Genomic DNA, 109,068 nt, shown 5'->3' with positions numbered 1-109,068 from the left:
AATCATGATGTACCAGCAGTGAAAGTAACTTAAAACTTTCTTACATGCTGGTGCATGGTAAGACAAGCATCATAGTAGCATCTGAGTCTGTGGTGCTCACATTTGTTAAAGCAGAGTATGAAGTACCTAACAGCTATTAGAGTATTTTTCTTTATAAAATACAGATTCACTTTTCAACAAATAAAAATATTTTTCACATTTATTTTAACCTGCTACAATAGTAAAATATGTACATATGAATACATACAAATTATGTTACAGTACGTGAAATATTGTTAGGAGAAAAATCCCATTATCTGCTGAGGGAGATATACCTAAGAAAGAACTGAAAGACTGAGTCCACAATATATACTGAAATTAAATATGTTAACTCTTTGCTTCATGAACTTAAAGATACCTGCAGCAGGAGAATCCTACAAAACTTAGAATTGGCAAAAGCCTTCACATGCTTCTGTGTAATCTTCATCAGCAATGTTATAGAAATACAGTAATTACTCGTTTAACACGTGCCCGCTTAACACGTTTTCGCAATAGCACAGTTTTGTTTTAGGAAAAGTTTTTTGAATAACACGACTGTCCCTGAAATAACAGAAAAATAATTAAGTAGTGGACTACTTCATGCAATGGTATAAGTTGGTGAAAACAGTAGTAATACACATGAGCAGATGAATACATGTGGTCACAGTGCTCCTTCTCTCACTCACGTGTTTATCTTTGTGTTTTAACAAACCGCGGCGACTTGTGTTGCTAGATATCTAATGTTAACGTTGATGACCGAGCACCAACAAAAAACTGACTTTGCCACCACCACCTGAAACGCGACCCCCACCTTTTCCATTATTTTTAATGGAAAAATTGACCCCGCATAGCACATTTTCACTTAGCACAAACATTTTCGGAAACACATCTGTAGTGTTAAATGAGGAATTACTGTAACAGTCACGGCATCATAGAAATGTAGGCTAGAAGGGATCTTGAGAAGTCATCTAATCCAGCCTCCCAAGCTAAGGCAGGACCAAGTAAAACTAGACTATTACTGACACAAGTTTCAGGATTCCATGACCACCCTTAGAAGCCTATTCCAGTACTTAACTATTTTTATAGTTTGAAAGTTGTTCCTGTTATTTAATCTGTAAGTCTATTGCTATTCATTACTTCTTGTCTTATTTTCAGTATATAAAGAGAACCATTGACCACCATCCTCTTTTGAACAACCCTTCAGATATTTAAAATCACTTATCAGGTTCCCCCTCAGGTTTTCTGTTCTCAAGACTAAGCATACTCAATTTTTTAGCCTTACCTCAGAGGTCATGTTTTCTAAATCTATTATCATTTTTGTAGCTCCCTCTGGACTCTCTCCATTTTATCCAGCTCTTCCTTAATGTGTGGCGCCCAAAACTGCAAACAATACTTCAGCTGAGGCCTCATGAAAGTTGAGCAAAGTAGGATAATTGCCTTCCATAGTTTACATACAACATCCTGTTACACCCCTGAATGGCTTTTCCATATTTGCACTACATTGCTGACTCATATTCTATGTGGCTACATCTAGATTGCATCCCTTTTTCGGAAAGGGGATGCAAATTAGATGTATCGCAATTGCTAATGAAGCGAGGATTTAAATCTCCCCCGCTTCATTAGCATAAAAATGGCTGCTGCTTTTTTCCGGCACGGAGCTTTGCTGGAAGAAAGCACCAGTCTAGATGCAGATCTTTTGGAAAATAAAGCCTTTTCCGAAAGATCCCTTATCCCTCTTAAAATAAGGGATCTTTCGGAAAAGGCTTTATTTTCCAAAAGATCCACGTCTAGACTGGTGCTTTCTTCCGGCAAAGATCCGTGCTGGAAAAAAGCGGCAGCCATTTTTATGCTAATGAAGCGGGGGAGATTTAAATCCCCGCTTCATTAGCAATTGCGATACGTCTAATTTGCATCCCTTTTCCGAAAAAGGGATGCAATCTAGACGTAGCCTGTAAGATCTACTATAACCCCTGAATCCTTTTCAGCAATACTACTGAATAGGAAATTAAGACCCATTTTGGTTTTGTGCATTTTTTTCCTTAATAAGAATAGTACTCTTGCATTTGTCATTACTGAATTTCATCTTGTTGATTCCTGACTCATTCTCCAATTTCTCAAGGCCATTTGGAATTTGAATTCTCGTCTCCAATGTGCTTGCAATTCCTTCTATCTTGGTGTCAGCCACAAATTTTATAAACATACTCTCCACTTCATCCACATCATTAACAAAAGTGATAAACATTACCAAAATAGAACAATCCTCTGCAGGACTACCTATGTCCACAACATTTGTCCTCCCTGTTTGACAGTGAACCACTAATTATAATTTAAGATAAAAAATAACAAATGGTCCTGCAGCACCTTAGAGATTATCAAAAAATGTAGATGATGTCATGAGCTTTTGTGGGCACAACCAACTTCTTCAGATGAATGGAGCAAGGGGTTTAGAAGTCCAAATCAACAGCAGAAAAAGAAGGGATGGGGTAGAAAAGAGAAGAGGAAAAAATACTTGACGGTTAGAATGTCTGTGCTAAATGAGGCCAATACAGTAGGTTGTAAGTGCCTGATACTTAGCGTTTGGTATCATTAGAGTGTTGAATATAGCAGTGCATCCAATTAATGTTTTTGCTCAGACCTTGTTTAAAGTTGTCACATTTGCAAATGAAGGTGAGTTCCATAGCTTCTCTCTCCAGCTGGTTTTTGAAATTGCTTTGTAAGAGTTTAGTCACTTTGAGATCCATTAATAAGTACCCAGGCATGTTAAAATATTTCTATGTGTTACCATTTTGAATATCTGATTTGTGACCATTAATCCTTCCTTGTTGAGACTGTCCAGTTTGGCCAATATACACAGCAGCGGGGCATTTCTGGAACTTGATGGCATAGTGGGTATGCAGTTGTATGAGCTTTTGATGTGGTGGCTTATGTGGTTAGGTGATGATGTCGCTTGTATAGATGTGTGGACAGAGTTGGCGACAGAGTTTATTGCAGGGGTGGGTTCCTTACAACCCACTCTATTAGCCTGATTTAGCACGGACACTCTAATTGACAAGAGTTTTTTTGTCCCTTCTCTTTTCCACCCCATCCCCTCTTTTTCTGCTATTTATTTGTACCTCTGTACCCTTTGCTCCATTCATCTCAAGAAGTGGGTTGTGCCCACAAAAGCTCATGACATTGTCTATATTTTTTGTTAGTCTCTAAGGTGCTGCAGGATCATTTGTTGTTTTTTCAGTTTTGTCAGTTACAGACTAACATGGCTACCCTCTGACAACATTTTAAGTGTGGTTTTCAGCCAGTTATATAGCCACTTTATAGTAATTTAATCTAGATCAGACTGTGTTAAAAGCCTTACTAAAATCAAGATATATCACATTAATTGCCTTCTCCCCATTGGTTAGGCAAATCAACTTGTCAAAGAATGTAACTAGGTTTGTTTGGCATGACAAATTTGTTCTTGACAAAACCATGTTAACTATTACTTATTACTAGGGGTCTCCCAAATTACATAAGAACGGCCATACTGGGTCAGACCAAAGGTCCATCTAGTCTGGTATCCTGTCTGCTGCCAGTGGCCAATACCAGATGTCCCAGAGGGAGACACAGCAGGTAATCCTCACACTACCCTGTTACTCATTTCCAGACAAACAGAGGCTAGGGACACCATTCCTATGCATCCTGGCTAATAGCCATTGATGGATCTAAATTCTTAACCACATAAACATTCTAAACACTTACAAATAAGGAAATTACTAGGCAAAGATATTGTAAAGCTGACACTGCCCACAAAATAAACATAAATTCTTTAACCTGATGTCAACAAAGTGCTTAATAATAAACTGAATTATTCTCAGTCATAAGTATCAGGCTTTTCTCTACCGAAACTTTTCTTGTGTTACCTGTTATACCTGGATATCTTTGTTATCTAAATATCTTTTTAAGTTTTAGGCCTCAGTACCATATTATGTCAATACATTCCACAGGCTCAGCATTCATTGACTAGAAAATGTGTTTCCTTTAATTGGTTTTCAATTTGTCACCTTTCTGTTTTATAAACTACCCCCTTGTACTTGTATTAAGAGAAAGTGTGGATCAAAATCCCACATAGAAAGTAGTAAGACAACAAAGTTATTAACTCAAGACTCGCTCCATCCCCACGGAGTCAGACCTACAGAAGGAACTGAATACTCCAAAAAAAAAAAACTCCTTTGTGAGGTAGGAAGATGCTATATCTTCATTTTATTGATGGGGAACCAAGGTTAAGAGACTTGCCAAAGATCAGACCGGATGTCTGTGTCAAAGCAGGAATTTGAACTTAATGTGTCCTGAACTCCAGGCTCAGAAGATACTCAAGACAATCTGTTGTGTTCCCCTGCTCCTTGCCCTCCCCCTTATTTTTTTTTTGCTATTCTTCCCTCAAGCAAATGCCTTCTATTATAATGGGGGTAGAGATGCTTTGAATTATGCCTCACCCTAGCACCCTGTGATCCACACACCTCTGGGTGCTAACAGGCTGAAGACACAGAAAGGGTGCAGAGGCAGTACAGGGATCTCTTGAGACATGTACATGCATCATAATTCACCAAAGGGTGGCATAATTCACCAAAGGAGATCACTACTGAAAACCAATAGTGCTATATATTTATTATGCTATATATTTCTTATGATGGATCAATATTCTTTAATGAGTTACACATACATCCTGAAAATCAAGTGATTAAAATCTGTGAGTCAAGGCTGATCACTAGAAGGTGATAATCAGGTTCCTTTCAGCAGGAGGTAAGAACAATTATCTCTGAGTGCTTCTGCATTTCCTATTGTATGTTTCCCAATGTAAGCCTTATTTGCATACTGAGCCTCCAAGCTAATCAAGTTTACAAAATCACAAGAGAAGGGAAGTTGTAGGGAAAAAACAAAATAGCAGACTAGTGTGATATGCAAATGTTCTAGCTGGTTGGCTACCCCTGACCTAATGTATAGTGCTCTCATTACCCTGTGTAAATTCTGTTGGCATGATCTAAATGGTACTTAGTCCATGTTAATGTAGTCCAGATTACATCAACACAAACTCTAGTTTGCACCAGGGAAGTTTACACCACATATTACAGCACTCTGCAATTCACATCCCCATAAAGGAGTAGACTAACAGCTTCTCCCACAAATCTGCTTCCCTAGACAGCTGCTTAGTTTGCCTCCAGCTAGAGTTGCCCCATCCCAGGATAAAAACAACAAATGGCCTGTTAGCACTTCATAGACTAACAAAACATATAGGCTGTGTCTACACTGCACCCCTTTTCCGGAAAAGGGATGCAGATGAGACAAGTCGGAATTGCAAATGAAGCGGGGATTTAAATATCCCCCGCTTCATTTGTATAAACATGGCTGCCGCTTTTTTCTGGCTCGGGGCTTTGCCGGAAAAAAGCGCCAGTCTAGACGGGGATCTTTCAGAAAATAAAGCCTTTTCCGAAAGGTCCCTTATTCCTCTTATAATCAGGAATAAGGGACCTTTCAGAAAAGGCTTTATTTTCCGAAAGATCCCTGTCTAGACTGGCGCTTTTTTCCGGCAAAGCCCTGAGCCGGAAAAAAGTGGCAGCCATGTTTATACAAATGAAGCGGGGAATATTTAAATCCCCGCTTCATTTGCAATTCCGACTTGTCTCATCTGCATCCCTTTTCCGGAAAAGGGGTGCAGAGTAGACACAGCCATAGATGAAACAAAAGACAGAACTATGTAGCACTTTAAAGACTAACAAGATGGTTTATAGGTGATGAGCTTTCAAGGGCCAGATCCACTTCCTCAGATCAATATGTGGAAGAAAATCGGCACAACCATATATACCAAAGTGATACAATCAAAAAAAAATGAACGCATGTGAAATTGACAAATCAAAGTTTAGAACAGAGGGAGAGTGAGGAGGAAAGGTAAGTTTCTGTGAGGTAATGACATAGGGGTGATAATAGGGCAAGTTTCTGTGAGGTAATGACATTAGGGGGTGATAATTGTGGAAGCTATCTTTGTAATGGGTGAGATAATTCATGCTTAAATTTGACACTTTATGTATGGGTTTAAACAAAGACTCTAATTATCTCACCCATTACAAAGATAGCTTCCACAATTATCACCCCTAATGTCATTACCTCACAGAAACTTGCCCTATTATCACTCCTATGTCATCACCTCACAGAAACTTACCTTTCCCCCTCACCTCCACTCTGTTCTACAATTTGATTTGTCAGTTTCACATGCGTTCATTTTTTTTTATTGTATCACTTTGGTATATATGGTTGTGCCGATTTTCTTCCACATATTGATCAGAGGAAGTGGGTCTGGCCCATGAAAGCTCATCACCTAATAAACCATCTTGTTAGTCTTTAAAGTGCTACATAGTCCTGTCTTTTGTTTCAGCTACACCAGACTAACACGGCTGCATCTCTATCACTATAAAACATGTAGATGGTATCATGATAACCCATCCCAGGTTATCACTCTAATTACTGAACTCAATTACTTTGAACTAGGACTTTAAAAAGCACAATAATCTTCTCCTCTGTTTGGGGATTCAGGTTGTCTCTTCTGTTCTTCAACACAGGCATCTCCATTTATGCATTTTATTAACTGGTTGCATTAATTTTGTGGTAGCTGATTTTAGTCACCTTTTATTTGCATTCATTGTCTGTCAGGTGACCAGGATGAAAGCAGCCTAGCCTAGTAGCCAGAGCAGGTGCCATGCCCAGGGTTCAGAGCACACATCTGAAACCAAGTGTCAGAACCAGAAGCCAGCACCACACGTCAAGACAGATGTCAGGAATTGGAGGGAGCAGGGGAGAGGACCAGAAGTGGTTCATGGCAGGAGCAGGACCGAAGCAAGGGTGGGAGCAAGGAAAAAGTATTAGGAACAAGGTAACAGAAAAAAGGCATAGGAGTGGATGTAAGCACTAATCATCCAGCAAGCTACAGCTGATTTAAGAGATGTCATGTTGGTCCCTGCAGGCAGTCAGGTGGCATGGCCAATCAGGAAGCCTGTATTAGTTGTACTGATGAGGTTGCTTGGAGATTAGCACTGTGATTCCTGACATTTTCACATACAGACATTTATAAAAGGCTGGGTGTAAAAGGAATATTCGGGGTAGCCAATGGGTCATTGGTGCACTCACCATTATCTAGAGATAGTTGAAAAACCTTTCTTTAAAAAAAAACTTATATATAACATTTTTTCAAATGTTAATTGAAAAACTGAAAGCCCCCTAAATATAAGCTGCTTATTTTCCAGGGCTTTTTTTTTTTTCAACAAAACCAAAACGTATCCAGTGAAATTCACATTTACTGTGAAAATTTAATTTCTACAAATATCCATTTTTCAATGAAAATATTTTTCAAGGAATTTTTGACCATCTCTATAACTAATCTTTTGCAATGCTGACCTACCTCAGGTCATTGGAGCCAGGAAATAAAGTCTCTTATCGCCTCTCTTTTTAACACAACGTAAGTTATACCTTGTGGTCCCTTCCTTTCCCTAAAATAAACCTTAATTGTTTGTTATCCTTTCTTGCAGTGAATGGTTCTACCACCAGTTGAACGAAGGTAAAAGTTAGCCTCAAGAATGTTGAAGATAAAAGATTCTCCCCTTGTCTGGGTGATTGTTTAGCTCAGCCAGTCTGTTTTTATATTTGCTGTCCCTTTCTATAGCAACTGTTTTTGCACATTCTTCCGCCCATCTGAGCAGGTCTGATTCTTCCTGACACAGAGGTTTTTCTTTTGTTCTTCCTTGTTTGGTTAGGTGCGAGGAGGGCTGTCCTTAGGATTTATGGGGCCCTGCGCAGTAAACTGGTGCCCCTATGCTCCACGGCAGCCCGATAGCAGGGTGGAGGGAGGGGCAATATTTTAGAGGTGGTTTTGATAATCTTCAACAACGCACTCATGAAATATTTTAAAGCAAATTTTAGACTAAGGTCCTGGAGACTAACATATTCTGAGGAAATGTTACAATAATGCACAACTGCTTTTGTCAGTAAATTCAGAAACTGACTTGCTGTGATTTTTTTCCACGCTCTTTTTCCTTTAATAAGATCCCTGAATCACAGTGATAGAAATTTAGCCGTGTTAGTCTGGTGTAGCTGAAACAAAATACAGGACTATGTAGCACTTTAAAGACTAACAAGATGGTTTATTAGATGATGAGCTTTTGTGGGCCAGACCCACTTCCTCAGATCAAATAGATTTCTTTCAAATCTGCACTGGAAAGGGAATCCTCTGAACTGTCATTCATGCTAAAATTCGACACTCATTGCGGGGGAGCTCAACAAAGACACCAACTACCTTACCCATTACAAAGATAGCTTCCCCAATTATCACCTCTAATACCATTAGCTCACAGACATCTTCCTTTCCCCACCTCTAATATCATTAACTCACAGACATTTACCTTCCTTCCCCCCTCCCCTGCATTCCCCTTCTGTTCTGAAATGTGATTTGTCCTTTTCATATGTGTTCATTTTTTTAAATTGTATCCTTTGGTATATATGGTTGTGACTATTTTCTTCCACTATTTGATCTGAGGAAGTGGGTCTGGCCCACGAAAGCTCATCATCTAATAAACCATCTTGTTAGTCTTTAAAGTGCTACATAGTCCTGTATTTTGTTTCTGAATCACAGTGACAGGCCAGGCGTCCACTGCACCCTGTTGCAGAAATGTCTCCCTCCTAGGGTTGCCAGATGGTTTCCCAAAAAATATCGGACACGTGGTATTTAAAAAAAAAAGGAACATGGGGAGGCGGGGCCACAATTGGCACTGGGAGCCTGTGATTGCGCAGAAGCCTTGCAGGGGAGGGGGAGTGGCTGGAACTCCTAGCCATTCCCCCCGGCTAGGCTTCTGAAGTGCCCAGAGCGGCGATTCAGAAGCCTAGACACATGTCCGGTATTCTCTGATTTTTTTTACCAGATAAATAGCGCAAATACCGGACTGTCCGGTAGAATACTGGACACCTGGCAACCCTACTCCCTCCCTTCCCACCTTGAGATCACTCTAGTGTCATAACACTGCTGTTGGAACACGAAAGTCCAGCACTAACACGCTATATTGTCTTCTGATTGCTGCCCTCCAATACAGATGCTCCTTCTGTACATCCCAAGCAAAGGAGGAAAGAAAATTAAATACAAATCAGACCCCTCTACACACCCGCATACTTCAAAGCAATCACCTCTCTCCTCCCTGCCTAGCCTCTGAAGGAGCTCCAACACACAAATGCCACAAACATTTGACTCCCAAACTCGAATAAAGAAAACAGTGAGATCAGTGCACCTGGAATGGAAAAGGTAAGGGGGGAAAGAAGAGGGATTAATCAGAGTTTTCAAACTCCAGATTGAATCCAGCAGAGAGCAAATCACTCAGCTGGGGTGACCATGTTGTTTGCCAAAGCTAAGTTTAGGACAGGGATGAGGAAGCTAAGGCCTGGAGCTGGATGCAGCCCCTGGCTTGCCTGGATATGGCCCCTGAGGCTCAGGGTTCCCCCCACAGCAATGGGAAATATGTGCTGGTATTCCAGCCTCCTCTCCCACCATTCCCCTTAGGCTCTGGTGTACAAGGGGGCTGAAGCACACAAAATCTACTATCCTGGACCCCACTTAGCTCTGGTATATGAGGGGAACATGGGAGGTGTCTTTCTCCTTCTGAGTTGGGGGCCACATCAGTGAGGGTTTGTTTGTTTGTATTTTGCTTCTCACTTGTGTTTGGCCCTAGACTTATTTTTCTGTGGGACAGCAGCCCACAAACGGTTCCCCACCCCTGCTTTAGGCGTCTCTTAAAACTGATAAACTGAAGTATGGTTAGATTTAGGTCAGGCTTAGAATTACCATTAGTGCCAGTTTGTGAGTTCAAGGCAGGATTAACATGTGGACCATGCTGAGCACCAAATTAGATTTAGTGTGTGGCAGAATTAAAGACCAGGATTCTGGTTAGGGCTGGGTCAGGTTTGTTTTACTTCTCCCTCTGGCTAGAGAACTGAGAACGCATGCTGCAAGCCTTACTAAACATACAATGTTGCCATTGGGGTGAATAGCTGAGACTGGGCATGCACTAGGGATGTTAAATTTAGACTAATTGAATAGTTGATGGAATTTTCATCGACTATTCAAATAGTCGATAAGGGCGTCTCTGCCTTTGAAATGTAGCAAGAGCCTCACTGGGGCCAACAGGGGGACTCAAGTATTCCCCCGACTCAAGCTGGAGTCAGATGAAGGTAGGGAGGATAAGGTAGGGTGGTGGGGAAGGTCCTCCAGTGAGATAATGACAAAGGCGTCACCCTCTGGAGCCTGGGGATGTATTTTTGAATCCCCCTGGAGCTTTTGTACATTTCAAAAGCAGGGAGCACTGGGCCACAGGGGGACTTCTTGAGTCCCGCGCTGGCCCCATACTCTCCACAGCGCTTCTGCTTTTGAAATGTAGCAAGAGACTCCCAGTGGAGTTAGTGTTGGGGTAAACCGGCTTTTAAGCTGGCTCCCTCCAGCATCGGCTCCTGCTCCCCCGACTTGCTGCCTCTCTCTGATAAGCATATCCTTATTGGATGGTCAATACTTGCTTACATCCCTACCATGCACAATGCATTTCACAGGCTCTGTGAAACTCACTGAGATGGAAGAATTCACCCTCTCGTTACTTCTACTGTTACTCCCACTAGCGTAGCTATACTAATGTAAACTTTTGAAATATGTGGGGTTCGCTTGTATTAATTTATGACTTCTATATGCTCTATATGTTTGTCTGATTGTTGTAAGGAGGTTTATTGCAAGATAACAAGATTATTTAAGAAAACCCTGTTTGCTTCAGACATCTACTACTAATCCTTAAGGTCCAATGCATGAGCCATCCACTTCGATTACCAGACTAATTTATTAGGTTTTTTTTGTATTTCCAGGAGGCTCTCCAGACTTGTAAATATACAAGAACAAATATCCTAACTAGAAGAAGAACACTGCTGTAGCACCTTAGCGAAGATGCTATTACACAGACCTAAGCAACAGTAACTATGTGAAAGAAGTTGTGTGTACATAACACTCTCCATGGGGTTTGAGTGTATAAAAGCATCACTCCAGATGGTGGATTTTTTACACACCACAGGGCTTAGCATAAAATGGACCGGGGAGGGGGGGTGAGGGGAAATGTACCCACGACAGCTGTTGAGTTGTTTTGCAGTACGGTTTTCTCTTGCACCTTATTCCTACAAACAAGGCTCAGCAAGATTTTGGTTTAGGAAGGCAGCCTGGCCACCGTAGGCACCACTGCTCCCAAGCTCTGGAGAGGGTGCCCAGCAGTCAGTGTTTTTATATCCTGGGAAAATTCCAAAATTCTGGGAATTTTTGAGTATAATGTGTCAAAATGGGAAATTGGGAATTTTCTTGAAAATCTGTTAAATCCTGGGAAATTTTCAATAAAATTAAAATTTCTGTTCATTTTGTCGTTCCTTTGGTATAAAAATTTGCAGACCATTCAGATTTATCAAAAACTGCTCTCAGTTGGTCAATAGGGTTGCCTGTCAATTTTTAGAACTCATTGAACTTGATGCTAAAAATTGAACAGTGGAAAGCATTTATACTAAATTCAGGGAGTCAATGTTCAAAAAAATATCCCATTGAATAATATTTTGGGTGTTGCTTGTGATGGTGCAAATTTGATGATAGGAGCAAATAATTCCTTTTTCTCTAAACTTAGAGAGGATGTTCCAGATGTTGTTTTGTTGAGATGTATTTGCCATATGTCAGCCCTGATATCAAGTTCAGCTTCTACAGTTTTGCCTAATTTCGTAGAGCAGTTTATAACAAATATCACTAACTATCCAGCACATAGTGTTAAAAAGAAAGAAGAAATTGAGGAGATGGTTGAATATTTTCTCCATTTAAATTTATCTATGTTAAACTCAAGTCAAACAAGGTGGTTAGCTGTACACCCTTGTGTAAATAGAATATTAGTGCTGTGGGATGCCCTGTTTAACTATATACAACTTGAGTGTGTCGATCAAAAAAGACCAAAAGCAAAAGAAATAGACGATGCAATGTGTAATCCAGAACTTAAAGCCTACCTACTATTTTTGAAATATGTTTTGGATTACACGAACAAATTCAATGCTCTCTTTCAAAGCCAATCTCCACTCATTCATTGCATTAAACCAGTCAGTGAACCTTTTCAAAGTAATTGCAACAAATTACTTACAACCATATTTCCTAAAAGGTGACAATGAAAGTTAATGTGTCGCATCCCTCTATTTTTATCAAAATTAATGAAATGTATACTGGTCCAGAGTGTGAGGAGTCCTTAAAATGTATTGATCCTAGTGTAGCTATCAATGTAAGAAAAGTGATTCAGCATTATTACATCACTTGTTGTCAAGAAATGCAGCACAGGCTGCCACTTGACTCAGTTGTTTTCTCAGAGGTTGGATTTATAGATCCTAAAATTTGTCTTAGGATGTTGATGTAGATAAAGAAAAAAAAGATATCTCCAAACTTTGTGCAGTATTTAAGATACATGTGAACTCTGCTCAGAGTGAACTCAAAGCCTTGCCATTTTCTTTAGAATCAAATCAAACTGAATGTGTAAAGAATAAGCCTATTAATGAAATGTGGCATGAAATTTCTAAAACGAAACATTTTTCTGAAAAATGTATGTTTTCAAACATTTGTAAATTATCTCAAAAGGTTTTAGCATTGCCACATTCAAATGCAGCATGTGAGAATTTTTTCAATGGTTACAGACATTAAAACTAAAAGGAGTAACATGAAAACTAAAACACTTAATTCTAGTGTAATTATCAGCTCAGCTTTTAAAGCAAAAAAAATGTTCTAGTTTTGTAATTACAAAGAAGCATTTAAGTTTACATAATAAAAATAAGTATGAATATGGATATGCCAGAAAAACTGGTGGTCAGACTGATAAAAATATTAATGCTGGTGATGACATTTCTAGTGAGGAGTCAAGTCATGACTCAACTGAAAACTCATCGTGATAGTTAAATATTATGTATTAAATATTCTATTCATTTTATATGAAACGAAAATATTTTATATTTGACGACTTCCTTTATTTATCATATATAACTGAAATGTATACTGAAGTGTATACTGAAGTGTATACTGTACGGATTTTATCCTCCAGGAGTAAAATAATTAAACTGTTTTATTATTCTTTCATTGTATGAAATACAATCCATGAAATTAAGGATATTTGGATATATGAAAAATAATTATTTTTGGATGAAAAGTTCAGCTTTCATAAAATTATATTTTTAATTATAGAGAGCATCATAAAACCATCAAAATTATTGTCGTATATTTCGAGTTATTAATTATATATATATATATATATATATGTATATAAAATAAAACCAACGAATTAACGATACATAAAATAGCCTTTATAATATGTAAAAAATAATCTGGGAATTTTTCAGCAGATTTGGGACAGCGCTGGCCTGGGAAAAGTTGGCAACACGATATAGAAACGCTGCCAGCCGTGGGGCTTGCTGCCTAAGCCCTGCTGAGCCGGAGGGAGTAGAGGATGCGCCCCCGCCTGAGCACCAGAGAAGCCTGAGGCCTCGCCAGCCTGGGCCCGGCGGTGCCCGCCCCTGCAAAGGCAGAGCAGCGCTCGGCTTGTGCGCTGGGCGCGTCCAGCAGCAGCGGGGCGGGCCTCAGGCCGGGGAGCGAGGCGCGCGGAACTGCCCGGCCCGGGGAGCTGGTTCCCGGCGGGGCCGGATTCCGGGACGCACCTTCCGCCGGGGCCGCGGCCGCCTGAGCCAGAAGCCGCCGCCGCTGTTCGGCTCCTCAGCGCGGCCACCCCCAGGCGGGGCTGCGGGACCCGGGCCCGGTTCGGTGCCGCCGCCCGCAGAGAGTCGGGGGCCGCGGGGCGGGGCCATGGCCATCCCGATGGTGCCGATGGAGACCCAGCTGCAGAGCATCTTCGAGGAGGTGGTGGTGAGCCCCGGCCGGGCGGTCGTGGGGCCTCTGCGGGGAGGGGCTGGCTCGAGACTTCAGTGCTAAGTGGGGTGCGGGCCTGGCGCGCTTTGGCCGGGGGAGGGGAACACGGGCCCCGCTGTGCCGGCGTTAAGCTATTGAAGAGCCTCACGTGTCCCGCTAAGAACGGGCGGGCAGAGCGAGAGAAGAGTAAAGCGAAAGAGCCTGGGTCTCGGCTCCCTTCTTGCCTAACTGCTGTGGGGGGAGTGATAGGTGGGGCAGAAGCTGGTTTTAAGGAGGGATTTAAAAGAGGACAGCTGATGGCTTTGACAGCCAAAGTGGGTTGGGTTTGGGGGGTTGTTTTCATAAAGGGTAGCGTGGTGACGTGGGAGAAATCATGAGAATGCTTGAGCCAGAAGAGGGTGATCAAGGAGGCATCACTGGTCAAATGAAGACAGGGTTGGTGGGTCGGTCATTTAGTTATGAAGATGAGTACCACAAGTCTAAATGATAATCCTGAAAAGCAAAACCCAGGAGTTTTGTGTTTGATGTAGTGGAAGAGAGGGGAGCCAGTAGGCTACCAAGAGTAGAGAGATGTGGTTGGCCCTAGAGAGGTTAAATTTTGATTAATTAACTAATTGAATAGTCCGTGGGATTTCTATCTATTATTCCATTAAGTCAATAAGGACTAGCAGGCGTTCTGCCTTTGAAATGTACAAGAGTCCCAGCAGGCTGAGGCTGGGCTCCATGTGATGCTTGCGCTTTGAAATGTACAAGAACCCTTGCTTGAGCTCTTGTACAGTTTAAAGTGGAAGCGCCTGCGAGGAGCCCAGGGTCAGTGTGGAACCCCCCGCTGACTCCAGGCTCCATGCCGGCACTTACGCTTTCAAATGTACAAGAGCCCCAGCAGGGACTCGTGTACGTTTAAAAATTGGACCGCTCTCCATGCAGGCGCTTCCTCTTTTTTTTTTAAATGTACAGGAGCCCCAGTGGGGATTCTTGTACATTTCAAAGTTGGAACTCTGCTGCTGCACACCTGTCCCCTCCCATGGAGCTGGAGCGAACTGGCTTTTAAACCAGCTCTGCCCCCCCCTCCCCCCCCCACCTCTCTGTGAGTGGGGGAGCGGCTAGTTGACTAGTATGTTGACTATCCGATAAGCTTTTGCTTATAGGTTAGTCAACTAATGGATTAATCACATCCCTAGTTGGAGCTAGGAAAATAAGCGGATCCCTTTATTTTTAGTAGATTTAAGGAATGTGATGTGGCAGATGTCACAGTCAGAGATTGGGGTTATAACACTCAAAGTCTTGGATGACAATGGCCTCTACAAGAGATTTGGCAGTCTGATGCAAAAGGCTGAATCTTAAGTAGTAGTAGTAAGGCAGCAGTTCTCACAAGTTACTCTTCCTGGCAGCCACTTTGACTTGTTTTCCTAACATATTTAATTAAATTTTGGCAGAACAAATAAATATGAACATATACATGTCCAAATCCTTCTAACTTATTTGTGTAGAGTTCAAGGGATTTTTTTTTCTTTTTTTTTTTTTGGTTTACAAATTCAGTAATACAAATAATGTAGTTGTCTCTATTCTTCACTGGACCTAAACAGAATAGAAATACAAATAAAGTGCTTTGTACCATCCTATCTTTTTTGCCTGCTCCTTTTGCTCATTTCGGGGTGGTGGTGGTGGCGTTTGTTTAGATTTGCTAGCTAGCAAGTCATCTTCTGTGAAAAGTAGGGATGTGACCAAGTAAGCATCACCCTTAATAATTAAGGGTGATGCTTACCAGGTAATCGTTAACCATTAACAAGGAGCAGTCCCCATGGGTGGAAATTCAGGAGACTATCTGTTCCAAACCCTTGCTCAAAGCAGGGCCTCAACTAAATCATTCCAGCCAGGGATTTGTCAAGCCAGGCCTTAAAAACCTCTAAGGTTGGACATTCTATCACCTCCATATGCTTACCACTCTCCTAGAAAAGTAGTTTTTCCTAATAACCACCCTAGACTTCCCCCACTGCAGTTTGATCTGCTGCTTAGCCAGTTGGTAGCCGGTTGCTGCTTAGCCAGTCAGTAGCAGTGAATGGGATTTTTTTATCTTAAGTGCAGGACCCTGCATTTGTCCTAGCTGAACCTCATCAGATTTTTTTTTGGCCCAATCCTCCAATTTGTCTAGGTCACTCTGGACCCTATCCCTGCTTCCTGCGCATCTACCTCTCCCCCCCAGCTCAGTGTCATCCACAAATTTGCTGATGGTGCAATCCATCTCTTTATCCAGATTAATGAAGATGTTGAACAAAACTGGCCCCAAGATAGACATCTGGGGCACTCCACTTGATACTGGTTTCCAGATAGACATCAAGCTGTAAGATTTTAAAAAGCATAGACATACTTTAAAATTTTAATTTTAAATGTTTATTTGGGATGTTAAAATGGTTAAACGGTAGCACTTGGCTGGTTAACCATTTTAACCTAGTTCCTGTCCAGCCCTATCGCAGCTGCAGCTGGGGGTCCCACCACCCAGCCCAGTGGCTCGCGGTGACCAGGGCTTCTCCAGCCCAGCATGTCTGACCACCTCTGGAGTTATTGGCAGTGTTTATTTTTTAAAAATGTGTGTGTTAATTTTTTTTTAAATAATCTTTTTATATCTACCTTGCAATAACTAAATTAACAAACTTGAAATACTTTTTCTGAGAAGCTTGTGTTTGTCCGAAAAATTGTTTTGGGCTTATGGTCGTGAAGATCCCTGATAATGTGAACTGATTAAATACTGTGTCTATTTGAGGACAGATGCTTCCAATGGTTCCATTATTCTCATGGCTTTGCCAGCCCCTAACAGAGAAATTAACAAATGGTTGTTTTCACTGCTGCTATTTGTAACTTTCATAACTCTCTGGTTGGCTATGAAACTGACTTTAGTTTGTCAAGAATAGAGTCAACTTTCTACTGGAACTTGAAAAAGCTATAAACTGCGGTAAGCAGACAATGCAAGGGCATATAGGTTAAGTGGACCATCATAGGCACAGTCTATTCCTTCACATTATATTATTTGTAGAGAATAATAATTACAATCTTAATGTCATTAGAGTACATACATTGATGTGGTGCTATTGTCTTGAATATTTTGTTCAGCTCTAGACACATCTAAATATAACAGAAAATGTGAAAGGCCCATAAAAGGGCAACAATAATTATTAGAAGCATGGAAATAATCTCGGAAGATAATGTATTAAAAAGGACTGTTTAGAAAACTTCTTACTTTTCTCCTATCTAAAATAATGGAGTTGGGAAGGTAAATTGAGTGTTTCTATATATTCTTATAATCCAAGACCATGGGATCATCTAGTAAAATTAAAAGTCAACAGAATTAAGTGAAATAAGAGGAAATACTTTTATACACAAAGCATAATTAACCTGTGGAACATATTTCTACTTAATGTAATTGAAGCTCTTAATACATTTAAAAGGCAGAGGTGTAGTGAGGGGAACCAGGTGCGAACTAGGACAGCTGTTTCCCAGCTCTCCCTTGGTCCCCTTCATTGCGCTTCTGCTTTTTAAATGTATTAAGAGTCAGGTGGCTTTTAATCAGGGTTCCCTTTAAGGTGCACACCCATGCTGGTGCTCACCAAAAATTCAGTCCCACCTACTTCCTCAGCAATATTGTGGCCCCAGCTGGTCTCGGGGGTGGGGCCATGTGGCAGGTAGCTGCCTCACCCCAGGAACAGCTGGGTAGTCACTACATGACAGATGGGAGCTGGAGTCTGGGCCGCAGTACTAAAAATAGGGCCATCACCCCAGCTGCATTCCCAGCCCTAGCAGCCTCCATGCAGCCGCAGCGCCAGCTGCTCCCGGGGACGTAGTACTAAAAATAGTACCATGGTCCCAGCCCCAACCACTTGGATCATGACCACACCCTCAGGAGCAGCTGGGGCCATGACTGTGTGATGGCTGCTAGGGTCCGGACTGCAGAACTAAAAACAGTATTGCAGTCCTGGCCCCAGCTGCTCCCGCAGGCAGGGCCATGTAGCAGGCAGCTGCCCTGCGTTCCGGGACTGCTGTTGGAGCTACGGTGCAGCTGCTTAAAATAGCACCATGCTCCTCCCTACATGCAGCCATTGCATGGCCCAGGCAGAGCATGGGAGTCCTGGGCTATAGCAGGTATGCTGGGGAGAGTTCCTGGTAACAGTGGTGATCAGCGTGGAGAAGGCGATGCTCTGATGGCCCGGGCCATGCTGCGAGGGGGGCTGCTCCGTGTGTCGCAGCTGAAGCCAAGCTGCAGTGTGGCTGTGCACATGACATCAATATTGGTGCAAAAGACAAAACTCACTGCACTCATGGATGGAAAATCTTAGCAGGAACACTACTCTTAATACATGTAAAAAGCAGATGCACAGTATCTGGGACCGGGTGTGAGCCAGGAATCAGCTGGTCCCCCCCTATGCTTTACAGTGCTGGGGGGGAAATGACTTTTAAGCCAGCTCTGCCCCCACCTCGCTTGCTGCCTCTTTGATAGAGGCAGCAAGCAGAGGGAGGAGGGAGGGAGAAAGCAATTAGTTGAGTCATTACTCGACTATCTAATAAGCATATGCTTATCAAGTAGTTGACTAGTCGCTTACACCGCTAACATAAATCAACAATTGGGGATTAAAGAGAAACTTCTTCCACCAATTCCTCAAGAAATGTTGATGTATATTTATCAAAGGGCATGGAAGGGAAAAGAGGAATATTGGACTTGCTGAAGCATCTAGTGCAGGTCACTTTCAGGAGATAGGATATCAGGCTAGATGTGTGATCCTTTTTACTTAAAATTCCAATTTCTTTCTCTTAAAGAAAACAGAAGTTATAGAGGAAGCTTTCCCTGGGTGAGTGTAACGATGATTTACTTTTGCATTGTAACTATCTTATATCTGCTATTTTAATGCTGGTATCTTTAAAGAAAAAATTGTAGATAACTGGTGTTCCTATTTGCATTAGCATGTTTATGGACACTCCTGAAGATGAGAACACCAAATTAATCAGCTGCCTGGGAGCATTTAGACAGTTCTGGAGCAGTCTCTCCCAGGTAAACATTTCATTTGTTGCTAATGTAGCTATATTTTACATCATACAATAGTGTAGTAAACACCTAACTAAAGCATGGTCCATGTTCCAAATAGCTCTCAATCTGATTTCAGTTGTGGCACAAAAAAGTAGTAGGAAAGTATAAAAACTTTATGATGACTTTAGATGGGAAGAATAGTGATGACATCAATGAAATTGCATGGTTACTTGTCAAAGGCTGGTACACAACATAGTGTAATAGTAAAGAGTAACTCTTGTTATAAATATCAAAACTAAATGGTTATTGGAGTTGTTTCTTATAGCAGTTGTGTTACAAGAGATTCTGAAGGAAATGGAGACATAGTTAATGAAAAGCATATGCATGAATGAAATATTACTATTCCAAGGTAGAAATGCATTATATATCATGATTTCTAAAGCAATCATTACACTTCATTTAATTTTTGCAAAAATTCACTCAAATCTTTGTGGATGCATCCTGTGTTTAGCTGCCTATTCCACTCTATTTCAAAGCAATCTTATTATTTGTTTCTGTTCACAAGTATCATTCCTTACTTTGGTATTTCCTCTTATTATAAAATGTTAATATTGGCAAATTAATACTTTAATTTAATTGCATGCTACATGTATTAAGTCTTCATTTCAGCTCTGTAATCAGTTAAGCACTATGCTTTCTTTGTTTCTTTTTCTTTGTTTCTCTTCTGTATAACTTTGTATAGCACTGCGGGGGGAAATTTCTTAAAATAAGTTAAAAAACTATATATAGAAAAGTGGATGTTAATTGAGAAATCTTTCACAAATTAAATACACAGATGCTGTCCTCTCCCATTTGTTTATTTTACTCATTGCATAACACTTTGTGGTTTTAAGAAGTTACATTGCTATATTAAAAAGTTTATTTTTCCCCTCCATGTTTTTCCAGGAATCTCATGAACAATGTGTCCAGTGGATAGTAAGATTCATCCATAGCCAGCACAGTCCTAAAAGAATTTCTTTCTTGTATGACTGTTTAGCAATGGCAGTCGAGACTGGTCTGTTGCCACCCAGGTAAGTCTGGTGTGGGTGAAGCAAGAAATACAATATGCATAAGTTGTATTATATACAGGTTGTACCTTCCTCGTCTGGCACCCTCGGGACCTTACTGGATGATGGATTTTGCCGGACCAAGGGAAGTCATTTCTGGCCTCCCTGCCACCAGCCTCCTTCAGCCCTGGCCCCACCGCTGGTCTTTTGGCCAGCTCCCCGCTCTTGCTGGACAGCCCTACTGCTTCTGCACACACCGGACTCGCACTCTAGTACCCAGCAGCCCTGCCACCTCTGTGTGCATACTGGGCTCCCACTGCAGCTCCCATCAGCCCTGCTGCCCCTATACCCCTATTCTGCAGCTGTGCCATGCAGCCCCGCTGCACTACTGGGCACCCCAATACTGCGCATAGGGCTCCCACTGCTGTGCATGGGGTTCCCACTGCCCTGCCAGCGTGCAGGGCTCCCAGGCACTAGCTTTCCACCGGGACTCTCTGGGTCTGGATCATCTATGGTCCGACCAGAGAGTCCCAGTTAAGAGAGTTTCAACATGTATTAGTTTAAAAAAATTCCTTGGAGTGCATTGGAAAACATCTGTTTTTTTTCTCTAGAAACTACATTACTCACTGTTTTCTTTTTTCCTAGAATGGTTTGTGAATCTCTAATAAACTCAGACACCCTTGAATGGGAAAGGACACAGCTGTGGGCATTAACATTTAAACTGGTCCGGAAAATAATTGGAGGAGTAGACTACAAGGTATTTTTCCTAAGAAAGTTTGGAAACTGTTGTGTGGTTTGTTTGTTTTTTTGTAAGTTAACATTGCTGCTTTTTGGTGTTCCAGGAACTGTGTTGGCCTGTCTCTGTCAGTTTTTAGTATATTGCCATCACTAAAACCATATATTCCCAACTTAATTCCTGGGAGTCTGCACAACAATGAAACAGCCCTATGGCTTGAGCCCCATAATCTGAGTCAGCTAGAACGTGCCAGCTGCGAGTGTCTAGTTCAGTGGTTCTTAACCTTACTGCAGCCTGCACCTCTTTGGTTCTCAAAATATGTTCTCACACCCCTTATTAAAAATCATTGAAATAGGTCAGTTCTTTAAACCTAAGAGATATCATCAAAATCTGGTATGTCTCGCATCCCCAGAAAGAGCATCTTGCACCCCCTACGGGTGCGTGCACCCCAGGTTAAGAACCACTGGTCTAGTTGATATGTAGACATTCCATGGGGGACCTTCTCATGAGCACTGGAATAGCGTGAAAGAGGCATGTTGGGTTCAGGACCATGGCACTCAGTGTTGTAGAACTTACAAGCTGTACTGCAGTTCACAGAGCAGCCCATGGAGGCTGCAGTAACTTAAACATGTATCTACAGCTAAGTTACACCAAGCCTCTTCAGCCCTTAGAGCAGCACAAGATACAGAAGATGTCCTGGTGGTTTTCAGCCACCTGCATCCCCATCTTCCCCTGGGGAGTGGGTTCTGTGCTGTCACTCTTAGAAGCACAGCACCTAACTGTGTACCTTTAGTATTTTCTGAACTGCCTCCTGATGCACCTTGTCTGCTAGAAATTGAGAATCTTTGTAAATGTTAATTTCTATATGATTTCTTCCAGGGTGTGCGAGATCTATTGAAGGTGATCCTGGAGAAAATCCTAACTATTCCTAATACAGTGAGCTCAGCTGTTGTACAGCAGCTCTTAGCTGCAAGAGAGGTAACTCTCTACAATGTTACATCATATCCCAATGAAAAAGTTTGGTCATAATCTTTTGGCATTGATCTTTTTTGCAATATTCTAAAATGGCTCTTTGGAGCCTTTTAGATCTTCTATAAATGAATTGCCAATGCTGATGATGTGTCTTCTCATGGCTATTGTGCTAGAGTATTTCAGGGTCATCTAATGGTGAGCCTTCTTGTATTATGTACAATAGTGGTTTTCTACCTGTGGTCCGCAACACCAAGGGATCCATGCACTATGTATGATATTTCCAAAGGGGTCCTTCTGCACTTCCACTCAAGATTTCTGGGGGGGTTGCAAATAAAAAATGATTGAAGACCCCTGATCTACAAAATTTCCATGATCAGGATGTGCTTGAAATGCCTGGGCATAGTAGAATGTAGTGATGCTGTAGCTGTATGGATTCAAGGATATTAGAGACATAGGGTGGTTTTCCTCATCCACGTGGGCATAGTATAGCAAATTTAGAATCTCACCTTAAAGAGATGCTAAACAAACATTATGAAATCTAGTATTAATATTTTCATTCCACGCACATCCCATTATCCTGGAACAGCCTAACCCCGGACCTTGCTTTCAGTTATGATAATAGGAAGCTACATGCCAAATTAAGTGGTCATGGTGCTTTACTATTTAGGAGGAGTTCTTGAACAAACAGACTCATGGATAGACAGACAAACAGACACACACACAACATTTCTAACATATATAGTATGAAGATAATGTATGTTTATGCTAATTGTCAAAATTGCCTTACGTTTTTAAAATTTGTTTATTTCTAGGTTGTAGCATATATTTTGGAAAGAAATGCTTGTTTATTACCTGCCTACTTTGCAGTTACAGAGATAAGAAAACTGTACCCTGAGGGAAAGCTTCCTCATTGGGTAAGGGTTTATTTATCATATTTTATAAAATGATATGCTCCTTATTCTATCCATACACAACACTGGGTGCAATCTTTTTAAATGGATGCTTAATGTCTTGTCTACACCTAAAACTTAGGTTGACTTAATTACATTAACCTATATTGCACACCATATGAAATTGTGTGTGTAATTACCCAAACCCCCAGTGTAGATGCAGCAAGATCAACAGAAGAATTCTTCCATCTACCTAGCTGTTGCATCTCGAGGGGTGAATTTACTAGAGGAATAGAAAAATCCCTGCTATTACTGTAGTAGTTGTCCATGCTACAGTGGCATAACTGCAGCTGGGTCTCTTCAATGCTTGTAAATAAGCACTTAGTTTCAATTTAGGCACTAAAAAAATGGGCCCCCATCCTGCTAGTTGATTGTGCATTGGTAGACCCCTGTGGGGAGTCAATGGCATGATCTAGGCATTGATGGCCAAAATATGGACTAAATTAGGCACCTGTTTAAAAACAATAAACAATTTCACACATGCTTTAGGCAGATCACTTTACGATGCTCCTTTGAACGTTCTGTTCTTGAATTTTAGCATTTAAGACTGGTTTGAATTCTTCAAAAGCCTAACAGCTCTATTCACATTTTCCATGTGATTTGGGAAATAAGCAAACATCTATTAATTTTCCATTATGGCCAGTTTAGTGGCCTGATATTCACCATTACAGAATTATTGGCATTTTCATATAATAAAAACAGCCTCCACTTCCTAAAGATTGTGCTTACTCATCCAATACATGTTCTCCTTGTCATTGTGGTTCTTTTGAAGAACCAAATCTCTTGTTTTCTTTGCACAGAAAGAGGCATGTTTAGTATGTAGATTAGAGAAAGAAAGAGGCATGTTTCTTTGATTAGAGGCAACAAGCATAAAACGTCAATGGTCTCACTGGGGCTGGGATTTCATCCAAGAGGTAAGCCTTGTCTTTGAGGAATTACTCAGCTGAAGAAAATAATGTTCTATTGCTAAGTAGAATTTTAAATCTGACATGAAAGGCAGTAAACAATGCACATTGCAACAATGTTGTACACATGAATGGTAGCTGTTTTAATTTGCTTTGATTTCTGTAAATAAGACTTTGTCTCCTTCAAGTAAATTACTTGAATTAATGTCTTGTTTTAAATTAAATATTGTGTTTAAAGTAAATGATTTAATAATCTTCTTTCAGTTGCTAGGTAACTTAGTATCAGACTTTGTGGACACCTTCAGACCCACTGCAAGAATAAATTCCATTTGCGGTAAGAAAGCACGAGTGAAGTGAATGACCTAAAGAGAAGTTAGATTGAATTTAATGGTTGGCCAGTAGACCTACCTAATTTGGATTTAGCTTTATATGTTAATTTATACCAAATGCTTGAGTGTCTAGTATTTATTTAATTCCTACCAATGGCTTTTTTCCCCCTCTTACTTCAATTTTGATTAACTACATTAAAAGTTCAGCTTTTAGCGCAGGTTGATAGTGGGAAGGTGCTTCTTTCACTTGCCCCCTCTGTACAAAGTGATACTGTCCCTTCTGTTTCTTAACCTAGCCTATGAATTTAAGGGCATGTCTACATTTAATTACTTTTACACTGGTGTAGCTATGCTGCATGTCACGCTTAATAGACTTTTCTGAATCAACATTGAGACTAGGGATTTACATTCTGTTGCAGGTACTTTTTGTAATTGCACCAGTGCTGAATTCTGTAATTTATATGAGCTGCTGGTCCCCATAAAAACAGAAACAGAAAACTCTTCCTTTCAGTTTGATAATTTTTTTCCTTCATAAGTTTGATTTGGGCACATCGGTCCTATTTAACATTATTTTTGTTCTTTTAGAAGAAAGATGCTTATTCTTGTACATTTTAAGAAAAATAACTCCTGTATAGACTACTGTTATTTCATACCTCTGTGCAGGGCCTACAATTCTGTGAGTTTCCGTTAATCTCCACGTGATTCCTTTAATACTCAGAAGCAATGCAGTGGGATTAAGAATGTAATATCAGCTTTAAACCACTGAGTTGTCTTGATTATTTTTTATTTCTTTGTTTTTCCAAGAGTATGCAAACACTCTTAAGTATATTGTACCAAACTCTTGGCCAGGATTTATTCATGTGATTCGGTCCTGGAAGAAATTTATTAATTTGCTGAAGTATTTGTATAAATGACCGGGTGCATTGTTGACTTTATACTTTCTCTGACCCCTCACAAACAAATTATACATAGTTTAAGGTAGAGATACTCTTAAAAGTGCTTGCTGTGTGTAGTACTACACTATAATAGTATAACTACCACTGACGGCAGAAAATCAGAGTGAGTGAACTAACCATCTACTTTAATAGGATGGAAAGGGGAAAATAGTTGGCCTTTAATTTCATTTTGTTTGGGGGAAGTTGAAGGCTTAGTGCAGCCAAACTTTGAATATTATTACATTACATCTAAAAGCACATGAGAGGTAATGACAATAAAAGAATTCTAATCATACAGAGAAGAGGCTAGACCCATTTACAGTAAAAGGTCCATAATAGTTGAAATACAGTTTCTGCTTTAGTTATAAATATTTACTGGACAAAAAAGCTTGCATTGTCTAGGCATATAATGTGAATAGTAAGGCTTCTCCTGAGATTAAATAGTATATGTTAGTGTAATATTTACAAGTATTTAGTATATCTGGGTTGTCCAAACTGCATAGTATATAGCAAAACATGGTAGTTGAGTTTCACCTTTAGCTAATAAGTTGAGATTTCTAATGGAAAATGGCATGATTGCTTATGTTGGGAGCTTCATGCTAACCAATTCCTGAGGTAGGCGATAGCAGATTTAAATAAATGAAGCCAGAAGGAATATTAGTAGTAATTTCCAACATGGGATTTTGACCTTTAAAGATTGCCATAGTTGCTCAACTTCCACAGAATTTATCTTTTCTCATTCTGTGTAATATGTGCAGGACGTTGTAGTCTTCTTCCAGTGGTAAATAACTCTGGCGCCATGTGTAACTCATGGAAGCTGGATCCCTCAACCCTTCGTTTCCCTTTGAAAGGACTCTTGCCATATGATAAGGTATGCACGTCTAAACCTCTTAGTTATGCAAGTTTTATGTATTTAATGTATGAAATACTATTTTTTTTAGATTAACAAAAAGAAGAGGGCAGTTATTTTGAAAACTATGGCTATCCCATTTTCAATCGGAACTTCAAGATTAATGAACTTAGTACTTTATCATCAGATTAAAATTGTCCAAATTCATGACAACAGTAATGTCTAATCATACAGGTGATATGTGATGTGTTTAATGCTCTAAAGGCTGAGAAACAGTAGGTGTTGCATGCACCTGTTGTATATGTGTGGGAGAGGATGACCTTGAGGAAATAGAATGTGGAAAAAGAACTGTGTAGTTCATGCCTTGCACAGTTGGGCAGGAATTTGACTTTACTTTTTAAATTGGTCTCAGACCCCAGGAGCACTGTGGAGGTAATGTGCTCACTCCTTATTGAGAGGGATCTTGTTGGTTTTCTGAAGCCACTCTGCCCATATATCAGAGATAATGTTTTCCAAATGGAGTCCCATCTTCTTATTGTCGATGAACGTTTCCCACAACTGGGGAGCATAAAACCAAGAGGAAGACACTCTGCTGATACTTACTTCCCTTTTGGATATATAAGAACTAAATAGTTCATCCCCAAATGGTACATACCTATACATATAAATATATTAAAGATAATACATTTTTAACTTTGTTACATTCAATGTTGTGCTTAAATGTAATGTTGAGGCAATGTTCGCGTACGTTTGCTTTTTTTTTTCTTTATTTTTTTTTTTTTTTAAGGATCTGTTTGAGCCGCAGACTGCTTTGTTGAGATATGTGCTGGAACAACCATATTCCAGGGATATGGTCTGCAATATACTAGGTCTGAATAAGCAGGTACTGTAGTATACTGTGATGCACAATTTAATTCTGCATAGAATCTGCACTATTCTTTTCTCTTTTCTTTGCTATAGCTAACTGAGCAAAACAGTTTAGGTCCAGACAGTGATTTTTTTTTTTAGTAACATCATATTAGGTAAATTGGATTCTGTATTATAATTATCATTTTTATATTGCTTTAAGGATATTTAAATTGAAAAAATATTTAAAATATTGATTTTTTTTTTTTGCATTGCTTTTTTTTCCTATAAGGCCAGCCTCAAATATACCTTTGACAGACTATAACTTACCAAAGACCATTAGGGTTTTTTTTAAGTTCTTCTTAATGTTCATGTAATTAGTTACCAGAACTTTGTGGCACAATATTACTTTGGCATGTTACAGCATTCTATCATTTTTTTATACCTTTAAGTGGGAGGGCTTGGTCTGCCTTGGGATTCCTTGAGGCTGGCCTCATAGTCACTGTTTTGTCTTTTCTTTTTTTCTTCCTTTATTTTTGTTCTGTCCTGTCTTGTCCTGCCCATCCTCCAATGCTCTAGACCTTGAACATTGCTCAGGTATGTTCACAACCTTACTGTTGTATTGTGACTAACGATACGCTGGCCGCTTTGTAGCCACTGATTCCAGTTAGAGAATACATGTATGGTCAGGGCTTGAAATTGGCAGGACCATTAGATGCTAAGACAAGGAAAAATTCTCCGTACAGTCTCTTAGGATATGAGAGATTTATTTGATATGAAAATTTACAGCCCCTGTGGTCCTTGGATCCTAAAATTTGGTTGGGTTGGACCACCACCACTTCCCCTACCTGATCTAGAGGGTGATTTTTTGGTTTGCTGGAATTTTCGGATGAAGAGGAATGATTGGTTCACCCTTTCTTTCCTTCTATGACTAGAAAAACATTCCTTGAATTCACTTATAGCATGTAAATCTTGAGAAGCAAAAACTGCTAAAATAGAGCTTGATGGGGAGAGTACATTATCAGGCAGCCTCTATGACAAATTCTCTTTCCTGTGTCCTCCAAGCAGGGTGAACTAAGACAATACAAAGTATCAGAAAAAATCATTTTTAAGCCAAATTTTATAAACCTTCTGTTTATTTCTTGTCCAAATCTATTGTATGGAGTTGGTCTTGAAATTTTAAATATAGGTCATTACTCCCTCTGTATTCTTTAAATTTTGAATCCTCCTTAGAATAGTTACCACATCAACACCTTTTTTTTTTAAAAAAAAAGTAATATCTAAGATATATAAAATAGCGTTGCTGTTTGCAATACTATAGTGAAGGTTGTGTCAGTGTTTCCATTTATAAAACTTCTTTCAGGGATTTGTAACTTGACTGTGAAATTTGCATGACTCTGAAACCTTGTGTATAACTTCCACTGTAAATAAAAAACAGGTTGCATTTACTGATTTAGTCAGTTCTTTTGAATATATTATCTTTATCTTTTCAAGGTATTTGGATAATACTCCATTGCTTATAATTATCCTAAATATTTTAAAACCAAAATCATTTTAGGCAGCCAAAATGTTAAAACATGAAGGCTAGCTGATAGGTTAGTATTTAAATTTTATAGGATTTTCATTGTGTCTACATTTCTATTTTAAACAATAGATTCTATTGTCACATTGTGCCACTTTTTATGGTTTGATTGGTAAATAGCACAAGGCCTAGTCTAAAAAGTGTACTTAATGTATTGTATGTAGTGGTGGTCTGCACTTTCAGGCCAGAAGATCAATGTTAAAATTGCTATTCTCTAATTAAAAGATAACAGAAAACCTTTTTTTTTTTTTTTTTTTTTTTGAGTTCTAAATGGGTAATTTCTACACAATGTTTCAATCTAGAGTGAATTTTGATGGCTAAGAAACAAACCTTTGAAAAACATGGCTTATAATGGAAATGCTGACAGAACATGAACTGTAGCTGTGCTGCCATAATACCAATATATGGAGTTTTCAGACCATCGCATTTGTGAGTTTAAGCATGAAATAGGGGGCGTGTCAGGATAGATGAAAAAATATTAAGCATTACGTCTTGAAAATCCTGATTTTTCACAGTTTGAATATGGAAGTTTACTCACATTTGGGTTAATTTATTATGACTGCATTGATATTTACAGTAACATCAATAAAAAGTCATAGCCTGCTCTTCAGAAAGTGCTCTACTTCTGTTTCTACCTACAGTGAACTTCGTAGCTATTTTTATGATGATAATCCATCTGTATCTAATAAAAATAATAATAGATCCGAGTTAACCTTTTAAAGGCCAAGTGGTTGTCAGTATAACAGAAGCTATTGAAAATGTAAAGAAAAATGCTAATAGTGTTAAATGATTTTAAAAACTAATTGTTGTCTTGCCAGCTCTTAGAGAGAAATGCAAAACCAATTAAATCTAGGATCATAACCCTTTTACTTAGCTATGCCTTTCAGATCCTCACTTATCTATCTACACAGATTCAGTAGCAGGATTGAAGCCTTCGTGTGTACCTATTAGGGATGTGAATGGGTAAGCAGAAATCAGCTGCCTCCTGCACCAGGAGACTGGGAGCAGAAACCATGGACGGGGCTGCTGGCTCCTAAGGTTTAACCGGTTAATATATTAACCAGACATTTACATCCCTAGTACATATTGGCTTATTTCAGCAGAAAAGGGTTCAGGATAAATATGATACAGGTAAACAAGACTCTCAAGACCCGATCATCAAATATTAATAAAGTTGCGATACTTAAAGAAACGATACTATGTGTAGATTTATATTAGAAATATTGACTTTGAAAAAGTTGTTTCAGGTAGACGAAAATTACAAATTCAGGTACAAATTCAACTGTCTTTCAAAGTTACCTTGTAGAGACAAAACAAGGCAGAGAGCGATCCATAATTTTACCCAGTGCTTCCAGGATTCAGTTTTTGTTTAGCCTTTTATGACTATTTCTGTTATGGCTCTCGATGAAAAATTATTACTTCAGGGCATTCTTTTACTGTGTGGGTTCTAAAAGTTTTCCATTTTCTAGTAAAACAATTTGCCATTCAAAAGTCTGGTACACCATTGTTTGCATAAGTGCAAAAAATCAAATCGTCCTTTAGAGTGTACAGTATGATCCAAATTGTATTTCATGCCCTTCAGTATATTACTAATTTATTCCCAGTATTTGTTTATATTGTACAGTTTTGTAGAATGTTTGTTATAGCCAATAGTTTTTAAATGATTAGTTATTTTGGATCCCCTGATTTTCAGGAAACCAAATTATGACCTCTTTAAGTGGTCTCCATAGAAAGTTCTGAACAAACACCCCTTTAGCATGTTTGATATTGGCGTATGACTTTGTTTTCTCTGTAACAAACATAGATTTAAAACAAATTTGAAAATTTCTTCCTCTTTAGCTTACTCAAATATCTTTAAACATTTGGTTTCTATACCTGTAATTATTGCCTGCCAGTAATAATTTTGAACCTTAACAGTTTTACTCATGTTAAAATAGAAAGGACCATGAACTCTGGCAAGTCAAGTGTAAAAATATAATTAGGGTGACCAAAAAAAAAATTGAAAAGCAACTAGAAAAAGACATACAGACTTAACAGCAGACTTTTTTTAAAAAATATATCAGAACCAGGAAACTTGCCAGACAATCGGTAGGGCTATGAAACAATCAAGGAGCTCTCAGAGAAAACAAGGCTGTTGTGGAGAAGATAAATACATTCTTTTAATTAGTATTCTCTGCAGAGGATATGAGGGAGATTCCCAAATGTAAGCCATTTTTAAGTGACAAATCTGAGGAACAGTGTCTGACTGAAGTATCTGTAGAGGAGGCTTTGGAACAAAGTGATAAATTAAATAGTAATAAGTCACCAGGACCAGGTGGTATTTACCCAAGAGTTCTGAAAGAACTCAAATATGAAGTTGCAGAATTACTAAGCATTATATGTGACCTATGTCTTAAGTCAACCTTTGGACCAGCTGTCTGACAGACTGGCTAGTGTGATACCAAACTTTAATAAAAAGCGCCAGGGGAAAACCTAGCAATTACAGCCTAACTTCAGTACCAAGCAAATTGTTTGAAACTATAGTAAAGCATAACATTATCAGACACATAAATGAACATGTGTGAACATGTTATATTAGGGAAGAGTCAATATGGCTTTTGAAATTGAAAATCATGCCTCACCTATCTATTAGAATTCTTTGATGTGATCAGCACACATGTTTATAAGGGTGATCCAATGAATATAGTGTACTTGGACTTTAAGAAAGTCTTTTGTAACAGGTGCCTCACCAAAGATTCTTTGGTAAATTAAGTAGTCATGGGTTAAGAAGGAAGGTTATCTCAGATCAATGACTGGTTAAAAGATAAGAAACAAAGGGTAGGAAATAATGGTCAGTTTTCAAAATGGAGGGAGAAATATTGGGGGATCCCTTAAGGAGTTGCTCTGGAAATTGTGCTGGTCACCAAGTTCATAAACAATGTGGAAAATGCAGTAAACAGTGATGTGGAAAAGTTTGCAGAAATACAGTATTACTCAAGATAGCTAAATCCAAAGCAAACTTCAAGGAGTCACAAAGAGATCTCACAAAACTACGCTATTGGGCAAAAGTGTATCAGGTAACTGGGCAGAAGTATATCAGATGATATAATGTTGATAAATACAGAGTAACACATACTGAAAAACATAATCCCATCTATACATATGAAATAATGGAGTCTAAATTATCTGTTACCATGAAAGAGAGAGGTTTTTGAATCATTGTGGATAGTTCTCTGAAAACATGTTTGCAATGTGTAGCGGCAGTTCTAAAAGCTAACCAAACATTAGGAACAATAAGTAAAGGGTTAGATAATAAGATACTATTATATTTCCTTTCTATAAATCCATGGTATTCCCATATCTTGAATACTCTGTGCAGATGTGATTGTCCCCTTTAAAAAAAAAAGATAAATTAGAAATGGGAAAGGTATAGTGAAGGGCAGCAAAAATTACTAGGAGTATGAAACAGCTTCTTTACAAGTAGAGATTGAAAAGACTGGCACTGCTCACTTTGGAAGAGATAACTAAGGGTAATCTGTTGGAAGTCTATACAATCATGAATACTGAGGAGAAAATGAATGAGTAAGTGTTATTTAACTTTTCACATAACATGAACCATGCTTGATGAAAATAATCATAGGTCACTTGATGAAATTAATAGACAGCAGGTTTAAAACAAAAGGAAGACTTTCTTTGCACAGTCAACCAGCAGAACTCATTGTTGGAAAGTTGTGAGGACCAAAAATATAACTGGTTCAAAAAAGAATTACATAAGTTCACAGAAGATAGGTCCATCAGGGGCTGTTAGCCAACATGGTCAGGGACCATGCTCAAGGTGTCCTTAGCTTCTGACTGCTACAAGCAGGAACTGGACAACAGGGAATGGATTAGTTGATTAAATGCTCTGAAGAATTTGGCTTTGGTCACTGTCAGAGGACTGTGGCTATTCATATGTTCTTAAAATCTTTGCTGTTCACCTATTCAGCCAGCAGTGATGGTAAGGTTAAAGTAGAATATCCTCTTCTATGCCTCCTCCCAAGCCAAGTGGTAGTTTCATCCTGCTTCAGTCCAGCTGTGCCAGGTTATTTGAATAAGGAGATCTTTCACTTCTGTCTATGCATCACAGAAGTGGAATTGAAACATGAAGTGAAAGGAATGGCTTAATACAGTATTATTCAGTTGACTTTCCTTCTTCTTTTTACTACATTGTCTGTTTGGTACTAGGAATTTGGATGTCCTAGTATTTCTTCATATTAATATAGCAAACAGTATGGATCCACTGGTGCTAAGGTGTAAAGTAATTCTTTGATAATCTTTCAATTCATACGATTACATGTCAGAAATGGCACATACTTCTACTTACTGTGATTGATTCAGCTCCTATTGAAGAAAATGGCAAAATATTCATTTAACTCTGTAGAAATAGGATCAGACTTGATACGAATTATTGGTTCCATTTTAACAAGCTAATTGTGAACCTTAGTAACCCCCCGAGTAGAAAAAGGAGGCAGTTTGTGCTAGTTTTATCCATAGTGTCTAAATCATTTATTAAATGTTCCTCAACCAACTATATTTTATTAAATATTTGAGAACTTTGAGGACAGTTACATTTTTTTGAATTATTGAAATATTTTGTAAATAGTTCTTCTAAATATTTTTATTAGAGGGCAGTTTTGACCAATTCACTGAGGCATCCCTAGCTCTTTGGGGTTGATCTAACTAATTTTTTTCCCCCAGAAAGTCAGAAATGGCCACGGTAGCACTATTCTAATTTTTTCATATTTTGTTTATGGTTTAATTGCTGGTTTAAAAAATTATATTTGAAAACATTTAAACTCTTGTTTCAGGATAAAACATCAACTATTAGCCTGGGAAATATTTTGTTTAAACAAATTTAAAACAAATGATCTTAGAGGAGAAGACTTAAAGGTTTCAGATAATTTTAAAAATCCTATAGAATTCCAAAAATAGTCCTTTTATCCATAAAAGGGCAACTTAGTATCTTCTCGATCTGGTATTTTAAGGAGTTAAATCATGAGGTTATCTATATAGGTAGTCATGTTATAGAGCAGTCTTTCAGATATACTTGTCCTTAATAAATTAAAGGTCTAATCTTACAAACTCTTTCACGTGTGCCTAATTTTACTCATGTGAGTTCAGAGCATGAAATTTACATACAAGTTACTTCAAAAATTTACATATGGAAAAATGTCCAATGTTAGCTATTGAGTTAATGCTGAAAGACTGTACATAAACAAAAACATTGCTAAGCTTCTTCCCAATCCCTTGAAAGTTATTTATAAAGCATTATGATAACGGATAAAGTTATCAGCTGTATATTTGAATTTCCTGGCTCCAAAGTTTGTCTCAGCCTTGATATTATTTAAATGTTAAAATATATATTAAGATTTTTTCCTTAATTAAATGTACTGGGGATCTGAGTACTGTTTTGTCAATTTTATTCTAAACTATAGAATAAAATGTACATTAGTAGTGGAAAATTCCTACTCGAAATTCTGGCTTTCTTTTTCATGGTTATATTTTCCTGTCTATTTTATATTTTGAATAACTTTTATTTTTTAATATAGCCCTAACGTTGGTGGGCTGTTGAACATTAATCCACTGCCTATCAAGCTAATGAATTTCAAGCCCTGTACACAGTAGTTTTGCATGCTGGATTATGAAATAGTCTGTAGTGTTGTCTGTTGCACCCTGCTCTGCTTCATAATTAGTTGCATTTGGAAAAAAGTATTCTCAATTGGTGGTGTTACTCTTGCTCTTTGTAAACCTGTAATGTGGTTGATACGTGACAATGGCATTGTGTATTTGGAAGAGAAGGTGAAACAGAAATTGATGCTTCCCTTTTTAATTAGAAGTTTGTGTCAAGCATGCTTCAAGAAAGCGCAGCTTAACTTGTGGCTTTCTGCAGTTTTGAGCTGGCAAAGAGCATGTAAAAGAGGGGATGATGTTCATTATATTTGTCAAGTTTTCCCATTCTTGCATTTTATTCTTAATTTGAAGCAAAAATCCCTTTTTCATGGCAAAAGACGAATATTGCTTAAGATTAAAATGAGCATCTCCTTTCAGCAATTTTCTTTCCTTTTTTATTAAAAAGGTTTTTAGGCTGCCTGGCTAGTGAATCAAAGAACTCATTTATTAGTGAAGCCCTGATATATTTTGTTTAAAAAAAATTAAACTTCTCTTTTCTTACAAAAAAGCCCTTTTTTGCCTCTAGAAAGGGAGACTGTATTTTCATGACTAGTTTCTGACTAGCTCAGTTCCTTCTTTTCTCTCATCGTTAAAGTAATACTTTTTTCTTTAATTAAGGTTGCATTATGTTACAGTCACTAGAACATCTAAATATTTGTAAACCTAACCTGTGGAATGACATAATAGATCTTTGAGCCCTAACGCTATATGGAATGGGTCAGATTACACTCCTCTTTCCAAGCCCTCAGTAGCATTAAGGGTTTATCATTTCATTTGAAGGTACACAAATGTAAAGTAATACACAGGTCTTTATTAAAAAAACTGTACACAGAAAATAGTCTAAACTTGTACTGAATAGTTGGAAGCGCAGACTTCACATACTGCAGTTATTTTATTTTTTCTATATAAATATACAACATATCTACCCACACATAATGAATATGTTCAGTATTTGCTCATTGGTGAAAGACATCATGGAAAAAGTATAATTTAAGAGGCGAGTGTGTGTAGGCCTGAAAATTGCGAATCATGCTGTGGGGATGTGGCAACTTAAATAATTCACCATGATGCATACATTAATGTCCCATCTAACAGTGAAATACTAATCATGTCTAAGGCTGTGTCTACATTTCCAACTTGAGTAGTCATACTTCCACTAGCTCTAATTGAGCTGGCATGCTAAAAATAGTAGCATAGACGGTGGTGAGCCACAATACGAACTAGCTTCCCTGAGTACAAAACTTCCACACCCTAGAGGTATATAACCAGGGAGGCTATCCTGTGCCACTGCTTTCCTCCGCCGTTGCTGCTGCAGTTACATTACTATTTTTAGCACTATCACCCTCAAGCTAGAATGTTAAAAATAGTATCCAAGTGTAGATGTAGCCTAAGGAGACCATAATTTATAAAATGAAAATTGTCAGTGTACCATTCACCTTTAGGGTTCTTATGAAAGGCCTTTTCTTGCTTCTATTGAAATAGTTGAGAATGCTGCAGTTTATTTCAATTGGAACAGAGTTGAGCCTTAAGAGAGAGATCACATATCCCCTTAAAATAGCCCATCTGAATATTTGTTGTCTTTGGAATATGTCCTTTGTTTTTAGTGTTACAATTAATGTTTTCTCTTCATATACACATAGATCCATATTTGGAGAACTTATGCTTTACAAGTGCCTTTTAGATTAACAAATACTATAGCAGAAAAGTAACATTTTAAACCAATACAAATTATTAAATAATTCTCAGTTAACTGTTTATGCATGGAGGGGCAGGGAAGTGATATATGGTAGAATATAAAATTATTTGTGACCTGTAACACACTGCAGCTTTAATACATTGGCTTATCCTTTAACTTTTTAAGTTCAGACTTCATTTCATGCTTCCCAGCCTTCTGTCAAAATACTGAACTGAAATTGTTACCGTTGTGTTGAAGCTAATTGCAAAGCTTTTGGAATACTGTATCTGGTGTCTGCCTTACAGCACAAACAGCGTTGTCCTGTGCTGGAGGACCAGTTGGTGGATCTTGTCGTATATGCCATGGAGCGTTCAGAGACTGAGGAAAAGTTTGATGATGGTGGAACTAGCCAGTTGTTGTGGCAGCACCTTTCCAGTCAGCTCATTTTCTTCGTGCTCTTTCAGTTTGCAAGCTTTCCTCACATGGTCCTGTCACTCCATCAAAAGGTAACTTTTCTGCAGCATTCTTTTTTGATAAAATGTGAAAAAAATCTGTCTCTGTGAGAGTGAGCTTACAATCACACTGGCAGAAATGAGGCAAAGTACTCCTACAATATAAATCGTGTCCTTAGTGTATACACAGTGTGCTTAAGGTGACACGTGACCAGGACTCATCACTGAATTTAGTCTGCTAGTTGGACCATTAGCTTTTCGGGTTTGGGCCAGGAGTGTGATGTGAATGCTCGTTAATCCCCAGCCCTCTATCATGTGGCTTACTGATTAGGTCTTTGTCTTCATTACGTTACATTACAGGATGTGATGCTGTACTTGGGTACATCGTAAAGTAAATTTGCTGCCGGAATTTGAAGGTGGCCTTGTTTTCTTTCAGATTATACTATATGTACTCAGACCAAATATTGTAGACCTAACTTTTATAAAAAGCAGATGATTTTCAAACCTTTCATGACCCTTTCAGATTTTAAAACAACTGTGCCCATGTTATCCTCAGTTATGGAAATGCAAATCCTGTGTTTTTGAGAAAGTGTTTGAATGCTTCCTGACAACATGGGGAAAAAACCTTAAAAATATTGAATGGTCCTGTAGTACCTTAGAGACTAGCCAAAAAAATATAATTAGAATAGTGAGATTTCGTGGGAACAACCCATTTCTTCAGATGACAAATAGTGGGATTTGCCCACAAAAGCTCACTATTCTATCTATATTTGTTTGTGTAGTCTACAAGGTGCTACAAGACTATTTGTTGTTTTTTAATTTTTTTTAGTTACAGACTAACATGGCTCTACCCCTCTAAGACTTTTAAACTTGTGGAAAGCTTAAGTATTTTAACTTATTGCTAAATAGTTATATATTTGGTCTGGGTACATGGTATTACAAGTATATAATATGAATTAATCTTATGACTCAAAGTGCAAGAACTGGTAGGTTTGAGGCATTTTTTTTCTTTTTGTCTTTAAAAAACAGTTGGCAGGACGAGGTCTTATTAAAGGCAGAGACCATCTGATGTGGGTACTATTGCAGTTCATCTCTGGCAGCATTCAAAAAAATGCACTGGCTGATTTCCTCCCAGTTATGAAGCTTTTTGATCTCCTTTATCCTGAAAAAGAAGTGAGTCGTCCATAAAAATTAAAAGCCAGTGTCATAATTGAATGTGTTAATTAGTATGTCCTTTCACTTGTAATAGTAATTAATTAATATGAAGCTCTTAATGTATACCTTAATTGTGTGCCACGTAATTTCCTAGGACAATTACAAAAATAAAGTGAAACTTACTGTAAGCTCAAAATTTGTGCTGAATTTCCCATCTAACTAAATTTGGGCGGAAGGGGAAATATTTGTCACCAAAATAAGTTGTAACTAATCTTCTAAAAATGTTTTCTATTCGGTGAGAGTCTCAAGGACTTTTTCTTCCATATTAATATCCCCTAATGCTTTGTTTGGTGCCATTTCTATACAAAGGGTTTCAATGAATCTTTGGGTACCTAGAATAATGCAAAATACATTTTCAGATATTTGTATTGAACAAGACATTTTTATTGTATTATTTGTACTATTAAAAAGTTAGTTAACTTGATTTGAAGTAATGCTGGTATGAAATTGCAAACCCAAATTGTGAAGTTACTGTGGGGTTTGGGGAGGGGGGGAGGGGTGTGTGTGCGTGCGTGCGCGCGCGCGTGTGTGTGTATGTGTTAGTTAAAAGAGCAGCACTAGCTACCCTTAAGTTTCTGACAGCATATCTGTTTGAGAGAGAATGTTGACTGTAACAGTAACTTTAAGCTTAGGATCTGATTTACAGAGGTGCTGGATATCCACAGCTCCACTTACAGTCAACAAAAGCTCTAGATGCTCAACATTTCTGAAATCAGGGCCATGGATATTAAATAACATACTTTACCCTTGATGTTTGTACAATCTTCTAACTGTTATCGGGGGGAAATGGTTTTTGATCAAAAGTAGTATACAGCCTTAATGTTTCAGATTTGGCCCACAGATTATAATTGAGAGCTCACCCCAGCAAGAGGCAACACATATTGTATCCTGCTTGCAGTCGCTTCTGTCACTTTGGATTTATGGGCTTGTTGTTTGTGCACGTTTGTGGGAGTGAGAACTAAATTTAGAATACTTACCTTTTGGTTCTCTCCTGTCCTTGGGTTCTCTGGTATGCATCAGTGTATAAAATCAACTGGGCTTTGGTTCTTTCTACAAACCAGTTTTACATGCAGTTCACTTAAATTGAGGAATTACATCTTTTTCATTTGGGACATTTGACTGTCAGATACACTCCTGATGAGCTGCTAATTGAAGATTTATATTGACCATTGAAATACAGGTTGGAGGAGAAGAGAATATGCTGAACCATGGGAGGTCAAGCCAACAGCCTTCAAGCCCATCCTGCCGGCAGGCACCCTGCCTCACTCTGCCCCCCAAACTGGCTAGGAGTCCCAATCCACTGCTTTCAGGGGGGTTCTGCAAAGCTCTGGCCCCCCACTCCTGGGAATTGTCAGGAGACTGTGGCCCTGCACTGCAGCAGGGCTGCCAGGGGACTTCAGCCCCAGCCCTGCGCTGCTGTGGGCTACAGTGGCTCTAGCCTCGGTCCTGTGCTGCCTGCAGCTGACTCTGTTTTCCCCAGCCCAGGCTGTTCTTCCTGCTCCTAAGCTTCTGAGCTCTCTGGTCCAGGAGCATCGGTGGTCCTGATGGACCACGGATGTTGCCAGACAGAGAATGCTGGTTTTAGAGGCACAACCTGTACTGTTATCCTCTGTCTTTCTGTATTTTATCTCTCCATTTCAATTTTTGAGCTTTATATCCCATGACCAATCTTTAAAATTTGTCATATACAAAACTGAGGCTATATCTAAAACCAGGGCTGGATTAAGACATTCTGAGGCCATAAGGTAAATCAAGTTTAAGAGGCCCCATAGCATTACTAAAAAAGTGTATTATTCTAACAAAAAGGACAGTGAAAATAGAGATAAAGTTTTATATTTGCATATATACTGGTACATAAGCAAGGATGCAACAAAAACTAGTAATTTGTTTGTATTTAGAATTTCCTCCTAATCTGAGGTCCTAAACTGTAGCTTGCTTAGCTTTTGTGTAAATCTGGCACTGTGTGAAAGTATTTGGTTTGTAATAAAAATATGTATTTTGTGCCATTGACTGCTATATGTTGTAAATATAAACATTTATCTGCTGTAAGTTTTTGAATGACTTATTAGATTTTCTGGGAAAAAACAGATCTGCCCTTGGTTCCTTTTGACTTCAGCTAGAGTTTTATGCACATGTGTGAGATCAGAATTTGTTATCTAAATATGTTGTTTCTCTGTCCTGCATATCAGAAAAATAAACTTGATCAGTTAATGTAGTTGTGTAATAAAAGGTTATAAATGCAATTTGTAATTTGTATGTTCTTTTGTAGTGTATCCCTGTACCTGATATTAACAAACCACAGTCAACTCATGCCTTTGCAATGACCTGTATCTGGATACACCTGAACAGAAAGGCTCACAGTGACAACTCCAAATTACAGATTCCCATCCCTCATTCACTTAAGCTTCATCATGAGTAAGTTGTTTTATTGAGGGGAGGGGTTAAATGCCATATTACTGCTTATTCCTCATCAGGACTAAAGAGAAAGAAAAGGAAGTTTCAAGTTCACGTTTAGTTATTCTTAAAAAGATTAATGATGAATTATTGTCATCCTGTTTTAAAAGGTAGCTCAAGCCAAAATGATTTCACATAACTGAATATTAAATTATTTGAGTGCTTTTAAGAAAAATCATTTCTCATTTGACTTTAGACATATTTCTGGTTTGTTTACAACTCTGCCATTATACTTGTGCTAGTTATTGAGTGCCAGTAAGTGAAAGCTTGTTTAAAGTGTATGAAATGCAAAAAAAGTAAACAGTCAATTAATGGTGAATAATAAACTAGGCTTAATTTTCAGGTTTAATAATTTAAAATATCAATAACAATGATAGAGATATTTAAATAACTTTTATGAAGCTAACATAAAATATACATGCTTGGGAACAAAGTCCTATTCACCATGACAGTTGACTGATAATGGAAAAAACAAAAATTTTACAATGAAGTTACATGAGAGATTAATTTGTTCTCATATCTGCAGATATGTGAGTTTTTCTTTTTCTGTCTTTAGACTTAACACCTAACTTGTCTTAATTATCCAGATTTCTACAACAGAGTTTAAGGAATAAAAGTCTACAGATGAATGACTACAAGATCGCTTTATTATGTAATGCATATTCAACCAATTCAGAATGTTTCACCTTGCCTATGGGTGTTCTCGTAGAAACTATTTATGGCAATGGCAACATGAGGATCCCACTTCCAGGAACCAATTGCATGGCTTCTGGCTCTATCACTCCATTACCAATGAACCTCTTGGATTCACTTACAGTTCATGCCAAAATGAGGTATAATGTGGCGTTTAAATGTAATCAGCTTACTTTTACCTGTGGATCTTAATGTAAGTGTAACTTGTATAAAGAGGAAAATTCATTGTCTTGTTCGCTTCAAAAAGTTTTTTAAAGAGCTTCTTACCTGCTATACATCTAATATCTTAACAGTTTCAATAACATACTTTTTTGTTTTTATTTTTTTCAGTCTTATTCACAGTATAGCTACCAGGGTGATTAAACTGGCCCATGCAAAGTCTAGTCTGGCCTTGGCACCAGCACTTGTGGAGACATATAGTCGTTTATTGGTTTATATGGAAATAGAGTCCTTGGGCATCAAAGGCTTTATCAGTAAGAAAAACATGTTTCATTTAATAACGCTATATATTTCATTAACACCCAGAAGCTATAATCGAGGTCATAGCCCCACTGTTCAAGGAGCTGTACAAATACTTAGGAAGAAACAAAGAATTGTTGCCCCCAAAGAGTTCATATTGGATAGCCCTAATCCTGCTATAGAGTCTACAGGAGTACATTACTGTGTATGTGGCTCCTTATAGACTAACCGAAGTTTTAGCTAGCCATTCACAGTTGGGCAGACTGTGAATGGCTAGCTAACTACAAAAGCAGCTTCTCCTCTCTTGGAATTTACACCTCCAGATCAGCTACTAGAAGTAGGCCTCATCCTCCCTGATTGGATACACCTCGTCATCTCCAGCCTGATTCTGGCCTGCATATTTATACCTGCCTCTGGAAATTTCCACTACATGCATCTGACAAAGTGGGTCTTTGCCCACGAAAGCTTATGCTCCAACACTTTGGTTAATCTATAAGGTGCCACAGGACTCCTCGCTGCTTTTGCAGATTCAGACTAACACGGCTACCCCTCTGATACATTACTGTGTATGTGCATCATCTATTGTAGAATCAGGGTCTGTGGATTCTGAGTGGTGTGCACAATTTTCTTGTTATCATTTACAGATTCTCTCTTAAGTATACTTAATTGGTCAAGCTCAACATGCAATTGCATTTTCATTTCACATATTTGTACATACTATATATTTGTATATCAGCACTATATTGAATTTTAGTATGAAATACATGTTATGCTCACACTGGAAGAGCAATAACACCGAGATTATATTTGAACATGTATTGTTGGAGCTGATTCATTCTTTTAGAAGATGTTTATGGCTTCCAATTTAATACAATAGCAATGCTGTTGCACCTAGTATAGATTTCATTTTCCTATCAGATATTAAGATGAGTTGGGGATATGGCAGTGGGTTTTTCTTAGGATGGATGTAAAATGTATATAACTAGATATACCTAAAGGTTTGCCTGAACCTGTGGTTTAAACGGGAGAGGCATCTGATGTCATGGGGCATTCCATATGCTTTATGAAAATATGCATATGAATGACAACTGGAATATGCTTTATGTGAGATATTTCATGTGACATCAAGTGAAGGTCACAAGGGGTCTGTGTGATTGAACTTGTCACAGTGGAGAGGCCCCCTTGTCACTTGATGTGCTGAAATACCACTGAGTATACCTTCCAGCCCATCTGGGCACCCCTCAGCTCTGTTCTGTGAACCTCTGGCCTCTTGCAGTACTGACCCAGAGCTAGGGCCATAGCCCTTAGCAGTATAATACAGTCGCTGACATCAACTCTGGGAACGCTCAGCCAAAGGGACTTACCTCAGGATCCAAATGCACAGCCTCAGTGGGGACTGAACCACAGATAAATCTTATTCTGTATAAAGTCTCGTTCTCAGAGTAAAGAAAGATATGCATAGTAGGGATGTTAAATTTAGTTTAATCAACTAATTGACTAGTTGATAAGCGGGGGAAACTGAGGAGCCACAGCATGGTTAGCTCCCGACCCCGGAAGGATCTTAATACATTTAAAAAGCAGAAGCACAGCAATGGGGACCTGGTGCGAGCTGGGACAGATTATTATGCCGGGTCCCCCCCACTGCGCACCAGCCTTTTAAATGTGTTAAGAGGCTCTTAATAAATTTTAAAAGCAGAGGCGCAGCTTCTGGCACCAGGCGCGAGACAGGGGCAGCAAGGGGGTAGGACTAGTCGAGGGACTACTCAGCTATCTGATAATCTTATGCTTATTGTATAGTCAACTAGTTGCTTACCTCCCTAATGCATAGACTCCTTCTCTCCCCTCCTCCCTAGTAACAGTTACTTACACTGGGTTTATTAATCAGCAAAAGTGATTTTATTAAGTATAAAAAATGGGATTCATGTGGTCATAAAAAATAGCAGACAAAACAGTGTTAGATACTAAACAAAACAAAACACACAAGCTAAGTTCAATACACTAAGAAATTACATTTATTTTTCATACTGGAAAGCACCTCCCTCTCTAGTCTAGGTTCATTTCTTTCTCCCATTCAATCTTAGATGTTTCCAACAGTTGTCTTTGGTGGTAAGCAAAGGTGTCCTGACAGCTGAGAGTAGCCCCCGTTGTTTGGCTTCCCATCTTTATACAGGTTTTGCAAAAGACAAGAATCCTTTATGTTCAGTTTAAATTTTTTTTCATTTTCAGTGGAAAAGTACAGCATCCAAGATGGGTCCAGGTATCAGGTGAAATGGCCACATGTCTTGATAGGACCAACCATAGCCTCTCCTGCCAGGCTTACAGGAAAAAACAAGTCTATCCACAGATCACTGTCTTGTGTATTAGGCCACTAAGTCCCATGAGTACTACTAATGACCAGGGCTTGCCGAGCCACGGCGAGCCCCGCTCGCCAGCCATGCTGTCCGGCATTCTGCGCCTGCCGGACCCGGCTCTTCCGGGATGTAATCTTCTCGCCATCTACATCCATTGTCGAGCCCTGCTAATGACCGTCACTTAGTATGACTACATTAATAACAGGTCTATACCACATATTTCTAACTTCAAATACATGAATGATACATGCATACAAATTGGATAATCATATTCAGCAGATTATAACCTTTCCATTGATATGTCATGTGAAGTATCTTGCATAAAGCATATTCCAGTTATGTCATATACATAAGCGTATTGTCATAAAGCATACTTATTACATTAGCTACTTATTACATACATCATAAAAGAGTATGTATTTGCACACCTGAGTAAAATTGCCTTGTCTAAATGAGCTCATTGGAAAGTACTTGACAAATTCCATTTTCTCTTATTAGGTCAGCTGTTGCCAACAGTGTTTAAATCTCATGCTTGGGGAATTTTGCACACACTACTGGAGATGTTCAGCTACCGTATGCATCACATCCAGCCTCACTACAGAGTCCAGCTGCTGAGCCATCTTCATTCTTTGGCTGCTGTGCCACAGACCAATCAAAACCAGCTTCACCTCTGGTGTGTCAGGGTAACCGTTACTAAACTTCTATCCACTGCCTTAGTAAGATATTGAAAATCCTGCAGGATTTTCACTGAATAGGTTGTCAATTTGCCTGATACATCCATCTTGCTATCAGCAGTTAATTGTGCTAGAAAAAGGTTAAGTGAGTTCTGCTGAATTAGAAGCAGGTGACTTACCTGAATGTAATAGAGTGAGACCATCTAGGGTGTGGACTGAACTGTAGAGCTAAAAAGAATTGCATTTCACAACAAATTTCAAGGTTTCAGCGTTTTGCTTTGTTCCACTTCAGTATCAGACCAGGACCTTTCAAATTGTTAAGCCACAGAAAGAGACCATCCTGCTACAGAGTAGAAAATAGCATAGTAATTAGGGCATTCTAACTGAGAGACTATAGCCCTGTGATTAGCGATCAGAGACAGCAGTGCGGCGGGGGTGGAGAAGGTTGCCGTGAAGCAGCCCTCTGTCCGTGGCAGACCCAGGCTCGCTGCGGACAGAGGGTTGCTCTTTGGGAGTAACGCTGTCGGTGGAGAGCTCAAAGCCCCCACGGACAGGGGCTGCTGCCACCCCACGCTCTGCCTCTGTTTCAGAAGTAGCTGGGCAGGGCAGCAGGCAGAGACAGTTAGCAAAGGGAGCCGGTTTTTAAGGGCAGAAGTGTGAGATAGCAGGGGGCTCTCCGGGTGCAAGGCTGGGAGCTCACTGGCTGCTGGTCCCACCCCAGAGACTATCAAATAGTTATATAACCACTAAAATTTGATGCCGTCATACGAATATTCAGTTACACGCTATCTAACATCCCTAGTCTCTTGAAAGATCAGTTTAGGGCAGAGACCTGTCAATATGGAACTAGAGGTATAGCACACAACTTGAAATAAAACAATTGAACTCTGTACGGTAGATGTTTCAATAAATGTAAATGATACAATGATAATATTCCTTAAATTGCTTCTAACTAGCAAGTGAGAACATTAGCTTTAGTTCCTACATCTATGGTTGCTTGCAATGAAAAGCGTTAGTGTTGTTGCACAATGTATTGACACAAGGAAATAAGTAGATAAAGCATACAAAACATAAAATAATGTGAAAAAGAAATAGATAATAGTACAGACCAGGTAAATCTATAATTCGCTCATCTAAAATGTTGCCTGAAGAACTTAAAATAATGCACCTCAAACAAAAAGCAATATTTTATCTTCCCCACCTCAAGATTTTAGTTCAGACAATAAAATTACTATCTGTTGTAAATAAGGAATTGGCTTTCCAGCTTCATGTACCATGTTTGTCTCTCTAATGACTTCAGATGCCTGAACTAAGATTCTGAAATGTTTACAAAAAAGTGGGTGCCCCATTGGAGAGTTCTAAAAAAACAACAAATGGTCTGGTAGCACTTTATAGACTAACAAAACATGTAGATGGTATCATGAGCTTCGTGGGCACAGATACCATCTACATGTTTTATTAGTCTATAAAGTGCTACCAGACCATTTGTTGTTTAAGTTTATCCTGTACAGATTAACTCGGCTACCCCTGAAGCTTCTGGAGAGTTCTTGTTCCTTTTGAAAAGGAACATGCCAACCCAAATATGCAGGCATCAAAAATAACTAATCACCTAAGATTCTTGGCCATAGTCACCAAGAATGTGCTTTTCATAAAAAAAACTATTTTGAAAACAATTGTGTACATATTATACAAAGCAAACAGGTAACAAATAACAAGGGGAACTAATGTTTTTCAGTTTTATGATAACAGTATATTTATTTTCTCTCTAATAAACCTAGTTTTTTTCCTTCTCTTCTTTAGTGTTGAGAGCACTGCTCTAAGGCTAATCACAGCACTGGGCAGTTCTGAGGTCCAACCACAATTTACACGTTTTCTTAGTGATCCTAAAACAGTTCTTTCAGCAGAGTCAGAAGAACTCAACAGGGCTCTGATTTTGACTCTAGCAAGAGCAACTCATGTGACAGGTAAAAGTGAATTTGTTAAATAAGCAATTACCTATATGAAAGTAAGGCTATGTCTACACTACAGAGTTTTTTCAGAAAAATGGCCATTTTTCTGAAAAAACTTCACTTATGTCCACACTGCGATCTCATTCTTCTGAAAAAAAATCAAAAGAACAAAGGGTTTTTTCCGACATTAGTAAAACTCTTTCTATGAGGAAGAAGCCTTATTACAAAAAGAGATATTTCAGAAAAAGGTGTGTGTGGATGGGGAAGAAGGAGTTCTTTCAAAAGAAGAGGAAAGAGGAAAACGCACAGTTAGCCCTGATGGCTACTCCATCCACAGTAATCACAGCTTACATGCGAGATAGCGTCCATTCAATGTGGATGCTCTCTTTCGAAAAAGCAGATTGCTTTTTTGATGCACTTTGGCAGTGTGGCCGTTCTCTTTCAGAAGAAGGTTTTTCAGAAGATCTCTTCCAGAAAAACTTCTTCTGAAAGAAGCCTGCAGTCTAGACATAGCCAAAATTAAATCATCTTCCTACAAATAGAGAGATGCCACTCAGATGTCAAGTTAGTTTATTCAGATACCTTACATACGTATATTTTCCATTTTAATTTTCCTTGTTAAATTTAAGTTCTCGTGTACTAATGCACACCATAAATATATATGGAATGTACAACTGGGCTAAAGTTTATGTTGAAGAAATCTTCTTAAAGGTGATCAGCAAAGCAAAAGAAAATTTGTCTTTTGTGTCTTTCTTTTTATGATATATAAAGGCCTGAAAGGTTGGGGTCAGTGTTTTGGCTAGAAGAGGTAAACAATTATTTCTTCGTTTTTGTATTTTTTTTACACATTTAAGAAATTCATTTATAGTCTGGAGACTGACTGGAGAATTAATACAAACTCAGAAAATTCAAGAGAATGAAAGTTTGAATGGGGAAGGGATTTTTGGCATTTTCTTTAATTTTGCTCAATTTTTGCCACCTTAATATTGCATTAACATTAGATTTTCACGTTGACTAAGTTAGCATTCTTCATAAGATAATGCTTCACATGCAGTTCTGTAAAAATAATTTCCTGGGATTCCACGTTTACTGCGTCTCCATGATTTCCATGTCTCACTGCTCAGTTTACAAGCTAGGAGCATCTTGCTATTGCCAGTCCAGCTACAGCTAGAGTCTTAAAATTAAGCTGGGTTATTTCTAGCTCATTTGTGAACAGCCATTAAGATTCCGCAACTGCTTTATAGGAATTCTGTAACTGAGATTACTTCTGATTTGTGCATGTTCAATAGGATTGAATCCAGCCCATTTTCCCCATTCAGGAGAGAGAAAAAACTGGGGAGGATGCACAAAATAAATGTTTTAGACAGACAAATAAGTAAATCTGTCTGAGTTTCCCCAAGATTTGAGTCCTATTAATGTAAAAACGTGGGGAAGAAATCTAGTCCTATGTGAAAATCCAATTATATCAATCCATTATTTTTGATTAATGTTACACATGTATCCCTTTAGACTTTTTCACAGGCTCCGATTCAATTCAGGGAACTTGGTGCAAGGACATACTTCAGACTATCATGAGTTTCACCCCCCACAACTGGGCTTCACACACGCTGAGCTGTTTTCCAGCTCCATTGCAGGTAATTGTTGCAAACTAAGGGCTTGAACATCTGATGAAATAATCTGTGCGATCTTTGTTGTCTATTTTGTAATTAGTTTTCTTCCCTTGTTCCTTCAATCCCCATGAGAAATCATGAATGATTTTGAAACAGTGCTGGTGCTGAAAACAGGTTGCACCTCCCTAGTCTGGCACCCTCGGGATCTGACTGTGCCAAACTAGAGACATTTCTGAACCAGGGGATTCAATGCAGAATATCAGCAGGTCTCCATAGGCCCCAGAAGCAGGGGTGTAGAGGGTTCTACAGCACCCCCAGTCTTTGCAGCCAGCATGGTCCCATGCTCAGAGAACCTGCTGCCTTTCAGGGTCTCAACCACCAGCCCACCACCCAGAGTGCTAGTCACCAGCTCCAGCCACTAGTCCTGCTGCTGCTGCCAGTGGCAGGTCCCAGCCACTGATTCCTGTGCAGCTGGGGTCACAGATGCCGGTCCCAGTGCTGGTTCCTCTGCTGCTGCCTGGAATCCCAGCCCTTACCTCTGTTTGTATCCCTCACTTCCCTGGGCTGTAACCATTGTGGGGGGAGAAGAGGCTTACAGATCCCTGGTTAAAGCCTGGAATGGAGCCTGAGACCAGAGGCTGGGACTCCACATGGCAACAGGGAGGTTAGGAGCTAGAGTCAGCAGCTAGGACACCAGGCAGCAGCATAGGAATAGCCAGGACCTAGACAAGGGGCCAGCAACTGGGACCCCAAGTGCAAAATATAGTAGTGCTGCAGGACCAATGTGTCCTGGTCTTTGGAGAGCGTGTTTGTTTGAAGGCCAGAAGAGTGGTTTCAGGAAAGATTTCTTTAAGGATGAAATCTCCATTAAGTCGGTTGTAGTTGTTTGATACCTCAGATGGTGTGGGTGGTTAGTGACAACAAGGGGTATGTGATCAGAAGGGTTTTTATTTCTGTATTGAAGCAGCTTCTCTTGGTATTTGCGTGGCTGTGACACTGAGTACATTTTCCAGAACTGAAGAAGAGCTTTGTTTAAGCTCACAATCTTTTGTGTGTCTCCAACAGAAGTTGGTCTAATAAAAGACATTACCTCATATACCACATCTCTTTAATATTCTGGGACCAACATAGCTACAACACTGCTTAAATGTTTCTGACTTACCAATTAATAACAAACATACTTTATTTCAGGCATTTTTCAAACAAAATAATGTTCCCCAAGAAAGCCGTTTTAACCTAAAGAAGAATGTGGAGGAGGAATACCGAAAGTGGAAATCTATGACCAATGAGAATGATATAATCACCCACTTTTCCATGCAGGGCTCCCCTCCCCTTTTCCTTTGCCTCCTATGGAAGATGCTCTTAGAGACTGATCACATTAATCAGATTGGCTACAGGTGAGCTTCTAAAAGTGCAGCTATATGCTACACCAGTTATAGCTTAAGGCTGGTAAGCTTTCTTTAATATGGTGGGCACAAGGGTATCAGATTCAGTACATTGATAGGTGATGGATTTTGATGAAGTCGTAACATGCCTTAAAGATTGCATACTGTTAACAGTAGCACTTATTACTGGTTGGTGCTGTTTTTTGTGTACATTTCTATGATGTGCTTACTTTTATTGGGAGGTAACAGCTGCATCTGAAGGGTTCACTTGTTGAATTGGGGGGTTTTGATGGTAGAAGAAAGATAAGCAGTCTGTAAAGTCAGAGTTTTACTTATATTGAGGCACTATTACAGATACTTTGTGTGTTCATAATGTACTGTTAATTTGATCTATTTTAATAACTTTAGTTAAAAGTCAGATACCAAAACCACAGCTTCACAGGTGATTCATCAGTCCCGCCCAGTTAGAGGCTCAGGGTGCCATGCATGGAGCTCACTGACTAGGTGGGGCTGATTAATCACCTGTGAAGCTGTGTAGCTTAGAGGGAACACTTGTACAGCATGTCATATGACACATGCTGTTGAAGAATACAGTTCTGCAAGACTGATGCTTGCATATTTATAGAGATTTATACCCAGAATAGGAATGTTAAATTTAGTTTCATCAGCTATTTGATGGATTTTCCATCCACTAGTCGATAAGTGGGGAGCTGCAGTGGGGTTAACTCCCAGCCCAGAAATTAACCCCACTGTTAATGTCGGGCTCTTAATACATTTAAAAGGCTAAAGCACAGCAGGAGGGACCCAGTATGAGCCCGGGACAGCTGATTCCTGGCTCGTGCAGGATCCCCTCCCACAGCGCACCAGCCTTTTAAATATATTAAGGCTCTTTTAATACTGTAGTGTATTAAGGCTTTTAATATGACAGGCTCGTAATACATTTAAAAGGCTAAAGCACAGCGGTGAGGACCCATAGCAAGCCAGGAATCAGCTGTCCTGGCTCGTGCCAGCTCCCCCATGCTGTGCTTCTAAATACATTTAAAAAGCAGAGGTGCAGCTTGGCTCATGCCCAGTCCCTGCTATCCACCTACCTCCCCTGTCCTCTGTGGAGACGGTGGTGGTGGGGAACTGGCTTTTAAGCCTCCAGTGCCTGCTCCCGCTCCCACTCCCCTCCCCCCCCCCCCCCCCCCGCTGCAAGGGGGGAGTGGGAGCGGGAGCGACTAGTCGAGGGACTCGTCACTTACAACCCAAGCCCAGAATCAATCCATGAAGCTGAAAATGGTATATTTTTAATTCTAATTAGCAGCCTATGGTATCCTGACCTTGGAGTTCTCTCACTTATGGAAGTTGGGTTATGCTTATTAACCTGCTTTTTTATTGTTTTTATTTGAATGCACATTTTGTATAAAAACATGAAACACAGTCATGCCAATAGGTGAGGCCAAAAATATATTACAAATTCTATACATTATTAGGTTCTTAATTGTTCTGTGACCTCGTTCTGGCAACAAAAATTGCTACATGACCCCAGGAGAGGGGATTGAAGCCTAGCCATTCTGCCCTTCTGCTTCAAGGGGAGGGCAAAGATCAAGGGTTTCATTCCCAGGTTATAATCTGAGCCAGGCTTGAAGCCTTTGGCCTTCAGTTTTGTCCCGGGCAGTGAGTCTTGGACTTGAATTTCAGCACTGACTCCCCCTAGCAAGTCAAACATCAGCTCTTGACACCCCATTAAAACAGGATTGTGACCCATGTTGGGGTCCCAGTCCAAGGAGGGATGTTAATTTAATGCATTTAATTAAGTAAACATTTAACCACTGAAAATTTAAGTTGTTACATGAAAGTGGGGAGGAGAAGTAATTGACTCCATGGGAGCAAGTGCACGTGGAGAGCTGGCTTTTCAGCTGGCTCCTCACACATGCCGGCTCCCACATGCCCTGCGCTGCTGCCCCCATGCTGCTGCCTCTCATATGGAGACAGCAGCACAGGAGGGGAGGAAGAGGCAGCTCCCTAAGAGCTGGGGCACGCAGAGAGCCAGTTTAAAAGTAAGCTCCCCATTTGCACTGGGAGCCTGTGTGTAACTGTTAAGTGATGAGCCCAGGCTCATTCGTTAACTGTATACACAGTTACACTTCACATCCCTTGTCCCTAGTTTGAAACCTGATGAATTATGCAGTCCGCTTCTAATGTATATATGTTACAGTAACAAGATTATTCCTTTCTCTCTACTTACTAGAGTTTTGGAGAGAATTGGAGCTAGAGCTCTGGTTGCTCATGTAAGAACATTTGCAGATTTCTTGGTGTATGAGTTCTCTACATCAGCAGGAGGCCAGCAACTCAACAAATGTATTGAGATTCTTAATGACATGGTGTGGAAATACAACATTGTAACACTGGACAGGCTCATCTTGTGTTTGGTAAGTATTCCCTTAATAGGTTAAGTGCTAGATGTTTCTTTATTCAAAATTTGACCCATGTCTTCTGATTCACTTCTATAGCAGTCACTTTCATACGTGAAGTTTGACTTTTTTTGTTTAGGGGAGCAGCTCCAGTCAGACCAGCAGGGTGCACATAGGGAGCAAGTTCCATGCTTCCCAAAGCTTGCAGTTTGGGGGAGCAAAACCCTTCCCCCCTCCCAAACTATATCCTTTCTTGTCCAAATACATTGAATTTAATAGTGACTAAGTACTAGTTCAATAATCATGTACTAGAGTAGAACTACAGATTTTTTTTTTTCCCTCGGAGCGAAAACTAGAAGTGTCACAATCATCTCATTCTCTGGTGAGAACTGTCTAGTTTCACTGATGATATAAATGCATTGAATTATTTGGAATTTCTAACACTACATATGGGGCTGGTTCTCTTCCTTCTTTGCTCTGCAGTGATTGTTCATATTTTGAAAGGGATGAGACATGACATACTGGCAAATAAATGGAAAACCTCATAGTCTTTGGACAATACAATCTTTATTTCAGGGAAGTTAAAGCTCAGCTAGTTGTCTTAAAAGAGTGGATACGAGGAATTGCATGCTCTGTCTTTCATTTCCCCTGCTCTTTTCTTTGGTTCTCAAAAAACCGAACTAGATTTTATAATCTCTCTTCCTGATAGGAGGCTAGGGCTACCAATAGAAATGTTCAAGAAGATATGTCAATAACTGAATGCAGTGTCTGCAATTCCACAAGTACAGGTTGAACCTCTCTAGTCCAGCACCCTCTGAACCTGACTGGTGCTGAACTAGAGAATTTGCCGAACCACAGGAGGTCAGTGTTGTCTAGCAGCATTACCAACATTTCCACTGCTTATTGGGCTTTTAGGAGACATTTAGGGGCAAATTTGAGTTAAATAACAGCACAGAACACTGAGAGCCAGGCCTGGTGGCTGTAAATTGACTTGATGGGACTGTTGAAAACTTGGCCACACCCATGAAAAGTGGACATCCAGCTAACTAAAATCATGCCGGACCATGGATGTTGCTGGACTAGAGTGCCAGACTAGAGTGGTTCAAAATGACTAGAATTAGGAACTGGGTTACCTTTCTTGATGATGCCATTGTTGGGGAGATGTTCATAAAATGGATTTGGCATCTGGGATAGATTGGGAATGTCTTTCACTCAAAACCATGGGAGAATTTCTCCACTGGGAAAAGAATGAATTGGGAAGCGCTTATCACTAGAAAAGGATGTTGTCCAGAGTTCAGACCTTTGCTTCCATTCTGTGCCTACACACAGAGAATAAAGTGTATGGGTGAGTTGGTTACCAATTGTATTAAAATTCAGATGTTTTATCACTCTAAAATTGTTAACAATGAGGATACATAACGATTGGAACAGTTTACCAATAGTTAAGGTGGATTCTCCATCATTGGCAATTGTTAAATCAAGACTGGATGTTTTTCTAAAAGATCTCATCTAGGAGTTGTTTTGGAGAAGTTCTATAGCCTTTCTTATACAGGGAATCTTAAATGACAACTGTGGTCCATTCTGGCCTAGAAATCTGTGAACGAAAGTAAACAGCATTTGTTATAAATCTGACATTGTTCTACAATCTACTACTACTACTTGTTGTTAAAGGCTATGCGCAGTCATGAAGGAAATGAAGCCCAGGTCTGCTACTTCATAATTCAACTACTCTTACTCAAGCCTAATGATTTCAGAAATCGAGTGAGTGATTTTGTGAAGGAGAATTCTCCAGAGCACTGGCTACAGAATGATTGGCATACTAAACACATGAGTTATCATAAGGTACCATAGATTGTATAATCCTCTGATGTAATGTGTGCTGTGTATTTGGGATGCTGACATAGTCCTTTGTTTTGTGTACTATTTGCATTTTGGATATATGCTTTCTTCTGCTATTCAGTATGTCAACCAATACTACAATAATAACATTTAAAGATACATTTAATGTTAGTAACTTTTGAATATTTAGGTTAATGTAAAATCATTTTATGTATATGAAATAATGTAAAAAGAAAATTTGCATGTAATACTGAAAGATAGAAGTGACTGAAAAACTAGGAGTCTCTGCTCATCTGAATCTCATTTTTAATCTTTGATTTTTCTGGAAGACAGAAAAAACAAGGACCTCAGTGTCTCCTTTGTGTTTGTGAATTGGAGAAAATATAGATTCCTGGCTTTTTTCATTAATATGTATTTAAGTGTTAGTAATCATTAAGGAGCAGATTTAACTTGTCTTCTGTAAGCTTCCACAGTTTTTAAAATAGAATGCAATGCCCCATTGAGGAAGAAATACAGGATTTTAGTGTTTAGAGGGAACTGCGGGCTGGGGCAGGTTGTGACAGCTGGAATATTATATAAATCTTAAACTGTACCCTGTCATATGATATGTAAGCAGCATCCAGCTGGGCTTTATACTGTGTAATCAACACCTGTTGTGTGTGTGTGTGGCTCCTTATCCATCCCTTACCGCCAGGTGGAATCACATACAAATTATTTTTGATGTATTGATTCAGTACATGACAGAGGAGTGTTCTTAGGCTCCAGAGGAAGAATATAAAGTAAACTAGAGTTGTTTTTTCTCTTAATCTCTAAGTGATGGTATGCCTGCCTGCCTGCCATCAGGATTAATTTCCTGTTGGTACTTTCAAATTTACTAAAACTGGTTCAGGGAAGTATAAACTATATCTCTTTTTTAAAAATACTTAAAAAAAAGTATATATTATATTTTGTCCAATTATAGTTACTTTGATGGATAAAAATGATAATCCATTTAGGAATTTGCACACAAACATAAATTTCATGAAACCAATTGATTATGAAATTCATACTTTCTCTTTGCATGTTCGTGTATACATACAATTCCAAATTGTTAGGATGTATCTACAGAATAGAGTATAATGTAGCTTCAATTTTTAAAGTAATCCAAATACCGAGTAATGTTTTCAGTATACTATTTTTAAAAATTCTGTATGTGATTTCTACAGAAATATCCAGAGAAGTTGTATTTTGAAGGATTGGCAGAACAGGTCAACCCTCCTGTTCAGATCCAGCCCCAGTATCTACCAATCTACTTTGGAAATGTGTGCCTCCGCTTCCTGCCAGTATTTGACATTGTAATCCACAGGTTTCTGGAATTGCTTCCAGTTTCCAAATCTCTGGAGACTCTACTAGATCACCTAGGAGGTTTATACAAATTCCATGGTAAGCTCTTCAGGCACATTATATTAGCTCTTTATACTTGCTATATAGTTACTATAGATTTTTCATCATGGTGCATATCAGTAAAGTTCTGTCCACAATGGGAAACCAAAAACCTTTATAGCTAACTGTTTTGAAGAGCACTATACTAACATAACCTTTAATGGCCAACTCTCTTTGAATACTGATTTAGCTGTTTCAGTGTTTTATGAGCTTTGATACAATACATGTTGTTAGAAAAAACCTTGTTAAATGCTGCCTATTCTATCCATCCTCTTCCTTCTCAGCAGTATTCAGACACATTTTTTAACTTACTGAACATGATTACAAAATCATGTTAAAACTATGACCGAAACCATATTGTAACAATGGTACCACAGTGTTAATTTGTTCCTTTTATTCATTGTTTCTTGGGATCTCCCCATGAGATGCTCTCCAATGCTGTGTATAGACGGAAGCCTTGTAGGAGGAGTTCAGTTATTTGTAAATAATGTTTTATGCAATATAACAAACCAAGAAATGCTGGTGTTCACCACAGTTTAGACAAATTTTTTGTCCAATTTGATTAAACATAGTGGTACAGTAATAATAAAAACATGAGGCATTTCTGCTTGGTGTAACTGCTTTTACGTCACCCTTAACTTTGCATGCATTTACCATTGCCAATATAAAATTATGTGCAAGACTACTATGCTTCTGGGTTTTTTTGTTGGCAGACCGTCCAGTGACATACCTGTACAATACCCTTCATTATTATGAGAGGCATCTAAGAGAGCGCACAAATCTCAAACGGAAGCTTGTCCATGCCATCATTGGTTCTCTCAAAGATAATCGACCACAAGGCTGGTGTCTAAGTGACACTTATATCAAGTCTGCTATGAATGTACGAGAAGATAATCCGTGGATCCCCGATGACACTTATTACTGCAAACTGATTGGAAGGCTTGTAGACAATATCTTTTTAATAATGATTTGTGCTTAAGGAAACATTGTCCTTGTTCTAGTTTCATGTCACTAGAGCTTAGTTTTGTTCATACAGTTGACTCCCTAGCCATTCTCTTCCCGTTTTCTCTAATGCTAACCTGCTGAGAAATTGGCAGTTCTCTGTGCACAGTATGTTATCCTCCCTCAACGCCAATATTTCTTCTACTTTGCAAATATGTCCAACTCTCAGGGAGCTAGTCTCATTTTTCTCTGATTAAGGGAAACTAAAAGTATATAACTTCCTAGTTTGCATAAGTTTTTAAGTATCTAAAGATGCCAATGATTCCTTTGTCCTAGAAGTAGAAGAAAACATTGGATTGTTTGTAGTGTTGATCTGGAATGCCTCTAATTTTCAGTGGTACTAAGTCACTTTTATTTGCTCTTTGTTCATTTAAGAGAGCTAGATAGATTCACAGAGGTTAGGTCTATCAATGGCTATTAGCCAGTATAGGTAGGAATGGTGTCCCTAGCCTCTGTTTGTCTGGAAATGGGTCACAGGAGAGGGATCACGTGAGGATTACTTGTTGTGTTCCCTCCCTCTGGGGCATTTGGTATTGGCCACTGTTGATAAACAGGATACTGGGCTAGATGGACCTTTGGTCTGACCCAATATGGCTGTTCTTTTCTTATTTTCTAGTTCAATTTTTTTTCACTATGTTGACTACTGAAACATTCTAATTCTCACCATATTTCTAATAAACAAAACATCTTAGGTTACAGTAAATGGACTCTGAAATGGCCCAAATGCAATATCCAAATGCACATACAGGCAGTCCCCGGGTTACGTACAAGATAGGGACTGTAGGTTTGTTCTTAAGTTGAATCTGTATGTAAGTCGGAACTGGCATCCAGATTCAGCCGCTGCTGAAACTGATCAGTTTCAACAGCGGCTGAATCTGGACGCCAGTTCTGACTTACATACAGATTCAACTTAAGAACCCCAGGCATCCCCAAGTCAGCTGCTGCTGAAACTGATCAGCGGCTGATTCCAGGAAGCCTGGGGCAGAGGCTTCCTGTAGTCAGCCACTGGTCAGTTTCAGCAGCGGCTGACTTGGGGACGCCTGGGGCAGAGCAGCTGGGGTGCTGCTGGGTTGGTCCAGTAGCGCCGCCGCTCCTCGGCGCTACTGGACCAACCCAGCAGCACCCAAGCTGCTCTGCCCCAGGCGTCCTGATTCAGCCGCTGCTGAATCTGACCAGCAGTGGCTGAATCAGGACGCCTGGGGCAGAACAGCTGGGGTGCTGCCCGGTTGGTCCAGTAGCGCCCAGAGCGGTGCTACGGGACCAACTGGCAGCGCCCCAGCTGCTGTACCACAGGTGTCCGGAGCAAAGCCATGGAGCACGGGGGCTGTCCGCTGCCCGCGTGCTCCGCGGCTTGGCTCTGCTTTGCCCCCCGTCCCCCTGGTCTGCAGACCAGGGGGATGGGGGGGGGGGGCAAAGCAGAGCCAAGCCGCGGAGCGCCCGGCCAGCTGACAGCCCAGAGCGTCTGGGCTGTCAGCTGACCGCGCGCTCCGCGGCTTGGCTCTGCTTGGCTCTGCTTTGCCCCCCCTCCCCCCGTCCCCCTGGTCTGCAGAGGGGGGGCAAAGCAGAGCCAAGCCGCGGAGCGCGTGGGCAGCGGACAGCCCTGTCCGCTGCCCACGTGTTCCGCCGCTTTGCTTCCTCTCCCTGGTCTGCTGGAGACCAGGGAGAGGAACGCCCCGTTCGTAACTGCAGATCCGACATAAGTCGGATCCGCGTAACTCGGGGACTGCCTGTATTTAAGACAAGTTAGTGTGTGATGTGTTATAAAAAATACACTTATCAGGAATTTGTGAGACTATTTGCGGGTATTAAATATAGGTTGTTATACATACATTTTGTACATGCAGAACTACACTGTTTGCTTCTTACCAATCCCCTTGTAGAAATTTGATTTCCTTAATCATTGTTACCTATGGCTGGCAAGTCACCTGGTCCATTTCCAAACTGCGACTGGAGATTCAATGAGTTTCCTAACCCAGCTGCCCATGCTCTTCATGTTACCTGTGTTGAACTCATGGCTTTGGCTGTTCCAGGAAAGGATGTGGGCAATGCACTTCTAAATGTTGTGTTAAAAAGGTATGTTGGACTTACAGAACTGCTTGCTCCAAAAAGCTATACAGTTCTTACAACTTCATTTTCTTCAACTTTGTTTTATATATTGATACCTTTAGGAGGTGAGCCATAGTATGTTGTTGGAGGCCTTTGTAAGAGCCAAGAACAAAACATGCACATAATAGATACCTATATCTTGGATCCCTGTGCTGTTGTTGACTGAAAGTGCTGCAGAGGGAGCCCATTGCCTCAGCATCTTGTAGGAGAAAGAGAGGAAGCAACCTACATTAGTGCCTATGAGCAACTTATCTAGTGTGCTCATAGGCACTAACAGGCTGAGAAGGAAGCCATGTGTACCACCCCTCATCCAGTGTGGGAAGGGTTATCAATTACTGTAATAGAAGATGTTTGATGGTGGGGAGGAAAACAGAAAAATTGGTAGGATGCTTGAGGTCCAAAAGTGTGTCATGTGCTATATATTTGAGAGACTTTGTCTGTCTTTGAGTGTGTCTGTCTGTTCAAGAATTCCTCTTAAGCATTAAGATCTAGGACCGTGGTCACCAACAGGTCGATGATCGCGAGGCTTTGACCAGTCAATCACGAGGCGTCCTGTCCGCCCCGCCCCCATTTCCCTCCCACCCCCGAGAAGCCCCACTACCTACCTCAAGTGAAAATGGAGGTAGTGTAGGCTTCCCTGGGATGGACAGAAGTCCCGCAGATTAGCACCATTTCCGGCGATTCCGGAAGTAGCGCTAGCTGCTCTCCCGGGTGTACTGCGGGAGGGAGCTCCCTGCACCGCACAGGAGGGGTGAGTCAGCCCCGGGGGAGGCGCGCGCGCGGGGGGGGGGTTGGCCCTGGGGCAGGCGTGCGCGCGCGGGGCTTCCCTGCACTGGGGTGGAGGGGTCGGCCCCAGGGCAGGCACGCGCTGGTTTCCCTCTGGAGGGAGGGAATCCTGGGAGGAGGCAGATGCAGGGGACTCTCTGCCTCCACTGGCACCCCATTCCCGAACTCTGTCCCCACTCCCCTGTCCCCAGCCACAGAACTCTGTCCCTATTCCTGTCCCCACTGGCACCCTGTCCCCAGCTGCAGAAACCTGTCCCCACTGGCACTCTGTTTCCTGCTGCAGAACCCTGTCCTCTGCCCTCCCAGCACCCTGTTCCCTCTTCCCTGCCCCCCACCGCAGAACTCTGTCCCCACAAAATGTGTAATTATAAATGCTTCATTTTAGATTTAAATAGCATGGATAAAAAACAGACCATTTATTTCATAACTATAAACACGTGATTTTAGTTTTATACATCGCATCATTTAAAAATAAAGTGTTTATCAGAGTATGTAAGTAAGGGCTGGGGATAGCAAGTGATAGACAGGAGGAGAATATAGAGGGCGGGGCTTCAAGGAAGGGGCAGGGCGGTAGATCTTCGCCTGTTCAGAGATTTAAAAAGTGATTTGGGGTATAAAAAGGTTGGAGACCACTGATCTAGGACTACCACATTTAGCGTACAGCTTCCTCTTCTCATAATGTAAAGGAATGTAAGGTTTGGTTGTGCTAGGAAAATGGGATGTGCCTGGAATGGGATTACTTCTCATAAAACCAGAAAAGAGACAGAATGACCAGACAGACTGCCCCAGCGTTGAGCCCCCCCCCCCCCCCGGCGCCCTTTAAAAAGAAACATTGTGGCTGTTCCCCTTCATCAGGGAGCAAGGAAAAGTGCAATTTGCTGCACTCCTCCCCAGCCGGGGGACATGCACCCTCCTCAGATGTACCCTCTAGAGCAGCAGCAGCAGCCATAGAGAGGCATTTCTCACCTTGCTCAAATTTGCTGTGGTAATAGAGGGCTGGGGTAGTCCCCTCGCCCCAGGGCAGCCTGCACACTGAACCCCTAATCCCCAGCCCCACCCCAGGGCAATGGTTTAAATGAAGCACATACATTTTTATTTTATTTTCTAAAAAACAAAAATTGACTTAAGTACCTGAGCAACCCTGAGTAAATTTTCTAATAGTTAATATTTTTGTATTGCATTTAACATCTGTTATAATAATGTTCATTGTTGCCATGTAATATTAGAACCGCATTTTATAGATCTCAGTATGCATTGCCACATGAAACATTTGGACTTGATTCCTAAGTTCAACATCTTGCTTTTTGGGCCAACAGATACTGAAACAGCTGTAGTGGGAGAGGGAGCACTTTGCATTTAATTAGTGACGCAGATGGCCATCTCTAAGCGGTAAGGATAGGTTGAAGAAAAGATTTCCTTTCACACCTTATTCAGGCAGGGAAGGTTGTCCTCATGCAGGCTTTGGGAGATGGGAGAACAAGTCAACAAAGGAGCCAATATCACTGTGATATACAAATGCCTGTTCTTAAGATATCTTAAGAGAAAACATGTTACAGATTGAACCTCTCTAGTCCGGCACCCTTGGGACCTGACTGGTGCCAAACCAGAGAATTTGCTGAACTAAGGGAGGTCAATATTGTCTAGCATCATTACCAACACTGCCACTGCTTACTGGGCACTTAGAGGACATTTAGGGGTAAAATAGAGCTAAACAGCAGCACAGAACACTAAGAGCCAGGACTGGCTGTAAACAAACTGTATGATATCACAGGAAACTTGACCACACCCATGATAAGTGGACATTCAGCTGACTAAAATAATGCTGGACCATGGATGTTACCAGACATGAGAATGTTAGACTAGAGAGGTTCAAACTATTAGGGATGTAAGGGAATAGTTGACTAGTGGACTATCCAATAAGCCTATGCCATCAGGCTATAAGCATGTGTGTCAGAGGCAGCAAGGAGGGGGAGTGGACAAGGAAGCAGGAGCCAGTGCTCTGGGGAGCTGGCTTAAAAGCTGGTTCTCCCCAGCACCGGCTCTGCGGTACAGGGAGGAGATATGGGGAGGGAGAGCTGCAACACAATCTAGGACATTTCAGTCCTGTCTCGTGCCAGCTGCCCCCCCCCCCCCCCCCTGCCCAGGAGCTAACCCCACTGTGACTCTGCATTTTAAATGTAGTAAGAGTCCTGGGCGGGGGTAGCTTCCAGGCCCAGCGTCAGCCAGGACTAACCAGTCATGACTCGCGCCAGCGAATGGATTGCTGCAGCTCTGCATTTTAAATGTAGTAAGAGCCTGTTGGGGACTGCTTAGTTTCGGCACACACTGCTCCCGGGAGCTTACCCCACTGCAGCTCTGCAGTTTAAATGTAGTAGAGCTGGGCTGCCTGCGTGCCTGGCTCCTACTACATTTAAACTGCAGAGCTGCAGAGGGGGTAACAAGTGTCGCCTACCCTCCCCCTCTCCCCCAATCAACTAATTGAGTAGCCAGTGGAAATTCTGTTGACTACTCAATTAGCTAATTAATCGCAACTTAACATACCTCCAGTCTGTACAGGACAAAAATTGTTTATAAAGTTTTCCATGCAGTGTCACTGGTACTCAGTTAACCAGTTAGTTAAACCAGAAAATCACATGTTTGTGTTTATAAGACAAAACTTCTATAATTTCTCTAGGAGTACATTTCATTCATCATAAATACGTCAAAAGTCATGAACTATCTAATATAGCTTCATACTTTCCCCCTCTCTATTTGCAGTCAGCCTCTGGTGCCAAGAGAGAATATCACAGCTTGGATGAATGCTATTGGACTGATTATCACAGCCTTACCAGTGAGTTTGTATGTATTTTAAAATGTTCTGAACAAAGGAGAGAATTTTTTCTTTCCTTAAAAGCTGATAGTCTCTTTGATAGTGTGTGAGGGGGATCAGTGGAACTGGTTTCTTTCTAATGCACAGTAATAGAGATGTAGCCGTGTTAGTCTGGTCTAGCTGAAACAAAAGACAGGATTATGCAGCACTTTAAAGACTTAACAAGATGGTTTATTAGGTGATGAGCTTTTTTAGTTCCAAAAGCCACTAGGAAGCCTATGAAACGTCTTTGCTTTTCCCTTCAGTATCGGAACAAAAACCCACTGTTGGGATATTGTGGGGGGAAAGAAGGAGGGAAAAGTGGATTTTTTGCAATCTTTTTTCCTTGGTACCTCGTGGGCAAATAAAGTTACTATATATTAACTACCAAAAATCTCTGGTGCAGTGTTCAAGCTTGAGAAATCATTCTGTGAAGTCAGAAAATTCCCCAAGATAAGAAGTCTGATGTAACACTAATTCTACATTGCACATTCCATATAGCTTTTTAGAGAATAATAGAATAGGAATAAATCATAGAAAGGAAATGTAAAATTTGTAAAAGGAAAACAATAGAAAATAATAGGTATAAATGTGTTTAAATTTCTAGTATAAATTTTCATCTTCTGAAGATGCTGAGTTTGAGTTTTTGATGACCTAGCACTGGATGAATGTTTTTAATTTCATTTTCCTTTTTTTTCCATAATTTTTCTCTTCCAGTTCCCTTTTCACACTCCTCCCCCAACTACATCATACATCCCTTTGTAGCCCCTTTCCTTTGTCTTCCTATTTCTCATCGTAAAAAATGTAAGCTTCTCATCTTCATCTACAACAGTGATTGGCTCCTTAGGCTAGTGAGTGGCTCTCATGAGTGGCCCTTCTTCATGTCAGTGGACTGCAAGAGTGTCATAATCCAGAGGGTCTCCCAGGATAGGGTAGTTTTGCATACCTAGAATTTGTAGGGTGAGCTGATTTGAACTCATGCTCAGAAGTTAATGGACTCTGGCAATCCTGTGTATCGGCAACAGTAAACAAAATGTTTCATGGGCTACACAGGCCGCATCTAGCCATTGGGCTGCAGGTTGCCCACCATTGATCTTTAAGGCCCTGCAACTCTGCTTTCATTGCTCCCTAGAGTCTCCTACCTTCACACCTCCCTTTATCTCCTTTTCCCATCCTTGTCCTAAGCCTCTATTAGCCAGAAGCTGGAAGTGGATAACAGGGGATGGATTACTTGATGGTTGCTTGTTCAGTTTCATTCTCTTTGGGAGTTGCCACTATTGGAAAATAGGATACTAGGCTAGATAGACCATTGCTCTGATCTATTATGGCCATTCTTATCTTGTGCCTTGTATAATTCCTATTCTTAGAACAGTTCCCCTATCCTCTTCCACTAACCAGCATCCTTTTCTGCTGCTTCAGCTAACTCTTTAAATTCCATATTTTCAAATAATCCTTCCACCATTTTCATTAACAATCCACATGTTCCCTTCTCTTGAATTGTGTGGTGTGTTCTGTCTTGTCTCCCTTTGTCAGGAAATGGGTAGGTAAAGCATTTGTGTAAATTAAGAATGTTATATAAATATTTTAAATAATTTACAGTAATCTGAGGAAGATGGGAAAGAAAGTATTACCTTTTCTTCTAAAAATAAAAAAAAGTAACAATCATTTGTGGGGGATGGGGGTTGTTTTACCAGGAGCCATACTGGATTGTCCTCCATGATCGTATTGTCAGCGTTATCAACAGTCCTAGCTTGACATCAGAGACAGAGTGGGTTGGTTACCCATTCCAGCTATTTGATTTCACAGCTTGCCATCAGTCTTACTCTGAGATGAGCTGCAGCTACACTTTGGCATTGGCACATGCTGTGTGGCACCATTCTAGCATTGGTCAACTTTCTCTCATTCCAAAGTATGTATAATCGGCAACTGGTAATTTACAATACACTTTGACACTTGTTTCATACTGTGTATAGCAAAACAATACATCCAATATGTACCCAGGCAAGTGTATGGTGCGGAGAGAAAGCAAATCAGAATAACTAATCCAAAAATCCTCTAAACATGGATGATGGTCAGGTCTTTTCATTTTTAAAGCTGTTTTTTTTGTTGTTGTTTTTTTAACCTGTATCTTTGGCGTCTCCACCAGTGTATGGTAGCTTTAAAGATGTGATGAAAAGTATATTCTGTCTCATTGAACTTGTGGTTAATTTTTTTCTTACTCATTACAGTTTGGCTGCAGTTAATATAGACAGTGGCAATACGCTTGCTAATGCTATAAATTATGATCCGTTTTGTGTAATTTTGTCTTTAATCTTTGTATGTAGTATTTGTTGCCAGTGGGGGCAGTGCTTTGTTGAATTAATAGACATTGCACTGATAGATTTGGAGATGTCCTTAGCAAGCCAGGAAGCTGTAGCATTTCACACTTTACAGATTATTAAAAGTTTAGTTAAAATGAATTTCCATACTGCATTACTAGTGGGAACATAAAGCACGTGTGTGGGCTTTAACTCAGTTTCCACTTTTTAATATTCTGTCCTGGATTTATCATTTCATATGTTGGTGGGAAATGCCATGAAGCACTATTGACAATTAGATGACCATATTCGGTAATTTAGTGCCAATGTCGCTATCCAAGATACCTGAATTTGACTCTGTCTTTCATTCTCCAGGCTGTTCTTGGTTGAGCCTGTGCAGCTTCTTGTCCTTGCGACTGTGAGACTCATTCATTGCCCCGTCATGATCCCTAGTGCTAGTTTTGCTGACATACTGAGTATGGTTCTAAGAGCCCTGGTCTAAGCTACAAAGTTATTTCGAAATAACAAGTTGAAAGTTCACACTAACAAACCTTTTATTTCAAAATAAGGGGCAGATTATTTTGAAATAATAATGCTTCTTTCCTTGGGGAATAAGCTTATTTCCATATATTTATTTCAGGAGTTATTATTTCAAATGTAGTTATTTCAAAATTATTTTCTAGTGTAGACATGCACCGTGTGTTGTTCAGCAAGTGTTCAGTCATTTTTAACATGAGCACTTACGTTTGAGTTTTAGGAGAGGATGAAACACTTCTATTGTATTTCCACCATAGCAAAATCTTCTTGCTGGGTTAGAGCAACAGAACTCCAAATACATGAACAAATGCTTGAGCCTAACGAATGACCATAATATTAAATGTTGAAAAATTGTGTTGATTTTGGTGGCATAACATAACATAAATTTAACATAAATGTACTAAATAATGATGTGTCCTGCTTACAATACTGCAGATTCCTCACTGAAGTCTTGATACCCATAGTGAAGACAGAATTCCAGTTACTTTATGTTTACCACCTTGTTGGTCCTTTTCTACAGCGGTTTCAGCAAGAGAGGACACGATGTATGATAGAGGTAAAATACAGCTCTTGTCCTGGCTTTTATAGTTTAATTCTGTCTTGTCCTAGAAATTCAAAAGCAGGAGAATTTTTTAAATTAAAGTCTCCAGTCCTGCAATGAGCTCTGTGTAAACCAAACCCAGTGCTTTCATTTACAGGTTGGACCTCTCTAATCTGGCACCCCTCGGGACCTGACCAATCCTGAGCGAGGGAATGCTACCCGCCCCTCAGCCCTCTTCCCCTAAAATAAACTGTTTAGGGAGGACATGGTTTACGTAGACTTTAGTAAAGCAATTGCTATGGTCTCGCATTACCTTCTTATAAATTAGGGAAATACAACCTAGAAGTGATTGTCTAGGAAGGAATATTGCAGAAAGGAATTTAAGGGTCATAGTGTACAAGTTAAACATGAGTCAACAGAGTGACACTGTTGCAAAAAAAGCAAACGTGGTTCTGGGATGCATTAACAGGAGTGTTGTGAGCAAGACACAAGAAGTCATTCTTCCGTTCTACTCTGCACTGGTTAGGCCTCAGTTGGAGTGTTGTGTCCAGTTCTGGACACCGCATTTCAAGAAAGATATGGAGAAATTGGAGAGGGTCCAGAGAAGAGCAACAAGAATGATTAAAGGTCTAGAAAACATGACCTGTTAGGGAAGACTGAAAGAACTGGGCTTATTTAGTTTAGAAAAAAGATGACTGAGCGGGGACATGATAGCAGTTTTCAAGTATCTAAAAGGGTGTTATAAGGAAGAGGGAGAAAAATTGTTCTTGTTGGCCTCTGAGAAAAGGAGAAGCAGCAATGGGCTTAAATTGCAGCGAGGGGGGGGGGGTTAGGTTGGACATTAGGAAAAACTTCCTAATTGTCAGGGTGGTTAAACACTGGAATAAATTGCCTGGAGGGTTGGAGGGGGGAATCTCCATCTCTAGAAATATTTAAGATCAAGCTAGACAGACACCTGTCTGGGATGATCTAGACAGTGCTTGGTCCTTCCGTGAGGGAAGGGGACTGGACTCGATGACCTCTCGAGGTCCCTTCCAGTTCTATGATTCTGTGACAGGCAGGGAGCCTGCCTAGGGGACCTGCTGGGCAGCTGTCTGGAAGCCACCTCGGTTAAGCACCTCCCGGGCAGAGCCTGCATCTGCCATTCCAGCCCCTCCCTCCCCCTAGCCTGTGCCCCTCCTCTGCACCCTTGTTCTTGCACCTGTAATCCCACCCAGACCTTGCAGCTCAAACCCCTGTCACAGGTCACAACCCCTTCCCAGATCCTGCACTGTTCCTACACTCCTCCTCAAGGTCAGGATCCTCTCCTACACCCATACCTTCTTCTGGACCCTGCAGCCTCTCCTGCACTTACTAAATTCTTGGAATGCTCGCCTCCCCCCATCAAAAATTATTGCCAGCCCCTGATTTATAATAATGTTTCTACGGGAGCATGTACTCCACGAGTTCAAAACAATCAATCTACAAACAAACTTTTGGAACACTTTTGGGGAATTTGTATAGTTTGCTGACTCTGGACCTAGTAAAGTATGTGATGAAAAGCATTAGATATCAAGCTACCAGAATTCAGATTTTTTTAAGAAGGTCATTAAATTATTTTAATTTCCAAAGTGAGGCACAATGGGACTAGTTAATCTACATCTATACTATAAAGCAGGGGTGCGCAATATTTTTTAATGGGGGTCCACTCCAAGATTTTGGTAAGTGGTCAAGGGCTGCATTTCTGTGGAGGAGGCACGGGGGTCTGTGATGGCAGGTGGGGTGTGTAAGGGAGCTTGGGATAGAGGACTGCAGTGCAGCAGGGAGTATGGGGTCTGAGTAGAGTTACCAGATGGCTGAAACAAAAATACCACCCCTCAAAAAAAAACACCGGGAAAAAATTTTGGTGAAGGGGGGAGGGGGGACACCAAAGTTGTTGAGCCAAAAAAAAAAAAAGACTCCAAGAACCTGGATCATTGCTAGGGGTTACCAGGTAGTCATTTAAAAAAAAAAAAAAAACGGACATGCTTCATGGGGTGAGATGGGGGGAGAAGGATCAGCCAGGAAGGGAGTGGTGCTGGCCGGGAAGGGGGGGGAGGCCTGGAAACAGCTAATGGGGGGGGTAAATAGGCTGGCTAGGGGAGATGGGGGGCCAACAGAAAGCAGGGCTGGTCGCGGGGGGGTGGGGGGAGTCAGGCGGAATGGGGCTGGCCGCGGGATATCGGGGGAGGGAGGACTGGCCGGGAGGGGGCAGAGAGTAAGGGGGGGGCCTTCAGCCTAATTTCTCAGCTGCTACTGGCCAGAAACTGGCCAATGGGAGCTAAAGGATTTTGCTAGGGGGCGGGGACAGTGCACACAGTTTTCTCCTTCCTGCCCAGACTGCATAGCAATTAGCAGTCTGCTGTTTAAAGCGGCTGCAGCTGCTCTGTAGTAAGGATGCTAGCGAGGCAGCTGTGGGCTGGATTCGGCCTATTAGCCACCTCTTGCCCACCCCTGCTATAAAGGTAGGAGAGTACTTCCTCTGCTCATGTCTACAGGTTCTTGCCTAGCTTTCATCAAGCTATTATGAGCACAAATAGCTGTGTAGATATGGTACTACAGAAGGGCAGCATAGGTATTGTTGAGCCATGCCTCGTGCAAATTCATGTGAAACTGGAAGGTATGTATTTGGCATAACCATGCCTCAGCTACCATGGCCACAATGCTGTTTGTACTCATGCTGAGTCAGAGAGATCTAATGCGAGTGTGTGTACATTAGCAGAGGAATCATTGCTTGCTTTCACAAGAAAACGAATGTTTTAACAGGATGTTCAAATAAATAAAAGATGTACATAATAAATGTATTTTTCCTTCACAAAATAATAAAATTAAAAAATATAGCTCATGAATCCAGACAGCACACATTTTAATCTTTTTATTTTTGTTATTTTTATTTATGAAAAAAGATTGGGGTGGCATTTTATGAAATGCTTCTGGATGTGGACCAGTGCAGCACACATCTGAATTATATGGATCCTATATGTGATTTCTTGTATCATATGAAGTACATGTTTACTGGGGATAGTGTGAAAGATCAAGTAAGTGAACAATATACCTTGACACTAAGAGCAAAGTCACAATTTGTACCATGATTTCTTTTTGTGCATGATCTTAAATGTAAAGGGGTCACAAAACCCTTCACAGGTAATCAGTCTGTATACATTCCCAGTCAATTACTGGTACAGATTTTCATAGTTACAAGCTGTAGGTCAGATTTTGAGACAAGTTTCAAACCACTGGGCAATTGTGACTAGAATTTGATTTTCTTTAAGAGATGCCAGTGAGAATGCTGTTATATAAACATCAGTGTTTTCAATTTTTGTGCTGTTCCAATCTGCACCTTCTGAGTTTCTCTTTGAGCTTTGGGTTCAAATTAAATAACCACATTTTATCTGGTTTTGTTGCAAAAGCAAAAAAAAATCATCCAATGTTCACTAAAAAAGGTCATGAACATTAATCTTTTATTGAAACAAATTGTAAAGCCCAGATAAATGTTATGTTTTTTTAATGCATTTTACTTGATTTGTAGACCGAGGAGGTTTGGGGATTAGAATTAATGAGGATCTGGGATTCATTTAGGGAGCATTTATGGTAATCTGTCTTGCTATACTATTTTAGAGTATCATTCTTCTTTTGCATTAAAAAGTGTAAGATTACTTTGTGTTTTGATAATGCATTTGTTGGCATGTGTGAATATATCTATACTGCAGCTGGGAATATGCTTTGGGGAATGTGGAAAGACAGATGTGCTACTGGAATAGCGATGGTAGCACAAGTTTCAGCTCAAATTAGTTGCTTGAGCACAAATCTGCCCTGCCCTTTGGGAATGTATTTAGTGGCTAGCCAAGCCAAAGCTCTTGCTATCCCCCAGCTATACTGCTGTGTTTAGTGAACTAGCTTGAGAAGAGCTAGTACATGTCCATTTGCCTGCACTGGGCAGTATGCTCTCAGCTACAGTGTTGATGTATCCTGAGTGTTCTTTTTTTGTTTTACTTTTATAGGTAGAGAAAATTATTTGCAATTTAAGACCGTCTTTGAAACTCCGTCTACGTTTCATAACACACATCAGCAAAATGGAACCAGCTGCTATTCCTCAGCAACCCATCAACAGCGGGTCTCCAGCACCACAGCCTAGCCAAGTGCCTGTTAATGTTGCTTAGCCAGTATACACAACATCTGTGTGATTTTTATATTGATCAGGATGAAACTTTCTGTGGTCTGAACTTGGCCATGTGGTAAGGAACCATCTCCAGACTGCTTCTCCATTTTGATTTATGTGATGAATCAGTTTGTGCCATCCACCTGCACACTGCTTATCCTGTCTATTTATATCAGAAATTAGCTAAGGTATGTGTTGCCTTTCTCCTGATGAGCTGTTGAAAAGTATCTTGCAAAGAGTGGCACATATAGATGAATGTATAATAGTTAACTATTTTGTAAAGCAGCTTCGTATCCATCTTTGAGCCATCATTGTTTTCCTTATTTCTGTCTAGCTTAGCTTTTTTCAAAGGTGCCCAGCACGGTGGTGTATAAACACCTAGTTTTCTTTTATATGAAAACATCAATCCTAAATGTCAGCCAGATTCTCTCTTCAAATTCTGGGAGCTGATATTAATCCAGGAACTAAACATAAAGTTGAATGCTTCACTTGTAATTCTCCAGTATTGTCTCCGTAATCGCTACGTACATTAGTACCCTCACTTATCTTGAATACTGCTTTTTTGAAGGCAGTGGGGCTACCCATATAATAAGATGCTATCCAGCATGAGCAGAAATGGCATAGTGAGGCTCTTCATGTATAAGTTCCTTTTACTTGACTTCCTGCTCATGCAGAGAAGGAGGAATTAATGTTGCTCTTGATTTTTGGTCATATGAACAAGGTTAGTCCCACAGGAAGAGTGCTTAACTACATGCCTAAGTTCTAGTGGCTTAAGTTAGTAGGACTTGCATATCTAATTTAAGCTAAGGATATGCTTAAATGCTTTCCTCGGTTGGGGAGTTAGGGCTTGTCTACACATACAGTGCTGCAGCAGCACAGCTGCAGCAGTTTAGTGATAACACTACTAGACCAACAGGAGAGCATCTTCCTTTGGCGTAGCTAATGCACCTCCATGAGAGGCAGTAGCTGTTTCAACAGGAAAAGCTCTCCTATTGACAGCATTGTATATACCAGAGGTTAAGTTGGTATAACTACATCACTCAGGGGTGTGCATTTTTCACACGCATCTGTGTGACACAATTTGTAATGTAGACCTGGCCTTAGTCTCTTTAATGATTGTGGATGACTAACTGTAAAATAGGGAATTTACTTATGTCTTCATTAAAATAAATAGATGAGCAGTGGCTTTGATCTAGGGTGAATTAACAGGCTACTAGATTACTAGCCTTTGGCTATCTGAAATAGAACTATGTTTAAAATATGTATATTCAATTAAGATTTGCTGGTTGATGTTTATCTTCCCTAGTTGGGAAATAGTGTAATTTTTATTGGATTTTTATGACACCTAAGCTTTATTTTAGGTTTGAATAATCCACTACTCAGTTCTTCAGGTTTTATTGGTGTATGTGTACTGTCAGTAGAAATAGTCTCAATGAAGATTTGTAAAATATTGATCATATTTGACGTCTTTAAATAATTTTTTAATTAAAAAAAACCCTTTGAAGTTTATGATGATACTGTTTTACCATCTTATGACTTATTATTTATGTGCCATGCTCTTTAATTTAAAAATAGTGGTTGCTGAGAATGTGTAAGTCACTGTGTCCTAAATCTTCAGCTGGGTGCTGGACTAAAGAGGTTAAACTTGTAGAGGTTCAATGTGTAGTCCAGTGTGGGTAATTATGAGCGGCCTTACTTGTATTTATCTTACAGTTTGCATAAGGTAGACAACTTCAGAACAGTTTAGGACAGGTAGAGTGGTACTTCAGCATGCTGTTTGAAAAGCTGTTGTGCTCCATTCTGAAGTTAGGTTAAGTGAGTCTCATGTCTGCCAGATTGGATTTGGTAACACACTTGCACCTCGGTGCCCCTTAGAAATCCGGTACACATCTTGGAAGTTTAGTCTGCTTCTCCAGAGGCTACTCCAACGGTTATTCTGGGGCAGAGTCAAAGGGTCAGTGGGTAGGGTTGGGACACAGAAGGGTTGAGATCTGTTCCCAGCTCTGCTATATCACTTTGGTCAAATCTTTTTCTCCCTGTCCTTCAGTTTACTCCTCTGCAAAACTGAGATGATGTTTGCTCACCTTTCTCAACAAGCTTATGATGTATACATGAAAAATGTTATATAAGTATCATTCTACATTATTGGTTTGTATGTGCCCTCTGACCAGGTTTAGCAGCAACTACATGCACACACACACTACAGGATAATCTGACACTATAGAAATAATTCTTGGGCTTGGCCTAGGACCAGAATGTACATCCACAGTTCTGTGTAACATCTATTTAAGGTAATGAGTCTTATGTGCAGAATAACAAAGAATTTAGCCTCCCATCTTCAGGAGCAAATGTTTAGAGCTATTGGTAACCCTAAAATATTGAGGTTGTTCTTGCCTTTTAAAATTGGAGCCTGAAATATTTTGTGTATTCATTAAGCAAGCTGCAGCAATGTAAATTACCCCTCTAGTGTCTACCTAATGTTTCAGTAGCTGAGTATCTAAGCTCCTCCAGTTCCTGTTCAATACAGAAATGACAACATGTGAAAGTGGATTGAGACTATCAAAAGATAATGCTTGGCCATTACAAGCCTGAGTTTGAAACTGGGACATAAAGCTGTTCTATTAACTGTCTCCTGAGTTATTCTGTCTTTAGCTAGGCAATAAAATTACTATCCAATGGGTTTAAGTATTTTTAAATACAAAAAAAGTATTGGAAGATAGCCTCCTTTTGACGTCTAGTAATGAGCTTTGCACATACTTCTGAGGTTGTCACCCTACACGGTTGGAATATGGTAACTAAGCAGCAGAAACAGACACCAGTACTGTTTTGAGAGCCCTTTAATCTCTTATCTTGACCATCAGTGGTCTAAAAAGAACGATTGTCTAATGTTGCTTACTTTGGTTAGAAAGTGCTTTTTTTTGGCTCACGCTTTAAATAGCTATCCCAGCAAAGCAGAGTTTGTGTACAATTTCAGTTCTACATTTGAGTAGCTGATTTTAAAACTGACGGTGAGACCCGCAGCTGCCAAGGCAATGGCAGCATGGATTAGTTTTTTGTGGCAAACACAACAGGAATGAAGAATCATATTTGCAGGAGGTGAAAGAAGGCCTGATACCTAACAATTGAAAGATTGTTCTCTGCATCGGAGGCAACATGGAGAATGCAGAGGCCTGCTTGGGGTTGACTGTTTAACTATCAGGTATTTCCAGGGTAACTGTATGTCCTGTGTTGGTCAGGAAAGTCCCTTTTCTAAGCCCTGTCCTTGCTGTCACAACAGTTTTTGGCAAAAGTGGGCATTTGTCCCATTTGCTCTTGCAAACAAATTATGCAAGGGAGGGGGCAAGTTGTGATGGGGGGCAGGCTGGGTTCAGGTGAACAGTGATGCCAACCTGGCATGGGCGGAGGGCTCCACTAGTATCCTGTTTTCCCTTTGGGAAATACAATCACTCTAGGTATTTTTGTATATAATGTATTTGATGAGAGGAAACTCAGACTTGAACAACTGTGTATAAGGCCCAGTCATGCAACTTAACTGTGATCAGGCTGGAAAATTTTCAGTTTAGTCATAAGTCACCAGAGGGCGTTTCCATGCTGTGTTTCCAATCCATGGTTTCATAGAGACATGCATTCCAAGGCCAGAAAGGATAATTTGTAATCCTTTAGTCCAGGGGTAGGCAGTAATTTTTGGAGTGGGGCCACTTAATGAATTTTAGTACATGGTCACGGACCGGCTCCACCCCCAGAAGGGGCGGGGCAGAAGCTGGGGACTAGCCTCCCCTCAGTTGTGTGGGGCCAGAGTCTTTGAATTAAAAATATAGTGAAGAACTTGTGGCTCCCAGCCCTATCGCTACCCGGTGGGCCACCCAGGGCTGCTGCGGCTATTTAAAGGGCATGAAGCTCTGGCCTCTGCTGGAGTAGCACCACAGATGGGAGCCATTTAAATAGGACCCTGCTACCATAGCTACCGCCTGAAAATTCAGTGAAACGGGCAACAGGATATAATTAGAAAGCAGCTAGATGCAGTCTGTGGGCCGGCTGAATCAAAGTGTTAAGCAGTCCGGATCCGGTCCCTGGCTGCATGTTGCCCAGCCCTACTCTAGTCTGACCTGTAGAACAAGCCATAGAATTTCCCCCAAACATGTAAGTCTGTCAGCAAAATTTCAGTGTAATGATAATTTATCTTTAATTTATGGTGAAACATGCATACCCATTATAAAACTATTTCCCAGATCCAGGTACTCAGTATTTTAAATGGTCAATTTCTTTTTAATGTCTAAGATAAAATGCTAGATGTGTTATTTCAAGTTCCAGTAATGCATAAATTGAGTTAAAGTAATGTTATTATATACAGTAGTGGGAAAGTTTGCATGTAGAAATTTGTGGGAGGATTATCTAGTACTAAATGTTTGCAATTTCTTTGAGAAAACTTTGCTTAGTACATAAGAAAAATGTCCACTTTCTTTTTAACGAACCAAGAACTTTATAGAGAAAAAAGAAGGCCAATAAGTAGAAGTAATAATGTGATTTGCTGCAGTGTTGGTAATAAATGGTTTGGTGTTGTACAGGGAGATTTCGGCAAATCCAGTAATGTGCCTGAACCACTATTGCTTACTGCTTGAACTTTAGCAACCAAGCTAACAGGCCCAAAATAGGCCTAGACAGCATGACCAAGTCAGGTAGGGGGAAGAAGGGTATTTTGGGTGCCACAGAGAGGGCAGCTTGACCCCGCATCCTTCCTGACGGCCATATCTCTAGTGTAATTGCTGAGCTATACATTAAGAAAAACAGGAGGTTTGTCTAAATGCCCTAAGACATATATCTATCGGGGCCCACGAGCCTGGAGTCTCTGAAAAAGAAAAAACACATCTGGTGAAAGTGATGATCAGAAGAAAGCCTCTTGCCTAACCTTTAAAAAGTGCTTGCCTAACAAGTTTTTGAGTGACATGTTATTGTAATACTAATGGATAAATAGGGAAGGAAAGTTTGAGTTTTGGGGGACAATTTTGGAAACACTTGGATGGACACCTTGAGGACTCCTTGAGGACTCTTTACATCTGGATGCATTTTCTTCCCCACCGGCAGATGGAAGACTGGCCATCGGAAGCCTGCCTGGTGCCACTCGAGAGCCACATTCAACTTCGGTTATTATCGAGGGAGGGGGTGTTTTACTAACCTGTTGCACACGTGTGTAAGTGCTTGAGACTAAGTAAAGTTTAGCTTTAAGTGAAAGCATTCTTGTGTTGTCCTGTTTGTACCATCCATCTATCAGTCGGACGACCATGTCTCCCCTGAATTATCTCCTGACATCACCTCGCAGAGCGTAAAAGTTACTGAGAGGTTTGGGTTGAAAGAACCCTGGGTAACAGTGTAATTTTTAGAATTTGTCATAAAGTAGAAAACATTATGCAGATCTGTCACTTTATTTCACCAGCCTCCATTAGTACGAGTGACAATTACTGTTCATTAGCTTGAACTCACCAAAGTGGATCAGTAAGCAACTATTATTAACAAAATATTATACTTTAGGACTGAAAAACGTGTTGGAACATAATTGCATATGTTCAGATGGATTTTTGTGACTGAGCTATATACAAGAACCTTCACGTGCTTTACCAAAACAGGACAAGATAATTGAAACAGCTGTGTTGACTGTTGAGTCAACTTCTTCTCGTGTCTTCCCACGACATGGATTGATCTCCATAATATCTACTGCTGATAGCAATCCTGTAATTACAAATGACAGTTATACTCAGAAAACTTTAAATTGATACTTGACCTGAAAATGAAATTGTGTAATTCCAAATTCACTACCAGAAAGGTTCCAAGGTACGATGTGTTTTTTCCCCTGTTGGGTTTTGCCTTTGTTCTGTATCAACATTAACAAAGGCTAGTATAAGAAGGCTCAACCAGTAGTGTTCCTTTTGCCACTGTAGGATGCAGATATTTAGAGCCAATTTTTCTACTATGCTTATCTTCTACTGGATACCACAACAAGGAGCTGATGTGACGGAGCTAGTTATGACTCTAACTCAGCCTCAGGCATTGTTTGGGGACTAGTCTAATTTGAACCCCAAGAGCTCATACGCTTTGTCCCCAAGAGTCCATATGCTATCTGAGGCACAGCTACGCAGAATGCTCTGGATATCCTCAAACCCATCCAGTCCCACTCCCAAATATGTTGTCTGAACCCAGGGATATAAAGAAGAAGTCTTAGGAGCCAGCTTCGCTAGCTCTATGCCCATTGGATAGTCGCAGGTAATATTTAACTTTCTTCATGTCTGTTTCTTATATTTTATCAAACATCACCTGTATTCCAACGAATTCACAAAAGCACTTCAGTAACTAATTTGCACTAAAACTCAAGTAGCTGTGGTGGGAGTGCAACAACTATGAAGAGACTAGAGTGCTACATAGTAGGACAGCACAGGAAATTTAGCCTATGGACATTAGCAGGGCTCAACAAGCGGCAGCAAGCCTTGCTCGCCAGCCGTGCTCTGCGCATGCGCTGACCGCACTGCGCGGCCACACCGGATTAAAATCTATTCGCCTGTTACGTTAACTGTCAAGCCCTGGACATAAGTCAATCCTTTATTTGTGCAAAAGATACTATGAGAGTAGACCAGACCTCACTTAAAGGTCTTATCCAAAAGCCCTGGGCAGAGGCCAAGCTATGTGATACAGTTTCTCTCTCTGAGGGGAGGATGAAGAGATATTTGATGAAATTTGAATCTTTGGTTCCAGAATGTCTGGGTATTCGATACCTGCTACTTAACTCACTGCTCTGACACCTCCAGTTTTAATGCTTGTGTGTGTCACTATTCATTAATATTTCATTTTCTTTTCTTATACCAAGAAACAGTGACACTTTTTCTGCTTTGATGGCATTTTCAATACAAATGCCGTTTTAATCCGTAGGCAAAAGGTGAGGTGATATTACTAGATGTGGGCACACTGGTCTTCAGATCATTTGGATTCACTATTTAGAATGCTGTGGGCAAAGTTTTCTGGAAAGTTTAAATTTGAATTGGCTTTTTAATATGTGTTAAATTACTTATGTTAAACCATCTGCTTCGTTTTGTATTTAGCAGTGACACTCTTAGTACCTTTCCCAAACCTGAAGAAAAGCTCTGTGTAGCTCAACAGCTTGATTTTCTCATCAGCAGAAGTTGGTCTAATACACGATACTACCTCACCCACATTGTTTCTCTAATGTCCAGCGACTGACACAGCTACAACAACTTTGCACCTTCTCCGTTACCTTTTGGCCTCCGTTTTGGATGGGAATTCCAAGAGGTGGAGATAGTGTACAACCTGTCAAGTGCTGTAAACCCTGAATGATTTTCCTCTGGCAGTACAGTGCTTATCCTAAAGAAGGTAGCAAGTTGCAAGAAACCAGGCTTTCTGCTTTGGTGAGTAGTTACCAAAAAAGGGATCACCTAAGGGAGGGCACTGAACACCCGATGTGGAGTCCAGGAGTGTCAAATGCCAGAGGGAGCTTGAAGTTATAAAAGGATATGACCTGTACTTATCAGCTACCTCTCACTAACCAGAACAGGAAGACAAGACTGAGCAGGAGAGAGGGAGGTTTTGGGACACTCCCAGGACTGACCAAAACCCAAAGGTCTGTGAGTGGTGAGGGCAAAGGCAGGTGAGATATCTGTGAAGGCTTTGTTTTACTTTTGCATGTATCCTAAGTCTCTTGTGCTTACTGAGTGAAGTGTCAGGCAGACAGGGTGTGTTTAGGTTATTGGTGAGACTTGGGGGTTGGTAGTTCAGCGCTGGTCTTGAAGTCTGTTACATTTGGATGATGGAATCTCACTTCAAAGAAGGAGTGTCAGTGAGGGAGGAGTGAGCCTGAGGGACCAGAGGTGTTTCTCAGACTGAGTGGGCTTAATAGAACGCACTATCCAGTACTTGGATTTCAGACATAGGAGTCTAGTGAGTATTCAGCAGGGGAAGCTCTGCCAGGTCTATGTCACTACCCATTCCGTAATCGAAATCAGGCATGACAAGTACACTGGTTCCTTTTTTTTTCTTTCTCCTAGTCAAGAGATATGAGCTGTTGTAATTTTATTGACAAGTCTGGCATAGGCAGTGCTCACCTAGTTTTAGCTATAGACTAAGAACTAAATCAGACTTTACTCTGTCCATCCACAGCTAAACTATAAGCTCATCCGCTTCATCCTACATTATTACTACAAAGGAGAGTAATTTAGCAGTACTGAATCTCCTATTCGCTTACTTGATTTTGTGCATTTCTCTTACATATTGGATTTTCATTGCTTTAATGTATCTCAAAGTCAGAAAACCCCCTCACCACAATACTTCAAAGGCTCTAGGGAGACATTGTAAATGTTAAATCTTAACTGGTATCAAGAATTTTCAGGTGTGGTTGTACCTGTTCTGAAAAGTTGTTCTGCTGTATAGATTCCCTCTCTCAAAGTCGTTCCTCCAACAACTGGGGTGCCTGTAGCTGGTGTCAGAGAGGGATCCAATCCATCAACATCAAAACTTAAGTGAATTGGTCTCTTCTTTCTTTATTGGAGGAAAGCAAGAGAATAGAATTAAACCCATGCGTTCTGAAAAGCTGTAAAGTGCACCCTGTGAAACTGTTCTTCACAAACAATGGAAAAACTTAATCCTCCTGATTCAGGCTTTTTGTGTCCTACTTATAAAACATTTGTGTCAGATAAAGGAATTATGAATGACATAACTGCTTTGGATGGCAACACAGTGGCACAAGTAATAGTTTGTAAATTTTGAAGGATGCAGGGACCTCGATTTTTGTAAGTTGTATATGAAATATCTAGTATACACTAGAGACAGGGGAAGCCAATTGGGTTGCCTAATCGATCCTGCTACCAGTAAAGGAATGTTCTCTAAAATATATTCTCTAGAGTAAAATGAACTAAATTGATGATGCTGTCACCATTCCCCAATGTGAGACTGTTACAGTTTTACAATCGCCCTGTAACGAAGTTCTTCCTGAATTCTGTCTAAAGTTGTGCTGTTTTTTAAAATTTAATCCATCACTCCTTGCTGCTACTAATACCCTTTTTTTTTTACTACTCTACATAAGACTGTAGCCCCAAGAACAGAGGAGAATCCCTTCTTGAGGAGGGCAGAGTTCTAGGAATAGCAGCAGGTGGAGAAGCCTGAACAACCTAGCTCTGTTTGATCTCTGAGTGGGAAGAAGACCTCAGAGCCAGTATGGGGAGACATTTATTACTACTTGTGTTATTGTAGTACCTAGGAGCCCCAGTCATGGTCCCACTGTGGTTGGCACTGTACACAAACAGCAAAAAGAGTCCCTGCCATAAAGCACCTAGCATTAAGACACTAAACGCCTCCAAAGTTACCCAGGGGCCTAGAGTACTGCCTGATGCTCTTTTGTAGTCATTCACTGCCAAAAAGAGACTTTGCCATAACTGTGTGCAGCAGTGAGGCTAATTGTAGTATTTATTTCAAAATTAGCTGCCAGTTTAAATACCATTAAAATTAACCCACCATGTGTTAAATATGCATAATATGGGGAGTTCTGAAGTGATCTTTGACTGTATGATCAAAAATACTTAGTGGATCTCCTGTAACTTTTTTCCCCTGAATTTCTGTCTTTATATTGTCAGTAGATAAATTGGGCTTGTTTATATGTATGAGTTCTTTTTGCAAAACGTGCCATATACTTAGATGTAAGTTGAACTTAACACAGTCACGTAGTCCTATTGCATATAGGGCACCTCTTCGCCCTCTGTCCTTGTACAATTTTGCTCTACAGGCAGTCCTCGGGTTACGTACAAGATAGGGACTGTAGGTTTGTTCTTAAGTTCAATCTGTATGTAAGTCGGAACTGGCGTCCAGATTCAGCCGCTGCTGAAACTGACCAGCAGCTGACTACAGGAAGCCTGAGGCAGAGTTGCTCTGCCCCGGGCTTCCTGGAATCAGCCGCTGATCAGTTTCAACAGGCTGAATCTGGACGCCAGTTCCAACTTACATACAGATTCAACTTAAGAACCCCAGGCGTCCCCAAGTCAGCTGCTGCTGAAACTGATCAGTGGCTGATTCCAGGAAGCCCGGGGCAGAGCAACTCTGCCTCGGGATTCCTGTAGTCAGCACTGGTCAGTTTCAGCAGCGGCTGACTTGGGGATGCCTGGGGCAGAGCAGCTGGGGTGCTGCTGGGTTGCTCCAGTAGCGCCGCTCCTTGGCGCTACTGGACCATCCCAGCAGCACCCCAGCTGCTCTGCCCCAGGCATCCTGGTTCAGCCACTGCTGATGAAACTGACCAGCAGCGGCTGAATCAGGACGCCTGTGGCAGAGCAGCTGGGGTGCTGCCGGGTTGGTCCAGTAGCGCCCAGAGTGGCGCTGCGGGACCAACCGCCAGCGCCCCAGCTGCTCTACCACAGGCGTCCGGAGAAAAGCCTGGTCTGCTGGGGGGGGCGTACTAGCTGCGCCCTCCCCCCCCCCCAGCAGACCAGGGAGACGCCACCCGGGTCCTCTGCGGCTTTTCTCTGCATCTCCCTGGTTTGCTGGAGACCAGCAGACCAGGGAGCCGCAGAGCACGCGGGCAGCGGGACAGCCCAGACGCGCCGAGGCTGTCCCGCTGCCGGCGTCCTCAGAGGCTTTGCTCCCCGTCTCCCTGGTCTGCTGGTCTTCAGCAGACCAGGGAGACGCGGAGCAAACCCCGTTCGTAACTGCGGGTCCGACATAAGTCGGATCCGCGTAACTCGGGGACTGCCTGTACTATTCTGGCAACTATCTGTGCAGCATCCCTGAAGCATTTCAGTGATTGACTGGAATCTCAAAATTCTGGGATGATTCATCTGATCACTTCTGTGCATGGGTTGCAGTGTAATATTTATCTTATATAAAAATGAAGTAGTTTCTTTACTTACTCGGCCAGCAAATAATCAAGTGTTTCTTCCATCACTTTCCCAATCCCAAGCTGATCAATTTCAGTCATTGAATAGTATTTAATACCCAGGGATTTCAGAAAACAGCTGAAAGAGATATGGCAGACCCATTAATGGTTTATGACTGCAACTAAAAGTGCTTTGTATTTTCAGCATTCTGTAAATGTACTTTTGCAGACTTTTGAAATGTTTATCTTCTATCAGAGAACTAAGTACAAGTAAGTAAATTTTACATTTTATATCTGCTTACCTCAACCAGATGAATGAGTTATACAAGCAAAAGAAGGGAAGAAAGTATTCTGCTTTTATTCAAATGTTTAATTTTTGAACTTTAGCACATATGTAGGCATCTAATCAGATTTGGTTATATTTGAAATATATATTTATTTAACATGAATTTGGATGCCTTATGTCATTTAGGTGCCTACAACTCAATATTTAAGTTCTCAAATTTGGATTAAAACATGTTATGGTTTAGGCAAACAGAGGAAGGGATAGGGAACAAAAGTTAGAAAGGCAGGCGCAATTGCTGAAAGACTTTTTTGGTTGGAAGAGCAGATGAGTTGCAGAGGAAAGAACCAGATGATCTTCTAAAGAAACTACTTCTCTTAGCCTAAGAGAAGAGCAGGAAAAGGTAAGAGATAAGTTGGGCATTAGAGGACAAAGAGGAGAGAGACCTATGAGACGTAGACTAGGGTGAAAACGATGAATGTTCAGAGTAGGAGATGGGCAGAAAGGTGAGAGTTCTTGCTGGACTGCATCTTTAGAGAGACTGCTCAGTACAGGAGAGGAGCAGACATGGTTTGTGGTGAGAGCTGAAAGGAGAGAAGACGTGTTGATGGTGTTATTTCTCTTCCTTCAGTGGACAGACACATCAATAGGTCACCATCTGCTTTAGCACCCCCATTAACATATTTTAAAACTGTTACCAGACTCCCCCCGTAGTCGTCTTTTCTCAAGACTAACAAACATTTTATTTTTAACACTTCCTTGGAGGCCAGATTTTCTACAACTTTTTTTTTTCATGTGTGTTGCTCTCCTGTGGGCAAACTCTGATTTAGCCACTTATTTCCTCAAGTGTGGTGCTCAGAATTGGACACAGTATTCTAGCTAAGGCCTTGCCAGGCCAGGCAGAGTGGGACAGTTACCTCCTGGGTCTCACATACAACATTCTGTTCACATAATATTTGACTTTTTCCACAACTGCATCGCATTATTGGCTCGTATTCAATTTGTGATGCATTATTTCCCTCCATCCCCCGGTCCTTTTCTTCAGTTCTGCCGCCTAGCCAGTTGTTTCCAATTCACATCCCATTAAGCCTTGCACTGGTCAAGGAGGCACCTATTCTGCAGTCTGCACCACCACCACACATCCATTTAAGCAAGGAAAAGGTAACATTTGAGCACTACTGAGAGAGGAACTGGACTCACTGTTCAGGAGGGTCCACGTCTCTTAGTCCGATATACACAATGTCTTTAGCAGACAGGCATGGAATTAGCCATGAGAATCCTGGAACTTCAGGCATCTAAGAGGAATAAAGAGGTTTTATTTTTACTATGTTAACCCCATAACTAGTCTCATCCTGAAAGTTGGGGGAGGGTGGAGAAGGCTTGATTTCTTAAAATGCCCAAAAAGTGTGTGTAGAAAGATAAGATGGATTGAGAGCAGGCAGAATATCAAACCTTGCCCCCCAAATATGAGCCATATGACACTGGGTCCCTGGGAGTCTTCCTTTGCCATGGCTTCCAACCATGAGCAGAGCTTTGAAGCCCCTAGTTGTACAGGGACTGCCAGACACTTTTCTCACAGGAGCCTTGGGAAATCCACTGGGAGAAACAGGATCCCAATGGGAGGAACTAGGTGGTCCGGTTCCCCTACTCATTCTAAATGTTACTGTAGTAATCAGGGAGCAAAAGATGAGCAAGACCCCACCTCTGTTTAGGGTCAGTTCCCAAGATATTTGCAATATAAATAGGTGATGGCTGTATTACCTTGTCCTTCAGTTCCTTTAGGAGGAAAGCCACAGGCTGCCCATGAATGTTTCCAGATGTTGATGTCAGTGGAGTGTTAATATCAGAGTGGGCATCAAACCAAATTACACCAAGATCAGGGTGAACTTTTGCATGGCCAGATATGCTTCCAATTGACAAGCTGGATACACAGAGAGTTGTATGTAAACATGCATTTCATGGTATAGTACACAACATATTTTCCTTCTCAAAGCACCACTTTAAACGTATCTGAAAAAGCATTTGTTGCAAAGCATTCTCGGAAGATGAAAATCTGCAGCCTTCTGTGCAGCCCAGCAAGGCTTCTCGTGCACTGGAAATGCTATACTCTCTGTGAAGGGAAGTCTGGAAAAGGAAAGGCTGGGGCTTCTTGTGTACCATGGAGTTGAGCTTGGGGTCAACACACTCACAGAAGCATAGAGCAAAAGGCTGTAACACTGGCAGGAGCACTGCTTAGTGAGTTCACAACGGTTCAGATGCCCTGATCCTGAATGGTAATTTGGGTCCTGATCCAGCAAAGCACTCATGCACATGTAGAACATGAGTTGTCCCCTTCACTTTGCTAGGAGTGCTTAAAGTTGCTCACAGTTTGAATAGTCCCAGTGCAGGGAATGAGACTATTTGTGGTTGAGGCCTGCCCTGAAATATTAACACCAGGGGCCTCATTCTTTGGAAGATAGGATTAGGGAGGTGAATGAATCATCAGGTTGAAACAGGACATTTGTGCTAGGTCAGTAGGCTAAAAAGACAATGTCTGAGCTAGCTCAGATGAGGGAGAATGCCTAGGGAACTCTTTACTATGAACTAGATAACAAGGGACAAAGTAAATCAGGAGTGTACAGTTGAAGTAAAGAGGAAGTCCAAACATAGATGACAGATGGACAGAGCATGTGATACTGGGATGATCAGTTCCTACCGATTAACCAATCTGATCATAAAGTATGTGATGCAATGTCTAGTAAATACAATGAGATGTGTATAAATGTATACAAAGAGAGAGTCTCTGTATAACTTTGGAGCTGTGATGCTCCCTGATCATCTCAGTGTAGCATTGCTACATGCCCAGGGTTGGGAACATAAGGCCTGCAGGCCAGATTCAACCCCTGACTTATTTGGGATCCATCCCATGGAGGAGTGCAGGGCTTCCCCTTGCAATGGGGAAAACTCACACTCCAGCCCCACGGCAACTCTTCAAGCGTTAGCACCTCCCCTCCACCCCCTGGAGATGGAACACGAGCACCAGCTTGCTCCACTGACGGGGGGAAGGCCAGCACAGGCTGGGTCTCAGTGGAGCCAGGTGAATGAATTGGGGAAGTTTTTTGTTTGGGGTTTTTTTGCTTCTCACTTGTGTGTGGCTCCCACTGATTTTTCTGTGGGTCATTGTATTGGCCCCTGGCCAAAAAAAGATTCATTGCCTCTGCTGTATGCCAAATTAGGATACCTGAGAGATGAAATCTGGAGTCAAACTGAGTTCTTGGGAGGCTGGATAAAGAGAGATCTTCAAGGGAATCCCAATACTATTTACATTTTTAAATGCTTGAATGCTTTGCTGGAGCCACACTTTGGTGAACAGCCACATTAACTACTCACTCCTAAAGTGTGTAAAATTATTCATCTGCATAAGTGTTTTCAGGATCAGGACCCAAATATACATAAATGCTCTGCTGGAATGAGGGTTCCTCCTACATGTTTTAAATGTGAACACTACAGTGTAGGAAACAGTGTTGGCTAAGTGGTGTTGGCATGGGCAAAGACTTTTGATCAGATTTATCAGACAGCTGTTAGTTTTGAAAACCAAAATGATAAGACTTAGCTAAAAATGAGTTGACTCCTCATTTGGGTAGTTTGTGCTAGTAAGTGTAGCAGTGTATATGATTAACCAACGAGCCTCAACTCATCAGTTAACATTCACAGTTACAGGCGCCTGGTAAATGTGGGATGCCAGCTTAAAAGTGGTTTCTGGTGTGCATTGGTTCCCAGGGAACTGACTGCCTCCCCATGTGTAACTGCAGAAATTTTCAGCATTACATGCATTTTAACACCCCTAGTTTATGCAGCTCTTAAAGCCATTCATGCTTTTTATACAGACAAGTATAACAAGAGACCTGTGATCTCCGCCAACTACCAAAGAGTTTCTTCCACTCTTCTTCACTTCTTCCACAACGCTGGCTAGCTTCTTGTTTGCTGTCCCAACACTTCTGGGATGTTTTGCATTATGACATGGTGGGTCATCGGGAATGTCATCAAACAGCAAGGTTCCATAATCTTTAACATCACACCCTGTGATTAGCCCAAATGAAAGGAAAAAGGTAAAGGTCAAAAGGAAGTACATTTTGTATTTAAAATTTCCCATTCAAAACAATTGAACGTTATTATACAGCAGGTAATATGGAATAAGTCATGTGTCATTTGTAAAGCTATTATATGCTTAGATGCGGGGGAGGATCTTGCAGCTTAATCTATGACTCTGCTTTTCTTCTTTAGATCCTTATTGAAGAGCTTCTAACCCAACTCAGCCATTTGCCTAGGTTATCATTCGGAGAGTTCTGAATCTGGAGCTTTTGCTGCTATTAATAGCTTGGCTTCCAGAGGAGAGCAAACTTTCACCCTTCTGAATAGCTAAGAGATGGTCAACAAGGGCGGGTGAGGAAGGATATAGCTGTTAGCTTAGTGAGAAAGGAACTCATGGGATTGGTGTTTTGTTCTGTGGTTGTACTATACCTACATCAGTGGAGTCCTAATCCTCCTAGGTGCTGCAATAATACCAATAATGATAATTAATAATGGGGGAATGGTTACAATGTTGTCCTAGATTTGAGAGTCCCTGGTTCAGTTCCCTACTCTGCTGCAGGCTGCCTGTATCTTTGATGTTACAAGTGACTTTGTTGGTTTGTTCCCCTGCTGAAAAAGAGGCTAACAACACTTCTCTACCTTAGTGTTTCTCAACCAGTGGTACGAATACCCTTGGGGCACTTGAGAGAAGTTTGGGGGGGTATGTTAACACAACTGAAATTTGGAAAAAAATGAATTTTTGTTTTAAGTTTTACAGCGCTTTATTATTTTTGTACTTTTTACACCCAAAAATTTCATCGCCCAGCTAAGATTAAGGTGTTTAAACAAATGTGTTGCAATGGTAGAAAAAAATTGTGCCTGAAAACTGTAGGTACTGGGGGAACTTATAATTTTTTTTAAAGGGGTACTTTATGAAAAAAAAAAAAGCTTGAGAAACACTGCTCTACCTCACAGGTGCTCTGAAAATAAATACATTACGGTAGAGCATTCAGATACTGTGGCACACAAGTGCCTGGTAGGGGGCAGCAGTGTACAAGTACAAGGCAATGCTCTGACAGACAGGGAGACAGTAGTTCATTCAACTCTAAATGAACATTGGGTTCTTGCTACTTCTGCAAAACTTCCGCAGAGTTCTAAGCTTCCCAAGCACTATAAAGACTGCAACGTAGGCAGCTGCCCACTACCTTAGAAACGTTTGGAGAATATTTTTCTGGAGGTTATGGAGGAGTGGGGGTAGGAAACATATTTTCAGCCTAATTCACACGCCTATGTAAGGCCATACATGGGCTGTGTCTAGACTGGCAAGTTTTTCCGCAAAAGCACTTGCTTTTGCGAAAAAACTTGCGAGCTGTCTACACTGGCTGCTTGAATTTCCGCAAGAACACTGACTTCATGTAAGAAATCAGTGCTTCTTGCAGAAATACTATGCTGCTCCCGTTTGGGCAAAAGTCCTTTTGCGCAAAAGGGCCAGTGTAGACAACTCAGATTTGTTTTGCGCAAAAAAGCCCTGATCACGAAAATGGTGATCGGGGCTTTTTTGCGCAAAAGCGCGTCTAGATTCGCACGGACACTTTTCCGCAAAAAGTGCTTTTGCGGAAAAGCGTCCATGCCAATCTAGATGCTCTTTTCCGCAAATGCTTTTAACGGAAAACTTTTCCGTTAAAAGCATTTGCGGAAAATCATGCCAGTCTAGATGTAGCCATCGTGTATAGTTAGGCCTCCTTTGGTACAGCTTCATAAAATATACAGTTACATGATAAGTGATTAAGGAGGACATACATACATAGTGGCTGCGTCTAGACTGGCACGATTTTGCAGAAATACTTTTAACGGAAAAGTTTTTCTGTTAAAAGTATTTCCGCAAAAGCGTGTCTAGATTGGCAAGTGCCTTTGCGCAAAAGATTTGCTTTTGCACAAAAGCATCCGTGACCAGTCTAGACGCAATTTTGCGCAAGAAAGCCCCAATCGCCATTTTAGCCATCGGGTCTTTTTTGCGCAAAACAGTTCTTCCCTGTCTACATTGGCCCTCTAGTGCAAGTATTCTTGCGCAAGAGGCCTTTTTCCCAAGTGGGAGCGTGAAAGTATTTGCGCAAGAAGCACTGATTTTGTACATTACAACGCCAGTGCTCTTGTACAAATTCAAGCGGCCAGTGTAGACAGCTGGCAAGCTTTTGCGCAAAAGCGGCTGCTAAGATAACATCACCAGAAATCTGAAATACCTACATGCTCTTGCTGGCCAAGGGAAGGGCAGGTTGAATTGGGGGTTTCTGGGTCAATGTGCATGCCACTTCAGGAATCCAATACATTGGTGAAAAAATTGTAAGGAGAAAACTTGTACAGATTTCTGTTGATTTTAAGCACTTTGAAGTTTTCTAAAAATGTTAAAAGATAGTGTTTTTGTTTTATTTAAATGTTTTAGGGATTTTATTTCATTGAAGATGCTGGAGCATTGCTTGGGTACTATTAGTGTGTTTAGCGTGAATGATGTTAGTTGTATTTAAATATGTTCTTTCCATTTGAAAAGTACCTTCGGCTATTAGTTTATCAATCAGGCCAGCTTCTTTCACCACTTCTGGCCCCTTTTCCACTCCTTCCCGTGCCTGTTAATAAGAAATACAAGTCAGGTAGATCATGTATCTGAGCAATTATGTTAGAAAGAAACCTGTTTTGGAGCAGAATTTACATTAAACAACAGATTGTGTGCAAATGCACTGCACTAAAATAACAAGTATATCACCTGTTCTGATATACCTGTTATATGTGTTCACTTTTTTTTATTGTATCCCTTTGGTATATATGGTCATGCCTATTTTCTTCCACAATTTGATCTGACGAAGTGGGTCTGGCCCACGAAAGCTCATCACTTAATAAACCATCTTGTTAGTCTTTAAAGTGCTAAAGTCCCGTTTTTTGTTTCAGCTAGACTAGACTAACATGGCTACATCTCTATTACCTGTTCTGATGTGAGTACAGGAGGCAAAAATGGAAAGAAATCTGGGTCTGTATCTTGCAAACTGATCTATGTTGAATTAGACTCTGCATGGGTCTACCCACATGGACCCAGTTGCAGGATCGGGGCTGCAGTTGAAGAGCATAGGAAAATGCTGTAATAGATCCCTGAGTGCACATAACTGCACCTCAAGTGAATGTAGAGCCTTGAAAAGTAATTTACAATCATCAAGTAGAACCTGTTTTTAAAGAAGAAAAAAATCACCTTCATGGATAGGTATTTTATTCTACTTTTTCAGATAATAGAACACCCGTCATTCTCTTTGTTAGAACAGTTCACTCAACTAACAAAAATGATCTCTCTTTCACATCCATTCCTTGGAATAGGAATTCTCAAGATGATCTCGGGTCATTTCAAACCACTGAAAGGGAAAATCATTGTCATCTTGTATATGTTCTGCTCTGCATGAAATTACTGAAAGTGTCTATTTAAGCATTTGTCTTCATACCACACTAAATTGGCCCTGCTACAATCAATGCAACGTAGCATTGATTTAGGAGGTCAGGTGAAGCCGGGATAAAACGACAAGAGAGCATGATCCCGTCAACATAATCCACCTGAACAAAAGGCAGAAATTATGTCAATGGGAGAGCATCTCTCACCAACATAGTGTGGTGTAGACACAGCTTAAGCATATGTAAGTTACCTCACATGGGGAAGCAGGGCTTTTTACAGCTCAGAGCAATGTAATATCTATTTAAGCAATAGCATAGACAAGGCTTTAGTTACTTGCAAGGAAAAGAACCGTTCTGGATATAGGGGATGTTAACAATGTTAGCAGAAAGAAACATTCACAAGGTTCACTAGAGTATTTTTTGTTCTTTGTAAAGGTAACTTGGTTTCTTCCATTGCCTATTACATTGAAAAGGAGGTGGTTATTTTCTTTATCATTTAAAGTAATTTAGGCAGCTCTGTGCATAAGGCTGGAATTGACCTCATTGTGCCATAGAGAGCAGCTGCTGTGTTGGGCCTAGTCCATCTGTCTGGCTCACGTGTCGCTCACACTGACGTGAATGGGACTTGAGTTGTTTGAAAGGTAAATTGGATACTTTTCCTATCTACAAGGAGAGGTTTGTCGGAGGTCGATGCTTGGAAAACTTGGCAGCTAGACTGGAGGGGGGGACACAGCACAGTTTCTCTCCTCATTCTTTTCAAATAGCTCAGCTTCACAGGGGAAAATTACATTTTTCTTCTAGCCAAGCTCCAGCACCGAGCTGTGGCTGGGCTGCTTTACAGTGACTTTTTAATTAAAAGTTGCAATGAGAACTGACTGATCCCAAAGTAGTGCTTTAAGCACAAGTTAGATTTTAAATCAACTCAGCTGTCTTTGAAGTGCACAGTGCAGCTGTAGAAGGGAGAAGAGACTGCTGGAGGTCTCAAAGGCATGAAACAGTCTGTTTTTCATGGTTCCTAGGTGCCTGGAGGCAGCAGTGTCCTCTCTGCAGCACTTTGTAGCTAACACCTCTCAGTTCTTTATTATAGGAATAAATTGGAAGTTTGACACTCCAGATTCAGGGCAACACTCCAGATTCAGGCAAGGCTCCTCTCATGTTTATGTGTGCCAATAAGAATTAATTGTGTGAGCAAGAAGTCTAAGAAGGATGGCTGTGTGTGTTAGTTAAAAACAACAACAAGCAGTCCTGTGGCACCTTAGGGTATGTCTATACTACAAAGTTAATTCGAACTAACAGCCGTTAGTTGGAATTAACTTTAATAGTGTCTACACATACAAACCGCTAGTTCGAATTTAAATTGAACTAGCGGAGTGCTTAATTCGAACTAGGTAAACCTCATTCTACGAGGAGTAACGCGTAATTCAAAATAGCTAATTCGAAATAAGTTCTGTGTAGACACTTATTTCGAATTAGGGGGCTTCCAGCCCTTCCCAGTTCCCCCACTATGGGCCAAACCAGGAAAACTCCTCTCCTTTCCCCCAGTCCCGAGGCCCTTAAAGGGGTAGACTCTGGCCAGACGGCACTTGCCAGAGCCAGGCCTGCCAGCAGTCTCTGCCCCTGACCCAGTGGCCCCAAGGTGAGGCAGACAGCCAGTCACAGCCAGCCATCCCCCGCCCAGTCCCCCAGCACCCAGGGGCCAGCCAGTAGACAGCGCACGCCCTCCTGGACTAGTGTGGAGGTCATGGACCTCATTGTGGTTTGGGGGGAGGCCCCCAACGTCCATGATCTCTGCACTAGGTGGAGGAACGCGGCATAGCGGCTACCATGGCCCGAAAGGGTCACAGGCGCACCCAGGAGCAGGTGCGCCTGAAAGTCAAAGAGCTGCGGCAGGCATACGCCAGAGCCACCAGGGTGGCACCACAGCAGCGGCTGCCACCTGCCCCTACTTCCCCGCTCTCGACCAACTCCTGGGGGGCGGGGCGGTCCACGCCAGCCTGGGAGGCAGTGAGCTAATTTGAAATAGTGCTGTAGTGTAGACATACCCTTAGAGACTAACGTGAGCATTTGTGGATTAAACCCACTTTATCAGATGAGTTGGAATGGAAATTACAGAATCCAGAGTATATTTAACAGCAATAGTAGTTACCTGCCAATTGCACGACCCGTCTTACGGATGCTATTTGAATCAGACCGGATGTGTCCCTTTCATAGCTTTTGATACATCAATGCAAATAGCAAAGGCTGGGGAAATTGATTTTGTAGTGTGTTCACTTTATTCAAGCCCAAGTTGATAGTGTTGAATTTGTAAATGAATTCTAGTTCAGCTGTCTCCCTCTGTAACTGGGTGATAAAATTCCTGTGCAGAAGAATTGCTACTTTTGAATCCATTATTCAGTGTCCAGGGAGGTTAAAATGTTTCCCAACAGGTTTATGTGTGTTATCATTCCTGATGTCTGATTTGTGTCCATTTATCCTCTGTCACAAAGACTAGTTAACGCACTACAAAAGGCAGTGAAGTGGGTTTTGTCCACAAAAGCTCGTAATATAATATATCTGTTAGTCTCTACAGTGCCACCGGACTGCTCATTGCTTGAGCAACACTTTCAGTTGTTTGCAGTGGAAAATGAGAATGGAGCTTGTCAATTAGGATATGAATTACTGGAAGACCAATGGATTCAAGGGACAAGTCCAGGTAATCTTCATAAAATATATTAATTTGGTAACACCTAGATCCCCAGCTAAGATTAGTTACTTATATTGTCCACATTTCTGCATTATTGGAGCATCTTACAATCTTTAATGTGCTTATCATCACAATCTGAGAAGCCAAGTAATTTTCTCCAAGGTCACACCATTAGCATGTGGTAGAACAGAGACGTAAATCCAGGATGCCCAAATCCCAGGTTAATTCTCTGATCACACTGGTACATATTGTGTAATACACAGTCTTGCTCTGAAGAGTTTACAGTGTAAACAGAACAAAGATTGTGAGAAAAGAAGTACTGTCATTTTGCAGATAAGGAATGGAGGCTCTCACAGGTTAAATAACTTGCCCAAGGTCAGGTAGGAAGTCTGTGGCAAAGCATGAATGGAACCCAGGTCTCCTGAGGTTGGGTCCAGTCCAGTGCCAGAAATACAAAACCAAGTCTTCATTGTTTATCCCTGTCTTATGTTCTTATTTTTCTTCTATAAACTGTGTCACAATTGAAAGAGATCCTTTAGCTAACACCAAAATGAGATTTTGAAACAAACACGTTTAAGATGAAATAGCTCAACACCAGCAAATTATGTTGTAAGAGAAACAGTCATGCGGAATCAGACCAGTGTTCCATCTACTCTGGTATCCTGTCTCCACCACTGATACCTAACTGGGCTAGAAGAGAATTTTTTCCCCTTTGAAAGTGGAAGAAATGCTAAAATAGGCACGTATGAAACAACTTGTCCATAGAGTAAGTTTCTTGTTCACCACATCAGTTAGTGGCATCACTTACTCTCTGATGCAAGAAGGTGTATATCGTTGACAAATGTTGAAACCTAACAGATTTTCAAAGGGGTGGAGCACTCCCAGACCCCATTGCACAGTATAACTGAAATATTCACATGTCAAACAGTGGGAATTTCATTTTCAATGTTGCTTAACAGATTCTGTCCCCTACAAACTTTAATTTCCTTGCTTGTACAGAAAGGGGCAGTTGTTTGTTTTTGAGATATGTCTGAAAAAGTGCCCAGCTCCACCATTGGAGCCAGATTTTTCAAAAGCACTTGGAACATTGAATGATGGGCTCTTTCCTAAATCTGGCCCTATATTATACACATTCTTTCTGGGACATGGGATCCCAGAAGCTTCATCTGCCTACACATCACAATATTGTGGGCTGATTAAGAGAGAGGGAGAAACCCGGCCAAAGCAGAATGTTATGTATTACATCTTTGTATCAATCTAGACATTCTAATTTTTGTGATATTTAGGATAAAATTTACTAGGAAATGGATTGAAGAAATGGAGTAACTTTCAAGAAGAATAAATATTTTTTGGTTTTGGTTTTTGTTTAAATAGTGTGTGTAGGTGGAGAATGGCTGTCTCCATAGGGAATTACAAGTCATGCCTCAGGTGCACTTTACAGTTTTGAAATGGAGAGTGTACAAAGAGATTGTGCTGGTAACAGGAGAAAACACATGCCAAGCTGGAGAGAGAGTCTGTTTCTTTTCCATTCTTTGTTTCTGAGAAAAAAGCTGAACTGGGCTATAACAAAAGTTAATGCTGCTGCTAGCTGAATAACAAGGGACTGAAGATGATGATGCCCTCCCAGCTTTGAAGAACCAGCCTTACAGCAGACGCTGGGTTTTTCCTAAGGAAAAGCTCAGCTTCAAGCAGTGTGGGGGTTGATGTAGTAAGTTTTTGTAGGGCTTTCTTTCCGATAGAGAATCTAATTTTTAGATGTGGTGAACACCTGCAACAGTCATTGATTTTTAACTGGAGGAGCAGGTGCTAGGCATCCCAGAAAATATGGTGACTAGGCTTATTGAGTAGTCCAGTCACTACTTGACTAGTTGCTTTCCCCCCGCCCCCTTGCTGCCTCTGTATCAGAGGCAGAAAGCAGAGGGAGAAGCAGGAGCTGGTGTTGTGGGGAGCTGGCTTAAAAGCCGGTTCCCCCCAGCACCATCTCCTGAGGGATCAGGGGAGGCAGGGGGGGAAATGACATGAGCCAGGACTAAGCAGTGCCAGCTCACACTAGGTCCCAGATGCTGCGCTTCTGCTTTTTCAATATACAGTAGTAAGAGCCTGGTGGCACCAGGCTCTTACTACATTGAAAAATCAGAGCCTCGAAAGCCAGAGCCCCCTTATCAACTAATCGAGTAGTTGATGAAAATTCCATTGACAAGTCAATTAGCTTTCTAACTTATTTAATATCCGTACTGAGGATGACAGTTTTGGGCTGTAGGAGGGGGCTCTGGCTTTCAAGAGAGGTTATAGCTCTGCGCAGGAGGGGCTTACATCAAGCAGCTCCCAGTCAGCAGGAGTGCTAAAGCAGGCTTCCTGCCTCTCCTGGCACCACAGACCAGGCTGCACCACAGAAGCAGCCAGCAGCCATTGGTTCCCAGCCAATGTGAGTGCAAAGCTAGTGCTCAGGGCAGGGGCAGTGTGCAGAGCCCTATAAATTCTGCCTCACCTCCACGGAGGAGCCCGGCCTGCTGTTGGCTGCTTCTGGGTGCGGCACAGTCTGTGATGCCAAGACAAGCAGGAAGCCTGCCTTAGCTTGCCCACGGATCATCCTGCAGCAGTGAGACTCAGTGCCTGACATTCCACGACCCCATACTGGATCACGACCCCTGGTCTGAAAACCACTGACATATATGGTGGTGGAAGGTATCATCTGGAAGCAAGTATAATCACATCTAATGGCACAGTGTATGCTGTGCCTGATGATTGAAACAAACATCATTGCATTTATTTCATTGTGTTCCAAAAGATGTAAATCCAGAAATCTCCACTCCAGGATGTAATTAAAATGAGAGGAACTCCCATATTGAACAAATAAAGAATGTGAATGGCTAAAAATTATAATGCAATTATGTCTAACGATCCTTTTCTCTCATATTTAGAAAGTCAGTATTCACCAAGAAATGAAGATTGCATTCATGACAAGTGTGTGGTATTAATAAATGGAGTTTTGCGGTCTACACTGGTGATAAAGGGAGGTGGGGAAAGAAAAAGTTATCCTGTGCTTCAGTTGTTAAAACCAAGTAGAATCAAACAACTTTTTTGCACTTAGAACAAAACCAAGGTAAATATTGCCTTTGGGACTGAATATGCCTTCTCATCCAGAGCTCTTAAAACTGTGCTAGAACTGTAGCTGGTTCTATATTACTTATCCCCTGCCCCCTCCCCTTTCTAGCAAAGAGAATGAGACTAATAGAATTAAGGAACAAAGGTCACAAACAGTAGCGGCTTCATAATTTCTGGTCCTCACCCCCTACCCAAAAGTGCTTTTATGAGCACATTTTAGAAAAGTTGGAGACACACTACCTGTCCTTTTGCAAAAGGAGCCCAGACGATTCCCACGGATATCTTCGGCTTGACACTCATTTTGTCACACATCTTCCTCTTTGGGATCTCACCAAAATGGAACAGGTCCCTCCCTTTGGAAGGCAGGTTCTCAAGCCTCACACTGGCTGAGGTCAGATTTTTCCCATATATAACAGAAGGGAAGTATTTACCATTGTGGGTGGGAGGTGGGGTGTTTTTTCTCCACCCACTGAAAAGAGTAATTGCACAAGAACAGCATCAGCAATTGCTGTTTTCCTGTCCTTGAATGTATGCAAGAGAATAACCCCATTAACTGTGTATTTTACATTTGGGTTAATGTAAAGTAATTACAAATTTGTTAATTCACAGCCTTTTGTATGAGTGCCAAGGTTCTAATTCTTTTGCAAGTATTAAGCAGCACACCCTGCTGTGATGTGCCTTTTAGGGCAATACATGTCTTGGGTCTATTGTGCAGTGGAAGGCCTTTTATCTTTTGGGATAATCTTTCCTGGTGTTGTTATAACTTCTTAATGTTCAATTCAGTGGTTTAAAAGAAACCTTGAAATCCAGTTTTTGTGATACTTTTGCAACAGCCTCCTACTATTAATAAATCCTTTTGTAGTGGATGGATGGATGAATAAGTCTCCATTATCCATGGTTTATAATCACCACCTCTGTGCTCCAGTGACTCATTTAAATAGCCTATTTAGGTTTCCTGAACCCTTTTTCCTGCCTCTTGTCACTCAGTGAAGATGATCTGTCCTACAATAGGAAGGCTCATGACCAGCTCTGTTGGGACAGACAAAACCAGAACATATTCACAGTTCACATCTCTGCAGTCCCAGGAAGATACTTCTGTGCATCAGTGCTAGAGAGGCACATCATTGCATACACAGAGTATAGCAAGGATGTGCCTACTATGGACTCTCCTCGTCTCTGGAAATATCTGTCTGAGTCAGTTCAGGATGTTTGGTGTGTAGTCCAAATACAATGTCAGTGGTGGGAGATAAAATTTAATCTTTTTGGGAGCTTAAAAGCCTTACGTGACTGTCAACAAAACTAGCAAATGTTAAAACACTGCTGAGACAGGCAAGCCAGGGCAACCAAATTGAGGGCTTCTGAGCATCTGTCCCAGGCTTTTAAGGGCCTAATTATTGTTTGATGCCTCCATTTTTGAGGACCCAAAGAGACAACTGGAAAGAGTCTGATTCTTATTTTTCTAAAGAGCATTGGTGCGCACTTTCTAAAAATCAGACCCAATCAAAACCTACCATATTAGGTACCCATAATCTCTAGCCATGTCTGACAGTTTTGGCAAGCAATTCCTATATTTTCTTGAGATAAGAGGAATTTGTGGCTACAAAGTTTTCTTGACAGAATCTTACTGTTTTTAAAAACAATGCCAGAACTACTACAAGGTCAAGGGATTAAAAAAAAACCTCCCAGAGAACCTCCATAAGGGAATGGATGCTGTCCAAAAATCACATGGAGCATATACTTTGTTCCATTTTTTCCAGCCAAAAAAGAGGTTATGTTTTCTGAGGGTCATTAACCTATCCGATGACAGGGGCATGAACTTTTGCAATCTGTCCCACGTCAAGGGAGGAGAGCCAGGAAATAAAGTCCAGTCTCTTGCAAGTCCTCCTGTGTGTCACCCAATTTTAGCACGATTGCAGTGGTTTATAGTCTCTGATTCAGTGAGCTGTTGGACTATGACTAAGGTGTCTACTAAAGATTGTCACAGAACAGTGGTTTTTAATCTCTGTGGCTAAGATTTTCAAAGGAGTCTGCACCTCCATTTGACATTTTTTTTAAGGCCCATAAATGAAAAAAAGTTGAAAAACACTGAATATTGAATCTTGAACCAGAAAGATGATTTTGTTTCCTAGTCACCTGACATTGTCATGGTTGCCAAGATTATTAGTCACCTGAATCGAGTATTTGCTGTTACAATAGAGCCAACCTTAAGTATGCCTCGTTTTGGGTCATCAGACGCACTCTTTGCAATAGTTAGCAATGGTAAAAAATAATTACTTTAATCTATGTTGCTTTTTTTTTCAGATTTCTTAAATATTCTCCTGTTTGCTACCTGCCGCCAAAACAGTGCTAGTAATAAGATGAGTTCAAGGGACCTTGACTGGGATAGCAAGGAGTGAAGGCATATTTTCATGCTTCTCTCAGGTTTCCATTTCTAGTCACAGGAGGAGGAATGATGAAGGGACTAAAAGTAGAGAGAAGCAGGAAAAAAACCCACAAAAATACAAGGCGAAACTTTCATTGAGGATATCTGGACTTACTATTCCTTTAAATCTGAAGCTGGGAGCCAGATGGGCGGGGCTGGGAAAGGTTCTAAACAGAAGTTTTGCAGATAAACAGAGCAAGTTTAGGAATAACATCATCTCCTTGTTTTAATCATAAAGCTGCCCATTCCGTGTGGAAAGAAAGTGGCTCCTCAGTGCCTTACCATTGTCACATGGCTTTTTTTCTGTATAAATTTTTGTTTGCGAGGGAAGGAAAGAACAAACATTTAAAGATGATGTAAGTTCAACTGAAAATTTGGCACAATGGTTTGTTTATCTAGCACTACTGGTATAACTGGTATCACACAACAGGAGAACTTTGCCAGAGCAACTGCAGGTTTCTTGCCCTGATGTCCTGGCATTCTAAGGGCACAAGCCGGCAAAGTACTCCACAGGAAAATACACATTTCATCTTTAGCAGACGATACCAAAAAAACGTGACTGTGGGAAGGAACGGAGGGGCATGGTTGGCCTTGGGAGTAACGTGTCCCTTCATAGGGGAGGGAGATGTTGGCTTGGAATAAAACAGGATGTATGTGTGTGTCATGTAACAGTGATGGTCGATACTTTTATAGAGTCATACTACAGTCACTGCTGTTGAGTGTTGAGCTCTTCTGAATATCTAGTGTATATTCATGGGTTTTTTTTATCCACTTATGTATTTCCAAAGAGTATGCAGACAAAAGGGCTTGGGCTTGCAACTGTAGTGCACATTCATGGATTTGAGCACCTGTTTTCTGGACCCTAACAATGGGAAGTTATTCCATTATGGATTATTTTTCCATATAAAGTAATTAAACCTTTGTTCTTCAGTGTCAGTGTCTTTTACTGTGCTGGAAGTTGCATCTGGTGTTTGCTGGGAAGGAAATCATATTAAATTTTTTTGTCTACATTGAACAAGTTCCTCCTTGCTTGTTTCTAGTCCATCCCACATTCCCTACCAATTCTTTCATGACATGGTTAAAGTTCTCATATTGCAGTCTCAATGCTGTATAGAAGAGAACTAGAAAAGAGAGCTTTTGAACTTTCAATAGAATCTAAATGGTCTTTTTGAGATGTTTGTTTAGTTACGAGGAAACCCTATGCTGACTATTGTGTACTTACTGCTATTTTTGAGAATTGTATCTGTTTTTCAGATCTGATATTAGAAATACTAGTGAATGTATAGGATATTTATTTTTATTTTTTGTTATCGAAAAAATCTCTCAGACTTGGAGTACATATGTTACTTTGTCTCTAATGCTGGACTTGCAAACTTCTGGTTAATTTTGAGCCTATTAAAACATTGTGGATTCAAAGTTACAAACAGAACTCAAAGCTTTAGAGGCTTATTGGTTTTATTATTATTTATTTATTTATTTTTATCATTAATTTATTTATATTACTGTTACACCTAATAGCCACAATCATGAACTAAAACACCTTTGTGCTAAGTACTGTACAAATACTGAATAAATAGACAGATAATATCTGCCTCCCTAGATAATTTACAATCCAAGAATAAAAGAAACAAAAGATGGATGTAAACAGATAGGAGGAGAGTAAAAAGAAACAATGAGACAGTATTGTCGGCAAGATAGGCACTGGTCTTGGCACAGCTGCATTCTAACTGTTGTCAGGATTTTCGTAGGCATCACACCAGAGTTGTAAGGAGAATTTGAAGGTGGATAAATTCAGGAGCTTTGAGGGTGATTACTGGCACCTCCTTCCACACACAATGAGGCAAAGGTATCTCATAATATAACGAACTATCCTATTACTAAGGGAAACCGATTCCCCTATTTTACTATGAGCATCTCTTTAAGATGGTGGTCCTTGCCTGTAAACAGGGAAAAGAAATCACCATAATCGAGAAAATCACAAGCCACTTCATTAGCAGGGTCCATTTTATTATAAAGTATTTTCTGAGAAGATGCTGAAAAGGCCATTTATGGTATAACAATTCCAGTAAAACATATATTAACTGGACAGGTTTGATAACATGCACTTTTTTTGTTGTATTTCTTTAGTTTTTTCTACTTTTCAATAAATTCTCATTCAGCATTTGTTTCCCAAGCTCCTGACCAAACAAATGTGTAGCATATACAGGCAGTCCCCGACTTACGCGGATCCGACTTATGTCGGATCCGCACTTACGAACAGGGCTTTCTCGCTATGGAGCTCACAGGCAGCGGTCAGCCACCTCGAGCTCCGGGGCGAGAAAAGCTGCTCCCGGTGCCCCTGGTCTGCTGGGGACCGTCTCCAGCAGACCAGGGACACTGCGAGCGAACCCTCAGAAGCCTCAGAAGCACGGGGACCCCGCCGCGGCTGCGGGTTTGCTCCCGGTGCCCCTGGTCTGCTGGGGACCATCTCCAGCAAACCAGGGGCACCGGGAGCAAAGCAGTCTGGCGCCAGAGCAAAGCCTCAGAGGCCAGCCGCCCCCCCCCCCCCCCACCGCTGCCGCTTTGCTCCCTGTGTCCCTGGTCTTCTGGGGGGGGGGGTGCAGCTAGTGTGCCTCCCCCCCCCCCAGCAGACCAGGCTTTTGTTGTGGACCCTGGGGCAGAGCAGCTGGGGCGCTGCCGGTTGGTCCCGCAGCGCCGCTCTGGGCACTACTGGACCAACCCGGCAGCACCCCAACTGCTCTGCCCCAGGCGTCCTGATTCAGCCGCTGCTGGTCAGTTTCAGCAGCGGCTGAATCAGGACTCCTGGGGCAGAGCAGTTGGGGTGCTACTGGGTTGGTCCAGTAGCGCCAAGGAGCGGTGCTACTGGAGCAACCCAGCAGCACCCCAGCTGCTCTGCCCCAGACGTCCCCAAGTCCACCGTTGCTGAAACTGACCAGCGCTGACTACAGGAAGCCCGAGGCACAGTTGCTCTTCCCCAAGCTTCCTGGAATCAGCTGCTGATCAGTTTCAGCAGCAGCTGACTTGGGGTTCTTAAGTTGAATCTGTATGTAAGTCAGAACTGGCGGTCAGTTTCAGCAGCGGCTGAATCTGGACGCCAGTTCCGACTTACATACAGATTCAACTTAAGAACAAACCTACAGTCCCTATCTTGTACGTAACCCGGGGACTGCCTGTATTCAACCTACAGGGAACTGCCTCTATTTAATTTTCATTTCCATAACTTCCTGTGAGATGCACTGTCTTGTGAACCTTGGCAATAGTGCATCCTCAATGATCAGTCAGTCCTTTCAATGGCTCATTCAAATTGTTCTGTTTCTTCTACAGATTGTGTCATTGCTTTTGTCTTCAAAATGTGCACTATGACTTTCCTTTTTAATTTTTTTTCTTTCGGTGTGTGAAATCATTGCCAACAAAAGATCAATAATGCTGGAAAGTGCACATAGAGCTGGAATAGTAGTAGGGCAAGCCTCTCCACAGGATCCTATCGATACATCCTCATCTAGGTGCTATCTACACTAGGAAATTTTAACTGTATTTAATATGTCCAAGCTCTTTTTAGTTACTGTACCTGGTAACCTTTTCTTCTTTACATGTTAAAATGCTACTACTGTACTTCAAAGTAGTCTAGCATAGATGGGGGCCTAGAATTTATAGAGCTATTCAAACTCCATGCTCATTCAAGGTGTGTTCCAAATCTCATTGAAGCCAATGCATGTCTTTCCACTGATTTCAGTGGGCTTTGGTTAGGGCCTCAATCTTTAGTAAGTTTGAGACTCCCAAAACATGCACCATTTGTGAGAATTTCTGTGTAGCTACCTGTCCACCAAACAGCCAGAATCTGAAGCAGAGACCACAACATAGACACCCTGTCTAAAATTTTGTAGTTGTCTTGTAAATAAATCAGCACATGTATGTATATTTTTAAGGTTAGGGAAATGAGTATGGGGTGTTTAGTTAACTTGACAGCTTGTCACAGGAGAGGAAAGAAAAAGAATGTAGGACAGTTGCTTGTATGAATTAAAAATTGAGGCTACATTTTGATTTATAGGCATCAAGTTTACAACTGCTTAAAATGTCAAGGAAGCTATTATGTTGGGAAAAGACAGGTCTTGTGAAATGGATGCAACTCTGTAATAACCCAATTTCTGTGCTGTATTGCCAAGAGGCAATGGTTCTTCCCTTAAGGGATTCGGAGGCAATAAGCACAACAATTGGGTGAAGGCTTAAAGATTTTACTAAGCAAATATTAGGGTAAAATACAATGCTTAATATTAGAGTAAAATATAATGAAGCAAATCTTAGAATAAAATACAATACTTATTAAGCCTAAGCAAACCTCAAAATAAAATGCAATGCTTACTAAAACCATACAATGCTTATTAAGCCTAAGCAAACCTGAGAATAAAATGCAATGCTTATTAAGAAAGTACTTATTAACAGGGCTTGACGAACGGCGGCGAAAACCGCTCGCCAGCCCCAGACTGCGCATGAGCACTCCGCAAATGAATGGGGCGAGTGGCTGACATCTCGCCCCGGGCAAGTATATTGTATTATTTGTCGAGCCCTCCTTATTAAGCCTAAGCAGATCTCAGAATAAAATGCAATGCCTACATCCCTTCTGCTGCCGGGAACCCCCTGAAGAAGGACAGTGGACGGACCCCAGTGGCGAATGTGTAGCACCTTCTGAAGCTTTGGTCTACGCCGAGGTTCCGATGTTAGGAATATCCCCAGCACTTATATACTGTTGGATCTCCATTAATCACCCCTAACAGGATCGTTGATACTTTGCATATTTTCCCAGGATAAATAATTAGCATCATCAGGTGGGAAACATTCAGCAAAGATAGCTATGTGATCTTCCCAAGCCCTCCTGCACTCCCATATTAGGTGCATGGCCTTGGGACCTATCCCAGAACTTGTTGAAAGTCAACAATGCATTCCTACACTGCACCATCTTGAGCAAACAGCTAACTCTTTGGCTACATCTAGACGACATCCCTTTTTCGTAAAAGGGATGTAAATTAGACGTTTCGCAATTGCTAATGAAGATCCCTTATCCCTTATTTCATAGAGGGATAAGGGATCTTTCAGAAAAGGCTTTATTTTTCACAAGATCAGCGTCTAGACTGGCGCTTTTTTCCGACAAAGCTCCGTGCGTAAAAAAAGCGGCAGCCATTTTTATGCTAATGAAGCGGGGAGATTTAAATCCCCGCTTCATTAGCAATTTCGATACGTCTAATCTACATCCCTTTTACAAAAAAGGGATGTAGTCTAGCCGTAGCCTTTGAGAATAACAAAAGAATAATAAGAAGCACAAATGGCTGCCTGGAGCATCCAGGCCTGTAAGAAAATGCAGGCACAAAAGGAACGATTGTGGTACACCACCTAATTTGCTCGACCTCACAATTGTCTTCCACATTTCCACTACATATGCTTCGTTGGCAAACTGTATTTCACTTGAGCAAGTGACAAGTTGACAGGCTTGTTTTTAAAAAACATTTTCAATTCACCTAATAAATTATAAACGGGATCTAGCAAGTGCATATTTCCTCTGATGTGACACAAATCCCAAAGAGATTTTCACTGGTGCTGTTAGTTTACATAAAAGGGATCACTGGCATTGGCTGTCTCTCTGTCTGCATTTATACAATCTGAAGGACAGCAATGTGGCAGCATAACAAAATATAGTGATTACATATCATAGGTTTGTAGAGGGGGATATTTATTAAAATAGAAACAAATAGAGGAAGGATGGTCCTGTGGTTAAGACTCCACTCCAGGACTTGGGAGACCAGGTTCAGTGCATGTGGGTAACCTTGGACAAGCCACTTAGTATCGATTTGTGCCTTAGTTAATCATCTGCAAATGTGGAATTGACAGCTCTGCTCTATATCATAGAGCTGCTGTGAGGTATGACAGGAATAGAAGCCATCCCAATGCTTTAGAAGGAAAAATCCTAAACCAACCTGTTAATGGGGATGGAGAGAATTGTTCTCCTTGGCCTCTGAGAATAGGACAAGAATCAATGGCCTTAACCTGCAGCAAGGGAGGCTGGACATTAGGAAGAACTGAAATACATTGCATAGGGAGGTTGTGGAATCTCCATCACTGGAGATATGCAAGAACAGGTTGGACAGACATCTGTCAAGGATGATCAGATGGTGCTTGGTCCTGCCATGAGGGCAGGGGACTGGATTTGATCCCTCGAGGTCCCTTCCAGTTCTAGTATTCTGTGAGTCTATAATTCTTTCTGATTAATGCAGTATGGTTCATTACTGTACCAGTTTTGCTACCAGTACTGTCCCAGTTTTGCAATGTTATTCCCTTTCACACATCATGGATGCAGGCTATGTGCTACAATGAAAAAGAGGACATTAAGTTGGCAACTACTGTTTCACTGCAGTGTTCTTCCTCCTGGGCACTAAGATTATCATCTCTCCTTATCAGCATTTGTACCCTTCTACATTGCTGCCCTGACGTCTTCACTTCTGGTGCCTTCAACCCTGTCAGGAGATAGGGACTCTTCTTCAGAATAAGGAGCAGCAGGAACTCCATTCAGACAACCTGTGCCCTTTGCTCTTTGGCTGGCATCATTTTGTGAGAGAACATATTGTGCAACAGCATGCCATATTATAGACGGTACTAATAGGGTGTGTAGGCTTTCTAAGGCCCAGCACTAGAGCCCAAATTCCTGGAATAATTCCATTATTTGACCAGCCCTTCAGTGTGATACAACCAGCAGGTAGTTGTTTTACCCTTGTGAACCTAAGCTCAACTAAGCCCTTATCTATTTTATACTGGTACCAGGATAACTGAATCCATAGTGGAGTTTTGTTCTGGTATAACTATTTCTGTTTTTAAAAAATTAAAATTGTGGGCAATCCAAGCTGACTGATATCTGCTTTTGGACAAGATACAGCTGAAGAATATAGCCAGCCAGTTTTTCTTCAGCAGTATGTCAAATAGTAACAGTAGCTCTTGCTACCTCATCTTCTATTTAATTTTTATAATAAAGAAGCAACTGTGATGGGGTGGCAGATGCACTTCCCACAAGAGGTAAGGGTGCTCAGTCTTTAGCTCCTGCTCCATCTAACGTGGTAAAGTTGGGCATAGGAAACACCTATGATTATTTTTCCTATCCTTTTTTATTCTGTGCCATTTCCAGATTCGATATTTTTTAGGATTAGATTTGTCTGTCTCTGGCAGCTCTTAGGTTGGTTAAGGCTAGCAGGTGACATACATGTGGCTACATCTACACTGGCAGCTTCTTGCACTAGAACTCTTTTGTGGAAGAATACTTGTGCAAAAACTCTTCCAGAAGAGAGCTTCTACACTGGCATGTGCTTTTGCGCAAGAGATATGCTTTTGTGCAAGAGCATCCATGCCAGTGTAGATGCTCTCTTGCACAAGAAAGCTCTGATGGCCATTTTAACCATAGGGCTTTCTTGCGCAAGAAATTCATTTTGCCTGTCTATACTGGCCTCTTGCGCAAGAACAGTTGCACAAAAGGGCTTATTCCTGAGCGGGAGCATCAGAGTTCTGGCACAAGAAGCCTTGATTTCATACATTAGAACATCAGTTTACTTGCGCAAGAACACGTGGCAGGTGTAGACAGGCAGCAAGTTTTTGCGCAAGATCGCGCCAGTGTAGGCACAGCCACAGAGTAATCTAAATGTGTAATAGCGATGAAGTCACTTGCCTGGGTACTCTTGCTCTTCAAGTTGTCTCTGTAGTGAGTCTGAATACTGCTGACAAAATAAACAGGATCCTGCTGGTTACAAGCAGAATTTCTCTTTTGCGCAAGCAGTTTGGGTCTGTGACAAGGATTTTTTTTAAGCATCTAGTTTTCTCATGCCCTTCGTATTTAACCCAAAATACCCAAAGCTAGAGAATAGCAGTGCAGATTCTCAGGGCTTCTTTGTGCCTTAAAGACACAGCTGTGTGTTTAGGGGTTGAATTGCCCCCCAGAATTTTCTGGGCAGCATGGTGCACTGTTTGTTCCTTTGCCCACCTACCAGCCAGGGAATAAAAGCCTCAGGGAGATCATGCTTAGAGTTGGGGTGTGAATCCCCCACCCCCAAACAGCTGCCCAGGACATCTAAGAAAGCAGGGAAAGGAGTAACTGAGACTCAACAAGTAGTTACTGCTCCCTAGTGCTCTGGCACAGCTCTTACCCAGATTAGCATTGTAATGGCGTGCTATACTGCATTATACTCTTCAGCCACCACATAGGGATGTGTGAAACATATTTTATTTAAACTAACTTCAGCCATGCTGGGAGAATATGAAAAGAAAGTGAATACACCTGGTATGTGTGTGTCACTAAGGAATCTCTTTGATTAATCCCTATCTGGTACCAAAACATGACTTGCTAATGGCAGCCCTATAATCTACCATGTATGAGGTGTATCTGACAGTGGAACTCCAAAGGCACCTCTAACTTATGCCAGCTAGCTGTTTCCCAACTGACCAAACACCAGTTGATCTTATCTGGAGTGTTTGTTTCTCTGTCTTCCCCATGCTAGCTCCATGTCAGGCCAAATGGGTAGTTTTCTCCCTTTTTCACTTTTTTGCCACCTGAGCTGCCCAAAGGGAATGGAAAAGAGGAAAGTGTGTGCTGTTTATTGTCGCTTCTTGACCTGTTTGAAATATTCTCGGCCCTCAGGTTGAATACTATTGCCATAGAGCCTCCAAATAAGATCAAGCTGATTAGGGTTTTGTGGGGCTTGGGCCAGAGCAAGTGGGAACCCCTCCCCACTCCTTCTGCCTGCCTTTCCCTCTTTCCCCTGGCTCTCCAGTCATGGAGCAAGGATCAGGGCATGGGAGCTTTTCCTGCGCCTCGGCATGAGCACCAGAGGACAGGCGCATAGTGGGTGGGGGTGAGAGCATGCCCAACCCTCCCTCCCCCCCCAAAAAAAAATGTGGTCAGGGCATCTGGACTTGGGCCCCATTGGCCCAGTAGCTAATCTGCAGCTGCACAGTAATGGGTGCTGTACATCAAGGAGCAAGAGTCAGCTCCTGCTCCTAAAACCCTCTAGTCTAAATAGACAGGACAAAGAATGGAAGAATGTTTTCAGGTTGAAGCCTAACAAAAATATGAAACTCTGACTCATTGGACTAAGTCTGATACTGAACCAAGGAAGCCATCCAGCCAAATATCTGACAGCAAGAATAATAACCTATTGTGTCTTTGGAGGTAACAAAGGTGGTGTGTAGAATAGAAAAGGCAAACTAGAATCATAGATTCAACTAAACATCGAAGTATTTTTATTCTTTTGAAAACTAACAGATGGCCTAGTTCTCTTGGTTCCTGAGCTTACTGCCTGACTGCATATGCATGCAAACTTCAGGGAAGTATAAGATCTGAGGTTTTAAATTACACCATGCATTATTTGAAAGTGTGTGCATGTGTAATCTAATTACTGTAGTCTTGTAAATATAGGGCTTATTGCTGCAGCTATGTACTTTGAATAAATAGTCTCATTGACTTCATTGAGGAATTGAGCATTGATGTGTGAAGTTAAGCATGTGTGTGCAACTCAGCAAAATTGAAGCCATGGTACTTAACTAGTCAGTTAAAGTAAGTTTTAATCTACAGATATTAGGCAAATAGAGTTTTCCTTTTATCTCATTTCTCTCATACAAATGGGTAAAAGGGCAGTGACTGCAAAACTTTTCCTCTCATCATACAAGACAGCTGCACTCTTACTACAGATTTCTCCACTGTTTGCAAATTGTGGTCTCATGTCACTTGTCAGCAAAATAGGTGTTCATTAACAAAGATTGATCTGTGTTTTTCAGTCAGCAATTATTGAAGGATGATCCCCTCCTCCCTACTGACTGTCCCTAGAAAATATGAGTTCCGTTCTCTGGTTCTAATGCAGAAAAAAAAGTGAGGTTCATACAATTGTGATTGCCAAGCTATCACTTCCAACTGAGTAGCTGATTTTGGTGACACCCAGTGAAGAAAGCCAAGTTTGGGAGAAGGGCCTAGCGACTGAAGTGAAAGAGAATTATATGTTCTGGCTTTGGAGTGCTGAGAAAGCTCAGTTGTGAGAATGAAAATTTACACATAGCTTTGCCTTTTCCCTCAAGCTCTCAAATTAAACAAATTACCGTTCAGCTGTGACTGCTTCCAACTCTGCCAAACATGATCATTAAACATGATTTATTTTGACCTTGTCCCTGCTAATTTCCCCCATTTATTTGTTGCACCTACCTGTTGTCTCTCTAGCTCAGGGGTGGGCAATAATTTTCATATGGGGGTCCATTAATGAATTTTTCTATATGGTCATGGGCTGGCTCTCCTCCCCCCAAGAAGGGGGAGGGCCTGGGATGAAGAGGTGGGGCTGAGGACTAACCTGCTCCCAGAGTTGCCTGGAACTGGAGGCTTTGAATTAAAAAACATAGCAAAGGGCTCCCAGCTCCACCACTACCACATTGCCTGGCAGCCACCCAGAGTTGCTGCAGCAATTTAAAAGGCTCGCTGCTCCAGCCCCTGCCAGGGTAGCACCGTGACGAGGAGCCATGAGCCATTTAAATAGGATTCTGCTACCTGGGCCACGGCCTGGAAATTCAGTAGCATGGGCAACAGGATATAAATAGAAAACAGCCAGATGCAATCTGTAGGCTGCATCCAGCCACCGGGCGGTATCTTGCCCAGCCCTGCTTGAGTATATATTAAGATTGTAAGATCATTGGCGTGGGGACTATTTTTTCTATTGTATGTACATACAGCACCTGACACATTGGGGCCTTGATCTCAATCTTTGGGGCATCTGGGTTGTACCACAATATAGATAACTGAATAATTCCAGTCCAATAAGCTCATCCATTTCTGAGTAACTACAACTTCATCAACAATATGCTTAGAAAACAGAGGTCCATCTCACCCAGTGGCCATGATCATCCTATACAGCTTCACTCCAAATGTCTAAGAGTACCACAGGATTATTACTGATATGATGCCACCAGGTTAATTGCAGGTGCCAGCATTATCACCACCACCGGTCCATGACCAAGCAGTAATCCCTCCTGACTTCAAGTCTGAAATTCAGAATATGATGTGCAGGGACTTTCTCACACTGTCTCAAAATAGCACCCTCTAACTGCCACATTCACCACTCTCATGTAATTGTGATATTTCATACAAAGCATGCCATGTAAGATATCCTATGAAAAGTCACGATCTGCTGAAACCTATTGTTATGTCCAAATAGATGTAGGATTAAAATGGAGCAAGTTATGAGATTTTGTTTTATATTTGTTACTGAAAGATGTGGTAAGTTTGTTAGTGACATACAGAGGACCTAGGATGGTACTCTGCAACCATTAATCAACAGCAGAGTTGTAATCCATGGGTTTGCAATTTAGTGACAGTTGTCCAAGACTGCGCAATGAGAGTTTACTCCATCATTGTGGCTTAGCAAAATTCACTAGGATATATCAAGGGCAAGTGTCTCCCAGGCAATGTTTCAGCTAAACTGAGCGTTTGGGCAATCACCAAGGAGAGACTGAAATGCCACCCAACTGATTAGCAGAGCAACTACAGCCAGCCACATGTGTCTCTGTTGGTGATGCACATCCACACATGCCCTTGGTATACCGTATATTCCGGCGTACAAGACGACCTCTGATGTTAAAAAACATCCCCCAAAAATCGGGGGTCGTCTTGTACGCCGGATGCCCCGCCGCCGGAGCCCCTCCGCGGCTTTGAAAGCCTCGGGGGAAGCCGGCGGCGGGGCATCCCAGGCGCTCATGGGCTGCGCCCCCGCCGGAGCCCCTCCGCGGCTTTCAAAGCCTCGGGGGAAACCGGCGGGGGGGGCATCCCAGGCGCGCATGGGCTGCCCCCCCGCCGGAGCCCCTCCGCGGCTTTGAAAGCCTCGGGGGAAGCCGGCGGCGGGGCATCCCAGGCGCCTGGGATGCCCCGCCGCCGGCTTCCCCCGAGGCTTTCAAAGCCGCGGAGGGGCTCCGGCGGGGGGGCAGCCCATGCGCGCCTGGGATGCCCCGCCGCCGGCTTCCCCCGAGGCTTTCAAAGCCGCGGAGGGGCTCCGGCGGGGGGGCAGCCCATGCGCGCCTGGGATGCCCCGCCGCCGGCTTCCCCCGAGGCTTTCAAAGCCGCGGAGGGGCTCCGGCGGGGGCGCAGCCCATGCGCGCCTGGGATGCCCCCCGCCGGCTTCCCCCGAGGCTTTCAAAGCCGCGGAGGGGCTCCGGCGGGGGGGGGGGGGCAGCCCAGGCGCTCCTGGCGGCTTTGCTCCCGGTGCCTCTGGTCTGCTGGGGACCATCTCCAGCAGACCAGGGACACCGGGAGCAAAGGAGGCGGAGGGGCGCTGGGGTATAAGATGAAACCCTATCTTTTAATTAAAAAGATAGGGGGTCGTCTTATACACCCAGTCGCCCTATACGCCGGAAAATACGGTATATGTAATATATTTTAATCCACACCTGGATGGAAAAAAAATAGAAGGAACATTGGTTCCAGGTATAAAATAAGGAACAGTTGCAGCATGTCTTGGCCTTTCTCCTCTCTCATGGTGCAGGAAGCAACTGGAATGCTGAGCAGATGAAGGTCATTTGAGGAGATTGTTCCAGGCATAAAGGGAAACCTATGTGTTAAGAACTGTATCATCCAGTGAGGTGAGAATTGCTAATCTAAATACTGTCTAATGTAATAAGGTTTACGATTTAGATTATTCTTTTTCCCTTTTATTTTCTTTGGTAACTTTCTCTGATTTTTGTAATGCCACCATTTAATCTATTTTATATATATCCCTGCTTCTGTAACCTCCAGTCCAGCTTATCTGATGAAGTGGGTTTTACCCACAAAAGTTTATATCCTAATAAATCGATTAGTCTCTCAAGTACCACAGTACTCCTTGGGGTTCTTTTTTTCTCACACAGCTATCACTGAGACAATCCTCCAAAAGATGGCTAGCTGGCTGTGCTATTTGATGGCAATCAGATGCCTAGATAAAGTCATCCACTACTTCTATGGTTTGTACAAGTAGCACCGACATCTTGCATCAACTTCTTCAACAACACTTTGAATTTTTGTTCTTTTTCCCAAGGAACCATTAGCGCATGGGCAGCTGTCTCATGCTGGAAGCTCTTTATTGCATCTTTGAGATTGCTTGCATCCTGTTGTCCACATAGCCAATATTGTCCACATAGCTCAGGTTAGTAAATTAAGATGAACTAACAGTTATGCCAACATTTGAGGAGATAGATTCCAGTTGCCAGTCTGTTGTGTAATAGAACAACATTGGGACCCATGTTAAACCTATGGGTCCTCTAATGGACTTATGCCCCTGGGACATTATGTAGGTCTTGAATTAGCTTGGGAAGATTAGCTAATTCCTAAGTGTTCCAAAATTGTTTGTCAGTAAGCACTCTGCAGTAGTAGCTGTTCTCAAACCCCAGCCTGCTGGGGGAAGGGAGCCGATGTTTTTTCTATGTCCTCCATTTTTATTTTCTCTTTAAGATGGCTGACACTTTCCTGGTCTCCATCTCCTGTCAGAAAAGAGCAGGAAAACGAGGAGGTGGGAG

General features: G+C 41.2%; 2 protein-coding genes across 3 annotated transcripts; one reads left to right on the top strand and one right to left on the bottom strand.

Moving 5' to 3' along the window:
- The first annotated feature begins 13,610 nt into the window (after positions 1-13,610).
- Positions 13,611-73,928, top strand: MED23 (mediator complex subunit 23). Of its 2 annotated transcripts, none has more exons than XM_075924183.1 (30): positions 13,611-13,969; positions 18,785-18,816; positions 18,929-19,016; positions 19,938-20,062; positions 20,684-20,795; positions 21,654-21,752; positions 22,559-22,660; positions 23,866-23,935; positions 25,624-25,736; positions 26,503-26,598; positions 27,141-27,158; positions 35,812-36,012; positions 36,988-37,131; positions 39,443-39,588; positions 40,215-40,460; positions 40,651-40,793; positions 43,629-43,803; positions 45,605-45,768; positions 47,263-47,387; positions 48,555-48,760; positions 50,982-51,162; positions 52,816-52,986; positions 54,189-54,405; positions 55,119-55,355; positions 57,315-57,480; positions 61,057-61,129; positions 62,842-63,056; positions 64,417-64,537; positions 67,447-67,578; positions 68,542-73,928. In XM_075924183.1, exons 1-30 carry the CDS (start codon positions 13,916-13,918, stop codon positions 68,698-68,700), a joined length of 4,131 nt encoding a protein of 1,376 aa, XP_075780298.1. In that variant the 5' UTR covers positions 13,611-13,915; the 3' UTR covers positions 68,701-73,928. The 2 variants fall into 2 exon arrangements, with proteins under 2 accessions (XP_075780298.1, XP_075780297.1); XM_075924182.1 differs by having other exon boundaries at positions 13,611-13,975.
- Positions 73,929-74,100: 172 nt separating this feature from the next.
- Positions 74,101-93,501, bottom strand: ARG1 (arginase 1). The gene is made up of 8 exons (XM_006118623.4): positions 93,342-93,501; positions 86,436-86,508; positions 83,722-83,896; positions 81,599-81,758; positions 81,038-81,132; positions 79,589-79,693; positions 77,098-77,234; positions 74,101-74,423 (listed from the first exon to the last, which is right to left on the bottom strand). The coding sequence occupies exons 1-8, from the start codon at positions 93,411-93,413 to the stop codon at positions 74,284-74,286; spliced, it is 957 nt and encodes a 318-aa protein (XP_006118685.1). The 5' UTR covers positions 93,414-93,501; the 3' UTR covers positions 74,101-74,283.
- Between the last annotated feature and the right edge of the window lie 15,567 nt (positions 93,502-109,068).

The sequence above is a fragment of the Pelodiscus sinensis genome, chromosome 3 (assembly GCF_049634645.1).
Source record: "Pelodiscus sinensis isolate JC-2024 chromosome 3, ASM4963464v1, whole genome shotgun sequence".
In the NCBI taxonomy this organism is placed as follows: domain Eukaryota; kingdom Metazoa; phylum Chordata; order Testudines; family Trionychidae; genus Pelodiscus; species Pelodiscus sinensis.
Note: the sequence above shows the minus strand (reverse complement) of the source record. Positions and strands in the feature narration are given on the sequence as shown.

Bases quoted from the DNA above. Each gene is read 5' to 3' on its own strand.
- MED23 (XM_075924182.1), top strand. From the start codon at position 13,916: ATGGCCATCCCGATGGTGCCGATGGAGACCCAGCTGCAGAGCATCTTC. The intron at 51,163-52,815 runs GTAAGTATTCCC...TTGTTGTTAAAG, and splicing joins ACAGGCTCATCTTGTGTTTG to GCTATGCGCAGTCATGAAGG. The intron at 52,987-54,188 runs GTACCATAGATT...TGATTTCTACAG, and splicing joins AACACATGAGTTATCATAAG to AAATATCCAGAGAAGTTGTA.
- ARG1 (XM_006118623.4), bottom strand. From the start codon at position 93,413: ATGTGTGACAAAATGAGTGTCAAGCCGAAGATATCCGTGGGAATCGTC. The intron at 81,133-81,598 runs GTAATACAGCCA...TATTCCTCTTAG, and splicing joins TAAAGGAACTGAAGGACAAG to ATGCCTGAAGTTCCAGGATT. The intron at 74,424-77,097 runs GTACAACCACAC...TTGTAATTACAG, and splicing joins AGAACAACTTTTCAGAACAG to GATTGCTATCAGCAGTAGAT.